The 144,179-nt window shown below is 44.2% G+C and overlaps 1 protein-coding gene across 1 annotated transcript; it reads left to right on the forward strand.

Annotated features, from left to right (window-relative positions):
• Window positions 1–9,334: 9,334 nt before the first annotated feature.
• Window positions 9,335–110,716, forward strand: mapk3 (mitogen-activated protein kinase 3). Its single transcript, XM_084326192.1, has 9 exons — window positions 9,335–9,741; window positions 34,311–34,493; window positions 50,154–50,343; window positions 58,657–58,773; window positions 67,936–68,050; window positions 87,442–87,573; window positions 87,850–87,959; window positions 91,255–91,383; window positions 107,821–110,716. The coding sequence occupies exons 1-8, from the start codon at window positions 9,527–9,529 to the stop codon at window positions 91,372–91,374; spliced, it is 1,182 nt and encodes a 393-aa protein (XP_084182318.1). The 5' UTR covers window positions 9,335–9,526; the 3' UTR covers window positions 91,375–91,383; window positions 107,821–110,716.
• Window positions 110,717–144,179: the final 33,463 nt, after the last annotated feature.

The following is a 144,179-nucleotide window of genomic DNA, read 5'->3' on the forward strand; positions in this document are numbered from 1 at the left end:
TTACCCCCAGAACCCACCTCACCCCCGCCCACTTTTACAACCTAGGATGGCTTAGAGTAGACGACAGAGTACAGCAACTTGCAATGGGCCTGGTCTACAAGATACACTATACGACTAAGGTACCCATGTACATGTCAAAATACTTCCCAAAGGTCAGTGAATACCACAACCACTACACCAGAGGAAGCTCAACAAATCATGTTAAACCCAGATTCGGCTCAAACAAGGGACTAAACACGTTTCGCAATTATGCCACATCAATGTGGAACGCCCTACCCAAAGCTGTAAAGGAATGTGAATTCCTCCCCGCCATATGTATATTTCTCTCCCACCCACCCACCCCCTCCTAATGTACAGTCCCCTCCCCATCATATGTATATACTCTGTCAGGATCTAGGGGTAACAGTACTGTATATTTGAATACCGTTTATGTCACAAATGTATCAGTACTAAATACCTATATGTCCCTATGCCATAAATGTCATGTATGTTGTGTATGTCATAAATGTCTATATGAATTGAAAATGGGGGACCCTGATGTAAACAAGACAAACATCTTTCTCAGGTCTGCATCCCCTTAACAATTGTGTGTATTGAGCCGTACTGTATTGTACCCATTCTGCAATCTGTTAAATAAAGTTTTCATTCATTCATTCATTCATTCATTCATTCATTCATGGCCTCCTAGTTGAGAGCTTCTGAGGGCAGGAGAAAGTAGAGAGTAGTAGTTATGGAGCTAATGATGCTAATGATGGAGCATCGCCGTCGGTTGTGTGATAGTAAAGGGCTAACCTTCTGTATTGTCACAGTAAAAGGGTTAACCGGCTGTCGGGTGGCAGTGAAAGGGTTAAGAAAAAAACAATACACTGGTCTTTAACCCTTTCACTGCCACACTACCAAATGGTTAACCCTTTCACTGCGACAATACAGAAGGTTAACCCCTTCACTACCACACTACAGCCGGTGAAGGGGTTAACCTTAGTGTGGTAGTGAAGGGGTTAATCTTCTGTAGTGTGTGGTAGTGAAAGGGTTAACCTTCTGTAGTGTGTGGTAGTGAAAGGGTTAACCCTATCTATTGGGTTCTCATACATAATCTGTTCTTAAATAATCTGTCTTGGTTAAAATAATAATAATTATATGTAACTGTTCAGTTGAGTGTATGTATGCAACAGCTTCCGGAACGCCCACACTCTGCTGCTCATGGCTCACTTGCTGCAAGTTCATTCGATAGATAGGTGCATCGTTTTGGCATAGCGATGACGCTAGACGGGTGGTGTTTGTTTCTCAAAATAACATAGCCCAACAGCAACAGCTATGACTCCGCCCTTATGTGTCGTCCCGGGTCTTCAGAATGAGCGCACCCATATTACCACGGCTTGGCGGCGCGCGCCGTGACGCTGCTGTGTGTTGGAGTAGGGTCCAGCTGCAGCGCCGGGAATCCACTCAAGGGGCAAGCCTGTGGCAGCCACAGAGGGCGTTTCTCGAAGTACTCGGAGCTCGGAGATGCATGCCATCTAAGAATGAAGTGAGCGTGTGTTATTGGAATGATTGATTGATTGATTGAACATTTTATTAATGTCCGCCTTGTTTCGAACTGGTTACGTTTATCTTTAGAGCAGGGCGATAGACCACCAGCCCTGATTCCAAACTCTAAGGCTGCGGTTACACTAATGACCAGTTTTCGTTTTGTTTTCAGGGTCAGTTTCGCTTTTCAGAACGCAACGTAATGGCAGGCAAGTTAGACATTGTTTTTTGGCTCCTGGGCCCCGTTCCATGTACGTGGTTCAACTAAGTCGATCAACATGTCCATTATCCAGCTTCAGTTAACCCGATGTTCGAAGCCGGGATTTTCCTGTTTCACAAACCTGGATTCAGTCTCGTTAACTCAAGCCAGACTTGAGAGTCAGGCTAGATGCGCGCTCCCGTTTTAGGTGGAAAGCCAGCACGTATCGATGGCAGAGACCCTGATTCTCAACGGCATTGATTGATTAATTGATTTAAGACTTTATTGACAGATTGCAATAGGCTCAATCGCCTCGCCGACAAGTTAAATGCGTTATCTATAGGCTAATTCTAAGTCCATCATTACCTCAATCAATCAGATTATATTTCTTTAAACTTGCCTGCTGGATTGAATAATCAAATGAGATCTTGCTAGCGAAAATAACTAGTTAACTGTTATACAGAATTACGAGACGGCTTTCTTGCCCATTGATTGATGTATAGTCAATCTTTTACTTATCTACTCTGTGGTGTAACGGGTTGTTCTTTTGACTTCCACACGGATGACCCGGGTTCAAGACCGGGGTCCTTCTTTTTGCAATATAGGAATAATTCAATTTGGTGCACGTTGAGAGCTATATAAAGAATGACATCCTCAATGCATGTAGATTTATAATATTTTAACTTAAAACCAGGCTACTTTGGCGTATAATCATTAATATTATATTCAAAAAAATCATATTGGAAACTCCGGGATTAGAACCCGGGTCGCAAGATTGGGAGTCTTGAGCACTACCGCTGGGCCACTGTGCCAGATGGGATAAATTCATTGTTTATACATTAATGAACGAGAGACCCGTGTTTAGAATATTCCTTATTTTGAATGACGTTTTATTTCTTCATCCTCATTCATTCATGTGACGTCAACGGCTCATTCAATTTCTCAAATCCGTCAAACAGCGCATCTCATCAGACATCTTAATCCCAGTTACAATTAAAATAACCACATCATGTGTACATCGCACGAGCGGGCGCCACCGTCGCCACGGTATATATAACGTGCATTATTTAGGACAAAGTGAATTTAATATCAGCATTTTGGGTCTATTTTACATTTCAAAAGCCCCCTCTGGAAGAATGGAGCACAAAAACGTAATTCAGAATGGTATAATGCAGATCGTAGACTGTGGGAATAGTTTCAGGAAACGGGCTGTCACTTCTTTGCGGGGGCGTGGCGATAGTTCAGGCTAACTTGAACTTGAACTCTGCTTTCGACCAGGCTCAAACTTTTGGATATGTTGTCATGGTGATTTGGAAAATCCAGGTACATGAAATCGGAAAGTCAGGCTAACCGAGTTAGCCGGATAACTTTATCCGGCTAACTCGGTTATCCCGGTACATGGAACGGGGCCCTGGGCCCTATTCCCCGTACCTGGTTCAACTAAGTCGATCAAGAGTCCCATTCATAGCTGTCAACATTTCGTTTTGAGAAAACTTGCACGTTTTAGCCCCGCCCCTTCTCCTGGCCCCGCCCCCTCAGCCCGCCCCCTCCAACCCGGCCCCGCCCCCTCCCAATGGAGCTGCCTCGTCGCTGCCATCTGCTGGTCAAAACCTGTATGTACCCAGCCATTTCGTTGTAGGGTAAACTTTTCCTACTTAGAGTGTAAATGCTATGTAAATTATGGTTTTGTTGAACATTTGTATTTCACAGGAGAGAAACTGTATTCAAAGAAAGCTATTAAAATAGTCTTTGAATCTAAATATACTTTCTTTGTGTTGATTTTACATTAATTTCCATTCAAGTAAATATCTGTTACAAGCTTCGGTTTTATGTAGAAAAATGCTGTTTTTAATCTAGATTAATCTAGATTGATTACAGAAAATTGTGAGATTGATTAGTTAATTTTTTTTTATCTATTGGCGGCGCTGGTGTATATATTATATATATATATATATATGTGTATGTGTATATATGTAATGTGTGTATATATGTCAGAGAATCAGCCCCTTGCGTCCTTAGTGTAAAGCATATGACATGGTGTATGTTTGTTCATTGATGTGACAGTGTCTGGCAACATACTATTGTTCTTTTTATTTCTTTGTGTTTGTGATTTGTCTTGATGTGTTTGTGAAACTATAAAAGCAATCAATCAATGTATTACCATAGTGTCTTTATACCTTCATCACTGTAGGCTACATATTAATACTACAACTCGTTAAAGCTATAAAGAAATACCTATGGTCATTAATTTAGCAGTGGGAATATGAATGAATGAATGAATGAAAACTTTATTTAACAGATTGCAGAATGGGTACAATACAGTACGGCTCAATACATACAATTGTTAAGGGGATGCAGACCTGAGAAAGATGTTTGTCTTGTTTCCATCAGGGTCCCCCATTTTCAATTCATATAGTCATCATTTTGGAACAGTGTGTGTCTACAGAGAAATGTGAGATAGAAAAAAAGCCAATGCGATTTTGTGTTTTTCCTCAATATCTCTGCAATGCCTGCGAGTTACCAGTAACTGTATTTGTCATACCATGACAATTCACGACAACTTTTAAAACGGATCAATTATTATTTATAAATCGCATTCAGGAAATTGGGCGTCAGAGTGAAGGAGGGGGACGCCGAGGCGCAGAGCAAACGGCTGTTCACCAAGACATTTACACATTCCTTCCTGCATCACATACACAGTAACTTTGTATTGTTTTATCCACAGAAGATTTGCAAACCCTTTGTTCCAGAGACAAAAGCCACAGAGTGGGCAATCAAGAGACACTGGCTAAGTTGATTTGACACCCTCGGTGCCGCATCAGTCTCTCCCCTGAGCTCTGAGCAAATCCGCTCGCTGTTTGTTCTTATTCTTCTTCGGCTCGCAACCGTCTCCCGGTCTGACTTCCTGTGATAACGGTCTAATCTACACTGCTGCCACCTGTCGCCACGGAGAAGAATTGCACCCATTTTGTAAAAAAAAAAATAATAATAATTAGTACAAAATACGTACCAATCCGTGCGCCGTAAAAACGCCGTGCAGAGGGTCGAAATACAGGAGAATCCCGGTAAAACCGTGCGTGTTGACAGCTATGGTCCCATTATCCAGATTCAATTAACCCAATGTTTGAAGCCGGGATTTTTCCTGTTCCTCGAAGGTGGATTCAGTCTCGTTAACTCGAACCAGACTTGATACTCAGGATCAGTGCGCGCGCCCGCCTCAGCTGAGAAGACAGCAAGTGTCGAGAGCAGAAATCCTGATTTTCTAACGGCATTGATTGATTGATTGAAAACTTTATTAACAGATTGCAGTACGGCTCAATAGCCTCGCCGACAAGTTAAATGCATAATCTATAGGCACATTTTAAGTCCCTCATTACCCCAATCAATGTCTGCCACCGTGGTCTGATGGTCGAGCATTTTGCCTTTCACACGGACGACCCGCGTTCGAATCCCACTTCTTCTAGTTTTCTTTTTGAAATGTAAATACTTCAATTTGGTGCACGTTGAGAGCTATATAAAGAATGACATCCTCAATGCATGTAGATTTATAATATTTTAACTTAAAACTAGGCTACTTTTGCGTATAATCATTAATATTATATTCCAAAAAAATTATATTGGAAACGCGGGGTCTCGAACTCGGGTCGCCCGCTTGCCAGGAGTGAACACTGGCCGTTGGACCACTGTGCCAGACGGGATATATTCATTGTGTATCCATCAATGGACAAGAGACCCGTGTTTAGAATACTTTTCTTTTGAATGAAGTTTTATCTCTTTATTCTCAAATGCATTAATCCCAGTTACAATATCACAATAACGTGTGAGTGATGATACAATTCAACAATCCTCAGATTCCTCGTAATTCATAATCAACAAAAACCACAATCCACGCATAGACACTTCAATTTTATGCTTGAATGAAACACAATCCAGGCGCTCCGTTAAACATGCACAGCGGAGAATATGAAAGGAATCAGAGCCAAACGAGCGATAGGTTTCAATCATTAAAAATATCCCCGCGGGATTCACATTTGCAATGCTGCGCGTTGTTAAAATAACCACATAATGTGTACATCGCACCTAGCGAGCGCCACGGTATATATAACGTGCATTATTTAGGACAACGTGAATTTAGTATCAGCATTTTGGGTCTATTTCACATTTCAAAAGCCCCCTCTAGAAGAATGAAGCACAAGAACATAATTCAGAATGGTATAATGCAGATCTAGACTGTGATAATCATTTCAGGAAGCGAGCTGGCATTTCTTTGCGGGGGCGTGGCCATGGTTCATCCAGCTAACTGAAGTTAACCCTGCTCTCGACCAGGCTCAAACTTTTTGATCTGTTACCATGGTGATTTAGACAATCGAGCGTCGGGGAATGGAAATGTCTGGCTTAAGTCAGGCTATACTGGAAATTATCCGGCTAACTCAGTTAGCCAGGTACGGGGAACGGGGCCTGAGCACAGTGATGTGTATACATGTAGTACAATGCCAAAGCAGTAGGTGGCAGTAGGTGGCGAACATGAAGGCAATTTTCAACCAATCAGAAAAGTTGAATGTGCCAATACACTACCTGCAAAAAATCAACAAGTCCACCATCTTTAACACTTTGATCGCCAGGCTTAAATTCATAATTTACCATCCTCCGCCAGCCCTATTTAATATGGAGAAGTTCCCCTTCTTTGCAGGGCTATAACTTTTTTAATTGTATTGCTAAATTGACATTACTATGGCCCATTCAACGTCCTATATCTATTGTTCAGGGTGTAGCAACGTTATACTTTTTCATTCACATATTCATACTAAAATACGGTCTAAAGTATAAGTATGTTTTTATCGTTTTCTGCAGCTTTCTCCAGAACGTGATTTATAGCCCCAAATGCATTATATTGATGATGAAATACAGTTTGATAGGAATCTGCGCGAGATAAAAAAAAATTCAAATGGACGTGCTTCTAGAAGTTACTACTGATCATCTGATGTTGACCGGATGGGGGGGGTCGTTTATAATTCCGTGGACAACGTTAGATGATTCATCTAGTGTGGGTGATATGATCATCAGAGCAGTTTATATGGAACACGTTAAAAAAAAACACTGAATCTTACCGTAGCTTCCTCATAGCGTTGGGCGATGAGCGTGGAGCAGAGATATTTCTATTATGGGATGTAGAAATATGCGATCCATTTCCAGGTTGTATAATAGTATACGTCCAAATCATGTTGTTTATCGAGTTATTGGTAACGGATTGCTATCCGTTGTGTCTAGCTCGAGTCCTGGTACTATTACCGAGTGATCGGACCGAATTGAAATGAGCACCAGCTTCCATTTCCTGTTTCCGCTCTGGGCGATCCGCCGATCGGCCACCAGATGGCGCTCTTGAACCGTTGGAGAGTTGAGAGGGGATCAACAGTAGATCTCAAGTGTCCGGGGGAGAAATATGATTTCGATCACAGATTTTTGAAATATTGATATCAAAGACGTGTTACGGTGTCTTTGGCAGAATGAGCATGGCGAGGAAAGACGTGGTACGGCGGTTTTGGCGACCATAGTGTTAAATGCCTCGAGTGAGCCATTTAGCCAACGTAGCATTTATTTTTCAGCAAAGAAAGTGCAATAAACAAAACGGATACATTCACTGTGTGTTCTGCCTCTCATTTGTTGATGAAACAAAACTAACATCAACACAATTGACAACCAAGAGCGGAGTTTAGTCTCACAAAAACATTGTCGCCGATTGTTAGCTTATGTGCTAACGTGATAGGGATATGCCATTATAACAGTATAGCATTGTGGCTAGCAGCTTGGTAACGTTAATGCTAGCAGAATGAATGGATGTAAACTTTATTTAACAGATTGCAGAATGGGTACAATACAATACGGCTCAATACAAACAATTGTTAAGGGAATGCAGACTGTTGTAGCTTGGACTGGGCTCCTTATAACAATAACTTGACAACACATGGTAGCCGCAGCTACTCGGGACAGTTATGCTGTAAACACTGGAAATAACCGTGCGGGTCTCTACTGCGCATGGGCATTGAGCAACAGATTACATGGCACCATTGTCTGCGAGTTTTGGCGAAACGTTGCTGTATTCACCAGTGTAACCAGCCCCTAAGCATAACCGACTTCGAAAGAGGGCGACATCGAAAGAGGGCGACTTTGAAAGATTGATTGATTGATTGAAAAGTTTATTAACAGATTGCAGAATGGGTACAGTACAGTACAGCTCAATACAATTGTTAAGGGGATGCAGACCAGAGAAAGACTTTCGTCTTGTTTACATCAGGGTCCCCCATTTTCAATTCATCATAACATATATGACATACATGACATACAGATAGACAGTACTGCTACATGCTCAGGACTTCATTAAGCAGCAGGGCCTAAGCATAACCAGTTCGAAACAAGGCGGACACCGGACATTAATAAAATGTTCAATCAATCAATCAATCCAATAACACACGCTCACTTAAAACAGCGCACCTCCCAGGGCGGATTTAGGATTGTAGGAGATCCGGGGCTTAGCCCAGATGGCCCCCCCCCCCCCCCCCCCATTTTTTTTTTTTTTTATATTTTTTTAATTTTTTTTTTTTTGTATTTTTTTTTGTATTTTTTGGGCAGGCAATGGGTGGTTTGGAGGGGGTCCGGCACAACCCCCTCCACGACAGATTTTTTTTGAATTTAATGAACCTGTACGTGCAGTTTCCTGCAATATAGAGCCTTCAATCTTGACCAATAAAGCTGCTCTTTTCACTATAAAACTCAGTTAACCATAACGTAGTTATGGTTAGATTTATATATTGGGGGGGATATATCATATTTTTCATATAATCAAAAAGTGGTGGAGCAAGATCATACCTTTGCTCCCCCAAGTTCAATAGTGGGAGAGCAGAGATGCTCCGAATGCTCTTATGGCCAGGCGTCTATGATTCACTGATACAAAGTAAAATAGTGCAGTGCAATAAAATAGTTAGTCAAATAGAATAAAATAATGCAATAGTGCATTGCAATAAAATAGTTATCATCGTATTTTTTCGGGAGGCCGGTAAGGAGTGCATTACAGTAGTCGAGTTGGCTTGAGATAAAGGCATGGATCTGGTTTTCAGCGTCCTTTTGATTTATAAATGGCCGTACTTTAGCTATGTTTCTAAGGTGGAAGAATTAAGTTTTTGTCAACTTGTTGATTGTGATTTAAAGCTTAGGTCTGAGTCTACCATAACACCAAGACTTAACTCACTCAAATACAGTTAGCAGCTGGATAGACCACAGATGGAAATTAGCTTCTGCTAAATCTGGTGCAAACATATTTTCATGTAACAATGATGAATTGTAAAAAAAAAAAAAAAAAAAAAAAAAAAAAAAAATTAAATAGATTCGGGGCTTTTCAGAATACATCCGGGGCTTGAGCCCAGGTAGCCACCCCCTAGCTCCGCCCCTGCCTCCCACCTGCTTCTATAGAAAGTAATGTTCGTACTTTACGCCAGACGTACATCAGCGCTGGCTGCCACAGGCTTGCCCAGTGAGAGGATTCTCCGACGCTGCAGCTGGACCCTATTGGAGTGTCGAGCTCGCGCAGGGACTCCATTTCCCCCGTAGTGTCCGCGAGTCCGTGAGGAGTGGAGAGAGAGAGGGCCGCGGCTAGTGTCGCCTTCCGACTTCAACCGTACACCGTGCAATTCATCCGCTTTAACCTTTGACCACACCTTAAAAATCACCCCCAAAGTTACAACAGGGACACCCACACGATAATATCGACGGGTAAAGCGGTACTTCTTTGGAGACTGAAAAACAAAAGCCATGGCGGATTCGAGCAGCAGCAGCAGCAGCGGCGCAGCGGCGGTCGGAGCCCCGGGCTTGCCTAGTGGAGCCCCCGGGGCTGCTGGCGCCGCCGCGCCCGGGGAGGGAGCGGCCAAGCCCGGACCCTCGGAGTCGGTGAAGGGGCAGATTTTCGACGTGGGCCCCCGCTACACCAACCTGTCCTACATCGGGGAGGGGGCATATGGCATGGTGTGGTAAGAGCAGAACCTCTAATAATACACATAACAACACAACACAAACCAAGCCAGCCACAACGTCGCATTTTTATCTGTTTACATTACGTTAGCTAACTTAGTTGTGCCAACACACAGTTCTATTATACAAACGCGACACCACGTAAACAGTAGGTCGCCTCTTTGCCAACCACCCAGTAAACGGTATTGATGCTTTTAGACACTGTGGTCATCTGGCTTAAATAATAACATGGCCTCGGTTATTTTACTTTATCAACCAACGCTAACGTTATTATAAGCTACAGGCGTGGCTACTAGCTTGCGTACAGGAAACTAGGAGTGATTGCGCAGGACACCGTTTGTTATCTCAAAATCTAGATGTGTTTTCTTGTGTGCAAAACAAACTGCACCAAACCGCAACATGTAGTTAATCTCGCCAAGTCGGTGTCTTGCTGAGCGGTGTCTTGTTTGCATGGTGATGTCTGGTCCCACACTAAGCCACTCGAATGATGCTGCTGCATGCAGCAAAGCTGCTTCACGGCTCGCTGTTTACACAGAAGTGTCAGCTGTGTGACAACAAGGCCTTTACTCGGTGAGAAGACGCGATGGACCTATGAGGACATGTAGGGAAACCACGTTGCACTCAGTCAGTGCTGTCAAGTCGGTGCCTTCGATTCATTTGAGTAACGCTACACTGTAAGGTGTGACAGCCCTGTATATTCTAGTACAACACAGTATAGAGTAGTAGACCCACATGACTAGTTCAATTAGTAATGGATGCCCCTGTTGATCACTCTTAACGAGGTGAACATCCAGTTTGAACTGGAATAGAAATCAGAAGTCAGTTTGACCAACTGCATTAAGGCGAGAGATCATAGCAATGGGATACTTTACATGATATTCTTTGATCAAGATGTAGCCATTTCTTCCTTTGCAACCCATGAGGTCAACTAAGATCATAACCCATTACGTCCACAGTGGAGTTTTATAATTCCCCTTACAGCACTTATACTAGTCTGGGTAAAGCTAATTCAGAGATTTGCTTGTTAAACGCATTATACATATTATAAATAGTTGCTGAAAAGACTGTGAACTATGTAGAACTGAATTGTGGAGTTGGACCCTTGTGTTTTCACCTTTTTTGTGTGTTCATGATTGTTTTGGGCGCGTCTGAAATCATGGCTCAATGACACACACTGGAGCCGTCCTCAGCAGAACCCCTCCCCTAACACTAGAGCACACTAGTATGGTTCTCCCAGTGGTTCTTTCTAACCAAGTAGGGTCCATTTGGTAGCTTATAGCAAAATGTTTAACCCTTTCACTACCACACTACAGATGGTTAACCCTTTACTATTAACCCTTTGTCACGTGGCAGTGAATGATTTAACCTTCTGTGTTGTCGCAGTGAAAGGGTTAACCATTTGGTAGTGTGGTAGTGAAAGGGTTAAGCTAATGGTAATAATAATAACTGGACTTTTTGAAGAAGTCTTTAATCATCATGCAGTGACACACACATGCGATGGGCGGCACACACAGGAACGCACACATGCAAATTTTCTTTGGGTCGCCAATGAAATCGAGTCTCTGTGCTTGACCCATCCCATCGTCCTCCCCCCCCCCCCCCCCCCCCAAGGGCAGCCGGGAGCAGATAGGGACCGATCCAAGGGCTCCTGTCCGTCTTCGTCAGGGAACGCGACGGCGTTAGCGATCTGTTGTGCATGTTTTTCCATTGGGTTTCTCTTATCGGGGGAGGGGGGACCCTTGCGAGCACGGGGAGAACATGCAAACTCCACACAGAAAGGCCCGGGAGATACCCCACCTGGGTAACTGGCAATGTGGAAACCCGGTCCCCAAGCCAGAATCGAACCCTGGACCTTGTAGCTGTGAGGCAACAGTGTTAATCACTACACCACCGTGCCGGTTACATGATGGTAACCGTTTCATGTGTGTAGTGTTGAACTTGTGACAATACCAACATTTTGACTTCGATACTGATACTGCAATGATTTTCTTTGCACACTAATGGGGTGAAACGCTTGCACTGTGGAGTGCTGGCTCGAGGCAGAATCACAAACAAGACGATGTGGAAAATACCTTGCTTGTTGTTAAGATGACATTGTTGACACGCCCACTACGCAAAGCGTGCACTCTCTCACACACTACTCCGGTCACACATCCACTCCACTCAAATATAAGATAATAAAATATTCCTTTATTGATCCCCTTGGGGAAATTCAGGCATCATAGCAGCATGGGGGAGGGGAGTACAGGTAGTAGAAAAGCAGTGTAAACAATATAACAAATCAATATAATTAATAATAAATCAAATTTTTATAGCGCCTTTCATGAAACCCATGGTCGCTTTACAATCAAGAGCGCTAGGGAAATGGGGCAGTAGGGGAAAAGGGGAAAAAAGGGGAGGATGAGTGCAGGTAAGGGATAATGAACCTAATCTAATCTAAACTAACTAATGGGGAAAAGCCTTGGTGAAGAGGTGTGTCCTGAGAGCAGTTTTGAAGGTGTCCAGGGTTGGGGCGTTGCGGATTTCAGGGGGGAGAGAGTTCCAGAGGGTAGGGGACGCCACGCTGAAGGCTCTGAAAGTCCGTAACCTGGTGCGAGGGAGGGAGGGAGACTCAGATCAGAGGATCGTAGGTTCCGGGATGGAGTGTGCTGGTGGAGGAGATCAGACGGGTATTGGGGGGGCGAGGGCATGGAGGGACTTGTAGGTGAGGAGCAGGAGTTTGAAAGAGATATGGAACTTGACTGGGAGCCAGTGGAGGTGGATGAGGGTGGGGGTGATGTGCTGCCAGGGCTTGGTGTGAGTCAGAACCCTGGCAGCTGAGTTATGTACATACTGGAGGTCTGCAGCCTGTCCAACCTGTCCTGGAGTCTGGACATGTGCATATGGGCAACAAGGTGCGAGATGAGGGTATGTATGCCCTCCTCTCAGTTATATTGGCCCTACAACAAATAGGCATCAGGTTATTATTTTAAAAGTATTACTATACTAATAAAATGGAGTATTGAACCGTTTTTTAATGGCTGGGTATCGCGATACCTTGCTAGTATCGGTGTATCGCGTGCAACCCTACATTTATGAGTGGAGTGGAAAATGCTAGCAAGATTAGCGCTGTACTCCAAGTGGTATTGTTAAATAAAAACACAGATTAGCGCTCTACTCCAAGAGGTCTAGTTAAATGTCATGAGGAATTGAAAATGGGGACCCTGATGTAAACAAGACGAATTACGTGATTAACAGATTGCAGAATGGGACCGGGTACAATACAGTTCAGCTCAATACACACAATTGTTAACACTTTCAGTGCCACGAGGTGGCGCCAGAGTTAGCTCTTGAATGCCACCATCGGCGCCAATGTTACGCTTAATATCGCCTAATCTATGTTTTAAATTATGTGTCTAATCTGCCCGTCGCTTATCAAAGAATCCTTTTCCAGTCAGTGCTGTCAAGGCAGATTGGTTTTTTATCGCTTCATTTCCGTTTGAGAGCATTTTGAAAAGCACCCGTTTTGAGGTAAAAAACAGTCCATTCTGGACCATTCTGTGATAATCGTCTTTTACTGGAATATTCCAGTAACGTTGATATTTGTCGGCCTATTTATGAATCGTTTTCAAATAAACGCTAGATGATCAATATTATACGTGCACGCACGCACATTCGAGCCGCGCACGGATAATCGCCATGTTCATTTCCTCTTGGATTTTTACAGTGAAACCGATAGAGCCCATTTCACAAAACAGCTTATATCTTCATCAAAATGAGTCTGATTATCCTAACACTGATAACATAGATTCCTTACCTGACATCAGATGGTATCCAACTGGTATATTCCAATTCCTGATCACCATTCGAAAAAATCGATAAGTGTATAGATCCAACGTTAAAAGAACACATTATGAAGGATAAAAACTGTGTCTTTGAATTCCAACAGGTGGATATTGTGACTGTGGATAGGCTATTGCGCTCTCTACCAGTCTCTAAATCCACTGGTAATGACCACCTGGATAGCAAATTGTTGAGAATAGCTGTGTCTCATATCTCTGCACCAATCTGTCACATTTTTAATAGGTGTTTAACAGGGGAGGAAACTAACTTTTTGGCTTACCAGCCAACTGGCGAGTATCTGATTTTTTTTACCAGCCAAATTGATTTTTTACCAGACAAAAAAAATCGCTAATTGTGATAATTACTTCTTTGTACGTCTTCGTCTAAATTGATTTTCAATCATAGTAAATTAATCACACTGTCTCTACTCTTCAAAATATTACATCATTAAATCACATACATGAAAGAGGGAACTATTCTGGACTGGGTTGGGCTGAACTGGGCAGTGAAAGATGCTGGGTTGGGCTGGTCTAGGTTATACTGAATGATGAATTGAATATGAATTGAAAATGGGGGACCCTGATGTAAACAAGACGAAAGTCTTTCTCTGGTCTGCATCCCCTTAACAATTGCATGTATTGAGCCGTACTGTACTGTACCCATTCTGCAATCTGTTAAATAAAGTTTTCATTCATTCATTCATCACAGCTCAACTACTAGGAATGTGTGTCTGACTCTTAAGTGCAGGAAATATTCATCAGAAAGGGGGACATGATGGAGGGAATGGAAAGAGCAGGTTTGACAGGAGCAGGGTTGAAGGGCATATTGGAGTGTGGAGGAAGTGGACAAGGCATTAAGCAAACGGGACTGAAATGGGGGACCCTGATGTAAACAAGACGAAAGTCCTTCTCTGGTCTGCATCCCCTTAACAATTGTGTGTATTGAGCTGTACTGTATTGTACCCATTCTGCAATCTGTTAATAAAGTTTTCAATCAATCAATCAATCAATACTGGGTTGGTTTAGGTTGGACTGAGTTGGGCAGTGAAAGAACCAAGCATTTCACTGTAATGTAATAGCTAAATAAAACAACTTGAACTTGACTTGTTACATTTGCACTCTGGTTGTATGCCAAGTGTATTCTGGTTGTACTGTACTTGTGCTGTAAGATGACAATACATTGGAACCGAATCGACAACGCTAGGGGTTCAGCAGGTGTATTCTGAATGCCAAATATGACAACATCACCGTTGTGAAGGGCATATGGGCGAGTGGTGATATTGGGGGAAACCCGGTGATAATAAAATGTCACTCGGCTGCATTTAAGCAAAGCCGCTCAGTATAGTCCACTATGTTGAACGCGCGTTATGGTAGCTTGTTACATGCTAGGTAGCTAGCCGGCTAATGCTGGTTGACTTGTCATTCTCATCCGACTCGAAGGAGACGCGTCGCGTGCTGTTGTTCGCCCCCATGTCAGACCGCACTGATATCCGAAAGCGACGACTCTACATGCAATTATTTTCATCCACTGATGTGTTTTTGTAAGTTTGTCTACGTTGTCAAGCCGGCTGCCGGTGGCAGGAGTTTGTAGGTCTGCGTGCAGTGGTCTGTCCACTTCCCCTAGATGGGCGGCATCTTCTAGAAAATGAGTGTTCATTGGAGGAGCTTAGAGCGCATCTGTACAACGATGATGTTCATTGGTTATGGTCTGATTATTATGTGGCGCAAATGGGAGGAATCAAGGGGGGAGTCAGAGTTCGGTTTGTGCCAGTGAGCGAATCAGCAGATTGCAGAATGATTTTTTTGTTTTGTTTTGTAATTACTAGTACTCGCCAGACTGGCGAGTGCTCTTCATGAATTACTCGCCAAACGTAAAAAATACTCGCAATTGGCGAGTAAAGTGGCCTAATTTCCTCCCCTGGTGTTTAATCAGTGGCATGTGTCCTTTGTTATGGAAGGAGGGAAAGATCATTCCACTTCCTAAAGATGCTAAATTACCTTTTGGAGGTCCCAACAGTAGGCCTATTAGCATTTTACCCATTCTCAGTAAATTACTGGAAAAAATTGTGTCTGAGCAAGTCCAGGCCTACTTTTCAGCTAATGACATAACAACTGTACACCAACATGCATACAGGGCAGGTCATTCGACCAGTACTGCTTTGACACAAATGTCTGATAGTTGGCTTTCAGCTATCGATAGTTCAATGCTGGTGGGTGCTATTATGTTAGACTTCAGTGCCGCATTTGATGTGATTGATCACAATCTTTTAATACAAAAACTAATTTGCTATGGTTTTAATAACTCAGCAATTTTATTTTTTAGGAGTTATTTGTCCTCGAGGTCTCAGAGGGTCTATTTTAATGGTGCTTTGTCAGGCAGTAGAGGGTTAGAATGCGGTGTCCCACAGGGGAGTTGCCTGGGGCCCCTCTTATTTTCTATTTTTACTAATGATATGCCTTTTTCTATTCATCAGGCTAGTCTGACTTTATATGCTGATGATTCAACGCTTTATTATGCTGCAGCTACAAACTCTGAGCTCAATCAGGTTTTGGCTGGTGAATTGGACATTTTATATGACTGGATAAAAACAAATAAGCTGGTGCTTAACATATCAAAAACGGTTTGTATGCTTTTTGGGACCAATCAAAGATTGGCACGTAAACCTACATTGGTTCTACAAATTGCAGGTCAACCTATACATCAGGTTGAAAAAACTAAGCTTCTAGGCCTTTGGCTTGATAGTACTTTATCATGGTCTGATCACATAAACAAAACTGTTTTTAAAATGGGTAGAGCTATTGCTACTGCCAGGAAATGTGCACCATTCCTTCCATTTGCACTGTTTAATCAGATTGTTTGTGCTTTGGTTTTGTGCCACTTGGATTACTGTTCTGTAGTGTGGGCTTCTGCTTCAAAGCAGTCGCTAAATAGGTTACAAGTGGTACAAAATAAGGCAGCAAGACTCGTTCTTGGTTGTTCATATAGGTCTAGTGTTGTTCAAATGCATGAACGTCTTAGTTGGAGGAGTGTTGAGAAAAGACTTTCTGCCAACCTTTTAATTTGTTTTCATAAAGTGATCACAACCCACAGTCCTAAATATATCACGGATAAAATAATTTACGCCTCAAATGTGCACATGCATTTTACCAGAGGGGCAAGTAGAGGGCAGATTATTCTACCCCATACAAACACTAACAGTATGCAAAGAACAGTTTTATATAGGGCTATCAGGGCATGGAATTATCTTCCAAGTGACATACGTGACATAAGAGGTGTAGCAAGCTTCAAAAATAAATTAAAATCTTACATGTAGCCAATATTGATAATGCTGAGATATGCAATATGTTACCGTTGATGTACATATTTAGATATAATATGTTTGTGTGTTAATGTTGTTGTGGTTCCTCGGTTGGTACGTCTTGCTATGTTGTGTTTCCTTATTTGGTATGTCTTGCTATGTTTTAATTGTATTATGTTTTAATTGCAATGTATATGTTGTAATGTTTTAATGTTGTCTCGGACCCCAGGAAGACTAGTTGACGTCTCGGCGTCAGCTAATGGGGATCCTTTGCTAATAAACAATAAACAACGTGATACAGTAGTACACATGATTTCGCGGGGCTCAGAGGATCCAAAATGAACTCTGATAACCCCGCTGCATCAGTGGACTGGAAAATGTGGAGTACAGGATTTTTTCCCCCATCCATTTTCATTGAGTCCATTCCAAAATCCCTTATGTCATCTGGGAGACGATAGGGGGCGCTTTTTTCCACATCTGATCGCCGGCGGCGCTCGGGTAGACTAGGGTAGGCTCGCGTGATGCAATATGATTTCAGATCGCTAAAAAAAAAAAAATCAGAGAAATCTCGTGAGTGGCTTTCAACGAGATATTAATAATTCCGAGAAAACTCGTGAGTGGCATAGAAAGTGTTAAGGGGATGCAGACCAGAGAAAGACCTTCGTCTTGTTTACATCAGGGTCCCCCATTTTCAATTCATCATAACACACGACATACAGATAGACAGTACTGCTACATCTAGACATTTATGACATACCAGATCTACAAATATACAGTACTGTTTATGAGTACAAAAATAGTCTAAAAAGAGTATATACATTTGAGGGGGAAGAAACTGTACATTGGAGGAGGTTGGGTAGGTGCGGTTGTAGGGGTGTAATGATGCAACCTCACAACGATTAAATTCGATTACGATTCTTCAGGCAACGATTCAATGCATCATGAAATCTCTTCATTTGACCACGATTGATACATTTTCTATCAGTTAATTCCCCCAAAAAATTTGAATACACAAATGTGGCTGGGGGAACTGAAGCATGAATGGACTATAGGTAAATAAAAACAATACACAAAAAAATAAAACATAAACCCCCCCCCCCCTCAAATCGATGCAGTTGAATCGTCACATTAGAATAAATGCATTACGATTAATCTATGCATCGTTACACCCCTATGTGGTTGGGTAGGAGGGGTGGGGGCGGAAACTGTACATTGGAGGTGTTTGGGTGGGGGGGGGGGGGGGGGGGTTGGGTAGGCGGGCGGGGGGAGGGGGGGGGGATACTACATTGGAGGGGGTTGGGTTTTGACATTTACAAGGGCCAGTTTCGAATTGCAGTCTCCCGTAGGTGCTCTTTGAGAGTGGTTTTGAAGGTGGGTAGTGATTCACATTCCTTTACAGCTGTGGGTAGGGCGTTCCACATTGATGTGGCATAATTGCGAAACGTGTTTAGTCCCTTGTTTGAGCCGAATCTGGGTTTAACATGATTTGTGGAGCTCCCTCTGGTGAGGGAGTGTGGATACACTATTTGATGCTGTGCCGAGACAGTTTAGCTGTTTTTGTTTACATAACTAACATTATAGTGTTCTTCAGATACTGTATGCCATCTAGTTTTATTGTTTACAGTAGGGATGCCCCGATCACGTTTTTTGCCACCGATACCGATCACAGATCGTCTATGAGCCATATCGGCCGATACCGATACCGATATAATAATAATAATATATAACTTTTTTTTTATTAAATAAAATATATATATTATATAATTATACTTGTAGTTGTATTATCTGCGAGACATCGCCACCACGCAACAAGTCAAAATGCTTGCTATCTGCAAACAGCTCCACTGTCTGTGTGTATACTCTGCTTTGGTCAAATCACATTCAGCATTAGAGTTGTTCCGATACCGATACCAGTATCGGAAATGCCACCGATACTGCCTAAAATGCTGGTATCGGTATCGGCGAGTACACGTAAATTCTAGCCTCCGATCCCACGACGTCATTTATCTCCTGCGGAGAGTGAGGATTATAAAATGAACGTGTTTTAAAGTGTGATGCTGTTTGTCTTTTTAACAGCAGATACACTTTCTTAAATTCCATTGTCCCCGACAGTGCGGTGTGACGGGGAGCTCGGACGAGATGTGTTTTGCTTGCTGGTGTTATGATAGCATTAGCTGAAAAGCTAGCTAGTTGGAACAACATCCGCTTTAACGTAACTTACATCAAATCAGATGATCGCCTGTCCTTTCTCCAGGACCTGACACTGTCAGTCTATCAACAATAATGCACCCACGGTGAATCGTATTTAAGTCAAGTAGCTACTGACTAGCCGCGTTAGCTGACTAACGTTATCAAATGGCAATGCGGGGAAGACGAGCTAGGTCAGCTAGCTTAGCATGATAACTGTACCGTGGCTAAGGTTGGTGCTATTCATAATCCAGCCATAATGGCTGCAGACCTGCAAGCAAAGTACAGCAAGTTCCAAGTGCCAAAGGATAAGAGTCTGAGGCGGAGTCTCAAAAGATAATGTTGAATATTTATTTTGCATCGAAAATCACAACATCAACGTTAATACTAGCCAGAGCCTCTGCTACTAACAGACTGGGTAGCGAGTGCAACACCGTCTAACGTCCGTGCGGATCATTGGAGTAGGGTATATCTGCAGTGCCGCAGCCCCATACCATACTCATTGATTAATGATACTAATACTAATCTATACAATCACCTGTTGTTGAATAAATAGCATTACTTTCTAGTTATTACTAAAAACAGTATATTTAAAACCGTATCTGTTTTAAAAAAGGTATAATTTATATATATATATATATATATTTTTTTAAATGTATGCACTGGTATCGGACCAGTATCGGTATCGGCCGATACCCAAAGCTTAGGTATCGGAATCGGATCGGGAAGGAAAAAATGGTATCGGAACATCTCTATTCAGCATGCCCTCAGCGTCCCCAGTCAGAGCGATAGTTCAACTTGACTAACAGGGTCTGAAACGTATGTGTTCAGTTATGAAGCATGATAGCTAATTAGCCAATGTTCAGCTACAAAAACGAATAATGTCAATTATGTTATAAGACATTGATATCAGGAGCTATCTGTAGCTACTACTAGCCGGCTAGATGACGTTAGACCAGCGGTTCCCAAATTTGTTGGCCGTGCACCCCCTGTCACCTCCCGACCTAGCTGACGCACCCCCCAATGGGTTTCTGTTAGAAAAAATTGTTGCTGGTCTCCGTGCACAGATTTAATTGATTTGATCTCTTCCCACGGCGACTATGGATAGGGAATTTCCTTATTTAATTAAAATGTTCACGACAATATGGATGCATGTACTCTGCCAGCATGTTTAATATCCATAATACTAAAGGTTTGACTAAGATTTGTATGACATTTTATTGTAAAAAAATTTAGACAATGCATCATGTATTAAAATAAAGTGAACTATTTAGTTTACTGGATCATTTCTGTTGTGATCTAACAGTGATCTAACGTGAGCTAACGTTAGCTACCTATGCTAACGGAGGTCTCATGCTGGCGCATCCCTATAATTCTTAACACTTTCAGAGCCGGCCGTGTTTTCCTTTTTACTCCCTTGAATGCCCAGCAACCACTTCAATGTTAACGTTAATATTGCCTAATCTATGTTTTAAATTATGGCTATGTGTCTAATCTGCCCTTCGCATTATCAATGACCCATTTCCAGTCAACATTGTGGAAGCGTATTGTTTTTTTATCGGTTCATTTCCGTTTTATACCATTTTGAAAAGCCCTCGTTTTCAAGAAGAAAAAAAAGAATCCCTGATAAACGCTGATGTACTGTAATATTCTAGAACGTTGTCATTAGGCCTGCCGCGATAAGCAATAAATCGATTAATTGCCGCGATAATTAAAATGAATGCAATGATTTTGACGGGCGCGATTAATTGCTATTTGCGCGTTTGTTTTAATGAGGCGGAACCAGTGCCCCTTGTCAGTCACTCTCCGTGTGGGTTGGCCGCTGGCGTTACTACAGAGCACAGCACGGGAATGAATGAATGAATGAATGAGAACTTTATTTAACAGATTGCAGAATGGGTACAATACAGTACGGCTCAATACATACAATTGTTAAGGGGATGCAGACCTGAGAAAGACGTTTGTCTTGTTTCCATCAGGGTCCCCCATTTTCAATTCAGTAGCAATTCATATTGCTACTGCTCCGTGGGGCAGTAGCAACGCCACATATTTAGCTTACCTACATTTCTCAATAGTGTTGCTCCTTTTAACCAAGTAGCGTTATTTGTAGTGTAACGTTAGAATAACACAGAATAACGTTAATACAATTACATGCATCATTGTTTACAATGAACGGGTGGGGCTAGTCAAAGCACTGGAGACGGGGACAAGTTAAACATGAATTAATTTATTATAACGGGTCGTTTTCGAGTCGTGCTGCAGTGCCTACGCACCACAGCTATTCTATTATATACGGCTTTGACGCGTCCTCATCGTTGATTGCCTGTAGTAGCTGCATCTAACGTTAGTAGCTAACGTTAAAACTAAAAAACACAACCAGACGAGACAAGTTGTCGGCTAGGATAATCGCAACAATACTTCCGGTCCGGTCGGTGGGCTTCAAAATAAAAGTCTTAAACCGGAAAAGACGGAGCGGTGGGCTTCAAAATAAAAGTTTTGGGAAATAAATTTCTCAATTTTTTTTTTAACCGGTCGCAATAATATCGCTTATCGCGATATTTTCGGGGGCAATTAATCGCCCAGCAAAATTTGTTATCGTGGCAGGCCTAGTTGTCATTGTTCGGCCTATTTATGAATCGTTTTCAAATAAACGCTAGATTATCGATAGTATATGTGTACGTATGCACGCTGGTGCCGCAAGCTGTAAATCGATTCTCTTATTTCCTGATCACTCGCACAGTCAAAACAGCCATATCACATATAGGGGGAAAGCTTATATCTCTGTGAAAACACGTCTGATTATCCTAAGACTGGTAAAATAGATTCCTTACCTGAGATCAGATGGCAAATGGATTATTCCAATTCCTGATCGACCATTCCAAAAATCGATCCTTTTATTGATCCCACGCGTATACTGTAAAACAGCGTAAACACACTGTGCTGAGGGTCCAGCATGAAGCTGATCGGCCCGGTTACATGCGTGAGAAGTAAAATGTGGAGTCCGGGTTTTTTTTCCCCAAGCATTTTCATTGAGTCCAATCCAAAATGGTGAATTACCATCTGGGAGACGATAGGGGGCGTTTTTTTCACATCTGAACGACTGGGGTGGCTGATTTACCAACGGTAGCCTCGGTTGATGAAATATGAATTCAGATTGCTAATAAAAAAAAAAGATCAAGCGGAGATCTCACTCGCTGTCTGTCTCAGACACACAGGACCTGCAAACTGCCGTTGCTCCTCCTCCCTAGCCCCGCCCGCACCCTTGTACAGTTTGTAAACACAGAGGAGGAGGCTCCTCTGCTCAGTCTATAGTGCATTTGACCTGAGCTAACGTTAGCTACCTAGCTATCGTTACTGTTTAAACAAAATTACCCAGTCAACTATTCACTTTTAGTAGGCATTGTCTAACGGTATTTAGCCGGCTAGCTACTGATAGCTCCTGATATCAACAAATGCTCCAGCAAGTCTTGTAGTGCATGTTGATACCTCCGTTAGCTCGCGTTAGCTGACGTTAGTTCACTGTTCAAAACGAAATGTCCCGTTCACTGAGGCGTCATCTTAACGTTATATATCCGGCTAGCAGTAGCTACAGATAGCTCCTGATATCAATGTCTTATAACATTGACTCGATGCGTATTCGAGCTGAGGGCTTGCTGAATGTGATTTAACGTTATACCAATACTAGGGTCCAGCTGCAGCGCCGGAGAATCCTGGCCATAGCTGGAGGCTACTAGTACACACAGACAGTGGAGCCGTTTGCAGATAGCGAGCATTTTGACTTGTGGCGATGTCTCGCAGATAATACAAGTACAAGTCTAATTATATAATATATATATTTTAATCAATTTAAATTTTTTAATCAAAAGTGATCGGTATTGGATCGGTATCGGCCGATATGGCTCACGGCGATCTGTGATCGGTATCGGTGGCAAAAAAACGTGATCGGGGCATCCCTAAAACTAATGATATCAGACGTTGATATCAGTAGCTAGATAACATTAGACAACGCCTCATGTATTAAACAAAAGTGAATAGATGACTGGGCCATTTTGTTTAATGCTTGTTATGTAGAGCCATATGAAATCCACGTTCACGGAATCGCGGACGGAATCACGGAATTGACAAAAAATTGGAATCAACTGCAAAACGTAGAATATTGCAGAATTTGGCCTAATCTGGACTGAAATTCCGTTTTTGGGTGGAACGTTTGTTGCAAAGCAAACATGACCGGGGAGGCGGGTACACACAACACAGCAGTGTCCAAGCGTCGGTGTTAACGCCATCAAGAAGCTAAGAAATTCCGCAATAAGCCCTAAATTCAGAGCAGAGCAGTATCCTAATTACTTTTATGCCTCCGGCGATAAGGGGTTTTGCTAATTCTGTCAACGTACCGCGGACTGGACCCGCAAAAATCACTATTGTGATTAAATAGCTATGTAACGTTTACAGTACATAGGACTATAGATGGAAATGATAGCTTCTAGCTAAATCTAGTGCACCCATCCATTTGTTTAATGCAAACGATTGTCTTTCATTACACACTGTCCTTTATAAACTAAATAAACTTAAATAGCTATGTAACGTTACAGTACATAGGACTATAGATGGAAATGATAGCTTCTAGCTAAATCTCGTGCACCCATCCATTTGTTTAATGCAAATGATTGTCAGTACACACTGTCCCCTTTTTTTATCTACTTTTTCTCCCATTTTTCTATATTTTTCTCCCATCCCAATTTTGTATCGTCCAATTCAACCCTCCCCTGTCACGAACGCTGTTTCTTGCCTCCCACAAGCCGGCTGCAATGTGGACTAAGTCATACATAGCACAAGTCCCCTCCGGTACTTGAGGTAACAGCAGTCGCATCTTTTCACCTGCGCAGCTCGATCTCTCAGTGGCGAGGAGTAACGCGTGGGAGGCTCACGCTGCCCCCGACACTTCCTGATTCTACTGCGCAGGCGCACCAACCGACCTGTAGGAGTCGCTGTCCACAACGCCCGATCCCCACCCTTCAGTTTCCCTCCCCGTAATACGGCCAATGTGTATTACTGTGGACGACCAGCTAAACTGAAAGCAATGTGGAGCGCTGGGATCGAACAGGCGATCCCAGCGTCTCCGCATTCGTGGCGAGCGCCTTGCCCACTACGCCACGTAGCCGCCTAGTACACACTGTCCTTTATAAACGAAACTAAAGGTGCCTAAATTATGCATTACTATATTTCATCACAATAGATATAGCTAGGCTACTGACATTGTTATTGTGATAATGTCAGTAGTAGCTGTATCTATTGTTTACACTTGAAATGTGTATTTTTTTGTGTGAATTTTTATTTTGTCACAATATTATTTGAAAAATATTGTGTAAAATTGAACTGTATTTCTGAGTTGCAGCACTTAAAATCATTAAATGGACTGTTATATCTTATTCAATTGTGGGCATTTATTCATTCCCACTTATTAGACACTATTTCTGATGGTAAAATTAGCATAAAAAGCTAAATACAGAATTCTGAAATATTAAAACGGAAAAAACTGAATTTGGGAAAAAATAAAATGGAATTTGGAAAATAATAAAACTGATTTCATATGGCTCTATAATTATGTTGAAAGAGGAGCTCTGAGGTGCTCATCCACTCGACTCTTGCCGTGGTAAGGGTTTGTTGACATGACATGGGAGGGGGAGGGGGAGGAGGGGCTAGACGTGCAGCAGCAGAGCTCTGTGTGGCTGTGAGAGAAGAGCGAGTGAGAACTCCACAGAGAATTGGATCATGTTTTCCGTGTCATCGATCGGTTTTCACGATCGGCGAAAAGAAAGCATTATCGGAATTCACCGATCTCATATTTATACTGAATCAGGGCTGTACAGTGCGATGATCTCGTCGCAAATTGCCCCTTAATTTGGCCGTTGCGAGTTGGAAATATTATTTGGGAGCAACGTTGCGAGTTGTGATTTCAACCCTTCATTCGCATTTCACTCCTAAATGAATCCATACAAATTGGATACATTTAAAAAAAAACATTAGCCTACAACCAGGGCTGTACAGTGCGACACAATGTCGTGGTGCTATGAAAGAATCTGTCGGCAATGAATGAACTTACTGCGATCACCGATAGCCTGAGTGAAAAAAAAGATTTGCGTGTGGAGTGAATCTGGGTCACGCTATATACAGTACCTGGTACTTGTAGTCTATCGTGCGATTAAAGACCATGTCCCTATCTGCGTAGTCTATACATCCAACACCAAATCCCATAATTCCTAGCAAAACGAAACTGAATGTGGGCTCTCTTCCTTTCAATATGGGCTATTGCATCGCCAAAGAAGCACCTCATTTCAATACATTTAAGACGCAAAAAAGAACAACGGAGTGGATATCAGTCCATCTTATGACAACCACGTCCGATGTGGAGAGATGATAAGATGATGATGATTGACGTGATGATGTGATGATCAGGGGAGGAAATTAGGCCACTTTACTCGCCAAATGCGAGTATTTTTTACGTTTGGCGAGTGATTCATGAAGACCACTCGCCAGTCTGGCGAGTATACAAAAAAATAAAACATTCTGCAATCACTGCACTGGCAAACGGTGCGCGTCTTCTGAGTGTTCGCTTTAGTTGAGTGCCACGAGAGCACTGCACAAGACCACCCGCGGACATATAATGTTTAATAAACGTTTGCGCAGTACTGGCCAACCCGCGGACATATAATAATAAAAAAAAGTCCCGCGGTACTACTAGGCTAGCCATCAGGAGCACTCGCAAACAGATAACGTTAAACACAGCAGAATATGGAAAACAGACAGACTGACCAACGGGGAACTGCATCCAACCCTAGTACAACCATCGAGTATAAGTTACTAAGGACACATTTAAATCAGAGGTGTAATGTTGTCTACTGGAACTGTATACAATGGTTAGCTTCTAGTTAGCGTTTTAGATATAGGTGCTTGCTAGCTAACGTTAGCCCCGTGTGCTCAAAGCAGCCAGCTAGGTGTATATCTGTTATGACTATAATGTTTCCAAAAAAGCACCGGACTACGACGTAAGGTTAGACATTTTATTTCATGCTCAAAAGCCCCTGGCTTGCACATCGCAGTCACGAAAGGGGCTAACTCAACCAGTGCACTGTGCACACAACGTCAACAGCACACCAACCCAACTGACGTTACCACAACACTTGACGTTACTTCACAGCACTGTCGTAAGACCACCGTGCTGTCTTAAAGGCACAGTGTGCCTACCCAGATGCATACACAACATTGACGCGGCTTGACATACAAAGAAGTAATTATCACAATTAGCGATTTTTTTTGTCTGGTAAAAAATCTCTTTGGCTGGTAAAAAAAATCAGATACTCGCCAGTTGGCTGGTAAGCCAAAAAGTTAGTTTCCTCCCCTGGTGATGATTGATTGACGGGGACACGGACACTTCTAACGTTCAGGTTCAGCTATGCATTAGGTGAGTAGTCCTACCGTAAGAGCCTCATACGGGTCAATTAAACCTTTTTGATTAGTCTTTCCCTCCAGCTAAGTTGGACTGAACATTTCACTGTCAAAAGCGCAAATGTAAATAAGGTTGCGTCGCAACACGGTTTTCAAAATAAAGGTCACATATACAAATACCTCTCAATTCTTATTAAAAAAAGTCCCGGATATACATAAACATTAATTGGCATAGATCTCTATAAACGGCCCAACACATTGATCACTTTAAGCACACACTGAAACCAGTAACATCACAAATATGAAGCAGGTAATTACCCATACAAATAAACCTTTCATGGGGTTATTTACAATAATAATTCATTTGATTTCTAAAGCACTTTTCATTGTGAAACAAATGTATGCAGAGTTTCTTGTCCTCCTGATTAATGCAATGGTGTGTGTGTTGTGGTGATCTCATTCAAGGAGCACTACACAAGCGCGCGCGCGCACACACACACACACACAGTTTGTTGTTTTTGTTCTATTAGTGATTTACACACTTTCTCAGTTGGTTCATTATAAAAGATACAAACCTGAAAACAAACGCACTTAAATGTTAAATAAAAGGACCACAGTAATGAGGCAGGAGGAACATATTTTTTTTAATAATGGTAAAATTGTTATTTAAAAATGTGCCCCTAAAAAATATTTTTTGCCCCTAAATTTCTCATTTAGGGGCAAGTGTGCCCCTAGTGAAAAAGCTTAGCGTACAGCCCTGTGAATATCGGCCGATACCGATCGCTGGCCGATCGATCGGGGCATCCCTAGTTTACAGTGATTCTTATGTAGCTCTGCTAGTTCATAGTGATGTTTAAAGTATGTTAGCTTTCAGAACCAGTGCTTGTGTTACCCTCACCTCTTCCTCCCCCCCACACACACTAGGTCCTAGATGGCATACAGTATCTGAAGACAACTAGAATGCTAGTTATGTAAACAAAAACACAGCTAAACTGTGTCTCAGCACAGCATCAAATAGTCTATTTTTCATATTAATGTAGCTAGGCTTGGGTGTCATCAGCCCTTGGCACCAATGTACAGTACAGTATAACAAAACCAAAAACGATCGGTATCGGCAGTGTATCGGCGATATATATGGCTCATAGACGATCGGTATCGGTGGCAAAAAACGTGATCGCATCCTATTTAGAAGGTGTTTTTGGTCCGTTGTCGCCCAGCGGCTGTATCCTCGCAACAAAGAGAGCTGCTATTGGTCGAGCGCAAGGTACGTGACCGAACTCGCACCAATTACGTCAAATAAAACTACGCTACGTGACTACTAGCGGTGGGAATCACCAGAGGCCTCACGATACGATACTATCGCAATACTAAATATATTGCGATATGCTGAGTAGTGCGATATTAATATTGCGATATATTGCGATTTATTACCTTTTTTCAACTGCAAAGTAAAACTGTTGACATGTTTTATCTAATAAAATAAAGGTCAGTCTGTTCTAGGGGTGGACGGTATAAACGGTATACGGTATAAACGGTATGAATTTGCTCTACGGTATGGATTTTGAGTATACCGTGTAACCGGTAGTGCAGCTCTAAAATAGCAATGACGTCATGTAACCACAGCGCGACTATTTCACTGGCATTTGCCCCTAAAAATAGATAGAATTAGTCATAGATAATAGATATGTGCGAACTGGAAAAAGTTATTTAGGAGGCTTCGCGCAGTGGGCGTGCCAGCCCCTACCGCACGCATGTAAACACGGGTCTAGTAGTCTAGTGGGACGGGACACGGGAGCTGTCGGCGTCTCCCTGAGCTAACGTTAGCTTAGCTACCGTTACAAAATGACCCAGTCAACTATTCACTTTTAGTTTAATACATGATGGGGCATTGTCTAACCGAACGGTATCTAGTCGGCCAGCTACCGATAGCTCCTGACATCAACAAACGCTCCACAAAGTCTAGTACTAGAGACGTGTATGCTACCTGTTAGCTCACGTTAACACAAGTTAGTTCACCGTTCAAAACGAAATGTCCCATTGAACTAAATAATTCACTGAGGCGTTGTATTAACGTTATATATGCAGTAGCTACAGATAGCTCATGATATCAATGTCTTATAACACTGATTCGATGCGTATTCGAGCTGAGGGCTTGCTAACGTTATAATACCAATACAATAGGGTCCAGGTGCAGCGCCGGAGAATCCTGGCCGTAGCTCTGCTCGAGGCTACTCGAGTATAGGTCCAGGCAGGGTTAGAAATTAAAAAAAAATTTCAAGGGCTTTTTTTGCCCCCCTTAATTGATTTTCGGGGGCTTTTTTTTGTATTTCGGGGGCACTGAATTTTTATGATAAACGGTAGGGGTGGGACGGTTCACAAAATGGACGGTTCGGTTCGTATCACGGTTTTGGGGTCACGGTTTTCAGTTCGGTTCGATATACGTAAATTTTTATAAAAGAAAATGTAACACTCAAATCTAAACATGCTTCTCATTTATTAAAAAAAAAATAAAAAAGTTTACAGTGTTACAGTGTTTACAGCCTTAAATAATGTTTGGCACACAAAGACCGAACTGACTGAAAAATATAGGCTACATTTGTAGTATTAACTTAGTGCAAACAAACAATATGCTCAGCCAGCACTAGACTTTCCTTTCTTTAATATAAACACAAAAAAACAATGTCAACCATGTTTAAACTCCCTGATTGTCAGTTCTTAATGGAAAGATTAGTGTTCTGCTTGAAATTATTATGTATCTGTCTACATTTATTTAGACTAACATTATTTAAATATTGAGTGCAACTGTGGTGGATTACGTTGGAACTATCTATGGGTTGGCGCCGGGTCCCCACGGACATTTTAGTGTCACGCACCTGCAGCTCAGGCAATGTTATTATCAGCTCCGGTAGCTCCGGTAACGTTAGGAGGTGATGGCATGCAGTGGGAAAGCGGCAATAGTCCCGGTTGGAGTTAGTAAAACAGTTGTATGTTAGCCTTCTTGGATGTTGAATAAACGCCTATCATTGTCTTTAAACACCCCGCCTCTCAGACTCCCATTTCCTCCTCTGCTAGCTAGTAGCTACGGTAACATTTCGTTGACTGTATTACCTCGCGGGCTGATTCTATAGTTAAAACGTGCATTGTGTTGTACAAACTGCTAACGCTATGGCAAGATGTGTGTATGCCTATGTAATGTTAATGGCTATATTTTAAAGTCGTAATGAAGATTGATTTAGATTGTGCTTGCCATTTGTACACAAACTGACTAGCACCTGGCTCAGCTGTAGTGCTGCTGCAGCAGCCAGTGCTCACCTCCGCCAAATGAATTTTTTTTATTTGCGCGTCATCTGAACCGTACGATACACAGACGCGCCATTACCGGATAAATATATATATATAATTAGTAAACTGTCGGGGGCATTTTGTGCCCCCCTTAACTGATTTTCAAGGGCATTTTGTCCATTTTCAAGGGCATTATGCCCCAAGCCCCCGTTAATTTCGAACCCTGGGTCCAGGTGCAGCTCCGGAGAATTCTGGCCGTAGCTGGAGGCTACTAGAGTACACACAGACAGTGGAGCTTGTTGCGTGGTGGCGATGTCTCGCAGATAATACCAGTACAAGTCTAATTATATAATATATATATTTTATAAAAATAAAAAATATATATAAAATAAAAAATTTTTTTTTATCAAAAACGATGATACCGTGATATATACCGTTACCGTCTATGCTTCAAATTATACCGTGATATAAATTTTAGACCATACCGTCCACCCCTAGTCTGTTCATCTCACTTCAATCATTTTTATTGCAGAACATGGTATTTTCTCAAGCAGACAGATGTAAACACTGTGTTGCATGTACCTGACAAACTGAACTGTTTGTATTACAGTCATATTCCAACTTAACTGAATGCACATGTGTGTGTGGGTGTGGACTACTGTACTATTACAGGTATTGAAATGAACAATGCAACTTCCTTATACAAAATAATATATATATATTTTTTTTAATAAATAATTAAATATCGATACTTGGCGTCCCTGTATCGATACAGTATCGGCACGCAAAGTATCGCGATACTACTACGCAGGGCTCTACAGTGCGACCATATTGCTCGCATATGCCCCTAAAAATATGTGTGCGAACCTCAAAAACCAATTACGCGCACGGTGTGCCACTGCAGATTACAGCCTTCAGTCGTACTTTTTATTTCTCTGCTGAGAATCGTTAAAAAACTACAAGTCCCACATTGCACTCAAGCCAACGGTCCAATCACAGTAGAGTGAAGTGACTGGTTTCATGGGAAATAAAGCAAACGACCAATCGGAAGCTCTCATTTTGCTTGTTTACTTCCTGAAACTCCGCCATTGCGATCAGGGCTCTCGTTTTCCGAGACACTAACTTATTATAGTATCTCTCTTACCAATAGCAATAGATTTTAGAACACCTAGATTTATCGATAGCAATAGTAATATAACGTTAATGCAACAAAACGAATGCCTTGCTTTGTTAATCATAACATTGATGCAGTAGCGTATGTCGGTGTGTTGGCTGTAACGGACATGACAATAACATAACGTGTACACATTAAAATTGCGATAATCGATTCTAACATTTTCAAATCGATGCAGTTGAATTTCCCCCTTAGGATCGATGCATTGTTACACCCCTACACCAAAGTCACTGGCCCACTGTGTATCTGTGTGTATAATAACTTGGCTAGCGTTATCAACAGCAGAGATGGGCAATAGGGTCCAGCTGCAGCGCCGGACGGCCGGAGTGCAAGCGGTGTGATTTAATTGGCAGACTCGACTGTCAATCAATGGTCTACCTGACACGCAAACTCATAAACAATGTTTCTGTACTGGAGGTGTACAGTATTTCAATAGGCAACCCTGAAAGGATTATTTTTCTAGAAGAGCAACACAGCCAAAACATAGGCATTGTATGCATAAAAGGGGCAAAAGCTAAAGTTACGTGACTGAACCTTTTGTAGCAGTAGTTTGATTTGATAGTTTATTTGATAGGGACAGCACATGTACATCAAGTACAAAATGTAAACATGCAGGGTTGTAGCAAGAGCTAATTTACACACATGCACGCACAGTACAAATATACATTTATTTTTGAAAAAATTAAATAAACTCTGTTACTTGAAATATTTTCACTGTGCTCCTAAATATTTTTGGGTGCTCCTAAACTTTTTCATTTAGGAGCACATGTGCTCCTTGGTAAAAAGGTTAGCGTAGAGTCCTGCTACGTATCGATATTTTCCCCCACCCCTAGTGACTACGTGACCACTGACCACTGCTTTTCATTTATCTATTTAACTGTATTAAACAATATAAAACGAATTGGCCATAATTGACTGAGCAAACTAATGCTTACTGCTGTAATCTACTAATAACCAGGGGAGGAAATTAGGCCACTTTACTGGCCAAATGCTAGTATTTTTTACGTTTGGCTGGTAAAAAAAATCTGATACTCGCCAGTTGGCTGGTAAGCCAAAAAGTTAAGTTTCCTCCCCTGCTGGCGAGTATACAAAAAAATAAAACATTCTGCAATCACTGCACTGGCAAACGGTGCGCGTCTTCTGAGTGTTCGCTTTAGTTGACAGTGCCACGAGAGCACTGCACAAGACCACCCGCGGACATATAATGTTTAATAAACGTTTGCGCAGTACTGGCCAACCCGCGGACATATAATAATAAAAGTCCCGCGGTACTAGGCTAGCCATCAGGAGCACTCGCAAACAGATAACGTTAAACACAGCAGAAGATGGAAAACAGACAGACTGACCAACGGGGAACTGCATCCAACCCTAGTACAACCCTCGAGTATAAGTTACTAAGGACACATTTAAATCACAGAGGTGTAATGTTAGTCTACTGGAACTGTATACTGTGGGTAGCTTCTAGTTAGCGTTTTAGCTATAGCTGCTTGCTAGCTAACGTTAGCCCTGTGTGCTCAAAGCAGCCAGCTAGGTGTATCTGTTATGACTATAATGTTTCCAAAAAAGCACCGGACTACGACGTAAGGTTAGACATTTTATTTCATGCTCAAAAGCCCCTGGCTTGCACATCGCAGTCACGAAAGGGGCTAGCTCAACCAGTGCACTGTGCACAACAGCACACCAACCCAACTGACGTTACCACAACACTTGACGGTACTTCACAGCACTGTCGTAAGACCACCGTGCTGTCTTAAAGGCACAGTGTGCCTACCCAGATGCATACACAACATTGACGCGGCTTGACATACAAAGAAGTAATTATCACAATTAGCGATTTTTTTGTCTGGTAAAAAATCTGTTTGTCTGGTAAAAAAAAATCAGATACTCGCCAGTTGGCTGGTAAGCCAAAAAGTTAGTTTCCTCCCCTGCTAATAACACTTAAGTAAATCTGAAGATTATTATATAGCAGACAGATGCCTTGGAGGATAAGTCGTGGACAACTGTAGCGTGTGCTTGTTTATACATAACCCCTTTCATGACTGTGATGCTTGAATACAGGGGCAGGGCTTGCATCACAGTCATGAAAGTCTAGTTTATACAGAGCTGGTGGTATGACTTGCTGGCTGAAATACGGACGAGGGAATGAATGAATGAAAACTTTATTAACAGATTGCAGAATGGGTACAATACAGTACGGCTCAATACACACAATTGTTAAGGGAGAAAGACGTTTGTCTTGTTTACATCAGGGGCCCCCATTTTCAATTCATAGTGCTAGGTAGCGGGGCTATATTACTTTTAACATGTGCTTAAACCCAGTGTTCTCGACAACGGAGTATGGTCGCAGATCTGCTGCTATAAAAACACATTTTTGTTATTGCTGTGGCCCGGTCTGAATTAATAGCGAGATGCTTCTTGAATGCAACGGGGAGCTGGGTTTGCACTAGGATCTGTTTCTTCCGTGTACCAGTGATATTCACATTCGGGTGATGCCGTTTCAAATGCGTGATAAAGTTTGCAATAAAGTTGAACAATGACATGGCTCTGGCTTGTCAGTTAGTATTGACTCGCCATACTAAAGCTAATATGCTATGCTGAATTACAGCTCTCGTTCAGTGTAGCTGCGCGCTGCGTGGGATGAACAAACAACATCCGGTTAGTTGTGCACATTATATTAGGGCCGGGGGGATTTAAGTTCCGCAAAAAAAAGGTTCCGTACCATTGCAATCGTTCGGTGCACTGGTGTACTGTACCGGAGGACCACATTGAGGCGGTACAGTACGTATTCGCGTACCGTTACACCCCTAGTGTGAGTAATTAATCGATTACTCGTAGCTATGAGAAAAATCGATCTTAAATTATTAATTTGTATGAAAAAAAAGATATTAAAATATATATATATATTTTTTTTACATATTTGTTTCACATGTATGTGTAAGATTATAACTGTTTGTTGGTTTCCTTAAACATATATGTGAATGAACAATTAAGTATAAAAACAAAAAGAAAAAAGAAAATGATATATATAAGTTTTTTTCCCCCTTTTCGAGTAATACACGATCACTCGAGTATAGCATGCGATCAATCGATCTGGACTTTTCTTAACCCTTTCACTGCCACACACCAGAAGGTTAGTCCTTTACTATCACACAACCGACGGCGATGCTCCATCATTAGCTCCGCATCCGCGGAGAGCTATGTGTGATGGTAAAGGGCTAACCTTCTGTATCGTCACAGTGAAAGGGTTAACCGGCTGTTAAAAATGCCCATCATCCCTACTTGGTATGAGCTTGTTCTCGGGTGGTGGTGGTGGGGTCTCTGTGCTGCGTGTAACCCCTCCTCCTCTGCCCCCCCCCTCCCAGCTCCGCCCTGGACAACCAGAACGGCTCGCGCGTGGCCATCAAGAAGATCAGTCCGTTTGAGCACCAGACGTACTGCCAGCGCACACTGCGGGAGATCAAGATCCTGCTGCGCTTCCACCACGAGAACATCATCGGCATCAACGACATCCTCAGGGCGCGCCGCCTCGAGTGCATGAGGGACGTGTATCCTTTTACCCCCCCCCCCCCAACCCTAACCCAGAGGGAGGCTGAGAGAGTTACACTAACCCAGAGGGAGACTGAGAGAGAGAGTTACACTAACCCAGAGGGAGGCTGAGAGAGAGAGTTACACTAACCCAGAGGGAGGCTGAGAGAGTTACACTAACCCAGAGGGAGGCTGAGAGAGTTACACTAACCCAGAGGGAGGCTGAGAGAGTTACACTAACCCAGAGGGAGGCTGAGAGAGTTACACTAACCCAGAGGGAGGCTGAGAGAGTTACACTAACCCAGAGGGAGGCTGAGAGAGTTACACTAACCCAGAGGGAGACTGAGAGAGTTACACTAACCCAGAGGGAGGCTGAGAGAGAGAGTTACACTAACCCAGAGGGAGACTGAGAGAGAGAGTTACACTAACCCAGAGGGAGACTGAGAGAGTTACACTAACCCAGAGGGAGGCTGAGAGAGTTACACTAACCCAGAGGGAGGCTGAGAGAGTTACACTAACCCAGAGGGAGACTGAGAGAGTTACACTAACCCAGAGGGAGGCTGAGAGAGTTACACTAACCCAGAGGGAGACTGAGAGAGTTACACTAACCCAGAGGGAGACTGAGAGAGTTACACTAACCCAGAGGGAGGCTGAGAGAGTTACACTAACCCAGAGGGAGGCTGAGAGAGTTACACTAACCCAGAGGGAGACTGAGAGAGTTACACTAACCCAGAGGGAGGCTGAGAGAGAGAGTTACACTAACCCAGAGGGAGGCTGAGAGAGTTACACTAACCCAGAGGGAGACTGAGAGAGTTACACTAACCCAGAGGGAGACTGAGAGAGAGAGTTACACTAACCCAGAGGGAGACTGAGAGAGTTACACTAACCCAGAGGGAGGCTGAGAGAGTTACACTAACCCAGAGGGAGGCTGAGAGAGTTACACTAACCCAGAGGGAGACTGAGAGAGTTACACTAACCCAGAGGGAGGCTGAGAGAGAGAGTTACACTAACCCAGAGGGAGGCTGAGAGAGTTACACTAACCCAGAGGGAGGCTGAGAGAGTTACACTAACCCAGAGGGAGACTGAGAGAGTTACACTAACCCAGAGGGAGGCTGAGAGAGTTACACTAACCCAGAGGGAGGCTGAGAGAGAGAGTTACACTAACCCAGAGGGAGACTGAGAGAGTTACACTAACCCAGAGGGAGGCTGAGAGAGTTACACTAACCCAGAGGGAGGCTGAGAGAGTTACACTAACCCAGAGGGAGGCTGAGAGAGTTACACTAACCCAGAGGGAGGCTGAGAGAGTTACACTAACCCAGAGGGAGGCTGAGAGAGTTACACTAACCCAGAGGGAGACTGAGAGAGTTACACTAACCCAGAGGGAGGCTGAGAGAGTTACACTAACCCAGAGGGAGACTGAGAGAGTTACACTAACCCAGAGGGAGACTGAGAGAGTTACACTAACCCAGAGGGAGGCTGAGAGAGTTACACTAACCCAGAGGGAGACTGAGAGAGTTACACTAACCCAGAGGGAGACTGAGAGTTACACTAACCCAGAGGGAGGCTGAGAGAGTTACACTAACCCAGAGGGAGGCTGAGAGAGTTACACTAACCCAGAGGGAGGCTGAGAGAGTTACACTAACCCAGAGGGAGACTGAGAGAGTTACACTAACCCAGAGGGAGACTGAGAGAGTTACACTAACCCAGAGGGAGGCTGAGAGAGTTACACTAACCCAGAGGGAGACTGAGAGAGTTACACTAACCCAGAGGGAGGCTGAGAGAGTTACACTAACCCAGAGGGAGGCTGAGAGAGTAGACCTGTGTCGACCAATCGATAGGAAGCTCTTTGGAGTGATGTCTGTATGAGTCAGGTGGTTTAAAGTGACGTCTGTATGAGTGAGGTGGTTTAAAGTGATGTCTGTATGAGTGAGGTTTGTGTGTGTATGTGTGTTGGGGATCAAGCAGGGATCAAATGGCAACTGGTTAGTGTGCTCCCTACAGGCTGTTTAGTGTGCTCCCTACAGGCTGTTTAGTGTGCTACCTACAGGCTGTTTAGTGTGCTCCCTACAGGCTGTTTAGTGTGCTCCCTACAAGCTGTTTAGTGTGCTCCCTACAGGCTGTTTAGTGTGCTCCCTACAGGCTGTTTAGTGTGCTCCCTACAGGCTGTTTAGTGTGCTCCCTACAAGCTGTTTAGTGTGCTCCCTACAAGCTGTTTAGTGTGCTCCCTACAAGCTGTTTAGTGTGCTCCCTACAAGCTGTTTAGTGTGCTCCCTACAGGCTGTTTAGTGTGCTCCCTACAGGCTGTTTAGTGTGCTCCCTACAAGCTGTTTAGTGTGCTCCCTACAAGCTGTTTAGTGTGCTCCCTACAGGCTGTTTAGTGTGCTCCCTACAGGCTGTTTAGTGTGCTCCCTACAAGCTGTTTAGTGTGCTCCCTACAAGCTGTTTAGTGTGCTCCCTACAGGCTGTTTAGTGTGCTCCCTACAGGCTGTTTAGTGTGCTCCCTACAAGCTGTTTAGTGTGCTCCCTACAGGCTGTTTAGTGTGCTCCCTACAAGCTGTTTAGTGTGCTCCCTACAGGCTGTTTAGTGTGCTCCCTACAGGCTGTTTAGTGTGCTCCCTACAAGCTGTTTAGTGTGCTCCCTACAAGCTGTTTAGTGTGCTCCCTACAGGCTGTTTAGTGTGCTCCCTACAAGCTGTTTAGTGTGCTCCCTACAAGCTGTTTAGTGTGCTCCCTACAGGCTGTTTAGTGTGCTCCCTACAGGCTGTTTAGTGTGCTCCCTACAAGCTGTTTAGTGTGCTCCCTACAGGCTGTTTAGTGTGCTCCCTACAGGCTGTTTAGTGTGCTCCCTACAAGCTGTTTAGTGTGCTCCCTACAAGCTGTTTAGTGTGCTCCCTACAGGCTGTTTAGTGTGCTCCCTACAGGCTGTTTAGTGTGCTCCCTACAAGCTGTTTAGTGTGCTCCCTACAGGCTGTTTAGTGTGCTCCCTACAGGCTGTTTAGTGTGCTCCCTACAAGCTGTTTAGTGTGCTCCCTACAAGCTGTTTAGTGTGCTCCCTACAGGCTGTTTAGTGTGCTCCCTACAGGCTGTTTAGTGTGCTCCCTACAGGCTGTTTAGTGTGCTCCCTACAAGCTGTTTAGTGTGCTCCCTACAGGCTGTTTAGTGTGCTCCCTACAGGCTGTTTAGTGTGCTCCCTACAAGCTGTTTAGTGTGCTCCCTACAGGCTGTTTAGTGTGCTCCCTACAGGCTGTTTAGTGTGCTCCCTACAGGCTGTTTAGTGTGCTCCCTACAGGCTGTTTAGTGTGCTCCCTACAGGGTGTTTAGTGTGCTCCCTACAAGCTGTTTAGTGTGCTCCCTACAGGCTGTTTAGTGTGCTCCCTACAGGCTGTTTAGTGTGCTCCCTACAGGCTGTTTAGTGTGCTCCCTACAGGCTGTTTAGTGTGCTCCCTACAAGCTGTTTAGTGTGCTCCCTACAAGCTGTTTAGTGTGCTCCCTACAGGCTGTTTAGTGTGCTCCCTACAGGCTGTTTAGTGTGCTCCCTACAAGCTGTTTAGTGTGCTCCCTACAGGCTGTTTAGTGTGCTCCCTACAGGCTGTTTAGTGTGCTCCCTACAGGCTGTTTAGTGTGCTCCCTACAGGCTGTTTAGTGTGCTCCCTACAGGCTGTTTAGTGTGCTCCCTACAGGCTGTTTAGTGTGCTCCCTACAAGCTGTTTAGTGTGCTCCCTACAAGCTGTTTAGTGTGCTCTCTACAGGCTGTTTAGTGTGCTCCCTACAGGCTGTTTAGTGTGCTCCCTACAGGCTGTTTAGTGTGCTCCCTACAGGCTGTTTAGTGTGCTCCCTACAAGCTGTTTAGTGTGCTCCCTACAGGCTGTTTAGTGTGCTCCCTACAAGCTGTTTAGTGTGCTCCCTACAAGCTGTTTAGTGTGCTCCCTACAGGCTGTTTAGTGTGCTCCCTACAGGCTGTTTAGTGTGCTCCCTACAGGCTGTTTAGTGTGCTCCCTACAAGCTGTTTAGTGTGCTCCCTACAAGCTGTTTAGTGTGCTCCCTACAAGCTGTTTAGTGTGCTCCCTACAGGCTGTTTAGTGTGCTCCCTACAAGCTGTTTAGTGTGCTCCCTACAAGCTGTTTAGTGTGCTCCCTACAGGCTGTTTAGTGTGCTCCCTACAGGCTGTTTAGTGTGCTCCCTACAAGCTGTTTAGTGTGCTCCCTACAAGCTGTTTAGTGTGCTCCCTACAGGCTGTTTAGTGTGCTCCCTACAAGCTGTTTAGTGTGCTCCCTACAAGCTGTTTAGTGTGCTCCCTACAGGCTGTTTAGTGTGCTCCCTACAAGCTGTTTAGTGTGCTCCCTACAGGCTGTTTAGTGTGCTCCCTACAGGCTGTTTAGTGTGCTCCCTACAAGCTGTTTAGTGTGCTCCCTACAGGCTGTTTAGTGTGCTCCCTACAAGCTGTTTAGTGTGCTCCCTACAGGCTGTTTAGTGTGCTCCCTACAAGCTGTTTAGTGTGCTCCCTACAGGCTGTTTAGTGTGCTCCCTACAGGCTGTTTAGTGTGCTCCCTACAGGCTGTTTAGTGTGCTCCCTACAGGCTGTTTAGTGTGCTCCCTACAAGCTGTTTAGTGTGCTCCCTACAGGCTGTTTAGTGTGCTCCCTACAAGCTGTTTAGTGTGCTCCCTACAAGCTGTTTAGTGTGCTCCCTACAAGCTGTTTAGTGTGCTCCCTACAGGCTGTTTAGTGTGCTCCCTACAAGCTGTTTAGTGTGCTCCCTACAAGCTGTTTAGTGTGCTCCCTACAGGCTGTTTAGTGTGCTCCCTACAGGCTGTTTAGTGTGCTCCCTACAGGCTGTTTAGTGTGCTCCCTACAAGCTGTTTAGTGTGCTCCCTACAGGCTGTTTAGTGTGCTCCCTACAGGCTGTTTAGTGTGCTCCCTACAAGCTGTTTAGTGTGCTCCCTACAGGCTGTTTAGTGTGCTCCCTACAAGCTGTTTAGTGTGCTCCCTACAAGCTGTTTAGTGTGCTCCCTACAGGCTGTTTAGTGTGCTCCCTACAAGCTGTTTAGTGTGCTCCCTACAGGCTGTTTAGTGTGCTCCCTACAGGCTGTTTAGTGTGCTCCCTACAAGCTGTTTAGTGTGCTCCCTACAGGCTGTTTAGTGTGCTCCCTACAAGCTGTTTAGTGTGCTCCCTACAAGCTGTTTAGTGTGCTCCCTACAAGCTGTTTAGTGTGCTCCCTGCAGGCTGTTTAGTGTGCTCCCTACAGGCTGTTTAGTGTGCTCCCTACAGGCTGTTTAGTGTGCTCCCTACAGGCTGTTTAGTGTGCTCCCTACAAGCTGTTTAGTGTGCTCCCTACAAGCTGTTTAGTGTGCTCCCTACAGGCTGTTTAGTGTGCTCCCTACAGGCTGTTTAGTGTGCTCCCTACAGGCTGTTTAGTGTGCTCCCTACAAGCTGTTTAGTGTGCTCCCTACAGGCTGTTTAGTGTGCTCCCTACAAGCTGTTTAGTGTGCTCCCTACAAGCTGTTTAGTGTGCTCCCTACAAGCTGTTTAGTGTGCTCCCTACAGGCTGTTTAGTGTGCTCCCTACAGGCTGTTTAGTGTGCTCCCTACAGGCTGTTTAGTGTGCTCCCTACAAGCTGTTTAGTGTGCTCCCTACAAGCTGTTTAGTGTGCTCCCTACAAGCTGTTTAGTGTGCTCCCTACAAGCTGTTTAGTGTGCTCCCTACAGGCTGTTTAGTGTGCTCCCTACAGGCTGTTTAGTGTGCTCCCTACAGGCTGTTTAGTGTGCTCCCTACAGGCTGTTTAGTGTGCTCCCTACAAGCTGTTTAGTGTGCTCCCTACAGGCTGTTTAGTGTGCTCCCTACAGGCTGTTTAGTGTGCTCCCTACAGGCTGTTTAGTGTGCTCCCTACAGGCTGTTTAGTGTGCTCCCTACAGGCTGTTTAGTGTGCTCCCTACAAGCTGTTTAGTGTGCTCCCTACAGGCTGTTTAGTGTGCTCCCTACAAGCTGTTTAGTGTGCTCCCTACAAGCTGTTTAGTGTGCTCCCTACAGGCTGTTTAGTGTGCTCCCTACAGGCTGTTTAGTGTGCTCCCTACAAGCTGTTTAGTGTGCTCCCTACAGGCTGTTTAGTGTGCTCCCTACAGGCTGTTTAGTGTGCTCCCTACAGGCTGTTTAGTGTGCTCCCTACAGGCTGTTTAGTGTGCTCCCTACAGGCTGTTTAGTGTGCTCCCTACAGGCTGTTTAGTGTGCTCCCTACAAGCTGTTTAGTGTGCTCCCTACAGGCTGTTTAGTGTGCTCCCTACAAGCTGTTTAGTGTGCTCCCTACAGGCTGTTTAGTGTGCTCCCTACAGGCTGTTTAGTGTGCTCCCTACAAGCTGTTTAGTGTGCTCCCTACAGGCTGTTTAGTGTGCTCCCTACAAGCTGTTTAGTGTGCTCCCTACAAGCTGTTTAGTGTGCTCCCTACAAGCTGTTTAGTGTGCTCCCTACAGGCTGTTTAGTGTGCTCCCTACAGGCTGTTTAGTGTGCTCCCTACAGGCTGTTTAGTGTGCTCCCTACAGGCTGTTTAGTGTGCTCCCTACAAGCTGGTTAGTGTGCTCCCTACAAGCTGTTTAGTGTGCTCCCTACAGGCTGTTTAGTGTGCTCCCTACAGGCTGTTTAGTGTGCTCCCTACAGGCTGTTTAGTGTGCTCCCTACAAGCTGTTTAGTGTGCTCCCTACAGGCTGTTTAGTGTGCTCCCTACAAGCTGTTTAGTGTGCTCCCTACAAGCTGTTTAGTGTGCTCCCTACAGGCTGTTTAGTGTGCTCCCTACAGGCTGTTTAGTGTGCTCCCTACAAGCTGTTTAGTGTGCTCCCTACAAGCTGTTTAGTGTGCTCCCTACAAGCTGTTTAGTGTGCTCCCTACAGGCTGTTTAGTGTGCTCCCTACAGGCTGTTTAGTGTGCTCCCTACAGGCTGTTTAGTGTGCTCCCTACAAGCTGTTTAGTGTGCTCCCTACGGGCTGTTTAGTGTGCTCCCTACTAGGGCTGGGCGATATAACGATAACGATAAATATCGCGATATATTTTAATAATCGATATCGAATATCGAAATTAAAAAAAAATCGAAAAATCGTTTTTTTTTTTTTATATATAATTTTTTTTTTTTTACCTGCAACAGGGCAGTTTTAAAACCAGAGACAGTGGACAGACTTGTCTTTCTTGCCTGCAACTTAAAGGTGTCATGCAGTGCTATTCCTAGCACTATTTGGGCAACTTTACACACTTCCTGTGAGTCTATGTAACACATGTGTAATTTTTATTCCAAAAATAATCAGTTTTATATTTCTAATCTTGTACTCAAAACCAGCATTTTTCAGCCTCATGAAAGCAGGCTATTATTGGCTTGGCTCCACCCACACTTTGATTGACAGCCACCCACCAAATAGCTCCGCCCATCTCCCCGTCATTCCATCCAGGTGGAGGTCTTATTGATTGATTGATTGATTGAAAACTTTATTAACAGATTGTAGAATGGGTACAATACAGTACAGCTCAATACACACAATTGTTAAGGGGATGCAGACCAGAGAAAGACTTTCGTCTTGTTTACATCAGGGTCCCCCCTTAGGTTTCAGGTTACATACAAATATGGTATGTCATAAATATAGAGATGTAGCAGTACTGTCTATCTATATATATATATGTTACCACTATTTGTAAAAGCCACAACCACGTTACCATATTTGTAATAATGTAAATCATTGTGTCGTTGTACATATTGTGTATACACCGTTAGAAGCTAACATAGGTTCCATCACTCTGAGAGTCCATGTTATGAACTATTACCACAGATATTTTCAGTTTTCAGGGTTGATCTAACAGTTTTGATTATGAAATCTCAGTCAAGGGTACCACAGGTCCTCTTCTCAGACCTGTGGGGCAAAGCACTGCACCATGCAAGCTACATGTCGCTGCATGTTGATCAATAGTAGCCCACTCGGTGCATCACAGTGGGCTACTATTGTGCTAACAACATGCTGCGACGTCTAGCTTGTTAGCCGGCATGAATACCCGATTTAAAATGGTTCTCTCCTCTTTGTATACCTTTGTCCTCACAAGTATTCTGCCAGGGAACTTATGGACACGACAATAGTAGTAGTTATAAGGTGTTTGAGCTTGTAACGTTAGTTAGCTCATAGCTATCGTGGTACACGAGAGCTATGAGCTAACTAACGTTACAAGCTCAAACGATAGCTATGAGCTAACTAACGTTACAAGCTCAAACACCTTATAACTACTACTATTGTCGTGTCCATAAGTTCCCTGGCAGAATAATTGTGAGGAAAAAGGTATACGAAGAGGAGAGAACCATTTTAAATCGGGCATTCATGCCGGCTAACAAGCTAGACGTCGGGGTATGTTGTTAGCACAATAGCTACCAAGCTAAGCTACGTTAGCTTCTAACGGTGTATACACAATATGTACAACGACACAATGATCAAACACCTTATAACTACTACTATTGTCGTATCCATAAGTTCCCTGGCAGAATACTTGTGAGGACAAAGGTATACAAAGAGGAGAGAACCATTTTAAATCGAGCACTCATGCCGGCCGACAAGCCGGACACCGCGGTTGTTGTTAGCACAATAGTAGCCCACTGTGATGCACCGAGTGGGCCACCATTGATCAACATGCAGCGATGTGTAGCGTGCATGATGCGTGTGCAGTACACAGGTCTGAGAAGAGGACCTGCACATGATAGCAACCGGGAGCGTCGCAGAGCATTCCTAGATCCACTTCAACCAGCCGAGCGTCGGGAGCTCCAGCAGCTTGTCGATGTGCTAATAGCCTGGAGCCAGCTACCGTTAGCTTGCAGAGGCTATTAGCACACCGACAAGCTGTGTAGCCAGCAGGCTGAATGCTCCGCGACGCTGGTTGAAGTGGATCTAGGTAGCCAGCAGGCTGAATGCTCCGCGACGCCCCCGGTTGCTAACGCCGGCCCCGGCTGGTGCTAACTAGCTAGCGATCGCTCCCGAGTCCCGAGAGCTAACGCCGGTCTGTCTGTCGAAGAATGGAGGCGGGCATTACTAAAACCACAGAGCCAATCACATCACCGTGCGCTATAAACAGCGCCCTGTGACGTGCACCAGGTCGTCAAATCAACATGACCTGATTTACTAGAGGCAAACAGGGGATGGGCTGTAGCTGAGGAATTCGTCAATATAGTATTTAGGCCCAAAAACACATTGATACGAACTCCTATTACTATAATACAATGCTAGAGACTGAAAAATGACATTTATAACGCATAGCCCCTTTAAAGTAATGGCTTTGCTTGTCCAAATGACAATACTGACCAAATTCAGATTTCTTTTTCTCTTGTCCATTTATTTTGTTTGCTTTCTAATTTAAAATACATTTTGAAACCGTCTGTACACAGTAGGCTATGTGTGCTAGCAGAACTAGACTCCAGTCACGAGTCACAGTGCACATGTGCGGTGGTTTGTCCACCAAAAAAGCACCAAAAGATTGAAAATAAACTAGCAGAGCCAGAACTGTTCAACTCCTCTGGAGCCACAGCCAGCAGAGAAGCCGGTTTACTTTAGCTTTTAAACCAGCTGCAGCCTGAGAACTGGAGTGTGAGGGGATGTAACACTAAAGATGGCGGCAATGACAAAGAATTGCTGCAAAATAAACATACATATGTTGTTAAAAAAAAATAAAAATTTTTATTTTTTTTTTATACTTATAACAATTCGATAATTATCGATATCGAGAAATAAAATAAAATTATCATATCGTTATCGCGATATGATTTTTTTCCATATCGCCCAGCCCTACTCCCTACAAGCTGTTTAGTGTGCTCCCTACAAGCTGTTTAGTGTGCTCCCTACAAGCTGTTTAGTGTGCTCCCTACAGGCTGTTTAGTGTGCTCCCTACAAGCTGTTTAGTGTGCTCCCTACAGGCTGTTTAGTGTGCTCCCTACAGGCTGTTTAGTGTGCTCCCTACAAGCTGTTTAGTGTGCTCCCTACAGGCTGTTTAGTGTGCTCCCTACAGGCTGTTTAGTGTGCTCCCTACAGGCTGTTTAGTGTGCTCCCTACAAGCTGTTTAGTGTGCTCCCTACAAGCTGTTTAGTGTGCTCCCTACAAGCTGTTTAGTGTGCTCCCTACAAGCTGTTTAGTGTGCTCCCTACAGGCTGTTTAGTGTGCTCCCTACAGGCTGTTTAGTGTGCTCCCTACAAGCTGTTTAGTGTGCTCCCTACAAGCTGTTTAGTGTGCTCCCTACAAGCTGTTTAGTGTGCTCCCTACAGGCTGTTTAGTGTGCTCCCTACAAGCTGTTTAGTGTGCTCCCTACAGGCTGTTTAGTGTGCTCCCTACAGGCTGTTTAGTGTGCTCCCTACAGGCTGTTTAGTGTGCTCCCTACAAGCTGTTTAGTGTGCTCCCTACAAGCTGTTTAGTGTGCTCCCTACAGGCTGTTTAGTGTGCTCCCTACAAGCTGTTTAGTGTGCTCCCTACAGGCTGTTTAGTGTGCTCCCTACAGGCTGTTTAGTGTGCTCCCTACAGGCTGTTTAGTGTGCTCCCTACAAGCTGTTTAGTGTGCTCCCTACAAGCTGTTTAGTGTGCTCCCTACAAGCTGTTTAGTGTGCTCCCTACAAGCTGTTTAGTGTGCTCCCTACAGGCTGTTTAGTGTGCTCCCTACAAGCTGTTTAGTGTGCTCCCTACAGGCTGTTTAGTGTGCTCCCTACAAGCTGTTTAGTGTGCTCCCTACAGGCTGTTTAGTGTGCTCCCTACAGGCTGTTTAGTGTGCTCCCTACAGGCTGTTTAGTGTGCTCCCTACAGGCTGTTTAGTGTGCTCCCTACAAGCTGTTTAGTGTGCTCCCTACAGGCTGTTTAGTGTGCTCCCTACAAGCTGTTTAGTGTGCTCCCTACAGGCTGTTTAGTGTGCTCCCTACAGGCTGTTTAGTGTGCTCCCTACAGGCTGTTTAGTGTGCTCCCTACAGGCTGTTTAGTGTGCTCCCTACAGGCTGTTTAGTGTGCTCCCTACAGGCTGTTTAGTGTGCTCCCTACAAGCTGTTTAGTGTGCTCCCTACAAGCTGTTTAGTGTGCTCCCTACAGGCTGTTTAGTGTGCTCCCTACAGGCTGTTTAGTGTGCTCCCTACAGGCTGTTTAGTGTGCTCCCTACAAGCTGTTTAGTGTGCTCCCTACAGTTCAATGTGCCTAGAAGCCAGTTGGTTCATTTGTGATTTGAAATAGGCTCCATCACTTTGTGCTCTTGTTTCTAGAACTTCTGTAGCAGGAACATTAGTGCTGTTATACTGAATAGAGAGAGAGACGGAGAGATGGAGAAAGAGAGAGAGATGGAGAGAGATTGAGAGAGAGAGAGAGAGCTGTTATACTGAATATCACAAGAGAGAGAGAGAGCTTAGGGCTGGGCGATAAAACTATAACGATAACTATCGCGATAAATTATTTCCTCGAAATAAACATGAAACGTGGTCGCAAAGTTTCGATATATCGATTTTCCAAGCTTGGCTCCGTTCCAATAGTATCTCCTCCGTTCAGCCTCGGCTCAACACACTCACTAACAACAACCAGCGTTACGTGATGACGTACTTACGCACAACAGCTAACAACCAATCAGTGAAGGAGATGGCCGAGACCCGGAAGGAGGTAGGACTCACTCAACAAGGCTTGCTAGGCTAATTAGCTTCCACGGCATTGTTTTATATATTTACGTGCCGAGTATGTGTGTGTTTTGAATTCTGAGGCCACGTTTATGGTAGTGTGGTATATACAGTGGACGCCGTTTCAATATATTGTGGCGGAAGAGAGTATTTTAGTGTCATATTTAGCACATTGTCATGGAATACTCCGCTTAGAACCAACAGGCTGGCTAGGTTAACTAGCTTGCACGTCGCTGTTTTTATATATTTACGTGCCGAGTATGTGTGTGTTTTGAATTCTGAGGCCACGTTTATGGTAGTGTGGGAATGGTCGTCGTTTCAATATATTGTGGCGGAAGAGAGTATTTTAGTGTCATATTTATTGTCATGAGATACTCCGCTTGTCGGCTAACGTGCGCAGACTGATGACGACATCAACTCGACTTGAGACATTCGCAGCAGCATAAGAAGTTAATTAAACTTGACGGACATTATATCGACGATAATTATCGATATCGAATTATATGAAAATTATTTTATAATTTTATCGCGATAACGTTTTTGGTCATATCGCCCAGCCCTAAGAGAGCTGTTATACTGAATATCAGAGAGAGAGAGAGAGAGAGACAGACAGAGAGAGAGAGAGAGAGAGAGAGAATTGATTTACCATTGCGCACATGTGGATGTTGAAACGATATACGGTGCAGCCCTGACGGGAGGGGCCCAGCGCACTGCCTGCTGCCCTGCCTGGTCGGTCTTTTAAAGGATCCGTTTCATCAAAGTTATCGATGGTTGTCGATGGCGAGGCCACTGCACCTCATGGAGCACGGTGCTTTGAGCCTCTAATGGGCGCCTTGGATGGTGTCTGCTATCAACCTGAAGGCATCACAAGACACCGCCTCCTCTGCAGCTGTTATTACCGTAATCTTCGCACTATAAGCCGCACCTGACTATAAGCCGCAGCAGCTAAATTGAATGATGTGTACATATATAAGCCGCACTGGACTATAAGCTGCAGGTGTTTTAATGTTTAATTACCAGGGTTCGTGCACAGAGGGGATTGTCGGGAAAGAGATGGCTGTTTGAGGAAGCTCCCATTTATGAACTTGCAGCAGCTGTGTGCCTGTGAGAGTTAAAGGTGGTGGACTGTAACCTGTAAAATCCATAGATTTAGGAGGTCCCCTAGTGGCCGTTAGCTGTAAAAAATAGCCACACCGTTATATAAGCCGCAGGGTCGGAAAAATGGGGGGGGAAAGGCATGGCTTATAGTAAAAAAATTACGGTAAATGGCCCGGCCTTTATCCTACATGGTTACAGTTCTAACCCATATAACAGCCATCCTACCTGCTTATAGTTCTAAACCATATAACAGCCATCCTACCTGCTTATAGTTCTAAATAGGCCTGCCGCGATAAGCAATAAATCGATTAATTGCCGCGATAATTAAAATTAATGCAATGATTTTGACGGGCGCGATTAATTGCTATTTGCGCGTTTGTTTTAATGAGGGAACCAGTCCAGTACCCCTCGTCAGTCACTCTCCGTGTGGGGGGGCCGCTGGCCTTACTACAGAGCACAGCACGGGAGCTCCGTGGGGCAGTAGCAACGCCACATATAGCTTAACTACATTTCTCAATAGTGTTGCTCCTTTTAACCAAATAGCGTTCTTTGTAGTGTAACGTTAGCTATTTTTAGACCCAAGTAGTTACTCCCTACTGCCCGGAGAAACTGGACTGCTAAATAAAGATTAAAGATCTAGCGTTGATGCTCATTCAATGCTATCAACATTAGCTAAATAGCTAACAAACGAAATACAACGTATAGCATAGCTACAACACAGAATAACGTTAATACAATTACATGCATCATTGTTTACAATGGACGGGTGGTCAAAGGACTGGACACAGGGACAAGTTAAACATGAATTAATTTATTATAACAGGTAATCGAGTTGCGCTCTCGTGCCTACACACCACAGGGCTATTCTATTATATACGGCTTTGGCGCTTCCTCCTCATCGTTGATTGCCTGTAGTAGCTGCATCTAACGTTAGTAGCTAACGTTAAAACTAACCTAAAGTTAGTTGTTCACCAACAATCTCAACATTTGTTTTATCATTAGCTCAAAAACACAGAACCGGACGAGATGCTGCTAGGATAATAACAACAATACTTCCGCTCCGGTCGGTGGGCTTCAAAATAAAAGTCTAAAACCGGAAAAGACGTAGCGGTGGGCTTCAAAATAAAAGTTTTGGGAAATTTCTCAAAAAAAAATTCTCTAACCGGTCGCAATAATATCGCTTATCGCGATATTTTCGGGGGCAATTAATCGCCCAGCAAAATGTGTTATCGTGGCAGGCCTAGTTCTAAACCATATAACAGCCATCCTACCTGCTTATAGTTCTAAACCATATAACAGCCATCCTACCTGCTTATAGTTCTAACCCATATAACAGCCATCCTACCTGCTTATAGTTCTAACCCATATAACAGCCATCCTACCTGCTTATAGTTCTAAACCATATAACAGCCATCCTACCTGCTTATAGTTCTAACCCATATAACAGCCATCCTACCTGCTTATAGTTCTAAACCATATAACAGCCATCCTACCTGCTTATAGTTCTAACCCATATAACAGCCATCCTACCTGCTTATAGTTCTAAACCATATAACAGCCATCCTACCTGCTTATAGTTCTAAACCATATAACGGCCATCCTACCTGCTTATAGTTCTAAACCATATAACAGCCATCCTACCTGCTTATAGTTCTAAACCTGCAACAATGAATCTTTTTTTTAATCTACTTTTTCTCCCCATTTTTCTATTTTTTTTCTCCCATCCCAATTTTGTATTATCCAATTCTTCCCTCCCCTGTCTCGAACGTTGCTACTAGTCGGCTGTAGTGAGGACAGAAGCCTTGCATCACGTGTCCCCTCCGGTACACGAGGAGGCAGCCGTCGCATCTTTTCACCTGCGCAGCACGATCTCTCAGTGGCGAGGAGTAACGCGTGGGAGGCTCACGCTGCCCCCGATACTTCCTGATTCTGCTGTACAGGCGCACCAACCGACCTGTAGGAGTCGCCGTCCACAACGTCCGATCCCCACCCACCGGCTTTCCCACCCCCTAATACTGCCAATTGTATTAGTATGAACGACCAGCCAAGTCGGAAGCAACGCGAGAGCTGGGCTCGAACCCAGCATCTCCTGCGTTAGTGGCGAGTAGGGCTGTCCCCGACTAAGGATTTGGATGGTCGACTAGGCTTGGCCAAAATTTGCCGTTAGTCGACTATTGGTCGAAGAAAAAAAAGAAGAAAAAAAATGTGTATCATTCCATTTGGGCTGTCGGGTGCTTAATATCTGAAGGAGTCGACTGAAGGCTTCTTCTCCTCTGCAAAAGCATGCAATTGGTCCACTGATGGATACATCTTGATATTTGTCTAGTCTAGTGTGTTTATTAGATGCGTGAAATCCTCTTTCAGTGCCTCTGTGCCTGTTTTCGTAGGCAGTTAGCCTCTGGTATGCGTGCCATTAGCGTTAGCCACGCTAATGGCACGCTAATGAAAATGATTAAAAAAATATATATTTTTAAAAAAATTTTTTTTATTATATTCGACTAAGAGGTTGGCCAGTCGACTACGGCTCCTTTCGACCGATTAGTCGACTAATCGATTAATAGGGGTCAGCCCTAGTGGCGAGCGCCTTGCCCACTGTGCCACTTAGCCGGGCAACAATGAATCTTGTATGGTGCTTTTGCTTTTCTACATAAGCCTTTCATTAACTGTAATGCATCGCATTATATTTGTAACCACCTAAGGTGTCTAATAATGGTTGGAAATACCACTTAACATGGACGTTTATTCGTTATTTAAATGGATCCCCATTAGCCGACGCCTATTAGTACAAGAATAATCTTAATTTTTTTCTTTGTGCAACTGAAACTAGTGTTCAATATTTTAGTCAAAAGGGAAAATGTCAGATTTCTAATCCCTCAGACGAGATGGCTAGGCTCTGTCCACCCGTTACCCTCCTTGATTTAGCGCCCCCTGCTGGCTCCTCGCAGCTACATCGTGCAGACACTGATGGAGACGGACCTGTACAAGCTGCTGAAGACCCAGAAGCTGAGCAACGACCACATCTGCTACTTCCTCTACCAGATCCTGAGAGGCCTCAAGTACATCCACTCAGCCAACGTGCTGCACCGCGACCTGAAGCCCTCCAACCTGCTCATCAACACCACCTGTGACCTCAAGGTCAGCCCCCACACACACACCATCACACCATCACACCTGCGACCTCAAGGTCAGCCCCCACACACACACACCATCACACCTGTGACCTCAAGGTCAGCCCCGCCCCCCACACACACACACCATCACACCTGCGACCTCAAGGTCAGCCCCCACACACACACACCATCACACCTGCGACCTCAAGGTCAGCCCCCACACACACACACCATCACACCTGCGACCTCAAGGTCAGCCCCCACACACACACACCATCACACCTGCGACCTCAAGGTCAGCCCCCACACACACACACCATCACACCTGTGACCTCAAGGTCAGCCCCGCCCCCCACACACACACACCATCACACCTGCGACCTCAAGGTCAGCCCCCACACACACACACCATCACACCTGCGACCTCAAGGTCAGCCCCCACACACACACACCATCACACCTGCGACCTCAAGGTCAGCCCCCACACACACACACCATCACACCTGCGACCTCAAGGTCAGCCCCCACACACACACACCATCACACCTGCGACCTCAAGGTCAGCCCCCACACACACACACCATCACACCTGTGACCTCAAGGTCAGCCCCGCCCCCCACACACACACACCATCACACCTGCGACCTCAAGGTCAGCCCCCACACACACACACACCATCACACCTGTGACCTCAAGGTCAGCCCCGCCCCCCACACACACACACCATCACACCTGCGACCTCAAGGTCAGCCCCCACACACACACACACCATCACACCTGTGACCTCAAGGTCAGCCCCGCCCCCCACACACACACACCATCACACCTGCGACCTCAAGGTCAGCCCCCACACACACACCATCACACCTGTGACCTCAAGGTCAGCCCCCACACACACACACCATCACACCATCACACCTGCGACCTCGAGGTCAGCCCCCACACACACACACACACCATCACACCTGCGACCTCAAGGTCAGCCCCCACACACACACACACCATCACACCTGTGACCTCAAGGTCAGCCCCCACACACACACACCATCACACCTGTGACCTCGAGGTCAGCCCCCACACACACACCATCACACCTGTGACCTCAAGGTCAGCCCCCACACACACACACACCATCACACCTGCGACCTCAAGGTCAGCCCCCACACACACACCATCACACCTGCGACCTCAAGGTCAGCCCCCACACACACACCATCACACCTGTGACCTCAAGGTCAGCCCCCACACACACACACCATCACACCTGCGACCTCGAGGTCAGCCCCCACACACACACCATCACACCTGCGACCTCAAGGTCAGCCCCCACACACACACACCATCACACCTGCGACCTCGAGGTCAGCCCCCACACACACACCATCACACCTGCGACCTCAAGGTCAGCCCCGCCCCCCACACACACCATCACACCTGTGACCTCGAGGTCAGCCCCCACACACACACCATCACACCTGCGACCTCAAGGTCAGCCCCCACACACACACCATCACACCTGTGACCTCAAGGTCAGCCCCCACACACACACACCATCACACCTGCGACCTCGAGGTCAGCCCCCACACACACACCATCACACCTGCGACCTCAAGGTCAGCCCCGCCCCCCACACACACCATCACACCTGTGACCTCAAGGTCAGCCCCGCCCCCACACACACACACACCATCACACCTGTGACCTCGAGGTCAGCCCCCACACACACACACACACCATCACACCTGTGACCTCGAGGTCAGCCCCCACACACACACACACACCATCACACCTGTGACCTCGAGGTCAGCCCCGCCCCCACACACACACACACCATCACACCTGTGACCTCAAGGTCAGCCCCGCCCCCACACACACACACACCATCACACCTGTGACCTCAAGGTCAGCCCCGCCCCCACACACACACACACCATCACACCTGCGACCTCAAGGTCAGCCCCGCCCCCCACACACACACCATCACACTTGTGACCTAGAGCTGTGTCCCCGAAGCCTGTTTTTGGGATTTGAACTTCGTCAGGGTTTTTCGAACCTTTATTTTTTTATTTTTTTGACCAGTCAGCTGGTTCTTTTAGCGTTTATCGCTTTTTTCTGGTCAAGCATGACCGACAGAAACAGGTTGAATAGGATATAGATCGGGGGAAAGACACTGAGAAAATACGGCGAGTCCGGGAGTCGAACTCGTGTACCCCCGATCCGTGACGCGAGCGGTTGTCCCCGACGCCGAAATAGCGTCCGAGGTACGCGGTGAGCTACTGGAGCTCCCCTCGAACCTTTATTTTTAAAATAAATATATATAATTTTTTTTATCCTCAACTAAATCCTCAATTTGAATAAAGTGATTAATCTGATTCAATTAGTCTAAAAAAATATTAATCTTAATCAGCTTTCTATAATATAACTCATCAGTTTCGTCAACATAAATAATCACGGTTGGTACGAAAGTGATGGTGACGTCTTGATGGAGCGCCAAGCGGATGCAGATAGGCTACATCATTTATGATGTTTTATTAAAATTTTTATGACTAGTTATATATAATAGTATAATATTAGTGTAGCCTAATCTTTATCTGCGACTGTGAAGAAAACCCCCATTGGTTTAAACAGAATGAATAGACGCATACAAAATAATTATATATTAAAGGGGACCTGCATTGCTATTCCTAGCACTATTTGGGCAACTTTACACAATTCCTGTGAGTCTATTGAAGACATCTGTAAGGTTTTTTTCAAAAAAATTCATAGTTTTATATTTCTTATCAAGTACTCAAAAGCATCATTTTCCAGCCTCAGGATTTCAGGCTATTTTTGGATGGGCTCCGCCCATACTAGCAGAATGCTTTGAGTGACAGCCACCCACCAAATAGTTCTGGCCATACTACTCTACTAACGCCAAAGTGAACCTAATACACAAACAAATATGGCTCGATACAATACAATCCACAAAGGGATGACACCGAAGCAGGTACCCATGCCATACGATTTTGGGAAAACAAATGCCCGGAAGAATAAGATTGCTCTCCCAATCCGTCTAACACACACACGGCACTTGTACTAATGACGTTAGTTAGGAACATAATCATTCATTCGCAATACACACAAGTAGGTCTACATATATACAACGAAGCACAGAGCTAAGAACGTTAGCTAAGCTAGCTTGCTCTCTCAGTCCGTCTAACAAACACACATACGCGCACACACACACACAGTGCTTGCACTAACGTTAGACTGTCTTGGCGCACAAACACGGAAGAGTACCGTAATACACAAACGGATGAATGAACGAGGTCCTACTGCTAATTAACTAATTACGATGTACTGTATGTACTTACTGATTCGATGCTTTCTTTCGGTCTCAAAGACTTACAGGCTAAGTTCCCTTATGGAAGCATAAAGTCCCTCGTCTTTGCAAAAATCCAAAAACGAACTTGGTCCATTGCTGGCAAAGCACGGATCCTCAAATGTGCAAAGACGTATTAGCAGCTTTGCAGCCAGGAACAGCACATGGCCTGCGTGTTTTGCTCATATTATTTACGTTAGGCTAAGTCACTGCACTTTGGTCTGCTCTAGGTAGATTGTGTGCGGGCATTGGCTGCAACCACAGAGCCAATCGGATCACTATCCGCTTCCCCAGCGCCACGTGACGTCACCATGCGAGTCAAATCAGAACGACCTGATTAAATGGAGCAGGAAATGAATGACCTGAATGACGGCAATCCGCCAATATGGTATTTAGAGACACAGACACATTGATACTAACTCCTATTACTATAATACAATGCTAGACACTGAAACAAGACATTATAATGCATGTCACCTTTAAAAATAAAAAATGCAAAATGTGAATGTTCTTTAGAATTCGAACGCCAACGTAACGAATGAAGGTCCGAACGTGTGACCTCGAGGTCAGCCCCGCCCCCCACACACACCTGTGACCTGAATGTACTGAATTGTTATTTATTATTAAAATTAAATAAAAAGAATAATAATAAAAAAAAAAAAATGTATTGTCACCGATACCCGATCTACCTATTTTAGTCATATCGGGGCCGATATCAATATCGGATCGGTGCATCCCTAATTGTAGTATTAGTGACAATCGAACCGTAAACAAGGAGGCCTATTAACACATTGTGCGCCAAAAACGTGATAATTCGTTATTGCCCGCCATGCGTTGTGCGCCAACAACTAATAAACACGTTTTTGGGATCAATATTTCATTTTTTCACCATGGCATTCATAATTCATCCAGCCTCCCTCCGGGATTGCAGCTGAACCCTGTACCCTGATTTTGCAACGCCTCAATACCGCCGCCTGGTGGATGTCGGGCGAGTTATACTCCAAGCCAAACCGGAAGTGGCGCTCGGTGCATCGAGGAAATTCCTCCGGCAGTAATATCTTGTAACGTGGGTCTAGATACACTAGTGCATGGGATCGCTTTCGAAACGCAATAATCAATATGATTTCGGCGTTTATTGCGTCATACAAACGGGAAATGGATCTAGCAGATCGACGTCAAATAATTGGAATATTTTTCCTCCATCTCATCGGCGAACTGTAAGAGGAATATAACGTTATTTTCAGCCCGATTGTTTATTCATTTCACGGCAATCCATCTGATCAACATATCAACCCATACTAAATAAAGCCGTTACTGACGATCAAGGAATTATAAACGCCCCCCCCCCCCTTTCCTTCACGCATGATGAAGCATAATGTATACCGATCATATACATTTGAATTTTTTAATATAGCATGTATATGAAAGAAACGCCAATCGATAATCTATCATATGCGTCAGGGCCTATAACTAGCGTTTTAGGAATTACTGCAGAAAACCTTAAAAACATACTTATATTCTCGACGGTATTAACACAACAATGTATGAATGAAAAAATATAACGTTCCCACATCCGGAACGATAGATACCCGATGTTGAATGGGCCATAGTAATGTCGATATAGCTATAATATTTAAAAAGTTATAGCCCTGCAAAGAAGGTAAACATCTCCATAGGGTTACAGCGGTGGCAGACTGGGCATAAGGATGGGCATACTGCGTGGCAGACGATGTGTTAAGATTTTGATCCTAATATGAAAGACTGTGATTTCATGTTCTCATATGTTGCCTTTGTCTATTTTGCTGCTGTCTATTGTATGCTCATTTTATGCCTAATTTTATGTCTGCACTTTATGCATTGCTCTTGATCTGTCAATTTTGTGCTATGCCTTTTTTACTGCTGTGAAGCACTTTGAGCTGCAATTCTTGAAAAAAAATTATGAAAGGTGCTATACAAATAAGCTTTATTATTATTTGTATTATTAGAACCTCTTACCAGTAACAGGTGTTGACCACCTACTTGACCAGTGAAATACTACTTGAAATTCACAAGTTGATTTATTGTCTGAACCTAATATTTTCACAGTAATTAGTGAAACGTACAGTTAAGACTTGAATCCACGAGGTGACACTGTGGTAATGGAGGAAGAGAGCAGCTCTCTAACCTACGATACAACATTAGACTTGAATCCACGAGGTGACACTGTGGTAATGGAGGAAGAGAGCAGCTCTAACCTACGATACAACATTAGACTTGAATCCACGAGGTGACACTGTGGTAATGGAGGAAGAGAGCAGCTCTCTAACCTACGATACAACATTAGACTTGAATCCACGAGGTGACACTGTGGTAATGGAGGAAGAGAGCAGCTCTCTAACCTACGATACAACATTAGACTTGAATCCACGAGGTGACACTGTGGTAATGGAGGAAGAGAGCAGCTCTCTAACCTACGATACAACATTAGACTTGAATCCACGAGGTGACACTGTGGTAATGGAGGAAGAGAGCAGCTCTAACCTACGATACAACATTAGACTTGAATCCACGAGGTGACACTGTGGTAATGGAGGAAGAGAGCAGCTCTCTAACCTACGATACAACATTAGACTTGAATCCACGAGGTGACACTGTGGTAATGGAGGAAGAGAGCAGCTCTCTAACCTACGATACAACATTAGACTTGAATCCACGAGGTGACACTGTGGTAATGGAGGAAGAGAGCAGCTCTAACCTACGATACAACATTAGACTTGAATCCACGAGGTGACACTGTGGTAATGGAGGAAGAGAGCAGCTCTAACCTACGATACAACATTAGACTTGAAAAGATGACAAGATCATTACAGACAAAAAGGAAATTAATAATGTTTTCAGGTGCTTCTACCAGGACTTGTATACCCCACAGAAGGCGGTGGATCAGCTAAAAATGGACGCGTTCTTCGACAGAATCAAATTACCGTCATTATCGAAACAACAGGTAAAATCAATGGAGGGGGGGGTCTCGATAGAAGAAATACACGCGGCAATCAACAGCCTTAAATTGGGTAAAGCACCAGGAGACGACGGGTTTACTCCCGATTTCTACAAACAATTCAGTGATATAATCGCTCCGAGACTATTAAAAGTATATGAGGATTCATTGTTAAAGGGGGGCTTGCCCACTAGCTTGAGATCTGCCACTATTACATTACTACAGAAAAAGGGCAAAGACCCTCAATGCTGTGGAAGCTATAGACCTATATCCCTGAGCAATTTGGAAGAAAAAGTATTGGCAAAGATACTTGCGAATAGAATAGAAGATGTATTACCAACTCTGGTGCATTCAGATCAAGTGGGCTTTGTGAAGGGGAGAAACTCAGCTGATAATATCCGCAGACTCCTACACATAATGTGGAAGGTCGGGAATGATGTAGAACCTACAGTGGCCTTCTCATTGGATGCCGAAAAGGCCTTTGATAAGGTGGAATTTGCATTCTTATTTCACACACTAGAGCGCTTCGGGTTCGGACCATCGTTTACCGGGTGGGTAAAACTGTTATACACAAATCCGATGGCATCAGTATTGACCAACGGGATCGTATCCTCGCCCTTTAACCTAGGGCGGGGGACGAGGCAAGGTTCTCCGCTTTCTCCCCAAATGTTTGCGCTCTTCCTCGAACCACTTGCTATCGCACTAAGGACTAATCAGGACATCAAAGGGATAATAGCGGGACAGGTAGAACATAAATTATTTTTGTATGCGGACGATATCTTATTGGTATCCAGCAATCCCCGAACAGCAGCTGGGGTCATTGGAACTATTATCGAGTCCTTCTCCGAGATATCTGGGTACACAATCAACTGGAGCAAGTCAGAAGCAATGCCTCTCTCTAAATGCTGTCCCCCTGATATCAGAAGGGGGTGGCAATACAGATGGATGCCGTCAGGGTTGATATACCTAGGAATAAAGCTGATCCCAGGTCTGAAAGAGTTGATGCAAACCAATATTGCCCCTATAATCGAACACATTAGTGCTCTGTGAATGAATATGTCCCTCCTGGGAAAGATAAACCTAGTAAAAATGATATTGGCTCCCAAATTAAATTATATCCTATATATGTTGCCGCTGACTCTCCCGACCCAATTACTCAAACAGTATGACAAAGTCATTAATGTTTATCTGTGGGGGGGCAAAAGGCCGCTATTTGGACGGGCCAAAATGTATGCAGCAAAGGAAAATGGCGGATTATCCCTGCCTAAACTAGACTGGTATCACTATGCATTCTCGCTCTCCCAGCTCTCCAAACTGAATCACTCGGCTGAGGAGGCACCTGCTTGGGTCAAGATGGAGGAGGAAATGATATATCCCTCATCTCTGGAATCCTTCCTGACACAATCAGACAGACCTATACCTTTTAAAAACCCTTTAATGGCATTTATCAGGGAAACTTTGAATCAATCGCACAACATTAGACTTGAATCCACGAGGTGACACTGGTAATGGAGGAAGAGAGCAGCTCTCTAACCGTTAGACAAACTATGGATTTACTTTAAATGTTTCGGCTGTGGAATACATTGGCAAAGCTGTGCAATTAAATGGGCCAGTTTGAAAATGGTACTAATACTCCAACTAGAAGTGCTCCTGGAATTCCTTAAACAGCCCATTTTTGTGTTGTTCATCCATAATAAACATATTCTGAATCAAGAAATACATTTCTTGTTTAATTTAAAGTGTAACTAATTGTCGGAAATTGGTTTTATCCGACTGTTTTGCCCCCCCCAAAAAAAACACATTTAAAAGTGAATTGTATCCTTTCTAAATGCCCTTTTAAAATGAAAAATAGTGCTTGGAAAAGTACTTGAAAGTCCTTTTCCTCATTTTGCAATGTCTGTGCGAACCCTGTTTCTTTCTTCTCTTTCTTTTTTCTTTCCACTTCTTTCGTGTGATTGACACGCCGTCTCCTGTTCCTCCCGTCACTTGTGTGATGTCATCAGATCTGCGACTTCGGCCTGGCGCGGATAGCCGACCCCGAGCACGACCACACAGGCTTCCTGACGGAGTACGTGGCGACGCGCTGGTACAGAGCCCCCGAGATCATGCTCAACTCAAAGGTACGGCCGTGTGTACAGTAGAGGTGTGTGTGTGTGTACAGTAGAGTTGTGTATGTGTGTTAGGGCTGTCCCCGACTAAGGATTTGGATGGTCGACTGATTGGCCAAAATTTGCCGTTTGTCGAAAAAAAAAATATATATATATATATATATATTTATTTTTTAAAATCTTTTAAATTAAAATTTTGTATCTACCGTTAGTCGACTATTTGTCGAAAAAAAAATATATATATTTATTTTTTTAAACTTTTTTAATTTAAATTTTGTATCTACCGTTAGTAGACTATTGGTCGACTAAAAAAAAAAGTATAATATATATTTCATTTTTTATCATTCCATTTGGGCTGTGGGGGTGCTTAATATCTGAAGGAGTCGACTGAAGGCTTCTTGTCCTCTGCAAAAGCATGCAATTGGTCCATTGATGGATACATCTTGATATTTGTCTAGTCTAGTGTGTTCATTAGATGGGTGAAATCCTCTTTCAGTGCCTCTGTGCCTGTTTTCGTAGGCAGTTAAGGCGCTCCCATAGTCGAGCAGACTGTACACAGAGCAGACTCCGCGGAGGTCCGCGCGGCTCTTTGAGCTTTGATCTCAGCGGACAGCAGACCCACAGGTGCGAAGCTACTATTTTCTGACGCGCGGACATCCGCGCCGCTGACTTGGTGTCACACAAAACGCTGCTCTGCGTTTTGGTTGACATCGAACTGCATTTAATGTGACGCCGATCTGCATTTTACTCTGACCACTCGCTCCGTGCCAAGAGAGATGTTTGAATGGCTTTTCTAAATGAAGTGTGTAAAATTGCCAGTTTTATTTCGAAATATTGGAAACGGAGATAACATAGAATGTTATCTCCGTTTCCAATATTTTTAAATAAAACTGGTGCTTTTATTTCATGCAATGCGTGTTTCATTTCAGCACCACGCGCTGTCCACCTCAAGCCTATACGGTACATTGCATCTCGCTGCCTATATACCTGTTATTCAAGTGCGTAAAACTTTTTTTGTGGGAAATGTAGTAAAACTGGTGCGAGAAATGTAGGAAATAGACCGCGGACGTCCGCTGAGATCTGCTCGACTATGAAAGCTCAAAGAGCCGCGCGGACCTCCGCGGAGTCTGCTCTGTGTACAGTCTGCTCGACTATGGGAGCACCTTTAGCCTCTGGTATGCATGCCATTAGCGTTAGCCACGCTTCTAGGCCTCTTTTCTTTTGGAAAGAATGATATAAAAAAATATATATATATATATTATTATTTTTGTATTCGACTAAGAGGTTGGCTAGTCGACTACGGCTCCTTTCGACCGACTAATGGACTAATGGGGGTCAGCCCTAGTGTGTGTAGTACTGTACAGTACAGTACTGTTTCACATTAATTACCTAGACTGGCGGCCCGCGGCTCTAATTAGTCCCGCCACAGTTGTATAATGAACCAAAAAATTATTAAAAATAAAAATAAATTATATAAAGTTTGCCAATAGGGATGTATCGGTAGTATTGGCAGTGGTAGTAGTCGTAATAGTAATCCAGTATATTTTTATATTTTCTAAGAAATAAACCAGTTCAACACAGGTAACCACTTTTGCTTCATTTCTTCGATGGCTCAAATGTCTGCTCTAGTCCAGTGTTTCTCAACTGGTGGGTCGCGACCCAAAAGTGGGTTGCGGAGCCATTTTGAGTGGGTCGCGGATGTGTGTGAAATATATATATATATATTTTTTTTTACTACCTATCTTTGTGAAAGTGGCTTCTCAGCTCTGGTCCAGCTGAAGACAAAGCAGAGGAACAGATTGGACATTGAGCATGACCTCAGAGTTGCTTTGTCTACCATCACCCCAGACTTTGAGACTCTTGTCAGGAGCAAACAACATCCCCAGTTATCCCATTAGTTCCCTGGGATGTTTAGCTAAGAAGTCTGCTAAGAAGCATTTATTATTTATTATTATTTTATTTCATTGTGTTTTTAGCCCTAGTTGCACTTTTGTTGCACTTTTTTGTGTTTATTTCATGTTTTTAACAGTGCATGAAAGATTGCGTATTACTGCAAAAAAAAAGAAAGTTGAAATAAATCATAGTGGTTAAAAAATGTGGGCCAGGACTCGACAGTCGCGTTTCACTCGCATTTGTTAACTTGTGTGTTTGGCTCCAGCTGGAAGGGGGAGGGGCTGAGCCTGATACCTCCCACCTTACATGTTAGAAGGGGGAGGGGCTGAGCCTGATGCCTCCCACCTTACATGTTAGAAGGGGGAGGGGCTGAGCCTGATGCCTCCCACCTTACATGTTAGAAGGGGGAGGGGCTGAGCCTGATGCCTCCCACCTTACATGTTAGAAGGGGGAGGGGCTGAGCCTGATGCCTCCCACCTTACATGTTAGAAGGGGGAGGGGCTGAGCCTGATGCCTCCCACCTTACATGTTAGAAGGGGGAGGGGCTGAGCCTGATGCCTCCCACCTTACATGTTAGAAGGGGGAGGGGCTGAGCCTGATGCCTCCCACCTTACATGTTAGAAGGGGGAGGGGCTGAGCCTGATACCTCCCACCTTACATGTTAGAAGGGGGAGGGGCTGAGCCTGATGCCTCCCACCTTACATGTTAGAAGGGGGAGGGGCTGAGCCTGATGCCTCCCACCTTACATGTTAGAAGGGGGAGGGGCTGAGCCTGATACCTCCCACCTTACATGTTCTATGGCAGCTCTTCAGCTTGCGCTCTACAGCCTGTGATAATAACTCCTCTTGCGAGTCACACTGTTTCTATGTGAACTCCGCGAGCAACAGTTCCAATAAATGCGTCTAACATGCTTTATATCCTCGCCATTCCTGTATGCCCGTGGCGGTAAAAACCTTAACTAACGCTAACTAAGCTAAGCTAGCTCACAGGCACAGGAGAAGTCAGTTTCATGGAGTTCCGATAGTGAGGAAAGGGGGGGGGGGGGGGGGGGTGCTCTCTCCGTCTCTCTGTACGTTCAATGATGATGATTAGGGATGTCCCGATCCGATCACCTGATTTTCAGAAGATTGGGATCCAAAAATAAAAACTGGATTTATAATTAAAAAAAAAAGATTATTCAACAAACATGACCATGTTCACGTCTTAAACTCATACTGAGGCCTTAGTTTTGGTTTTAAATTGCATATCATCATTAATTTATTTATTGTCACAGAGCAGAATAATTTTGCCAAAACAAACGCATTTCCTTTGATTTAATTACCGTAATTCCTCTAATAGTAACCCCGGCTTGTATTTGTTTCAACTGTAGCGGATACCAGGCTTGTATTAGGAGGAGGCATGTATAAGAGAGAGGCCTATATTTCTAATTTTCAAACCGATCATAATGAATAAATCAACATTTTGTGTCAGTTTGAACCCAGTAAAATGTACTGGGTTCATTTATTGAAACCAAGTACTGTATGAAATACGGTAGTAAACAGTGCAATTACAGGTGGTCAAAAAAAGTTAAATTAAGTAAAATAGTGCAATCACAATACTGGTATAATAATCATAATAATAACTTCGTTTTATACAATTCTGAGGTAGGCTTACTCTCTTGGTAAACATTAACACCATACCATTATATGGTATTTACTGCACAGCCAGGCCAGCATATAACAACAATAACAAAATATACCCGGCTTGTATTAGGAGGCCGGCTTATAATTGCTTAGCTCAACAGCGCACCCGGTCATTAATAGAGACCCGGTTTTTAATTGAATACCGGTTACTATTAGAGGAATTACGGTATACATCAAATGATTTATGTCAAGGATGAGGGACATCCACTAGTTGCAGAACTTGCAGTCACCTGATTTTTACAGACGATGGCGCCATTTCTCTCATGAAGCAGCAGGTTGGAGGCGGAGTTTTTAGATTACTCTGGTTGTAATGCCTCGCTTGAATGAAGTTAACTTTTCACCTGGATAACGTCAACATTCAGGGTGAATGTAATGTGAGAAATTAAGATGGGAGAAAAAAAATTATTTATTTTTTTGATCGGATCGGGAAAGATCGGTATCGGTAGATACTCAAAATCACATGATTGGATCGGGAGCAAAAAAATTTGATCGGGACATCCCTAATGATGATCAATGAAGTAGCCAAAAGTTACACTATGAAAACTAACTGGATAGTTTAAGATTTAAGATTAAGATTAGTTTATTAAGGACAATGCAAATTAATGAACATCATTTACATGAGTGTATGCATAACATCACAGCATGATAAGGACGTAAATATGCCGGGAATAGCACAGGGCTAATTTCCACCCGTAGTCCTTGATGATAATAAATGTCACTTCATTAGCAAAAATATTGTAAAATCATTAAGTCTGCTATAAGCTATTCACCCTCTCGTGTGTGTCTGTGCTGGATTATGCTATTTTATTCAAAAGGAAGATATTGATTTAAATATGTATATAACCTATATAAAAAAATATACACATTTTAATCCTATCTCCTGTTCTGGCACAATCACTACCATAGTGTGGAGAGATAACACACAATACATATAATTCTTCATGGAAATATACTAAAAAGCTATTTAACACTTTGGTCGCCAGGCTTATATTCTTAATATACCATCTTCCGCCAGCTCTATTTGTCTATGGGGATGTTTACCTTCTTTGCAGGGCTATAACTTTTTTAATTGTATTGCTAAATTGACATTACTATGGCCCATTCAACGTCAAGTATCTATTGTTCAGGGTGTAGCAATGTTATACTTTTTCATTCACATATTCATACTAAAATACGATCTAAAGTATAAGTATGTTTTTATCGTTTTCTGCAGCTTTCTCCAGAATATGATTTATAGCCCCAAATGCATTATATTGATGATCAAATACAGTTTGATAGGAATCTGCGTGAGATAAAAAATTTCAAATGGACGTGCTTCTAGAAGTTACTACTGATCATCTGATGTTGACCGGATGGGGGGGGGGGTCGTTTATAATTCCGTGGCCAACGTTAGATGATTCATCTAGTGTGGGTGATATGATCATTAGAGCAGTTAGTATAGAACACGTTAAAAAATAACGCTGAATCTTACCGTAGCTTCCTCATAGCGTTGGGCGAAGAGCGTGGAACAGAAATATTCCTATTATGGGATGTAGAAATATGCGATCCATTTCCAGGTTGTATAATAGTATATACGTCCAAATCATGTTGTTTATCGAGTTATTGCTAACGGATTGCTATCCGTTGTGTCTAGCTCGAGTCCTGGGACTATTACCGAGTGATCGGACCGAATTGTAATGAGCACCAGCTTCCATTTCCTTTTTCCGCTCTGGGCGATCCGCCGATCGGCCACCAGATGGCGCTCTTGAACCGTTGGAGAGTTGAGAGGGGATCAACAGTAGATCTCAAGTCTCCGGGGGAGAAATATGATTTTTGAAATATTGATATCAAAGACGTGGTACGGCGTCTTTGGCAGAATGAGCATGGCGGGGAAAGACGTGCTACAGCGTTTTTGGCGACCATAGTGTTAAGATTTCCGGCCGGTAAAAAAATCTCTCTGGCTTGTAGTTTTTTATTATCTAAAGCTAAAAAGGATGAGGATACTCATTAAACATTTTGAAATATTCAATTGCTAATATAATCAATTGTTGTTGATTTTTCTGGTAAATTAATCGATAACAAAATAACCGTTAGTGACAGGCTGACAGCCCTAGCAATTAGCACATGCCACCAAAATCACACATTGGCCCATGCCTACTAGACACAAAGGATATCTGTTGTCCAGCTGCTTTTGTATGTTGTAGTGTTGTCACGATACCAACATTTGGACTTTGATACAGATAGGAAAGGTAATGGAATATATTATTAGATGACAGACATGGAAAGTTCTTTATACAATTCCTTAATTAATTATAATTTAAATTAATATTTTGATGCTGTTGAAACGTAAATAATCAAAAATAATAAAGTTATTCTGTTACAGCGGTACTATAGATGAGTCATTCTACAGAAACGCACACTTTTCTGTCCCCAGCCTTTGCAGAAAGCATACACTTTAAACAGACTTTGTAGTCGCATTTAATTTATATATTTGAATAATGTAAAATGTTCTTTGAACAATTATACCTATTTGAGGCAAGAATTGGGCAATATTTGTTTTTAATCAATTATATGAAATTCCAAGTACAAGAAAAGTGCTTGTCCCCAATGTCATGTATTGAGGTTTAGGGGCATATTTAGACTTTACAAATATATTTCTCTCATTTTAAATGCAAGAATGTATACACCACTATCACATGTATGAAGTTGCTAACATAAAAAAATTAAATACCAACTAAATATTATAAATAATATAATGGAAATAGCTGTCCCCTGGTGTCATGTCACTGGTGTTACGCTTAACAAAAATCCCTATTCTGAAAAAATCCAAAGACTTGTGACATCACTTCCTACGTCCTACTTCCTGAAGAACTGTGAAGAAAGGTACATTGTCAGTCTGTTGTATTTTTTCAAATGTTGGAAATGTTCTCATTTATCTCATAATTTCATACGAGACATTTAGCTAGTCACTGGTATGGCCTATTTTTTTTTAGAAGATATCAATACTCACAAATAATAAATACAAATTGATTAAATTACATATTTTAGTGAGTTTAGCATGATTAGCAACATGTGGTTTGAGGTACTGTAGCTGCCATTTTGTAAAATACAGATTTCATGAAAATGGTCACTGGTGTTACCGTCATTGGTGTTACTGCTCTTCAATTAACACCAGTGACGACCAGTAACACCAGTGACTATCTTGTGTAAATAAGCTTTAGTAAAAGCTTTTAAAGAAGTTGTTATGCATACAATATAACTCATTAGTACCCATTTCATGATCACAACTAAATATAAATACCGTATAAATTATTATTTTTTGATCCACTTTTTCTCCCATTTTTCTATATTTTCTCCCATCCCAATTTCGTATCATCCAATTCAACCCTCCCCTGTCACGAACGCTGTTTCTTGCCTCCCACAAGCCGGCTGCAATGTGGACTAAGTCATACATAGCACAAGTCCCCTCCGGTACTTGAGGTAACAGCAGTCGCATCTTTTCACCTGCGCAGCTCGATCTCTCAGTGGCGAGGAGTAACGCGTGGGCGGCTCACGCTGCCCCCGACACTTCCCGATTCTACTGCGCAGGCGCACCAACCGACCTGTAGGAGTCGCTGTCCACAACGCCCGATCCCCACCCATCAGTTTCCCACCCCCTAATACGGCCAATGTGTATTAGTATGGATGATCAGCTAAACTGAAAGCAAATGTGGAGCGCTGGGCTCGAACAGGCAAGCCCAGCGTCTCCAGATTTTGTGGCGAGCGCCTTGCCCACTACGCCACGTAGCCGCCCCTATAAATATAAATTATATAAATTAATATATATATAATATATATATAAAATAAATATATAAATAACTAAAGTTATTTGACTTAATGTCAGTGATAATCTTTGGTTTTGTACTAAATACACTATTTTCTATCTCAAATAAGTAATTGATATTGAATAAAACAATCTTTAGTGTTCTTTGTGTCACTGGTGTTTTATTGTGTCACTGTTGTTACTGTGTTTTTTTGGGTCATATGAAATCAAAAGTGTCACATTTGACTTGTAAATGATTTTATATCAATTGACCTTTGCTTCATTCAAGAGTTAGGATGTTAAGGATACTATCATTACATTTGTATGACTGTCCTTCAAATATTGTTATTATTATAGCAAAGATATGATGGTGTTAATAAGAAAATGTCACACAATCACACTTTTCACAAACCTGATTAAAATAAATAAATACATAATCTCAATTGTTTGCATTATCATTATCCTACTGTGCCTCTGACTATATGTGCAGAATAGATTGTGAAAAAGAACATTTCTAAAAATACTTTAATGTTGTTAAAGGCATGAGGTAACACCAGTGACAAAAAGATGGCACAAGCATTCTTTAAGTCAAAGTAAATATATTTTTTTAAATCATTAAGCTCTCATTTATGTGGATTCATAAAGTCAAAGGGGTAACCAATATTGTAACTTAAGTTTAAATGTAGGAAAATTAACTACATTTTAAGACGTGTTGCTATTCCCAAAAGTGTGCGTTTCTGTAGAATGACTCAGCTAGTGTCCACCAATATCTTCCTTTTGAATGAAATAACTTCAGGAATCAGGAGAGAGAGGATGCAAAGCATGTTAGACCATTGGACCCGTTGCTCGCTGAGTTTTTCTTACACATAGAAACAGCGTGACTCGTGAGATGAGTTGTTGAGTTGTCAAACGCAGGGCTGAATAGCTAGATGTCATAGCTTCTCAAATTTAAGGTCTGCGCTGCTCTGTGTATATTATGAAATGACAATTGCACGTTGACACGCCCACTACGCAAAACGATTACTAGCACACTGTGCTCCTAAATGATTTTTTCCGGTTCGCACAAATCTATTTTTATTTTTATTTTAAAGGGGAACTATCTTATAAATGGCCTTTTTCAGTGTTTAGCATTGTTTCCTAGCTATGTTGACTTATATTAATATGATCTATGTCTCTAATTCTCATATTGGCGCGTTCTTCCAATTCTCCTCTCACAATATTCACCCTCACTGAACTGAGTCATCTGAAAATGTGATGATTTGTGATGTCAGAGAGACACCGCTGCATGTTAATGTTCAGGCGACGACGCTGCGCAGTGGTTTAGGAGCCCAGGTTCAAAACGGCTTAAGATCTTGAGGTAGAAAAATGCTGTTTTTGAGGACTTGATTAGAAATACAAAACAATGAATTAAAAAAAATAAAAAATTACAGAGGTGTTCCATAAACTCACAGGAATTGTGTAAAAGTGCCCAAATAGTGAAAGAAATAGTAAAATAGTTCCCCTTTAAGATTTTATTTATAGCATTTTCAGCTTTTTTGGTCAACGCAGGACCTTTTGGCCACGCAGGACCGACAGAGGAGAGAGGGTGAAACGGGAGGAGAAGACATGCGGCATATGGCCACCGGGTCGGGGAATCGAACCTGGGGCGACCACTTCGTGACTCGGCGCACTATGTGGTGTGCTACTGGAGCGCCCGCACAAATACATTTTTAGGGGCAAATGCGAGTGAAATGGTCGCACTGTAGAGCCCTGTGTAGGGTGTATATTATGTACAGTAGGTGTATATTGTGTTCATTTCATAGTGTGTGTGTGTCTCAGGGCTACTCCAAGTCTATTGACATCTGGTCGGTGGGCTGTATCCTGGCAGAGATGTTGTCCAACAGGCCCATCTTCCCTGGAAAACACTACCTGGACCAGCTCAACCACATACTGGGTGAGAGAGGCACTCCACTGCTATTTCTGTCTCTCCCTCTCCCTCTCCCTCCCCCTCCCCCTCCCCCTCCCTCTTTTCATCTCCATCTCCCCCAGGTGCGGAAATCCCATATTATAGCTGTATCGTTTTCCAGGTTCAACACGGCTCCTGCTCTCTAAGCAGTAAAGGGATGTCAGATGAGACTACTTCTGTTTCAATACAACATTTAGTTTCTCCTATCTTGGCTGGTATCTTGACCTTTTTTGTAGAATGTACAACTCGCCCATCCCCAAACTTGAAAGGTTTTGCTACTCTGTGCTAACCAATCCTTTGACTTGTCTCTCATCTAGTCCCCCAACATAGTTATCCAGCCATTTTTCACCCCATACAGTCCGCGTGCACGCCGTATCAATGACGGCCGGTCCCAGAGCCTCAACCGTGAATATTTCTGTATCTGATTCCTTAGAAAGGAGTGTTATATTACACTCATCTGGTTCTTCTTCTGTCACCTTTACATATTTCCACTTCATTCTTCCACTTCTCAAAAGACTTCTTTTCGTCCAGTCCAGGCGGCTGCCTGTAGTTAGTAACGTTAGAGGCCGACATCCTCTGCTACCATGTTAGTCTGTAAATAAGACGACTGTTTTATTTGTATTCCAGTTTATTTCACGCTCTCAACAGCATAGTGGCCACAGCCTCCGCACAGTCAAACAAGTGCTTCCAAAGCGCATTCCCCTCTGCCCAGATTACCGTAAAGGCTGCAGTAGAAGTAGGCTAACTAACAGAACCGTTAGTGATACCGTATTTACTGTACTAGTACCAAACACCAAAGTTAACTTAACACGTCCCCCCATCCTGAATAAAATATGATATGTCCCCCCAATATATCACTGTAAACATAATTATGTAATTTCAATACAATTAATAATACGCAATGAAAGAACTTGTGCTGATTATAGACACTTAATGGCGAGTTTTTAAGTTTCCAAAGAATGCGACCCCCCCCCCCCCCCCCGCATTTCCCTCACAATGGTCTGATCAACTGCCTCCCACCCCCAGCAGTCAGTGGCGCATGATGCAGATAGGCTGAGTGCGTGTGTGGGAATATCACCGTGACCGAGTCTGTCATTGGTGGCAGACCTATCCAGTAAGGATAGGTTAGACATGTCTTTAACTTCTACCACTCAATACAATAAAACACATTTATAATCATCACCTTCTCTTAATTTTCCCTGCATTGAATTACAGGTCACTCTATGTTAGCTAGTGGTTAGCTGCTGTTTGCTAGCTAGCTAGTAACATCAACCAGTGTTTGTGTTTGACTAGCTAGCTACCTGGTAGATCGAAGTTAGTTCAGTGCGGCATGTAGCAAGACGGGGACAAGCCTTTAGAGCAGGGCTCTACAGTGCGACCAAATTGCTCGCATATGCCCCTAAAAATATTTGTATGCGAACCGTAAAAATCAATTACGCGCACGCTGTGCGAATACAGATTATAGCCTCTCTCGTATTTTTTTTCCTCCGCTGCGAGATCGTTAAAAAACTACAAGTCCCACATTGCACTCAAGCCAACGGTCCAATCACAGTAGAGTGAAGTGACTGGTTTCATGGGAAATAAAGCAAATGACCAAGATTCGGAAGCTCTCGTTTTGCTTGTTTACTTCCTGAAACTCCGCGATCAGGGCTCTCGTTTTCCGAGACACCAACTTATTATAGTCTCTCTCTTACCAATAGCAATAGATTTTAGAACACCTAGATTTATCGATAGCAATAGTAATATAACGTTAATGCAACAAAACGAATGCCTTGCTTTGTTAATCATAACGTTGATGCAGTAGCGTATGTCGGTGTGTTGGCTGTAACGGACATGACAATAACATAACGTGTACACATTAAAATTGCGATAATCTATTCTAACATTTTCAAATCGATGCAGTTGAATTTCCCCCTTAGGATCGATGCATTGTTACACCCCTACACCAAAGTCACTGGCCCACTGTGTATCTGTGTGTATAATAACTTGGCTAGCGTTATCAACAGCAGAGGTGGGCAATGGGTCCAGCTGCAGCGCCGGAGTGCAAGCGATGTGATGTAATTGGCAGACTCGACTGTCAATCAATGGTCTACCTGACACGCAAACTCAAACAATGTTTCTGTACTGGAGGTGTGATTGATTGATTGATTGATTGATTGATTGAAAACTTTATTAACAGATTGCAGAATGGGTACAATACAGTACAGCTCAATACACACAATTGTTAAGGGGATGCAGACCAGAGAAAGACTTTCGTCTTGTTTACATCAGGGTCCCCCATTTTCAATTAATCAGGAAAGTGTACAGTAGAAAGTGTACAGTATTTCAATAGGCAACCCTGAAAGGATTATTTTTCTAGAAGAGCAACACAGCCAAAACATAAGCATTGTATGCATAAAAGGGGCTAAAGTTAAGTGACTGAACCTTTTGTAGCAGTAGTTTGATTTGATAGTTTATTTGATAGGGACAGCACATGTTAATGAACATCAAGTGCAAAATACAAAATGTAAACATGCAGGGTTGTAGCAAGAGCTAATTTACACACATGCACGCACAGTACAAATATACATTTATTTAAAAAAAATAAAAATAAACTCTGTTACTTGAAATATTTTCACTGTGCTCCTAAATATTTTTGGGTGCTCCTAAATTTCTTTGTGTGCTCCTAAATTTTTTCATTTAGGAGCACCTGTGCCCCTAGTGAAAAAGGTTAGCGTAGAGCCCTGCTTTAGAGGCCACACAGATGACAGTGGGAATTTATACCAGCTTTTGAAACTTAGGGCAGAAGAGGATGATCCCATTTTACTGAAGTGGTTAACCCAGGGGTCAGCAACCTTTACTATCAAAAGAGCAATTTTTTACCCCTCCCACGAAAGAAAATTCCTCTGGAGCCGCAAAACCAATTTACCCTTAAAATGAAGATAACAGTGTATAACGTTTTATATATAGTAGGGATGTCCGATATTATCGGCCGATATTAGCATAAAAATGTGATATCGGAAAATATCGGTATCGGTTTAAAAAATGAAAAATTTCGATATCTGTTGATATTGGTATCGGAAATTAAGAGTTTGACAATATCAGTATATCGGTATCGGTAAAAAAAAGCCAATATCGAGCATCCCTAATATATAGTTATCCCCAAGCATACCCCACATTTAGCATAAAACGCCTGACAATTGCATACCCAAAGTAATTTGCGATTTATTATACTTTATACCTATAGCACACAGTTTGTTGCATTAATGGAATTATAAAGCAACAAAAATAAAATGTTTGACTCAAACCTCTGTACAATGTTTGTACCTCTCAAACTCTTATGAAGAGGAGAAAAAATACTGGCTGTGTAGACCTATTTTTAAATAAAACACAAGAGGAGACAAAACACTGGTGTCTGTAGACCCACTTTGAAATGAAACCCTGAACTATTCAGGTTTATTACATGGCGTTTTCACATTCGCCGAAATGCTTGCTTGTGATTGGTCAATAGCGCGTCAGAGGTCCGATATTACCCGATAACCGACCTCTGTGGAACAATAATGACCGCTGTGCGCAGCTGTTCGCAATCAAGCCCACTGACATCAGTGCAATCAGACACTGCCGGCTGCCGGGGAAGCTGCCGGCGATGACAGGGGGCGGAGCGACGAGCGGAGCCAGAACCAGTGTTGCGAGTCGATGTAAAATGAATTAGGTATATTGTTAGTAAGTTAGCCATGTAATAAGCGGGATAATGTATAGCTATACTCGATCATTGTCGCAAAATAATTGACCTTCACTGACGTTTAAAACACCTCGCCGAGGCGGCTCGGTATTTTAAACTCTGTCGGTCAATTATTTTGCGACAATGACCTCGTAGCTATACATTTTATCCCTTACATATTTGAGCCCTTCCCTTATTTGTGGAACATTTATAAAATAAAAAGTAGTCCACTTTGAAAAAAGACTTACTTTTAAATAAAACACAGAAAAGGAGAAAAAACACTGGCATCTGTAGACCTACTTTGAAATAAAACCCTGAACTATGCAGCTCTATTAGAGTCCTTCCCTTATTTGTGGAAAATCTATAAAATAAAAAGTTAATTTGTCGTTGTTTGCAAATTTCGCACCACATATCAGGCATAAGCCTCATCTAGGGCTGGGCTATAAAACGATAACGATAACTATCGCGATAAATTATTTCCTCGAAATAAACATGAAATGTGGTCTCAAAGTTTCGATATATCGATTTTCCAAGCTTGGATATGAGCACACGCACTAACAACCAATCAGTGAAGGAGATGGTGACAGGGGAAGGAGACCCGCGGTGCACCTCTGGGTAGTAAACAAGGCTGGCTAGGATAATTAGCTTGCATGCCGCTATTTTATAGTTTACGTGCCGAGTGGGTGTGTGGCGTGAATTCTGAGGCCACGGTTAGAGTAGTGTGGGTTATGCGGTGGATGTCGTTGCAATGTATTGGGGCGGAACGGAGTATTTTAGGGTGATAGTTAGTACATTGTCGTGGGATACACCGCTTGCTCTGGCTAACTTGTGTTCCATTCTTATAATGCATATGATCCAGTGGCGGTAGGTTGCCCCCTGGTGGAATATAATAATCTATGCACTGGGGTAGAACGTGCACGGCAGGGGCGGAGCTAGGGGGTGGCTACCTGGGCTCAAGCCCCGGATGTATTCTGAAAAGCCCCGAATCTATTTAAAAAAAGTAAAATTAAAATTAAAAAAAAATGTTTTTTTTTTGTTTTTTTTTTATACAATTCATCATTGTTACATGAAAATATGTTTGCACCAGATTTAGAAGAAGCTAATTTCCATCTGTGGTCTATCCAGCTGCTAACTGTATTTGAGTGAGTTAAGTCTTGGTGTTATGGTAGACTCAGACCTAAGCTTTAAATCACAATCAACAAGTTGACAAAAACTTAATTCTTCCACCTTAGAAACATAGCTAAAGTACGGCCATTTATAAATCAAAAGGACGCTGAAAACTAGATCCATGCCTTTATCTCAAGCCAACTCGACTACTGTAATGCACTCCTTACCGGCCTCCCGAAAAAATACGATGATAACTATTTTATTGCAATGCACTATTGCATTATTTTATTCTATTTTACAAACTATTTTATTGCACTGCACTATTTTACTTTGTATCAGTGAATCATAGACGCCTGGCCATAAGAGCATTCGGAGCATCTCTGCTCTCCCACTATTGAACTTGGGGGAGCAAAGGTATGATCTTGCTCCACCACTTTTTGATTATATGAAAAATATGATATATCCCCCCCCAATATATAAATCTAACCATTAACTGAGTTTTATAGTGAAAAGAGCAGCTTTATTGGTCAAGATTGAAGGCTCTATATTGCAGGAAATTGCACGTACAGGTTCATTAAATTCAAAAAAGATCTGTCGTGGATCTTCCAAACCAAACCCCTCCAAACCACCCCTTGCCTGCCAAAAAAAATATATATATTTAAAAAAAGAAAAAAAAGGGGGGGGCCCATCTGGGCTAAGCCCCAGATCTCCTACAACCCTAAATCCGCCCCTGGTGCGCGGACTGATGACGACATCAACTCGAGACATTCGCAGCAGCAAAACAAGTTTATTAATAGCCCGTCCATCGGCGCCGGGCATAAGAAGTTAATTAAACTTGACAGAAATTATATCGACGATAATTATCGATATCGAGTTATATGAAAATAATTTTATAATTTTATCGCGATAACGTTTTTGGCCATATCGCCCAGCCCTAGCCTCATCATTAGTCGTGAAAGCAAATTAATCTGTCCACGCTGAATTAAACCCTCTATTTTCCTCGGATTTTCCTTTTTTTTGGATTTATCCATGGGGTCGGAAACTCAAGATTAGCCACTTGCAGACGGCAGGGTGTGACGTACTGTATATTTTAGTTGATGAAATATTTTAGTTGATGATATATTTTTTCATTTCAGTGTCACAGTATGACATCGATCTCCAAAATAAGAGAACAAAAAAAAAAAGTCCAGGGAGGCAGCTGATTGGCTAAAGAGCCGCCGGTTGCCGACCCCTGGGTTAACCCTTTCACTGCGACAATACACAGAAGGTTAACCCTTTCACTGCCACACAACAGCCGGTTAACCCTTTACTATTTACTACAGAAGGTTAACCCTTTACCATCACACAACCGACGCGACCATCGTTTGTGTGATAGTAAAGGGTTAACCTTCTGTCGAGTGGCAGTGAAAGGGTTAACGGAGCGTACCACAATATACACGGGCCCCAAAGCACAGAATGAAATTCTGAACATCATGGCCAATACAGTCACTCGAGGCATTGCAGCTGAGATTAGGCATCTTATTAAAGTATATAAATAAAGTTATTATTATTATTCTCTTCCGATTGTACAATATTATTATGAACAATATGTTGATGGCCCTCAGGATGTCTCTGGTGCTGAACAGGAGAGTGGGACCGTGTCCCTCACGAGGAGCTCATTGGGCTGTACAGTAGTGGGGGAGGAAAACATCCATACGTAGTAGTATCGTGATACTTTGCGTGGCGATACTGTATCGATACAAGGACACCAAGTATCGATATTTTATTATATAATTTATTTTTTTATTTTTTTTCGTATAAGGAAGTTGCATTGTTCATTTCAATACCTGTAATAGTACAGTAGTCCACACACACACGTGCATTCAGTTAAGTTGGAATATGACTGTAACAGTTCAGTTTACAGTGTTGACATCTGTCTGCTTGAGAAAATCCCAGTTGCTGCAATAAAAGTGAGATGAAGTGAGATGAACAGACTGAACACTTTATTTTATTAGATAAAACACGCGTTGACAAAGTTTTACTTTGCAGTTGAAAAAAGGTAATGTATCGCAATATTAATATCGCAATACTCGGCATATTGCAATATATTTTGAATCGCAATACTATCGTATCGTGACTTAAGTATTGTGATAATATCGTATTGTGAGGCCTCTGGTGATTCCCACCCCTACTATACAGGGTGTCGGAGACGAGAGGCGAGGGCATTGCGAAAGTGGCAACTGATGTGTTGTTGAGGCTCAATTTGCCCATGTCTGGCTTAGGTGGGCAGAGTTACGATGGTGCCTCAAACATGGCTGGTAAATGCCCAGGTGCCCAGGTGAGGAGGAGGCAGCAGCCACGTGGAGCTCACTGTACGTCTGATTACACCGGCTGGCTGCTCAGCCTCCACACGGATCCGGGGTTCCCTTTCTTGGGTCCATCAGTTAGGGGTCATCCATGGCCAGTCAGGAAAGTTTAAGAGCATGTTTGAGTCAATTGCCACGTCCGGAGATACACACCTGACCACCCCTATGTCCAACAAGGTGGACTGTGCGGAATACTGCTACTAGAGCTGTGCCAGGGCAGTATGAGCGGGTACTGAGCAGCCTAGAGGAGATGGCTAAAAAACGGCATCCAAGACGGCTTCAACTGCCAGTGGCTTATTTGAGCACTTCAGCAAAGGCAAGAGACCGTGTTGGGCCTCACACTTGCATCTGCTGTTCCTGGAGAGCTTGAATGCCTAAACATTTCACTGCAGAAGAAAACTCAGACTGTCTCTGGTAGGCAGGCTGAGGTCGAGTGTGTGCGGTCGTCTCTTAGTGGCAAAAGAAATGACGAAAGCTACCTTGCACTGTATGAGAAAGCAACTACATTGATTGACTCCATTGAGACTCACTTGAGACGATTTGCTGGCAAAGCAGTGGATCACTGTAGGGCATAATTTGTATATTATATATTATGTATTAGTGCGGTCAATAGATAATTTCTTTTTAACTAATTAATCTCAATTTTCTGTAATTAATCTAGATTAAAAATAGCATTTTTCTACTTAAGACCGAAGCTTGTAACAGATATTTACTTGAGTAAAATCATGGAATTAATGTAAAATCAACACAAAGAAAGTATATTTAGATTCAAAGACTATTTTAATGGCTTTCTTTGAATACAGTTTCTCTCCTGTGAAATACAAATGTTCAACAAAACCATCAACATTGACTCAGCTAGACCTCTTTCTTAGGTCGCTTTCACACAGGGGCTGTTTGGTCCGGACTTTCGGACCAGAATTCGATAGTCCGGTTTTTCGGGTCTGTGTGAATGCGCGTCGAACTCGGTCCGCGGACCAAGCAGGCGAACTCTAGTCCGCCTGAAAACGTAGGTCTCGGTTCGGCTTCAGCGGACCAAATATAGGAAGTGATTATTATTACCACTGCTTGCAGCACTCACTGCAAAACAAGCACACTGCATCTAATCTCTCTATATATCTCTCTATCTATCTATATATCTATCTATATATCTAACTGTGCATCTTGGGAAGAAGGAAGAAAAACGCGGCTTATTATTATTACCGAGGCGCACGGCATTAATAATGGATCAATGCCACGTCAATACTATTATTATTATTATTATATTATTATTATTGGTCTACAAGTTGTTTAGCGAGAGGATGGTGGTAATGTGCTTCAATAGAACAATGGATCAATGCCATGTCAAAACTCGCTCCGCTGATCTGGAGAGCTCGCAGACAGTCCACACACACGCGCGCGCGCACACACGGCTTGCAGCCACACACACATTTCCACTGTCCAATAGACAAGCGCCCTTTTCGACCGCGTGACATTGTTCAGAAGGTCTCGGTCCGCTGACAGATTTCTCTATGTGAACGCAGGCGAACCAAATGAAGAATGCAACAATGTTGCAACTTCACCACCAGAACCGCACAGAGTCCTCCAAAACTATATGTGAAAGCGACCTTATATCCGCGGGGCGCTAAGATTGAAGATGTTTCACTCCATAGATTAATCTAGATACATTTATTTCAATGCTTTAAATTATTTAAATGAATCTCAAGTTAAAGCATTAATTTTGACAGCCCTAAATATATAAATATATAATATTGCGATATATATCATGTAGTGATGGAGCCTAAACATATCGTGATATCATTTAGAGGCCATATCGCCCAGCCCTAGTGCAGGGATTGTTTGACCAAGTTGAGGTGCTGATCAGAATTTAGTTTGTGGTGCCAGTGTCTCCATGTGAGGCTGAGAGGATTATTATTATTATTATTTAAAATGGCATACTTTCTGTGACATACTTGTCCATAGCTGTTGTTTGAAGAGTTTAGACACTGACTGACCAATAAATTAGTATTTTTGAAGGATATTTTGGTTGATTTATTTGAGTTATTCATTGAAGTAGTTCTGCTTTTAGAACTGTACTTATTTTGAGCTTTTTGTTCTTGTAAAGCTATTGTAGTAGACTCAGGCCAGTGGCACATATCCAATGACTATATAAATGTATCAGAAAAAGTAAAATAAAAAGGTCAATGGAGATTATTTTACATGAGATGGCACCATGCTCATTGTAATTACGAAATCTGCACCCATACACAGTGTACAGTACCATTGCCACCTACTGGCCTTTCTTTGTATTGCTGGTTGTAAATACAAATACCTGCATACATACGGAACACTGCTATAACTATTAATAGTAGTAGTACAACATCTACTAAACTCATTTTCCATGGGATTTCTATAAACTTTGGACTGTATGACTATAAGACTTCAGGCTATGGAACCGTTGTGTTGTTCAGCTCCTACCTCTCATCTGGAACCCAAAAACAGGAATCTGGCGAGAAGTCAACACAAAAGTAAGAAAATATATTGAATGTTGAATTAATAGCGTGTTTTGCTTTACATTGTGTAAGTGTGATTGATATCGCAACTGGGATTGTTCCGAAGTAAATAAGTCAACATGTGAATGCATGAATAGGAGCGAGTGTTTTAATTAGTGCTGTCAATCGATTAAAATATTTAACTCTATTAATCACATGATTGTCCATAGTTAACTCGCGATTAATCGCAAATTAATCACATTTAATTTTATTTTTTTACCTTAAACGGATATTTTTCAAGTTCCAAGTTTTAATACTCTTTATCAACATGCGAGTCAACAAATGCTTCCTTTATGCAGCCATTTAACACAAAAGGATGACCCTCATGCATTGCACATTTGCATCAAATTCAAAACAGAGTGATGCACAAAATAACTTAAAAGAAAATAATAATTTAAAACAATGAATAAAGTGTGCATGAAATAATAGGGGAAGAAAACATTAGGAGCTTGTTACATTCATCCACACAAGGGCTGAGTTATCACACCCCCCCCCCCTCTCTCTCTCACACACACTCTCCCAGCTCTCTTTCTCTCTTGCCCCTTCCTTATCTCTCTCACCCCCGTCTCTCTCTATATCACACACACACACACACACCAGTGGAGGCTGCTGACCAAATTTGTAGGTGAAGCACAAATTATTATATTATATTATATATTAAATTATATTTTTAAAACATCCCCCACTGTGTGTCAGTGGTCAGTGGACACAGATGAAAACATATTAACATTAGGTGACAGCGCACCTGACCAGATGAAATCATATTAGGCGACAGCGCACCTGACCAGATGAAATCATATTAGGTGACAGCCCACCTGACCAGATCAAAACATATTAAGTGACAGCGCACCTGATCAGATTAAAACATTTTAGGTGACAGCGCACCTGATCAGATCAAAACATTTTAGGTGACAGCGCACCTGACCAGATCAAAACATATTAGGTGAAGGTGACAAGGAAGCCACAGACTCATACCCCCCCGACACTCAACTAACCGCCTCGGACAGTCCTTCATACCAGTGGCCATCAGGCTCCACAACAGTGGGCAGCAACTGCTGCCAGACATCGACCTGGAACTTATAGGAACCCAAGGAGGACAACTTACACTACCTTAGGCATACTGCACCTTATGTGGATACTGTGATACTGTGAATAATGAATAATGTATATTTCAGTTAGTTAGATAGTAAATTATAACACTACCTTATGCATACTGCACCTTATGTGACACTGTGAAAATATATTTCAGTTAGTTAGATAGTAAATTATATTGACCTATTTGTTTACACTGCTTGTGTTGTTTTCACTACCTGTACCCCCCCCCCCCCCCTTCCCCCATGCTGCTATGATGCCTGAATTTCCCCAAGGGGATCAATAAAGGAATATCTTATCTTATCTTAAAAGGAAAGATGAAATTCCCTACCTGGGTTCCATCCTATAGAGGCAAATCATTCCTGTGACAAAATGGGATCCAATGTAATAAAACTAAGTCAACCAACGAACTAGATTCCTGTACCGGATCTCCTCTCTGGTAAACAAGAATACCTTGAAGACTCTAACAGGAGCACTCATTCAAGGGTACTACGACTATGCTTGCACCTCATGGTACCAAAGCACCTCAAAGGCACTAAAAACAAGATTACAAACATCACAAAACAAACTGGTCAGACTACTGCTTGACCTTACTCCTAAAACCCACCTCACCCCTGCCCACTTTGACAACCTAGGATGGCTTAGAGAGTAGACGACAGAGTACAGCAACTTGCAATGGGCCTGGTCTACAAGATACACTACACCACTAAGATACCCATGTGCATGTTGGAATACTTCCCAAAGGTCAGTGAATACCACGACCACAACACCAGAGGGAGTTCCACAAATCATGTTCAACCCAGATAAAATAATTTAAAAAGTAAAAAAAAAAAAAAAAAATTTAATAAAAAAAAATAGTCATAACTTAGAAATGAGATTGCATAGGTCTATGAATCGATATCGCGATTCTGTTTTGATTAATTGCCCAGCCCTACAGTGTGTACAGTAAGTTAGCTTGGTGATTATCATTGTGATGTAGGCTAAGAAGATGGCTAGCTACTGTTAGCATACAAGCTTTTACAAACACTAGCCTACTTACTTTTTCATCCACAACGTTTTTTCTGATCCACTTCTTCATGTTGCTCAGTTGCTGGTTTATACTTCGGTCCTAATGTTGGCGCAAAGTTTAATTTAGCCTGACTTTACTTGTTATAGCTGTACAGCTTACTTCTACTAAACAACAACTAAACTACTTCCTTGCTCTTTCAAACAGTCAAAATGGGTCCATCTGCAGGGTCGGAGGTTAGGTTTAGCTCTGGCCAATCTCAAGTTTCTCAAGTTTCTTTATTAGTTGTCATACAGAAGTACAGAATACTTTTATACAAAATGCTTATTTCAGTTACATTTTGTATAAAAGTATTCTGTACTTCTGTATGACAACTAATAAAGAAACTTGAGAAACTTGAGATTGGCCAGAGCTAAACCTACCCTGCAGATGGACCCGTTTTGACTTTGCAATGCAGCAATCTCTGATTGGATTTGCAAGGCTGCCAATCATATTCAACCTCCATGTATTGGATGGCAAGGGCTGTCAATCATTCAATCCTCCATTCAATGGCGAGAGTTTAACTGCACAGACCGTGCTTAGACGAAGTTAATAGCTTATTTCGATTGGCTGTTATTTATTATTTATATAACATTGGGTCACACCTGTGAAGTTTTCTTCACAAATAATTACTGCAGTCATTACTGCAGTGCAGGCCTGCTCAGAGCTGGCAATTTTGGCAATTTTTTAAAAAGAAAAAATGCACTGAAATTTTTTTTACAGAGGAAAACTTTTCTAATAAAAAAATATAAAATAATAATAATTAAAAAAAATAATTTTTTTATATATATATAAATAAAATAAATTTATATATATATGTAAATTAATAATAATTATGAATTATGAGTGAATTTGTGTTTCACGTGTTGTCTTAGAGAAACCTCCACTGACACACACACACACACACACACACACACGTTAATAGAATCGGGCGATAATGCGTTAATATCGCGTTAACTTTGACAGCCTTAGTTTTAATGCAACTAATCTCCATTTTGACGCAAATACATCAGAAAAGTTGGGACAACCCTTCAGTTAACTACCTATCAATTATCCAGTTGTAGTAATTATGGTTCCTCAATATACATTTAACATATTACAACGTAGGCTATGTGTTACAGCACTACTTTTGGTGTGTTGTCTCCCCCCGGGAATTGCTCTTGAGAAAATGTTATGTAATTGCCCCCCCCAAAGTTGATATCAGATTTCCGCCCCTGGTCTCTCCTTTCTCTCTCTCTCTCTCTCTGTCTCTCTCTCTCTCTCTTTCTGTCTCTCTCTCTCTCTCTCTCTCTCTCTCTCTCTCTCTCTCTCTCTGTCTCTGTCTCTCTCTCTGTGTCTCTGTCTCTATTCATCTCTCTTTTCATCTCTCTTTTCATCTCTCTCTCTCTCGTCATGCTTTATTGGCATGACGCAACTTGTACATGTTGCCAAAGCAAATGATTAATAACATAAGCATGGATTACAAAACACATATTAATGTCATAGTACATACAAAAATTATCATCATAAAATAGAACATAAAATATTACGGCATAAACATGTCAGGTGACTGTCACTCACTGTCCCTCAGTCTATGGCAGGCAGCAACATAGGCTGCTGCTAGCTCACAGCTTGTTGAGTCCTCCCCTAGTAGGACTGGTAGTTTTCCTGTATCTGGTAGTGCAAGAAAACCTTTTGTTATTAGTTCAAATTTAAAAAAGTGTTTCTCTAATATATTTATATTTTTTACATTTGGTGAGGAAGTGCAACTCAGTTTCAGGCTCACTGAGGATGCAATGACAGCACAGCCTTTGCTCTGCAGGAAGCCAGGTTTTCCTGTGCCTTCCCTTTTCAACAGCGAGGCTGTGCTCACTCAGTCTGTATTTTGTCAAGGTACTTTTTAGTTGTTGATCAGTCACCATGCTCAAATAATCTGCTATGGTGTACTGTCGATTTAGAGCCAGATAGCACTGCATTTTGCTCTGTGCTTTTGTTTGCGTTTTCCAATAGGTGATGTAGTTTTGTTTTAGCTGTGTAGTAATTTGATTTATTCTGATTGGTGATGTGTTCTGTTCCTGGGGTGTGTTAGGAGAGCAGGTTTGTGGACTCAGCCTCAGGACCAGCTGGGTAAGGGGGTTCCTGCTGCTCCGCAGCTCTTGGCACTGCAGGGCTTGATAGTGGTACGAGAGGGGGTCACTTTGTTTTAGGTGTGTCCAAAAGTTAATTGCTCTTTTTTGTATTTTTAGTATTAGTGGGTAACGGCCTAATTCTGCCCTGCATGCATTGCATTGTTTGTAGTTTTCCTCTGGACATGTAGGATAATTTTACAGAACTCTGCATGCAGGGTCTCAATGGGGTGTTTGTCCCATTGGGTAAAGTCTTGTTTTGTAAGTGGACCCCACACCTCACTGCCATAGAGTGCAATTGGTTCAATAACACATTCAATTAATTTTAACCAGATTCAAATTGGTATTTCTGTTTGTATATTTCTTTTTATGGCATAGAAAGCCCGGCGTGATTTCCCTCTCTGCTCATTGACTGCTTCCTTAAAATGTCCAGTTGAACTTAGTTTTAGGCCTAAATAGGTGTAATGTGTGCAGTAATCTACATGTTTTGTACCAATTGAGAACTTTGGTAGGACGTCCTGAGATCTGGATCTTTTTTGGAATATCATTATTTTGGTATTTTTGGGGTATTTTTAGCACAGTGTTTCTCAACTGGTGGGTCGCGACCCAAAAGTGGGCCATTTTGAGTGGGTCGTGGATGTGTGTAAACATTTTTTTCCCAATACTTTTTTTCCCCCACTACCTATCTTTGTGAAAGTGGCTTCTCAGCTCTGGTCCAGCTGAAGACAAAGCAGACGAACAGATTGGACATTGAGCATGACCTCAGAGTTGCTTTGTCTACCATCACCCCAGACTTTGAGACTCTTGTCAGGATCAAACCACATCCCCAGTTATCCCATTAGTTCCCTGGGATGTTAAGCTAAGAAGTCTGCTAAGAAGGATATATTATTTATTATTATTATTATTTTATTTCATTGTGTTTTTAGCCCTAGTTGCACTTTTGTTGCAACCCCAGTTATCCCATTAGTTCCCCCAAACTTACTGTAGGTCTGTTATGTTAAGCTAAGAAGTCTGCTAAGAAGCATATTGTTTATTATTATTATTATTATTATTATTATTATTATTATTATTATTATTATTATTATTATTATTATTATTATTATTATTATTATTTTTGTTTCATTGGGTTTTTAGCCCTAGTTGCACTTTTGTTGCACCTTTTTGTGTTTATTTCATGTTTTTAACAGTGCATGAAAGATTGTGTATTACTGCAATTTATTTGTATTTTTATAAATTTTTAAAAATGTGGGTGGCGACTTAATGACTAAGGAAAATGTTGGGTCCCGAGGCTAGACCAGTTGAGAACCACTGCTCTAGCAGGTCCAGGCTCTGTCTCTCTCTATTCATCTCTCTTTTCATCTCTCTGTCTCTCTTTCTTTATTTTTTCTTTTTTTTCTTTCTTTTAAATTCTTTTTTAGATTTTTTTTTTTTATAAAGCACATAGCACATTTAACCTCTTAAGCCCGATCGGAGTGGGGGCCTGCCTAACATGCTTCTGTGGTATAACATCTGGTGGAAAGGACAAATGTATTGAATATGTTCAATAGACTAATACACGTTGTTTCATTACCTTGTTGTTTTGTAATTGGATTTAGTTCCGGCATTGAAAAGCATAAATCTAAAGCAAATTAAATGTATGCAATGGTACAAATTGACAAATAAATGAAAGGATACTGGTGTTTCCCTATTTTCCGTTTTGACAGAGAATTTTGATTTGGGTGCATCTCTACTGAACCGTACCGAGCATGGTGGTACCAGTACCAGTGAAGGCTGTCCCCGAAGCCTGTTTTTGGGATTCGAACTTCGTCAGGGTTTTTCGAACGGACGTTTGAACCTTCGTTTTTAATTAAAAAAAATCTAAATTAAATATTTATTTTTTACAATATATATTTTTTTAATATATATATATATATATATATTTTAATATCCTCAAACTAAATCCTCGATTTGAATAAAGTTATTAATCTGATTAAATTAGTATTTTTTTCTTATATTAAATCAACTTTCCAGACCCAGCCCAGGGAGAAGCCCCAGCCCAACTAAATCAATTAAATCAACTTTCTAATGAATATAACTCATCAGTTTATTTTAATACTATAATATTAGTGTAGCCTAATCTTTATCTGCAACTGTGAAGAAAAACCCCATTGGTTTAAACGGAATACATTTTTTTTTAATAAAAAATTCAAATGTTAATTTAGAATTCGAATGCCAACGTAACGAATGAACGTTCGAACGTTTGGGCTCAGCCCTCGTACCAGTGCATCCAGGGAACAAAATAGCCACACGCCATTCGCCAATGGCCTGTAGATTTAACGTCTGGCGACTAAAAAGAATAGGTCTGCCCGCCATCTGGCGTGTAGTTCATATCGATACTCTTATTTTGAAAATCCTGTGCGGGTCTCATTTCCGCCCCAAGCGCAGCTCCAGTCATAATATCTGGGCTCCGGCAGCTAGCAGCAACGTTCGGTTCATATGATACTCTTATTTTGAAAAAACCTGTAGCAACTCCGCGAGTCATATGATATCCGCCCACTCCGTGTTTCTTGAAAACAGAGCAGCGTTAAACACAGCAGCGTTAACACAGCAGTGCGCCTACAGACTCAAAATAAGTCTGTGGTAGGGGTGGACGGTATAAACGGTATACGGTATAAACGGTATGAATTTGCTCTACGGTATGGATTTTGCCTATACCGTGTAACCGGTAGTGCAGCTCTAAAATAGCAATGACGTCATGTAACCACAGCGCGACTATTTCACTCGCATTTGCCCCTAAAAATAGATAGAATTAGTCATAGATAATAGATATGTGCGAACTGGAAAAAGTTATTTAGGAGGCTTCGCGCAGTGGGCGTGCCAGCCCCTCCCGCACGCATGTAAACACGGGTCTACTAGTAGTAGTGGGACGGGACGTCTCCCTGAGCTAACGTTAGCTTAGCTACCGTTACAAAATGACCCAGTCAACTATTCACTTTTAGTTTAATACATGATGAGGCATTGTCTAACCGAACGGTATCTAGTCGGCCAGCTACCGATAGCTCCTGACATCAACAAACGCTCCATCAAGTCTAGTAGAGAGTAGACGTGTATGATAGCTCCGTTAGCCGTTAGCTCACGTTAACACAACTTAGTTCACCGTTCAAAACGAAATGTCCCATTGAACTAAATAATTCACTGAGGCGTTGTATTAACGTTATATATCCGGCTAGCAGTAGCTACAGATAGCTCCTGATATCAATGTCTTATAACACTGATTCGATGCGTATTCGAGCTGAGGGCTTGTGAATGTGATTTAACGTTATACCAATACTAGGGCCCAGCTGCAGCGCCGGTGAATCCTGGCCGTAGCTCGAGGCTACTCGAGTATAGGTCCAGCTGCAGCTCCGGAGAATCCTGGCCGTAGCTAGAGGCTACTAATGTACACACAGACAGTAGAGCTTGTTGCGTGGTGGCGATGTCTCGCAGATAATACAAGTACAAGTCTAATTATATAATATATATATTTTATATAAAAAAAAAAAAAAAATTATATAAAAAAAAAAAAATTATCAAAAACGATGATACCGTGATATATACCGTTACCGTCTATGCTTCAAATTATACCGTGATATAAATTTTAGACCATACCGTCCACCCCTAGTCTGTGGTGTTTTTTTTCTTCTCACAATGAGTCAAATGCATCTACATGCTTTGCACCGTCGCCATTCCTTTATGCCCACATCGCCCGAAATTAAGGTTTATGTACCAATCACTACAACGTTAACGTAAGCTAACAAGCTAATCCTGATCAGACGAGGCAGAGCCATAGTGAACAGCAGACAGTGTGGACTGAGGAAAGGGAAATGGGGGGGGGGCACTCTCCCCTTCCCTGTGTGTGTGTGTGTGTGCGTGCGTGCGTTTGGAAAGACGACAAAGTCACTAGTCAGGACTCAGGACAGGAGTATATTATAGTAAACTGAGGATTACTGAGGATTGACAGATAATGTTGATATTCAAATATAAAAAAGTTTCGAGAGGAGTGGAAGTTTGAAGACGGACTACAATATGATGCAGGGGTGGTGAGTTAAAACACTGTGTGTGTGTGTCCCAACCCCACTTCTATGTTTCAATAAATTATTTGCATTTAAAACTAACGCTGACTCATTCTTTCAGTCCACTCAAAATTATGCTAATATTCCTTATGTTGTTTATGATATTAATTGAAAATAGCATATGAGAGTATTATATAGTAATAATAACACATGGCGATATACTAAAAAGCTATTTATAATTTTTGGCTGGTAAAATATCTGCCCGGCTGGTCGTTTTTAAAATCTACCAGCCAAATGGCTGGTAAGTCAAAAAGTTAAGTTTGTTCCCCGAGTGCATCCCTACTGGATATAGTACCGAGCATGTTGCCACCGGTACCAGTTGCTGTATTCTGTGTCTGTAACAGGTATGATGATGTCTGTCTGCTTCATGATGGTTAAGAAGCTGCTTTTCATCTAGAGCTCAAACTCCTCACGAGGAGATGTGGATAATACAACACGCATTCATGTTGTTACAACGGATCTGATTCTTCTAAGGTGCTCCTCTCTAGAGATGACGTTTGTTCTCTTCTCTCTCCCCCTTTCTCCTCTCTCGCCCTCCCCTCTCTCCTCCCACCTCTCTCATCTCTCCTCCCCCCTCTCTCCTTCCTCCTCCTCTCTCCCCCCTCCTCCTCTCTCCCCCCTCCTCCCTCCTCTCCCCTCTCTCTCCTCTCTCCCCCTCCTCTCTCCTATCCTCTCTCTTCCCCCCTCTCTCCTCTCTTCTCGCCTCTCCTCCCACCTCTCTCATCTCTCCTCCCCCTCTCTCCTCCCTCCTCTCTCCCCCCTCCTCCCTCCTCTCCCCCCTCTCTCCTCTCTCCCCCTCCTCTCTCCTCTCCTCCCCTCCCCTCTCTCCTATCCTCTCCTCTCTCCTCCCTCTCCTCTCCTCCCCCTCCCCTCTCTCCTCTCCTCTCCCCTCTCTCCTCCCCCCTCTCTCCTCTCCTCTCTCCTCCCTCTCCTCTCCTCCCCCTCCCCTCTCTCCTCTCCTCTCCCCTCTCTCCTCCCCCCTCTCCTCTCCTCTCTCCTCCCCCTCCCCTCTCTCCTCTCCCCTCTCTCATATCCTCTCTCCTCTCCCCTCTCCTCCCTCCTCCCCCCTCTCTCCTCTCCCCTCTCTCCTCCCCCCTCTCTCCTCTCCCCTCTCTCCTCCTCTCTCCTCTCCCCTCTCTCCTCCCCCCTCTCCTCTCCTCTCTCCTCCCCCTCCCCTCTCTCCTCTCCCCTCTCTCATATCCTCTCCCCTCTCTCCTCTCCCCTCTCCTCCCTCCTCCCCCCTCTCTCCTCTCCCCTCTCCCCTCCTCTCTCCTCTCTCCTCCCCCCTCCCCCCTCCCCCCTCTCTCCTCTATCCTCTATCCTCCCTCCTCTCTCCTCTCCTCCCTCCTTCCACCTCCCTCCACAGGCATCCTGGGCTCTCCTTCTCAAGAGGATCTGAACTGCATCATCAACATGAAGGCCAGGAACTACCTTCAGTCTCTGCCTGAGAAACCCAAGATCCCCTGGGACAAACTGTTCCCCAAGGCTGACAGCAAGGGTACGACACACACACACACACACACACACACACACACATACACACACACACACACACGTACACACACACACACACACGTACACACACACACACACACGTACACACACACACACACACGTACACACATACACACACACATACACACAAACACACTTACACACATACACACATGCATTTTTAAATCACCTTAGTGGGATTATCTCTGATTTTAAAATAATTTAAGTCATATTTTTAAGTTGATATTATAACTTCAGTGATATATATGTTCCTCCTCAGCTCTGGACCTGCTGGGCCGCATGCTGACCTTTAACCCCATCAAGCGGATCAGTGTGGAGGAGGCCCTGGCCCACCCGTACCTGGAGCAGTACTACGACCCCACAGACGAGGTGCACACACACACACACACGTGCTACAGCAACATCGGTCTGTGCGATGAATGGATTTACTTCAGTAGCACTGGTGCGATAGGCATTCGGTTCATATCGATACTCTTATTTTGAAAATCCTGTGGCAAGTCTCAGTCATTTCCTCCCAAGCGCAGCTCCGGCAGCCCAACAACAATTTTGCGACCAGGAAATACGTCCCTGCCTGTTTTTCCCCGCAACGCTTCCAATGCATCTTACATGCTGTGCGTCCTCACCAAAACGAACTAGTTAGCTGCTACCGGTGACTAAGCTAAGCTAACCCGGCTCAGAGGCAGAGAAAACAGTGAGGAAAGGGAGGGGGCGGGGGAGCCTCTCTCTGTCCCTCTCTCTACGTCAGTATTTACTGAGGATGGCCAGATAATGTTGATATTTAAACATCCGCAACGGGTCAAATGCATATAACATGCTTTGCAATTCTCTCCATTCCGTTATGCCCACGTCGCGTTAAAGACCGAAATGAACGTTACGTTAGCGTAAGCTAACAACAAGCTAACCCTGTTCAGAGCGATAGACTGAGAGAACAGCAAAGTGGGAAGGGGGGGGGCAGGCATTCTCCCTTCTGTGTGCGTGTGTGTGCGCGCGTTTGGAAAGGTCAGATGAGTATATTATATTGATAGTAAATGTACTGAGGGTGGACAGATAATGTTGATATTTTAAACATAAAAAATACAATACACAATACATTTATTCATGATCATCATGCAACATAAAACAATTGTAGGAACGGTTTGAGAGAGGAAGGGGTTTTAGGTTGCGTGTTGTGAGTTCCAAAAAAAATTTACTTAAAGTTTAAAGCTCAATATATCAAAACGTGGCACTTTATCGTGAACAGGAGGTCTATTTGTATTAAAAACAATAGATTGTTTTTCATTTAAATGTCTGGAAGAGCTAAATTAATTCTTTTCAAATAATATTTTAGTTACCTTTTTTGAGTTGATCTAAATGTTACTGATTGTGTTAAATGGGCTTATGATATCGTCTCATATCGATTGCAGGCACGTGCATCGTATCGTGGCAGATATAGCAAATATCGTATCATTGTCCAAAGAATCGATATCGTATCGTGATGAAACTGGTGATTCCCACCCCTAGTAGAGTCCATACATCCAACACCAAATCCCATAATTCCTTACAGTAACGTGTCTGGCTGTGTGACGTCAACTTGTCAGCATGAAAATGACAGCCAAACATGGCACTGCAACTAAATAACACAAATACAATAGGCACATTTGTGACTGTTACAAATATAACACGTTTTATACTTGTGCTACAAGATTTTGGCCTGTGCTACAAAACTATCAACCTCTGTAGCACCAAAATATTGCGATAAGCGATATTATTGCGGTTTTGAGATTTTTTTTTGTTGAGAAATTTATTTCCCAAAAGTTTTCAATTAACCTTTTTTTTTACTAATATAATAGCATAATAATGCAAGGAAACCGTTTCAAAGTGCAATAAACCTTTATTTAACATTGGAAGACATTTTAAATATCCTAAATAAAAAAAATTCTCAGTTTGATTGTTTATTATAAAACAAACTGAAACTGGAAACAAGCCCTCTGTCTGGCTTTTTGTGTCGTCCTTTATTTTTTTTTTTACTTCATTTTTAGCGTTTATCGCTTTTCTGGTCAAGCATGACCGACAGATGCAGGGTGAAACGGGAGAGAGAGCAGGGGAAGACATTTGGCAAATGACGGCGGGTCCGGGAATCGAACTCTGAGTCAACCGATCCGCGACGCAGCGCGGTACATGGTGTGCTACTGGAGCACCCTTGTGTCATCCTTTTAACATGTACATGTATTATTAATGTACCTTGCGCGCGGTACCATGTACAAAATGTTAATAAAGTATGAGGAAAAAACTGTGGAAACGTAATGAATAAAAAGGCAGTGAAACAATAATCAAATAAACACCAAAATATATACTATCTCTATTGGAATGGAGACTTCAGCACAGGTTAAACTAGGGATGGGCAAAAATAATCCAGATCGATTGATCACATGATGTACTCGTGGAGGAAAACGCTGTACAAAATAAACGTATTTTCCGGTGTTTTAGACTTTTATTTTGAAACCCACCCATCGACCGGAGCGGAAGTATTGTTGTTATTATCCTAGCGGCACCTATGAGCGGCCAACTTGTCTCGTCCGGTTCTGTGTTTTTGAGCTAATGATAAAACAAATGTTGAGATTGTTGGTGAACAACTAACTTTAGGTTAGTTTTAACGTTAGCTACTAACGTTAGATGCAGCTACTACAGGCAATCAACGATGAGGAGGAAGTGTCAAAGCCGTATATAATAGAATAGTCCTGTGGTGTGTAGGCACGAGAGCGCAACTCGATTACCTGTTATAATAAATTAATTCATGTTTAACTTGTGTCCAGTCCTTTGACTAGCCCCACCCGTTCATTGTAAACAATGATGCATGTAATTGTATTAACGTTATTGTGTGTTGTAGCTATGCTATACGTTGTATTTCATTTGTTAGCTATTTAGCTAATGTTGATAGCATTGAATAGCATCAACGCTAGATCTTTAATCTTTATTTAGCAGTCCAGTTTCTCCGGGCAGTAGCGAGTAACTACTTGGGTCTAAAAATAGCTAACGTTACACTACAAAGAACTCCTAACTCTTTTGGTTAAAAGGAGCAACACTATTGAGAAATGTAGTTAAGCTAATGTAGTTAAGTTAATAATTAATGCTTGTAGATCTTATCGTGTGTTGTCATGTTTGTTTATATGTTTGTTTAAAAAATAATAAAGAAAATAAAATACGAGAAATGTAGTTAAGCTATGTGCTCACAGGAGCTCCCGTGCTGTGCTATGTAGTAAGGCCAGCGGCCCCCCACACGGAGAGTGACTGACAAGGGGTACTGGTTCCGCCTCATTAAAACAAACGCACAAATAGCAATTAATCACGCCCGTCAAAATTATTGCATTCATTTTAATTATCGCGCCGATTAATCGATTTATTGCTTATCGCGACAGGCCTAATGTCCACATAAAGACAATGTTTAAAGGACACAAATATTACACACACGCATACACGCACACACACACACACACACACACACACCCCACAGACTGCTGGTCTGGGGTCAGTTAGCAAACCTGTTCTAAAAGCTGCTGGTAAACGAGAAGACGGGCCGTTGACAAACAACTTCTTCGTGCCACAATTGTTGATATGACTTTTGACTACTCTGCTTTAACTGGTGTGTGTGTGTGTGTGTGTGTGTGTGTGTGTGGGGTGTGTGTAGCCGGTAGCAGAGGAACCCTTCACCTTCACCATGGAGCTGGACGACCTTCCCAAGGAGAAGCTGAAGGAGCTCATCTATGAGGAAACAGCCCGTTTCCAGGCCACCTACCAAGGCTCATGAGACACACAGGTACCGTCTCCTCTCCTAGTCTCCTCTCCTAGTCTCCTCTCTCCTAGTCTCCTCTCTCCTAGTCTCCTCTCTCCTAGTCTCCTCTCTCCTAGTCTCCTCTCTCCTAGTCTCCTCTCTCCTAGTCTCCTCTCCTAGTCTCCTCTCTCCTAGTCTCCTCTCCTAGTCTCCTCTCTCCTAGTCTCCTCTCTCCTAGTCTCCTCTCTCCTAGTCTCCTCTCTCCTAGTCTCCTCTCTCCTAGTCTCCTCTCTCCTAGTCTCCTCTCCTAGTCTCCTCTCTCCTAGTCTCCTCTCCTAGTCTCCTCTCTCCTAGTCTCCTCTCTCCTAGTCTCCTCTCTCCTAGTCTCCTCTCTCCTAGTCTCCTCTCCTAGTCTCCTCTCTCCTAGTCTCCTCTCTCCTAGTCTCCTCTCCTAGTCTCCTCTCCTAGTCTCCTCTCTCCTAGTCTCCTCTCTCCTAGTCTCCTCTCTCCTAGTCTCCTCTCTCCTAGTCTCCTCTCTCCTAGTCTCCTCTCTCCTAGTCTCCTCTCTCCTAGTCTCCTCTCTCCTAGTCTCCTCTCTCCTAGTCTCCTCTCTCCTAGTCTCTCTCCTAGTCTCCTCTCTCCTAGTCTCCTCTCTCCTAGTCTCCTCTCTCCTAGTCTCCTCTCTCCTAGTCTCCTCTCTCCTAGTCTCCTCTCTCCTAGTCTCCTCTCTCCTAGTCTCCTCTCTCCTAGTCTCCTCTCTCCTAGTCTCCTCTCTCCTAGTCTCCTCTCTCCTAGTCTCCTCTCTCCTAGTCTCCTCTCTCCGTCTCCTCTCTCCTAGTCTCCTCTCCTAGTCTCCTCTCTCCTAGTCTCCTCTCCTAGTCTCCTCTCTCCTAGTCTCCTCTCTCCTAGTCTCCTCTCTCCTAGTCTCCTCTCTCCGTCTCCTCTCTCCTAGTCTCCTCTCCTAGTCTCCTCTCTCCTAGTCTCCTCTCCTAGTCTCCTCTCTCCTAGTCTCCTCTCTCCTAGTCTCCTCTCCTAGTCTCCTCTCTCCTAGTCTCCTCTCTCCTAGTCTCCTCTCTCCTAGTCTCCTCTCTCCTAGTCTCCTCTCTCCTAGTCTCCTCTCCTAGTCTCCTCTCTCCTAGTCTCCTCTCTCCTAGTCTCCTCTCCTAGTCTCCTCTCTCCTAGTCTCCTCTCTCCTAGTCTCCTCTCTCCTAGTCTCATCTCCTAGTCACCTCTCTCCTAGTCTCCTCTCTCCTAGTCTCCTCTCTCCTAGTCTCCTCTCTCCTAGTCTCCTCTCTCCTAGTCTCCTCTCTCCTAGTCTCCTCTCTCCTAGTCTCCTCTCTCCTAGTCTCCTCTCTCCTAGTCTCCTCTCTCCTAGTCTCCTCTCTCCTAGTCTCCTCTCCTAGTCTCCTCCTAGTCTCCTCTCTCCTAGTCTCCTCTCTCCTAGTCTCCTCTCCTAGTCTCCTCTCTCCTAGTCTCATCTCTCCTAGTCTCCTCTCTCCTAGTCTCCTCTCTCCTAGTCTCCTCTCTCCTAGTCTCCTCTCTCCTAGTCTCCTCTCTCCTAGTCTCCTCTCTCCTAGTCTCATCTCTCCTAGTCTCTCTCCTAGTCTCCTCTCTCCTAGTCTCCTCTCTCCTAGTCTCCTCTCTCCTAGTCTCCTCTCTCCTAGTCTCCTCTCTCCTAGTCTCCTCTCTCCTAGTCTCCTCTCCTAGTCTCCTCTCTCCTAGTCTCCTCTCCTAGTCTCCTCTCCTAGTCTCCTCTCTCCTAGTCTCCTCTCTCCTAGTCTCCTCTCTCCTAGTCTCCTCTCTCCTAGTCTCCTCTCTCCTAGTCTCCTCTCTCCTAGTCTCCTCTCCTAGTCTCCTCTCTCCTAGTCTCCTCTCTCCTAGTCTCCTCTCTCCGTCTCCTCTCTCCTAGTCTCCTCTCCTAGTCTCCTCTCTCCTAGTCTCCTCTCCTAGTCTCCTCTCTCCTAGTCTCCTCTCTCCTAGTCTCCTCTCTCCTAGTCTCCTCTCTCCTAGTCTCCTCTCTCCTAGTCTCCTCTCTCCTAGTCTCCTCTCCTAGTCTCCTCTCTCCTAGTCTCCTCTCTCCTAGTCTCCTCTCTCCTAGTCTCCTCTCTCCTAGTCTCTCTCCTAGTCTCCTCTCCTAGTCTCCTCTCTCCTAGTCTCATCTCTCCTAGTCTCCTCTCTCCTAGTCTCCTCTCTCCTAGTCTCCTCTCTCCTAGTCTCCTCTCTCCTAGTCTCCTCTCTCCTAGTCTCCTCTCCTAGTCTCTCTCCTAGTCTCCTCTCTCCTAGTCTCCTCTCTCCTAGTCTCATCTCTCCTAGTCTCTCTCCTAGTCTCCTCTCTCCTAGTCTCCTCTCCTAGTCTCCTCTCTCCTAGTCTCTCTCCTAGTCTCCTCTCTCCTAGTCTCCTCTCTCCTAGTCTCCTCTCTCCTAGTCTCCTCTCTCCTAGTCTCCTCTCTCCTAGTCTCCTCTCTCCTAGTCTCCTCTCTCCTAGTCTCCTCTCTCCTAGTCTCCTCTCTCCTAGTCTCCTCTCCTAGTCTCCTCTATCCTAGTCTCCTCTCTCCTAGTCTCCTCTCCTAGTCTCCTCTCTCCTAGTCTCCTCTCTCCTAGTCTCCTCTCTCCTAGTCTCCTCTCTCCTAGTCTCCTCTCCTAGTCTCCTCTCTCCTAGTCTCCTCTCTCCTAGTCTCCTCTCTCCTAGTCTCCTCTCTCCTAGTCTCTCTCCTAGTCTCCTCTCTCCGTCTCCTCTCTCCTAGTCTCCTCTCCTAGTCTCCTCTCTCCTAGTCTCCTCTCTCCTAGTCTCCTCTCTCCTAGTCTCCTCTCTCCTAGTCTCCTCTCTCCTAGTCTCCTCTCTCCTAGTCTCCTCTCTCCTAGTCTCCTCTCTCCTAGTCTCCTCTCCTAGTCTCCTCTCTCCTAGTCTCCTCTCTCCTAGTCTCCTCTCTCCTAGTCTCCTCTCTCCTAGTCTCCTCTCCTAGTCTCCTCTCTCCTAGTCTCCTCTCTCCTAGTCTCCTCTCCTAGTCTCCTCTCCTAGTCTCCTCTCTCCTAGTCTCCTCTCCTAGTCTCTCTCCTAGTCTCCTCTCTCCTAGTCTCCTCTCCTAGTCTCCTCTATCCTAGTCTCCTCTCTCCTAGTCTCCTCTCCTAGTCTCCTCTCTCCTAGTCTCCTCTCTCCTAGTCTCCTCTCTCCTAGTCTCCTCTCTCCTAGTCTCCTCTCTCCTAGTCTCCTCTCCTAGTCTCCTCTCTCCTAGTCTCCTCTCTCCTAGTCTCCTCTCCTAGTCTCCTCTCTCCTAGTCTCCTCTCCTAGTCTCCTCTCCTAGTCTCCTCTCTCCTAGTCTCCTCTCTCCTAGTCTCCTCTCTCCTAGTCTCCTCTCTCCTAGTCTCCTCTCTCCTAGTCTCCTCTCCTAGTCTCCTCTCTCCTAGTCTCCTCTCCTAGTCTCCTCTCTCCTAGTCTCCTCTCTCCTAGTCTCCTCTCCTAGTCTCCTCTCCTAGTCTCCTCTCTCCTAGTCTCCTCTCTCCTAGTCTCCTCTCCTAGTCTCCTCTCTCCTAGTCTCCTCTCCTAGTCTCCTCTCTCCTAGTCTCCTCTCTCCTAGTCTCCTCTCCTAGTCTCCTCTCTCCTAGTCTCCTCTCTCCTAGTCTCCCTCCTAGTCTCCCTCCTAGTCTCCTCTCTCCTAGTCTCCCTCCTAGTCTCCTCTCTCCTAGTCTCCTCTCTCCTAGTCTCCTCTCCTAGTCTCATCTCTCCTAGTCTCCTCTCTCCTAGTCTCCTCTCTCCTAGTCTCCTCTCTCCTAGTCTCCTCTCTCCTAGTCTCTCCTCTCCTAGTCACCTCTCTCCTAGTCTCCTCTCCTAGTCTCCTCTCTCCTAGTCTCCTCTCCTAGTCTCCTCTCTCCTAGTCTCCTCTCCTAGTCTCCTCTCTCCTAGTCTCCTCTCTCCTAGTCTCCTCTCTCCTAGTCTCCTCTATCCTAGTCTCCTCTCTCCTAGTCTCCTCTCTCCTAGTCTCCTCTCTCCTAGTCTCCTCTCTCCTAGTCTCCTCTCTCCTAGTCTCCTCTCTCCTAGTCTCCTCTCTCCTAGTCTCCTCTCTCCTAGTCTCCTCTCTCCTAGTCTCCTCTCTCCTAGTCTCCTCTCTCCTAGTCTCCTCTCTCCTAGTCTCCTCTCCTAGTCTCCTCTCTCCTAGTCTCCTCTCTCCTAGTCTCCTCTCTCCTAGTCTCCTCTCCTAGTCTCTCTCCTAGTCTCCTCTCCTAGTCTCCTCTCTCCTAGTCTCCTCTCTCCTAGTCTCCTCTCTCCTAGTCTCCTCTCCTAGTCTCCTCTCTCCTAGTCTCCTCTCTCCTAGTCTCCTCTCTCCTAGTCTCCTCTCCTAGTCTCCTCTCTCCTAGTCTCCTCTCTCCTAGTCTCTCTCCTAGTCTCTCTCCTAGTCTCCTCTCTCCTAGTCTCCTCTCTCCTAGTCTCCTCTCTCCTAGTCTCCTCTCTCCTAGTCTCCTCTCTCCTAGTCTCCTCTCTCCTAGTCTCCTCTCCTAGTCTCCTCTCTCCTAGTCTCCTCTCTCCTAGTCTCCTCTCTCCTAGTCTCCTCTCTCCTAGTCTCCTCTCTCCTAGTCTCCTCTCTCCTAGTCTCCTCTCTCCTAGTCTCCTCTCCTAGTCTCCTCTCTCCTAGTCTCCTCTCTCCTAGTCTCCTCTCCTAGTCTCCTCTCCTAGTCTCCTCTCTCCTAGTCTCCTCTCTCCTAGTCTCCTCTCTCCTAGTCTCCTCTCTCCTAGTCTCCTCTCTCCTAGTCTCTCTCCTAGTCTCCTCTCTCCTAGTCTCCTCTCTCCTAGTCTCCTCTCTCCTAGTCTCCTCTCTCCTAGTCTCCTCTCTCCTAGTCTCCTCTCCTAGTCTCCTCTCTCCTAGTCTCCTCTCTCCTAGTCTCCTCTCCTAGTCTCCTCTCCTAGTCTCCTCTCTCCTAGTCTCCTCTCTCCTAGTCTCCTCTCTCCTAGTCTCCTCTCTCCTAGTCTCCTCTCCTAGTCTCCTCTCTCCTAGTCTCCTCTCTCCTAGTCTCCTCTCTCCTAGTCTCCTCTCCTAGTCTCCTCTCTCCTAGTCTCCTCTCTCCTAGTCTCCTCTCTCCTAGTCTCTCTCCTAGTCTCCTCTCTCCTAGTCTCCTCTCTCCTAGTCTCCTCTCTCCTAGTCTCCTCTCTCCTAGTCTCCTCTCCTAGTCTCCTCTCTCCTAGTCTCCTCTCCTAGTCTCCTCTCCTAGTCTCCTCTCTCCTAGTCTCCTCTCTCCTAGTCTCATCTCTCCTAGTCTCCTCTCTCCTAGTCTCCTCTCTCCTAGTCTCCTCTCTCCTAGTCTCCTCTCTCCTAGTCTCCTCTCTCCTAGTCTCCTCTCTCCTAGTCACCTCTCTCCTAGTCTCCTCTCTCCTAGTCTCCTCTCTCCTAGTCTCCTCTCCTAGTCTCCTCTCTCCTAGTCTCCTCTCCTAGTCTCCTCTCTCCTAGTCTCATCTCTCCTAGTCTCCTCTCTCCTAGTCTCCTCTCTCCTAGTCTCCTCTCTCCTAGTCTCCTCTCTCCTAGTCTCCTCTCCTAGTCTCCTCTCTCCTAGTCTCATCTCTCCTAGTCTCCTCTCTCCTAGTCTCCTCTCTCCTAGTCTCCTCTCTCCTAGTCTCCTCTCTCCTAGTCTCCTCTCTCCTAGTCTCCTATCCTAGTCTCCTCTCTCCTAGTCTCCTCTCTCCTAGTCTCCTCTCTCCTAGTCTCCTCTCTCCTAGTCTCCTCTCTCCTAGTCTCCTCTCTCCTAGTCTCCTCTCTCCTAGTCTCCTCTCTCCTAGTCTCCTCTCTCCTAGTCTCCTCTCCTAGTCTCCTCTCTCCTAGTCTCTCTCCTAGTCTCCTCTATCCTAGTCTCCTCTCTCCTAGTCACCTCTCTCCTAGTCTCCTCTCTCCTAGTCTCCTCTCTCCTAGTCTCCTCCTAGTCTCCTCTCTCCTAGTCTCCTCTCCTAGTCTCCTCTCCTAGTCTCCTCTCTCCTAGTCTCCTCTCCTAGTCTCCTCCTAGTCTCCTCTCTCCTAGTCTCCTCTCCTAGTCTCCTCTCTCCTAGTCTCCTCTCTCCTAGTCTCCTCTCTCCTAGTCTCCTCCTAGTCTCCTCTCTCCTAGTCTCCTCTCTCCTAGTCTCCTCTCCTAGTCTCCTCTCCTAGTCTCCTCTCTCCTAGTCTCCTCTCCTAGTCTCCTCTCTCCTAGTCTCCTCTCTCCTAGTCTCCTCTCTCCTAGTCTCCTCTCTCCTAGTCTCCTCTCCTAGTCTCCTCTCTCCTAGTCTCCTCTCTCCTAGTCTCCTCTCTCCTAGTCTCCTCTCTCCGTCTCCTCTCTCCTAGTCTCCTCTCTCCTAGTCTCCTCTCTCCTAGTCTCCTCTCTCCTAGTCTCCTCTCCTAGTCTCCTCTCTCCTAGTCTCCTCTCTCCTAGTCTCCTCTCTCCTAGTCTCCTCTCTCCTAGTCTCCTCTCTCCTAGTCTCCTCTCCTAGTCTCCTCTCTCCTAGTCTCCTCTCTCCTAGTCTCCTCTCTCCTAGTCTCCTCTCTCCTAGTCTCCTCTCTCCTAGTCTCCTCTCTCCTAGTCTCCTCTCCTAGTCTCCTCTCTCCTAGTCTCCTCTCTCCTAGTCTCCTCTCTCCTAGTCTCCTCTCTCCTAGTCTCCTCTCTCCTAGTCTCCTCTCCTAGTCTCCTCTCTCCTAGTCTCCTCTCCTAGTCTCCTCTCTCCTAGTCTCCTCTCTCCTAGTCTCCTCTCTCCTAGTCTCCTCTCCTAGTCTCCTCTCTCCTAGTCTCCTCTCCTAGTCTCCTCTCTCCTAGTCTCCTCTCTCCTAGTCTCCTCTCCTAGTCTCCTCTCTCCTAGTCTCCTCTCTCCTAGTCTCCTCTCTCCTAGTCTCCTCTCTCCTAGTCTCCTCTCTCCTAGTCTCCTCTCTCCTAGTCTCCTCTCTCCTAGTCTCCTCTCTCCTAGTCTCCTCTCTCCTAGTCTCCTCTCTCCTAGTCTCCTCTCTCCTAGTCTCCTCTCCTAGTCTCCTCTCTCCTAGTCTCCTCTCTCCTAGTCTCCTCTCTCCTAGTCTCATCTCTCCTAGTCTCCTCTCTCCTAGTCTCCTCTCCTAGTCTCCTCTCTCCTAGTCTCCTCTCCTAGTCTCCTCTCTCCTAGTCTCCTCTCCTAGTCTCCTCTCCTAGTCTCCTCTCTCCTAGTCTCCTCTCTCCTAGTCTCCTCTCTCCTAGTCTCCTCTCTCCTAGTCTCATCTCTCCTAGTCTCCTCTCTCCTAGTCTCCTCTCTCCTAGTCTCCTCTCTCCTAGTCTCCTCTCTCCTAGTCTCCTCTCTCCTAGTCTCCTCTCCTAGTCTCCTCTCTCCTAGTCTCCTCTCCTAGTCTCCTCCTAGTCTCCTCTCTCCTAGTCTCCTCTCTCCTAGTCTCCTCTCCTAGTCTCCTCTCTCCTAGTCTCCTCTCTCCTAGTCTCCTCTCTCCTAGTCTCCTCTCTCCTAGTCTCCTCTCCTAGTCTCCTCTCTCCTAGTCTCATCTCTCCTAGTCTCCTCTCTCCTAGTCTCCTCTCTCCTAGTCTCCTCTCTCCTAGTCTCCTCTCTCCTAGTCTCCTCTCTCCTAGTCTCCTCTCTCCTAGTCTCCTCTCTCCTAGTCTCCTCTCTCCTAGTCTCCTCTCTCCTAGTCTCCTCTCCTAGTCTCCTCTCCTAGTCTCCTCTCTCCTAGTCTCCTCTCCTAGTCTCCTCTCTAGTCTCCTCTCTCCTAGTCTCCTCTCCTAGTCTCCTCTCTCCTAGTCTCCTCTCTCCTAGTCTCCTCTCCTAGTCTCCTCTCCTAGTCTCCTCTCTCCTAGTCTCTCTCCTAGTCTCCTCTCCTAGTCTCCTCTCCTAGTCTCCTCTCTCCTAGTCTCCTCTCTCCTAGTCTCCTCTCTCCTAGTCTCCTCTCTCCTAGTCTCCTCTCTCCTAGTCTCCTCTCTCCTAGTCTCCTCTCCTAGTCTCCTCTCTCCTAGTCTCCTCTCTCCTAGTCTCCTCTCTCCTAGTCTCCTCTCCTAGTCTCCTCTCTCCTAGTCTCCTCTCTCCTAGTCTCCTCTCTCCTAGTCTCCTCTCTCCTAGTCTCCTCTCTCCTAGTCTCCTCTCTCCTAGTCTCCTCTCTCCTAGTCTCCTCTCCTAGTCTCCTCTCTCCTAGTCTCCTCTCCTAGTCTCCTCTCTCCTAGTCTCCTCTCCTAGTCTCCTCTCTCCTAGTCTCCTCTCTCCTAGTCTCCTCTCTCCTAGTCTCCTCTCTCCTAGTCTCCTCTCTCCTAGTCTCCTCTCTCCTAGTCTCCTCTCCTAGTCTCCTCTCTCCTAGTCTCCTCTCTCCTAGTCTCCTCTCTCCTAGTCTCTCTCCTAGTCTCCTCTCCTAGTCTCCTCTCTCCTAGTCTCCTCTCTCCTAGTCTCCTCTCTCCTAGTCTCCTCTCTCCTAGTCTCCTCTCTCCTAGTCTCTCTCCTAGTCTCATCTCTCCTAGTCTCCTCTCTCCTAGTCTCCTCTCTCCTAGTCTCCTCTCTCCTAGTCTCCTCTCTCCTAGTCTCATCTCTCCTAGTCTCCTCTCTCCTAGTCTCCTCTCTCCTAGTCTCCTCTCTCCTAGTCTCCTCTCTCCTAGTCTCCTCTCTCCTAGTCTCCTCTCTCCTAGTCTCCTCTCTCCTAGTCTCCTCTCTCCTAGTCTCCTCTCCTAGTCTCCTCTCTCCTAGTCTCCTCTCCTAGTCTCCTCTCTCCTAGTCTCCTCTCTCCTAGTCTCCTCTCTCCTAGTCTCCTCTCTCCTAGTCTCCTCTCTCCTAGTCTCCTCTCCTAGTCTCCTCTCTCCTAGTCTCCTCTCCTAGTCTCCTCTCCTAGTCTCCTCTCTCCTAGTCTCCTCTCCTAGTCTCCTCTCTCCTAGTCTCCTCTCTCCTAGTCTCCTCTCTCCTAGTCTCCTCTCTCCTAGTCTCCTCTCCTAGTCTCTCTCTCCTAGTCTCCTCTCCTAGTCTCCTCTCTCCTAGTCTCCTCTCTCCTAGTCTCCTTCCTAGTCTCCTCTCTCCTAGTCTCCTCTCTCCTAGTCTCCTCTCTCCTAGTCTCCTCTCTCCTAGTCTCCTCTCTCCTAGTCTCCTCTCTCCTAGTCTCCTCTCCTAGTCTCCTCTCTCCTAGTCTCCTCTCTCCTAGTCTCCTCTCTCCTAGTCTCCTCTCTCCTAGTCTCCTCTCTCCTAGTCTCCTCTCCTAGTCTCTCTCCTAGTCTCCTCTCTCCTAGTCTCCTCTCTCCTAGTCTCCTCTCTCCTAGTCTCCTCTCTCCTAGTCTCCTCTCTCCTAGTCTCCTCTCTCCTAGTCTCCTCTCTCCTAGTCTCCTCTCTCCTAGTCTCCTCTCTCCTAGTCTCCTCTCTCCTAGTCTCCTCTCCTAGTCTCCTCTCTCCTAGTCTCTCTCCTAGTCTCCTCTCTCCTAGTCTCCTCTCTCCTAGTCTCCTCTCTCCTAGTCTCCTCTCCTAGTCTCCTCTCTCCTAGTCTCCTCTCTCCTAGTCTCCTCTCTCCTAGTCTCCTCTCTCCTAGTCTCCTCTCCTAGTCTCTCTCCTAGTCTCCTCTCTCCTAGTCTCCTCTCTCCTAGTCTCCTCTCTCCTAGTCTCCTCTCTCCTAGTCTCCTCTCTCCTAGTCTCCTCTCTCCTAGTCTCCTCTCCTAGTCTCCTCTCTCCTAGTCTCTCTCCTAGTCTCCTCTCTCCTAGTCTCCTCTCTCCTAGTCTCCTCTCTCCTAGTCTCCTCTCTCCTAGTCTCCTCTCTCCTAGTCTCATCTCTCCTAGTCTCCTCTCCTAGTCTCCTCTCTCCTAGTCTCCTCTCTCCTAGTCTCCTCTCTCCTAGTCTCCTCTCCTAGTCTCCTCTCTCCTAGTCTCCTCTCTCCTAGTCTCCTCTCTCCTAGTCTCCTCTCTCCTAGTCTCCTCTCTCCTAGTCTCCTCTCTCCTAGTCTCCTCTCTCCTAGTCTCATCTCTCCTAGTCTCCTCTCCTAGTCTCCTCTCTCCTAGTCTCCTCTCTCCTAGTCTCCTCTCTCCTAGTCTCCTCTCCTAGTCTCCTCTCTCCTAGTCTCCTCTCTCCTAGTCTCCTCTCTCCTAGTCTCCTCTCTCCTAGTCTCCTCTCTCCTAGTCTCCTCTCTCCTAGTCTCATCTCTCCTAGTCTCCTCTCCTAGTCTCCTCTCTCCTAGTCTCTCTCCTAGTCTCCTCTCTCCTAGTCTCCTCTCTCCTAGTCTCCTCTCTCCTAGTCTCCTCTCTCCTAGTCTCCTCTCTCCTAGTCTCCTCTCCTAGTCTCCTCTCTCCTAGTCTCCTCTCTCCTAGTCTCCTCTCTCCTAGTCTCCTCTCTCCTAGTCTCCTCTCTCCTAGTCTCCTCTCTCCTAGTCTCCTCTCTCCTAGTCTCCTCTCTCCTAGTCTCCTCTCTCCTAGTCTCCTCTCTCCTAGTCTCCTCTCTCCTAGTCTCCTCTCCTAGTCTCCTCTCTCCTAGTCTCCTCTCTCCTAGTCTCCTCTCTCCTAGTCTCCTCTCTCCTAGTCTCCTCTCCTAGTCTCTCTCCTAGTCTCTCTCCTAGTCTCCTCTCTCCTAGTCTCCTCTCTCCTAGTCTCCTCTCTCCTAGTCTCCTCTCTCCTAGTCTCCTCTCCTAGTCTCCTCTCTCCTAGTCTCCTCTCTCCTAGTCTCCTCTCTCCTAGTCTCCTCTCTCCTAGTCTCCTCTCCTAGTCTCCTCTCTCCTAGTCTCCTCTCTCCTAGTCTCCTCTCTCCTAGTCTCCTCTCTCCTAGTCTCATCTCTCCTAGTCTCCTCTCTCCTAGTCTCCTCTCTCCTAGTCTCCTCTCTCCTAGTCTCCTCTCCTAGTCTCCTCTCTCCTAGTCTCCTCTCTCCTAGTCTCCTCTCCTAGTCTCTCTCCTAGTCTCTCTCCTAGTCTCCTCTCTCCTAGTCTCCTCTCTCCTAGTCTCCTCTCTCCTAGTCTCCTCTCTCCTAGTCTCCTCTCTCCTAGTCTCCTCTCCTAGTCTCCTCTCTCCTAGTCTCCTCTCTCCTAGTCTCTCTCCTAGTCTCCTCTCCTAGTCTCCTCTCTCCTAGTCTCCTCTCTCCTAGTCTCCTCTCTCCTAGTCTCCTCTCTCCTAGTCTCCTCTCTCCTAGTCTCCTCTCTCCTAGTCTCCTCTCTCCTAGTCTCCTCTCTCCTAGTCTCCTCTCTCCTAGTCTCATCTCTCCTAGTCTCCTCTCTCCTAGTCTCCTCTCTCCTAGTCTCCTCTCTCCTAGTCTCCTCTCTCCTAGTCTCCTCTCTCCTAGTCTCATCTCTCCTAGTCTCCTCTCTCCTAGTCTCCTCTCTCCTAGTCTCCTCTCCTAGTCTCCTCTCCTAGTCTCCTCTCTCCTAGTCTCCTCTCTCCTAGTCTCCTCTCTCCTAGTCTCCTCTCTCCTAGTCTCCTCTCTCCTAGTCTCCTCTCTCCTAGTCTCCTCTCTCCTAGTCTCCTCTCTCCTAGTCTCCTCTCTCCTAGTCTCCTCTCTCCTAGTCTCCTCTCTCCTAGTCTCCTCTCTCCTAGTCTCCTCTCTCCTAGTCTCCTCTCCTAGTCTCCTCTCTCCTAGTCTCCTCTCTCCTAGTCTCCTCTCTCCTAGTCTCCTCTCTCCTAGTCTCCTCTCCTAGTCTCCTCTCTCCTAGTCTCCTCTCTCCTAGTCTCCTCTCTCCTAGTCTCCTCTCTCCTAGTCTCCTCTCCTAGTCTCCTCTCTCCTAGTCTCCTCTCTCCTAGTCTCCTCTCCTAGTCTCCTCTCTCCTAGTCTCCTCTCTCCTAGTCTCCTCTCTCCTAGTCTCCTCTCTCCTAGTCTCCTCTCTCCTAGTCTCCTCTCTCCTAGTCTCCTCTCTCCTAGTCTCCTCTCCTAGTCTCCTCTCTCCTAGTCTCCTCTCTCCTAGTCTCCTCTCTCCTAGTCTCCTCTCTCCTAGTCTCCTCTCTCCTAGTCTCCTCTCACCTCGGTGTGCACATCGACAACAAACATGCAGAAGCACTGTACAAGAAGGGCCAGAGCTGACTCTACTTCCTCAGAAGGCTGAGATCCTTCGATGTCTGTACAAGGATGTTGAGGATGGTGGCGGGCGCCTTCTTGTACGCTGTGACCTGCTGGGGCAGCGGACTGAGAGCAGTGGACACAACCAGGCTGGATAAGCTGGTCAGGAAGGCCAGCAGCGTGGTTGTGGTGGAGCTGGACTCTCTAGCGAGGGTGGCGGAGAGGAGGAGCCTCGCTAAGCTCCAGGCCATCAGGGAAAACCCCACCCACCCACTATACACAGACTTGGCTGACAGGAGGAGCATGTTCAGTGCTAGGCTCACACTACCCAAATGCAGCACTGAACGGCACAGGAAGTCCTTCATTCCAACAGCCATCAGACTATATAATGCATCACTGTGCCTCACTGCATCACTGAGCACAGAGCGGCAGCTCATTAGTGGCAGGAGGACGCGACTAGCGGCCTCCAGGCTCCACAACAGGGGGCAGCGACGGCTGCCAGACATAGATCTAGGTCTTATTGCAACCCAAGGAGGTCAATACACTACCTAAAGCATACTGCACCTTGTGACACTGTGAATACTGGAATATATATTTCATATTTCATTTAGTTAGATTTAAATTATAATTATATTGACAATTGTTTACCCCATGCTCAGTATGCTCAGTATATTCTTACTGTATTTATTTCTGTATATTTTATTTCATTTCATTTTATCCTATTTTATTTTACTCTACTCTTATCCTAGGCAACTTGATTTGATTTGTGTTATCGTTCTAAATTGTGACCTGTCCTGTCTAAATGTTTAAATGTTTAGCGATTTGCAGTGTCTAATTTCCCACGGGATAATAAAAGTATTTCTATTCTATTCTATAGTCTCGGCTCACCTAGTCTCCTCATCTAGTCTAAATATTAATAGATGCAAGGCCCAGACAGATGGTCCTGAGCCCCTGTTGTTCTCCTGGCTCAGACACATAGCAGTAGTGTGGTGAATGTTTGTATCGTCAACAAGCAAGTGGCTTAACATTTTAGGCCAGATCAAATTCCCCCTAATGGCAGTTTAGGAACGGTTTTAATAACCACCACTAGGTGTCAGCAGAGGGCTTTTGTACCCGTTCCACCTCCAGACCAAACACACTGACTGCTTGGTGTTGACCGGTGACACTGGTGATGGATCCTGCTGTCAGGAGAATCACCTGTTCACATGTCAACCAATCGCCTGTCTCCTCTCCTCTCCTCTCCTCTCCTCTCCTCTCCTCTCCTCTCCTCTCCTCTCCTCTCCTCTCCTCTCCTCTCCTACCCTCTCCTCTCCTCTCCTACCCTCTCCTCCTCTCCTCTCTCTCCTCTCCCCTCCTACCCTCTCCTCCTCTCCTCTCTCTCCTCTCCTTTCCTCTCCTCACTCAATAGGTCTATCGAACTACAAAATAAAACGTTGCTCTATGACTACAGAAAAATGCAGATTTTAGATGCACATATCAGATTTTAGATGCAAATATTAATATAGCAGATTTTAGATGCATACATCAATACAACAGGTTTTAGAAGCATACATTCATATAGCAGATTTTAGATGTATACATTCATATAGCAGGTTTTACATTGTATACATTAACACTTTCAGAGCCCAAGCTTAACCTTGATTTACCGGTTGAATGCCCACCATCCACTTCAATGTTAGCGGTAATAACGCCTAATCTATGTTTTAAATTATGGCTATGTGTCTAATCTGCCCGTCGCTTATCAATGACTCGTTTTCCAGTCAACATTGTCGAAGCGGATTGTTTTTTTATCGGTTAATTTTCGCATTTTGAAAAGCCCTCGTTTTCAAGGAAAATATAAAGATTCCATGATAAAAGACGTTTACTGGAATATTCTAGAATACACAAAAACGTTGTAATTTTTCGGCCTATTTATGAATAGTTTTCAAATAAACACTAGATTATCGATAGTATGTGTACGTATGCACGCTAGAGACACGAGCTGAAAATCGATTATCTGATTTCCCCATCAGCGATCGCGCACACACACACACACATAGGGCAAACGCTCAGATCTCAGCGAATACAACTCTGATTATCCCAAGACTGGTAAAATAGATTCCTTACCTCAGATCAGATGTTCTCCAAAAAGATCATTCCAATTCCTGATCGCCATTCCAAAAATCGATCACTACTGTCTACTATCGATTGGCTACTGTGAATATATATTCCAGGCTGATTCCCGTCCCGCGATCACTTCCATGTTGAGCAGACAGCTTGCCAGCTCAAGGAGCCAGCTGGCCCCGCCTCTACATATCGACTGATCCCAGGTCAGTCTAAGCGACTGACGTGCAGTTACTCAGGGATAGACGATAGGGGGCGCTTTTTTCCATTCTGAGCTGCTGTACCAACGAGAGACTCGGTTGATGAAATATGAAATCAGATTCAGGCATTGGGCTGATAAAACATCATATGACGTCATGGGCACTGAAAATGTTAATATAGCAGATTTTACATGTATAGATTAGGGCTGGGCGATATGACGATATTATATAAATATCGGGTACAGTTCATTAACGACACACTTTTTAAACGTATCGTGGATATCGTGATGTTTTGCCCAAGAGGATTGTGTCGCGTCAATCTGGTCCACACGTTCAAACTTTTGAACAACGCCGCCCCCACACACACACTACTGCATCAAAGTTACTACTTATGATTAACAACGGCATTCGTTTTGTGGCATTAACGTTATATAGTTACACGTTCAATAACATCAGCGTATTTACCCAAACATAGCAACGTCCGAGGACGACCTAGATAGATAGCAAGCATTACTCGTTCATATCTCAGCCTGTGCTGAGTTGTGCCCATTCTGCGGTCTGTTAATAAAGTTTTCAATCAGACAGATGTATGGAAAGGCTTTTATTATAACATTCGTTGCAGAATGTTATAATGAATGATGAATGAAAACTTTATTAACACTTTGAGTGCCGGGACACGTCTTCTCACGTCTTTGCTGGCCATGCTAAAGTTGCCGGGGGACGCTGTACAGCGTCCTTATATCAATATTCCAATCTGCGATCGGATTCATAATGTCCCTCCGCTGGCCTGAGATCCACCAGCAGGACCCACTGAGCTCTCTGGCGGTTCAGGAGCGCCATCTGGTGGCCGATCGGCGCAACCGCTTAACAGGAAGCGCAGTAGAGGTTTTGCTGGTCGGCCATATTACTTCCGGGCACTCGGTATAGGTTCCGGCACTCTAGCTCGTCACACTACATAGCGATCGATTGCCAATAACTCGATAAACAACATGATTTGGACGTATATACCATTATACAAGCTGGAGATGGACCGGGTAATAATATATCCCATAATGATAAAATTTCTACTCGACGATGATCGCCCAACGGCGCGCGGAGACTGGGGTGAGTTTCAGCGTGTAACGTTACCGTCTTCGATAATAACTGATATTATCAACATTTGACCCACATTAGATGATTGGTATAACGCTGCCCACGGAATTATAAACGCCCCCTCGCCCATCCGGTCAACATCAGATGACGTGTAGTAACTTCTAGAAGTACGTCTAGTTGGAATTTTTTATATCGCGCTGATTGCCATCAAACTGTATTTCATCATCAATATAATGCATTTGGGGCTATATATCACGTTCTGGAGAAAGCTGCAGAAAGAGATGAAAACATACTTATAGATTAGACCATACTTTACTATGAATATGTGAATGAAAAAGTTTAACGTTGCTACACAATGAACAATACATATAGGACTTTGAATGGGCCCTAATAATGGCAATGTAGCAATAGAATTTAAAAAGTTATAGCCCTGCAAAGAAGGGGACTTTCTCCATAGACAAATAGCGCTGGCAATCTATGGTATATCATTAATTTAACCTTAGGCAACCAAAGTGTTAACAGATTGCAGAATGGGTACAATACAGTACAGCTCAATACAACAACAACAGTGGACTGGAGGATGAAGACCAGAAAAAGACTTTCGGCTTTTTTACATAAGGGTCCTCCATTTTCAATTAATCAAAACATTTAGAGACATACAAATATACAGTAGTTTCATAAAAATGCTATTTATTGATTGATTGATTGATTGATTTAATTAACATATTGCAGAATGGGTACAGTACAGCTCAATACATACAATTGTTAAGGGGATGCAGACCAGAGAGACTTTCGTCTTGTTTACATCAGGGTCCCCCATTTTCAATTCATCATATTTCATATCTAAATCATATAATATCTCATTGCTAAATATATGCAATATGTAATCTAATAATCTAAATCTAATATATAATATAAAAATGCTAAATGCATGGGTATTTTATTTTGTCTTTAATGTTAGCTTGCAAACTCAAATACTGTCTTGGTAAGCCTCATAATGAATTGTTTGGGGAAAAAAAGAAAAACATCGTGATGCGTATTGTGTATCGCCGAAAGGTCAGAAAATATCGTGATATCATATTTAGGCCATATCGCCCAGCCCTAGATATAGCAGGTTTTAGATCAAAGTGCCTGTTTGTTGTCTTGTCTCCTCATGTTTGTTGTCTCTTGTCTCCTCCAGCTCTGAAACGTGATGAAGCCACAGGCGGCTCCTCGGAACAAGAAGAACTCCTAAACGTCGAGACACAAAAGCATATTCAGCAAAACCAACAAAAGGCAAAAAAAACTTTAAAAAAACATGGACATTTAACTGCTTATATTTCCATTCTACTTCTAAGACCTTTTTTTTCTGTGGCTGGTTGGTTTTCGGGGCCAAACTGTCGTCCTCGTTACGCTTCAGTCTCATCCAGGAGGCTGGAGGCTCCGCCCATCTCTCGCTCTGACCACGCCCCCTGTTGACCCCATCACCCTCCTCCACCCGTCTGTCGGCATTCCTCTCTCCCTCCTCCCCTCCCTCTCTCTTCCTCCTCCCCTCCCTCTCTCTCTCCCTCCCTCTCTCTCCCTCCTCCTCTCCCTCTCTCTCTCTCATCCCCTCCCTCTCTCCCTCCTCCTTCCCTCTCTCCCTCCTCCCTCTCTCTCTCCCTCCTCCCTCTCTCTCTCCCTCCTCCCCTCCCTCCCTCTCCCTCCTCCCCTTCCCTCTCTCTCTCCCTCCTCCCCTCCCCTCTCTCTCTCCCTCCTCCCCTCCCTCTCTCTCTCTCATCCCCTCCCTTCCCTCCCTCTCTCCCTCCCTCCCTCTCTCCCTCCTCTCCTCCCTCTCCCTCCTCCCCTTCCCTCTCTCTCTCCCTCCTCCCCTCCCTCTCTCTCTCATCCCCTCCCTCCCTCCTCCCCTCCCTCTCTCTCTCTCATCCCCTCCCTCTCTCCCTCCTCTCCTCCCTTCCTCTCTCTCCCTCCTCTCCTCCCTCCCTCTCTCCCTCCTCCCCTCCCTCTCTCTCTCCCTCCTCTCCCTCCTCCCCTCCCTCTCTCCCTCCCTCTCTCCCTCCTCCCTCTCTCTCTCCTCCCTCTCTCTCTCCTCCCCTTCCAGTCTTTCTCCAGCTGCTCTGCTCACTGTCGGTATATAAACTCACTACTGTATTAACCAACCATAGCTCTCTGTCTTGCTTCATGGAATTTAGGGTGTGTGGGGAGGGAGGAGGATGGGCGCTCTATACTTGAGTGTGTGTATATATAAATATATGTTGTTGTTGTTGTTGTTGTTTTTTGTGCTTGTTACAGTTTTGTTTGTACACCATTATTTGAACCGTTTCAGATCCGTTTTGGAGTTGTACTTATATGGGTTTTTTTCAGGGGCTTGTATTTGCAAAGAAAAAAAAACACTTACATTTTTGTGAGAAAACATTCAATGTTTTTATGGGCATGTTGGCAGATTCATATTATATTTCTTTCTTTTATTTGTATTATTATTTTTGTTTCTCCAATAAGAAGAACAAAACTAAAATCACACGAATGCATGCATTCCTGGAATTGACCAAAGTCTCAGAGAGAGAGAGAGAGAGAGAGATCTGTTGCTTTTCTATTGAAACACATCTCTTGATCTTCTATCTATGTGTCTCCTCCACCATCCTGTGGAGAGAAAGGACGGCTCCTGTTGAGGAAAACACTGCATGACTGCAGAGAATCATTTAGAGACTAGTGGCAGAGAATCATGCAGTTACCATCCTCCACCTGCAGGGGTCAGCCATGCTGTAGTTACCATCCTCCACCTGCAGGGGTCAGCCATGCTGTAGTTACCATCCTCCACCTGCAGGGGTCAGCCATGCTGTAGTTACCATCATCCACCTGCAGGTGTCAGCCATGCTGTAGTTACCATCCTCCACCTGCAGGGGTCAGCCATGCTGTAGTTACCATCCTCCACCTGCAGGGGTCAGCCATGCTAGTTCCAGGTTGGTGGATCCCTGTGATCTCGTTGTGTAAAAGCCTGTAGTGTAATGTATTACTAAACCCTTGTGTACAACATGGAGTTGCAAGAAGGGGGGGGGGGGGGGGGGGCTTTTGCTGAAATTGCACTTCTAGCGTTTTCTTTTCTACTCTAGTAAACTTGTTAGCAACTTTTCCTTTCACCACAGGCACGGTTCTATCTCTGTTTTCGCCCCCCAGTGCAGCCACGGATTATAGCGAGTCAGAACCTTCATTAATAACGACACGTTGATGCCAGCATGGCTGACGATAAGTACAGCAGCAAAAATTACCCAAAAAGTGTCCGGATCCTATCGCAAGCTCTAAAGGACCAAACGCACTGAAAGCGTCTACTGTTAAAATCTACTGTTTTAAAACACACCTAAACCGCTTTGAGGTACATCTATTGTTTTAAAACACACCAAAAGCGCTTTGAGCTACTCGTGAGGACCCAGAGACCCTGTACATGATCCTTCATAGATCAGTACCAGAGTGTCCCACCCTTAGCCCCTCCCTCTTTCTCAGTGTGTGTGTGTGTGTCTTGGCTACAGTGTGTTTCTCTGCACGGCTGGACTGCACCCTCCCCACTGGATCTGTACTCTCTGACCAAAAGCTGCTTAACTTGCCCCCCCCCCCCCCCCCTTACCAGACCAAACATCACACTGGGTAACCATAGAAACAGACCAACGGGACCATGTCTGCAGTTCTCTCCACACACACACACCTGGCTCAGTGCATGTATCCCACACATACACACATGAGGCCCCTTTCCAATATAATGTCCTTTATAAATGGCTGTTCTTATTATTGTTATTGTGGTTACATTGGTGAATTGATTTCTTTTTTTCTTTTTTACATAAAAGGGAGTTGAAGTTGTAATTTCTTGATTTAGTATGCTTTTATTTCCTTGACTATAATTGGCAGTGTTTTCAATCACAGGACACCGTTATTTCCCCTTCCCAAGATCTTATGAGGAATTATTGTTTTAAAAGAAGATATGAGTAGATTGTCAAAGAGATATGAGTTATTGATGGTTCTATCTGTATATTCTATGGGTATTATGAATTAAACAATTAACAAATAAACAGAATTATATACATATATTAAATAAAATTCCTGATACTGTTAAACTGACTGCAGTCTGTTCTTTTCTCTCTCTCTCTCATATGATGTGTTTACTGGCTAGTTATACATTTCACACTGAAGCGAAAATATCTTGATTTGTTACTAATGAGCTGGATAATGGACCTCAAACTCCGCCCTCTAACACCAGGGTGGTTTGAAACTAAGCCTGTACTGGAGACAGTACAGTACAGATGGTACAGTACAGTACAGAACAGATGGTGCATTACAGTACAGAACAGATGGTGCATTACAGAACAGTACAGATGGTGCTATGGGGAACTTAAGGAAACAAACAATGGATATATAAATGCAGAAATAAATGATAAAATATAAAAATGGAGAATTAATTCTGTATTTTTACATGTATGTATGTATTTATTCTAAGGCTGTCAAAGTTAACGTGATATTAACGCACAATTCCTTTAACGCCACTATTTATTTTAACTCAATTAACGTTTTAGAATAAAAAAAGATGTATACTAGCATCACTCTGTTTTGAATTTGATGCAAATTTGCAATGCATGAAGGTCATCCTTTTGTGTTAAATGGCTGCATAAAGCAAGCATTTGTTGACTCATGTTGATAAGACTACTAAAACTTGAAAAAGATCTGTTTAAGGTAGATTTAGAAAAAAGAAATTTGATTAATTTGCGATTAATCGCGAGTTAACTATGGACAATCATGCGATTAATCTGATTAAATATTTTAATCGATTGACGGCACTCATTTATTCATGTGTTTTTACATTTATAACTATGGCTGTAACTGAGGGGTACAATTCCCTGACTGTATTGATAAGTATGGTATCATTAAACCACTACCGCTTTATGTACTTTAACTACTGGCCACACAGTACACGATATAGATATGATGAACACTTTCCCACCATGAAACCAAGTCCACACAAATGTATAAGTCGAATATTTAATATATAGCAAAGGGTATATACAACGTTCACTTAATGACATTTATGATTTGAATGCACTTGTAAGGCAAATGAGTATTCGTAGGCAAATCAACATTGAATGTCCAATCTCTGGTTACGCAGGAAGCAAGTATACAACCTGGTTCTTTAGGGAACTATAGCGATGGTACTTAATGATTATAGCTGGATATACTAAAGGGGGTCCCGCTGGTTGTAAGTCAGTAGGGGGGGGGGGGGTTAGGAGAGCCGCTGGCGATATCCCATCTGGCCAACGATTTCTTGGGAGAATTCAGAGTGCTGAACACGGTGCCCACAGAACCTTGGTCCACAGATGAATACAGTTGGGCCCTCTTGTAGACGGTAGCTGCCGGTCCACAACGAAGAGACGTGAGGCGACCTCACTCGGGTTAGAGCGCCGTCTCACCTGGACTCCTCTCGGGGGTAGTTCCAACACTTACCAGTGTTGGCTGTTATCCATGGCATAAATCAAAGCACCCAAAGCAAGTAGATAATCCAAGCCGTGTAGGGCTCGCCGTCGTCCGGGTAAGGTAATCCAATGTGCAGGTCCACTCGTCCTAGCCCAGAACTCCTCGGATGAAAGCACCACACGTGGTCTGCCCAGCCTGGTTAAGACTCTAGATAATGCGAGGAAAACGATGGGGGTACTACTCACTGTATAACTCTAACCGAACGATGCACCATACATAATAGACTATTATTAACTTAATAGAAATACGTCCCACTCGACGGTATAGTGCCAAACTATGACAATTCAACTATTAATCCACACGATGTCTCAATGCCATTCTGAGGCCAAATTGACCATACTGCACCACACGTGTATCGTGGGTGAGGCTTAACGTCTTGCCACTAGGTTGGAGGGTAAAGAACTAAGGGCTAAGGGAAGTTCTACTTTACTTGCGCCATATATATATGCGCTGTGAACAAATAGTACCATTCGTATTTCGGCAGACGTATTCCTACGCGGAACCGGGGCTAGTAACGACATGTTCGTCGGCACGATTGAACTTGAACCAAGGGGCTTGGCTGCTGGCGCCAGGTTCTTGTCCAATGAGAGAATGAAACTATTATGGGCTGTTAGTAGACTAAAGGGATATTCAGTGTATATGTACAAGGAATATACAAGGGATATCAAACGATATACAAATACTATTAAATATATATCCATAAATAAATATATATATTCGGTTTAATCTGATCCTTCACAACAGCCGCCCCCTAATTAGTCCCACCTAATTAGCTAAGCAGAGACAGATTAACCGCACTGTCTACCACTCAAGGTCCGCTGTAAGGGTCAGTCAACTCACAAAGTCATGGGGTCATGGTCGTCATCGATAGTGTCTGGGAGTCTGGGCAGTTCTATTAGCCTCGCCACGGGTCGTGTGTAAGTTCGCCCTTGGACGAGCACCTCAGCTGCTCGGACCTTGCCATCGGCACCGGTGATCACTTTGCTTACGCGGCCAGCCGGCCACATAGCTCTGGGTAGTGACTGGTCGATAATCATGACGACTGTTCCTTCTGTCAAATTGTCTCTCTCTTTTACCCACTTCTGGCGGGTCTGTAGAGACGGTAGGTAGTGGAGTAGAAAGCTGTTCCAAAACTTGTCAGCTAGTACTTGACTGTACCTCCACATTCTTCGGCCGTTCGCTTCTTCAGGCCTGTACATGGTCTGGGGTAGCGCGGGGTCCAGCCGCCCAATCAAGAGTGTGTTGGGGGTGACTGGGTCGACATCTGCTATATCACTGGAGACGTAGCCGAGGGGCTTGGAGTTCAATACTCCCTCGATCTCCGTGAGGACTGTCATTAAGACTTCTTCCGCTACAGTCTGGGCCCCAAGCACGGCGTACAGGGCTGTCTTTATAGAACGTACTTCTCGTTCCCAGGTTCCACCGAAGTGGGGTGCGTTCGGGGGATTAAACTGGAAGTCAATCTGGGATGGAGCGAGGTGGGTCTTAAATTCTGGGCCCATAGCTTGGAAGCTCTCTCTCAGCTCTCTTTCTCCGCCTTTGAAGTTTGTCCCGTGATCAGACAACAATGTAGACGGTTTTCCTTTCCGTGATGTGAATCTTCGGAAGGCCATAAGGAATGAGTCTGTGCTGGTTGGAAGGAGTTCGATATGTATCGCTCTGGTGGTCATGCATTTGAATACAATACCCCACCGCTTCTCGGTTCCTCTTCCTTTCTTTATATACAACGGGCCAAAACAGTCCATGCCTGTGGAGTGGAATGGCTTGTCGCCGAGTCGGAGGCGACAGGGGGGTAGGTCAGCCATCCGGGGTATGCTGGGCTGCGCGCGCCACTTTCGGCAGTCTAGACAGGTTCGCTGGAAGCGTCGCACCGCTTCTCTTTCTTGAAGTATCCAATAGCGACGTCTGATCTCCGCGAAGACTCTCTCGGCTCCTGCGTGGTGCACATCCTCGTCGTATTTCTTTATGATCAGCTCTGTGACCTTGTGTCGGCTGTTCAAGACTATCGGGTACTTAACGTCATCCGGTAGGTCGGGGGCTCTCCGCAGACGACCACCCACTCTGATGAGATTATGGGCGTCGCTCTCGGGTGCCAGGTGGAGCAATCTGCTGTCTGATGGGACGGGCTTTCCTCCCTGTAGACAGTCTAGCTCGTCGGGGAACAAGTCTCTCTGGGCTCGTTGTAGTAGAAGAAGTTCTGCTTCTTCGTAGTCAGCTGCTGAAATGTCGGCAGTGGGCTGAATCTCTGGGTGGTGCCGCAGAAATGTCTTTAGTTGCGCACTCTGTAGGGTGAGGCAATCATCTATGTTGGGGTCTGTGGAGGCGACTGTGCTCAGTCCACAGAACATAGGTTTCTTGTTCTCAGCATCCTCTTTACTCTCTTCCCGTGGGGTGGGCGTAGGCCACTCTTCTTCCGGGAGCTTGAGGAACTCTGGTCCGTCACTGTAGATGTTGTGACGGGTGAGGTCATCTAGGGACATTCCCCGGGTGATGACGTCAGCTGGGTTGTGTTTGGTGTCCACATACCGCCAGCTCGCTGCTTCTGTTAACTCTTGAATCTCGGTGACTCTGACTCCCACGAAGACCTTGTATCTGCATGAATCAGACTTGATCCATGTGAGTACTGTCGTGGAATCTGACCACAAGATTGTTCTGTGCACCGGAATGGTGAGTTCACGTTGGATTAACGTGGCTAGATGCGCTCCTGCTAGGGCTGCGCAGAGCTCTAGACGCGGGATAGATTGTTGCTTTCGTGGCTACTTCGGAGGCGTCACTGAAGACGTGTAGATCCATCTTGCATGTCTCTGGCCTCACTGTGGGTGGGAAGTAGCTGCGGCGTATATTGACGCCTGGGAGTGAGCGGAGCTCCGTCTCCCACTCTCTCCATGTGGAGGCAAGGGGTGCGGGTATTGGGTCGTCCCAGCCCTGGTCCTTGTCCCATAGTGCTCGTACAATCATCTTTGCCCTGGTGGTGTAAGGTAGAATACATCCCAACGGGTCATATTGTCTGGCGAGTGTTCTGTACACACTCCGTCTGGTGGTCGGTATCGCCGTCGACCTTCCCTGCTCCGTGGTCGGGGGTTTGTGTCTATAGTGGAGCGAGTCTGTTTTGAAGCGCCAGACTAATCCTAGTGTCATTTCTTGGGCTTCTCCTGGGATTGTCGCCATCCAGGTCTCGCTGCTGGCAGCCTTGTCCGCGGGGGAGAGGCTGCGCAATACGTGCGGGTCGCTGCTGGCCCACTGCCTGAGATCAAAGCCGCCTTTGATCAGGGAGGCGCGTAGCTTGAGTAGGAGAGCCTCGGCTTCTTCTTGGGTCGAAACGCTTTGTAAACAGTTGTCCACGTAGAAACTGTTCTTCACACTGTGTCGGACCTCTTCATCTGCTGCTGGGTCCTCTGCGACGTGTTTCTGCAGTGCAAATGTAGCACAGCACGGGCTGCATGTGGTTCCGAAGGGGAGGACTTCCCATTGGTAGATGGCTGGGTGCTCATCTCCGATCCTCTCTCTCCATAGGAACCGCAGTAGGGGCTTATCCTCCTCCACTAGTCTCACCTGCAGGAACATCCCTTTGATATCCCCGCTGATAGCCACCTTGTCCTGGCGGAAGCGTAGTAGCACGCCTAGTAGAGAGGGGCCGAGTGTGGGGCCGGGCAAGAGCTCTTTATTCAGATTCTGGGATCCGATCTGGTAGCTGCAGTTAAACACAATGCGATCCTTGCCGTTGTGGTGGACCTTGTGGTGTGGCACGTACCATGATTCGGTCGTCTGATCGGCCTCTTTAATGTCAATCTTCATTACGTGTCTCGCTGTGATTAGCTTCTCAATCTCAGCGCGGTACACACTCTCTTGACCGGGGTCTTTGGCTAGGCGCCGCTCTGTGTTCAATAGATACCGCTCCGTAGCTTCTTTCGTGGCGTGAAAGGTGGGCATTCCCTCTCGCCTCAGGAGTGGAGTTGCGTATCTCATCACTCCGCCGACTGTGACTCTCTTTGTCCCTTGCTCGAGGAGGTTTATGGCGTAAATGTCTTCTTTAGAACGAATGTCTTTCTTTTCGTTCTTAAAGGGCATTGTCTCTAGTGTCCATAGCCTCTCGACATGCTGCAGGAGAGTGGTGTCTTCCTCTGTCACTCTGGAGTGGAGGCAGCTAGTGGCTGCTGTTCGGTTGAGAGATTTAGCGAGGGGGCCTTGTAGTGTCCATCCTAGGCGGGTCTCGACTGCTGCAGGACAGCCTCTGGGTCCTGTATGGACCCGGTCTATCGGGACTATGAGGTCTGCATGGTCGGAGCCTATCAGCAGGGTCGGGGTGGCGCCGTCTATGAGCGGGATAGGTAGTTGACGCAGGTGCACATATTTATCCATCAGCTTGGCGATGGGGTAGGTGTACTGTGATAGTCCTATTTCTTGGCTGGTGAAAGCATTTGTAATCCTATACCGTCGCTCTGGCTGCCCGCTTGCTGCGATAGTGAAGGAGACATTCTCGCCTTTTATCGTCTTTAAATCTCTTCTTATTGTCCGAATCGCCATTTGGTTCTCGCTCCCCCGCAGTCCCAGCTGGGCCGCAGCGGACGCGAGCAGAAGGGTCTTCTCTGACCCGTCATCAAGGACGGCGTAAGTGTCCATGACTTTATCTTGGTAGCTCAATGTTACACGGACTACCTTTAAGAGCACTTGGGCGCCGCTGCTGCTGGCGGGGTCAATGTACATGACACTTGCCTTGGTGCTGCTCGATGGTGCAGGTGCAGGCTTTCTTCTGTTACTGTCGTGTAGGACATCTAGGTGGGCTCCGTCACACCGACTGCACCTCTTCTTTAGGCGGCACTCGGCTGCCATGTGACTGCGCGCACATCGGTAACAGCGCCTGTTGGACTTTATCCATTGACTCACTTCTTCTGCATTCATCTTTGTGAACAGGTCACATTGTGACAGCCAGTGTTCCTTCTCGCAGTACGGGCACACCATCTTCCACTTCTCTTTTCTCGAGGGGGTACTGTGGTTCTTACTGCTCGGTACTGATTCTGATTGGTGCATGACAGTCACCGATCTTCTTCCATCGTTTATTCTCCTGGGTCCCTCTCTGGAGCTTGGTGTGCTCCGCACGAACGTATCCAGTCGTAAGCTGCTGACTTCTCTCGCCAGGAAGTCGGCTAGATCGAGGAGGGATGGTTCGGGACCGTTAGGATCACGGTGGTCTCTCTGCCGCCTAAAGCGCTCTTGTCTGGCGGGTGGCAGCTTCTCTAAAATCCTCTCGACATTAGAGTTGGCGTATAGCTCGTGCATACCCTTTTCTCGTTGCGCTCCCAGCATCCCTACCAGGGACTGCACTTTTATAGACAGGTCGTCTAATGAGCGATTGTCTGTTGCTGGGGGTAGGCGGTCAATATGCCTTATCTCTTGGATTACGTAATCCCATATACGTCCATATCTCTGGTCCAGCGCTGCTAGAGCCGCGGTGTATGGGGTCGTAGAGGTGGCATAGGCTAGCGCTATATTGTGCGCTCGGGGTACTTTCAGGTGCTTCAGTAATATTGCATACTTGTGACGTTCATCAACGACATCCACCATCATTGTCTCTAAGCACATTCGGAGCTCCGTGTACTGTGCCCGATTCTCATGGGTGAAGTCTGGGATGGTCGGTGTGGCAATGTATGACGCCGTGGATGGCTGATACATCGGCGAGCGTTGGGGGAGAGGCCTCCTAGGCGAGTCTCCTCTTGCGCCTCTCTGTGGGCTGGTACCGGCAGGGTACCATGGCCCGCTGGTCCAGGTGCTATTCCTCGGGGCTGGTCGTGCGTCGTGCTCACCCGTGAATAGAGTCGGGGGTCTGTAGCGCAGCGCCGCGGGGGTATAGCCTGGGCTGTACTGGACCTCCTGGTCCGGTGGAGTACTGTGCTGTCGTCGGGCTTGGTTCTCCTCCTCTCCCTCTTCTTCTTCTATCAGGTCCTCTAGATCCTGTAGTCGTTTATTTAACTTCTCCGCAGTGTATGCTGCTCCTTCCTTGTAGCTGGGTCTCGCTTGGACCGGTCGGGGAAGGGGGTCTGCGGGGGGTATAGGCTTGGTCTGTTGGTCAAGTTCAGGGTCGCTTGCTCGGTTAGGAGACGCTGCCCTTGACTGTTGTCTCGACGAGTTCCTTGAACCCCTGGCGGAGGGAGAGGGTGTTGCCTTGAGGATCAGCTGCTCCATTAGTTGCGCTTGTAGCTTGTCGCGCTCGGCTTGTAGTCTGTCGCGCTCGGTTTCGCGCTGGATGAGAGCGAGGTCGCGCTCTGCTTCTCTTTGGGCACCGGCAGCGGCACGCTGGGTGTCTGCTCGGTCTCTTGCCATATTCTCTTCCGTCTGAAGGCGTCTCATCTCCAGGCGTATGCGCTCTTCTTCGCTCCGTTGCTGTGTCTGGAGTCGATCGCGTTCACCCTGAAGTCGATCGCGTTCACCCTGGAGTCGATCGCGTTCGGTAGAGGCTGTCAGGCTGACGAGGAACGCCTGTGATAGCATCCTCTCCGCTTCGCTGGGGGAAGACGGTTGTAGAGGTGAGCCGCTCCTGGCGGTACTCGTTGGGGAGTCCTGGAGCTCTATTTCCTCGGCGCTCTCCTCCTCTTCTTCCGTGCAGAGTTCTCTCTCTGTAGGGTTGTCTTCCTCCCGGGGCTGGTCGGGGACTACTTCTTCGGTATTGGCGGGGGGTAAAGGCATGTCAGCTCCCTCCTGGTCCCCACCGTGATTCCGGTCAGTTACATTAGAACCCACTAGGGCCTCTGTGGTCGGGGTAACCTGGTCGTTAAGGTCAGACATAATTTTACTTTCTACTTTTACCGCGTTTACCGTTTGTAGAAGGCTAGGTAGTTGACTGACAGCGTAATCCTCTAAGTACGGAGGTGGCTGTCGTCTGCGCCGCGGGCGTTCTACGTTAGGAGGACCGTTTCGTGGAGTGTTCATCATAGGCCATTTCAATATTAATAACACTATATTAATATTACACTAGTTACCCTCCGGCTCGAAGGACCAATTGTAACTGAGGGGTACAATTCCCTGACTGTATTGATAAGTATGGTATCATTAAACCACTACCGCTTTATGTACTTTAACTACTGGCCACACAGTACACGATATAGATATGATGAACACTTTCCCACCATGAAACCAAGTCCACACAAATGTATAAGTCGAATATTTAATATATAGCAAAGGGTATATACAACGTTCACTTAATGACATTTATGATTTGAATGCACTTGTAAGGCAAATGAGTATTCGTAGGCAAATCAACATTGAATGTCCAATCTCTGGTTACGCAGGAAGCAAGTATACAACCTGGTTCTTTAGGGAACTATAGCGATGGTACTTAATGATTATAGCTGGATATACTAAAGGGGGTCCCGCTGGTTGTAAGTCAGTAGGGGGGGGGGGGGTTAGGAGAGCCGCTGGCGATATCCCATCTGGCCAACGATTTCTTGGGAGAATTCAGAGTGCTGAACACGGTGCCCACAGAACCTTGGTCCACAGATGAATACAGTTGGGCCCTCTTGTAGACGGTAGCTGCCGGTCCACAACGAAGAGACGTGAGGCGACCTCACTCGGGTTAGAGCGCCGTCTCACCTGGACTCCTCTCGGGGGTAGTTCCAACACTTACCAGTGTTGGCTGTTATCCATGGCATAAATCAAAGCACCCAAAGCAAGTAGATAATCCAAGCCGTGTAGGGCTCGCCGTCGTCCGGGTAAGGTAATCCAATGTGCAGGTCCACTCGTCCTAGCCCAGAACTCCTCGGATGAAAGCACCACACGTGGTCTGCCCAGCCTGGTTAAGACTCTAGATAATGCGAGGAAAACGATGGGGGTACTACTCACTGTATAACTCTAACCGAACGATGCACCATACATAATAGACTATTATTAACTTAATAGAAATACGTCCCACTCGACGGTATAGTGCCAAACTATGACAATTCAACTATTAATCCACACGATGTCTCAATGCCATTCTGAGGCCAAATTGACCATACTGCACCACACGTGTATCGTGGGTGAGGCTTAACGTCTTGCCACTAGGTTGGAGGGTAAAGAACTAAGGGCTAAGGGAAGTTCTACTTTACTTGCGCCATATATATATGCGCTGTGAACAAATAGTACCATTCGTATTTCGGCAGACGTATTCCTACGCGAAACCGGGGCTAGTAACGACATGTTCGTCGGCACGATTGAACTTGAACCAAGGGGCTTGGCTGCTGGCGCCAGGTTCTTGTCCAATGAGAGAATGAAACTATTATGGGCTGTTAGTAGACTAAAGGGATATTCAGTGTATATGTACAAGGAATATACAAGGGATATCAAACGATATACAAATACTATTAAATATATATCCATAACTAAATATATATATTCGGTTTAATCTGATCCTTCACAACAATGGCTGTCAATTGATTCAAATATTTAATTGCAATTAATCGCATGACCATAGTTAACTGATTTAATTGCATATTAATCTACCTGCTCTTAAGGTACTTAAATGTGTCACAGATTGATCTAACGTGAATCGGTCCTGAAGGGGGGGGGTCCAGCTGGAACAGCTGTTCTGAAGGGGGGGGGTCCAGCTGGAACAGCTGTTCTGAAGGGGGGGGTCCAGCTGGAACAGCTGTTCTGAAGGGGGGGTCCAGCTGGAACAGCTGTTCTGAAGGGGGGGGTCCAGCTGGAACAGCTGTTCTGAAGGGGGGGGGGGTCCAGCTGGAACAGCTGTTCTGAAGGGGGGGGGGGGGGTCCAGCTGGAACAGCTGTTCTGAAGGGGGGGGGGGGGGCAGCTGGAACAGCTGTTCTGAAGGGGGGGGCAGCTGGAACAGCTGGACAAAAACTATTTAAAAAACAAATGTATAGCAATTGAAACAAAAAACAAGGACAATTCACAGAACCATTCATAGTAATTCAAAACATCTGCAGCCAGATGTGCTGGATTCCATATCGGTTAGAAGTGTTTTAAAAGCAACCAGTGAGAAGGGCCGGATTAACGACCGGGCCGACCGGGCCGCGGCCCGTGGGCCTCGAGTGATGAGGGGCCTCAAAAAAAAAAAAAAAAATTATTTTAAATTTTTTTGGAGGCCCCTCGTCACTAGAGGCCCCAAATTTGTTTATTTTTTTTTTACTTTAATCTTTTATTTTTTGAGGCCACTCGTCACTAGAGGCCCCAATTATTATTATTATTTTTTTTTACTTTTATTTTTTATTTTTTTGGAGGCCGCTCGTCACTCGAGGCCTTTTGGAGGCCCCTTGTCACTAGAGGCCCCAAATTATTATTATTATTTTTTTTACTTTTATTTTCTTTTCTTTTGGAGGCCCCTCGTCACTAGAGGCCCCAAATATTTGTTTATTTTTTTTAACTTTTATTTTAAACATTTTTGGAGGCCCCTCGTCACTAGAGGCCCCACATTTTATTTTTATTTTTTTCTTATTTTGGAGAGAGATGTCATACTGTGACACTGAATGATTGGCACTGACTGACGCTCTCTGATTGGCCACTGACATGTTTGCCCAATCGCGTGACGAGCTGTGTCTTTGCCCATTTCCTCGTCAAACAGCCTGCAAACTACCTGGCGTTCTATCGCCATGCTCTAAGACAAACTCTAACCTTAACCAACTTCGAAAGAGTGCCTAAGCTTAACCGTCGAAAGAACTTGCCGTCAGCCCGTCACGCTCTAAGACAAACTCTAACCTTAACCAACTTCGAAAGAGTGCCTAAGCTTAACCAGTGGCAGTCCCACGATTGGCGCACATGTCACATGACCAGAAACGTCAGTGGCCAATCAGATCGCGCAAAAGGACAACTTGCTTGTGGGAAGTATAGACGCGAGCTGCATATCTGAACACACTTTTTCCCAGTTCAGTACGGACCCGAGGGACAGTTAGTAAAAATAAGCAACGGCAACGAAGACCATAACTGCCCATACTTTTTTGGAGAATGTACATCTGTAGGTAAGTTGGCAGCAGTCCAAGGATAGCCTTATAAATAAGGATATGCCAATGGTTGAGTCTGCGGGTGGACAGGGCAGACCATCCCACCCGAGAATACAGAGTACAGTGATGAGTAAGGACTTAAAAAATGTTTGGTGAATCTCAGCGCTCCATGACAGAATCCAGTGAGTGTAGGCAATTCGAGGATGCATGCATGTATATAACATCACCATAGTCCAGCACAGACATAAAAGTGGCAGCAACCAGCCTCTTTTTAGCCTCGAAGGAGAAACGCCTTGTTCCTAAAATAAAAACCCAGTTTCAACTTCAGTGTTTTAGCTAGTTGCTGAGTGTGAGGCTTAGAAAGAGAATCATCAATTATGAATCCTAGGTAGATACAGACTCAATTTCAAGGCCCTGAAAAGTGTCTGTAGACGGACGGTTCAGTGGCTTGGATTTAGCATTTGAAAACACCATAAGTTTAGTTTTGTAACCATAACCAGTTTTAAGTCACACAGGGTACATTGTACAATATTAAAAGCAAGTTGTAGTTGACAAAGAGCCTGATGTAATGTAGACGCAGAGCAGTATATCACAGTATCATCGGCATACAAATGAAATTTTGCATTTGAGACATTTTGATCAAGACTCATAAAATGAATAATACCGGTCCCAGGACCGAGGCATGTGGCACGCCCTTGGAAGGGTTCCCACGGTACCTGGAAAACATGGAATTTATTTTTTCATTTTCCAGGTTTGGAAAAGTCATGGAAACTGAGCAAAAGTCAACACTTACATGTAAATTGAAACAGTTGTCCTGGAAACCTTTATTGGATGATGTGTAAAATAGTAATAAAATGAAACCTCTGTGTTGTGTATTTTATTCCCCTGACGTCTTCTCATACTGGCTGTACAATCCTTATCTTTCCCCGTTAATGCAATCCGCAACCATAATAATTCACCACCTTCGTAAGAATTCGACACCTTGACAGCATTTCTTGGAAGAGCGTGTTTATTATATAAACAGAAGCCTCAGCTCAGATGTTATCAGATCGTATTGTCATTGCTATCTATTCAGTCCAATAGTGGCTCAGGCCTTATCGTGAGCCCAAAAACCCTCCTCGTGTTAGCCGATGCTAATGATGATGTGGCATTTCCCCCCCCCCCCCTCTGTGATGAGAGGAGGGAGCCTCTGATGGTTTCCTCTCTTCTGTGTTATCTCAGTCGTTCTTAGTCTCAGTCTAGTCTGCCTTACACCCGGAAACACTGTTAGATTTATAGGACCTTCGTCATAGCAACGACGGCCTTGCCCCTCTCCTGGTTACTATGTGCCGTGCTGTCATGACAACTGCTAATAACCTTTCACACACATAAAAACGCAGTTTCTAATGATGTCAAACCTCTCCCTCGCTCTGTGACTGTTGTTCGTATCAGCTTGTTGATGTTCTTGATGGAATGTAAACACCCTGCTCACTGCTCAGTGTGCTGCTCACACTGACTGCTTCCACCACCCTCTGCTAAACCATGCACATTTCGACCTCTCTGACCTGGCCCCTCCAGCTGCTGTCCTCTCCCCCAATATACATTACATACATTGAAACCACCGATTTCTCACAATATCATTCTGCACTACTGGAGTGAACGCGAAGGGAAAGTAGCTGTGCGTTACTTCACTTCAGAGTTCCTAGGACACACTCACAGCCCAGACACACCAGCTGCGCTCGAAGGCACTCGCGGGTTCCACGCGAGAACAGTGCGCGTGGCCGGGTACACCGAGTCCGACTTCAGAGCGAGCGAAAGTGCACGGAGGAAGGCACATTTACATTGGAACAGCTGTAAATGCCTAGGCCCTCATTTATCAACGTGACGTACGCATAGATATGTGCGTAACCCGTGCGTACGATCATTTCTAAGCAAAGTGTGGGATTTATCAATTTGAACTTGTGCTTAATAATAATGCAGGACCTGTTGCAGAGGTCTTTATTCGGCATGCAACGACACTCAATGTTTTAGTGGTACACACAGCGGTTTGTTTTTTTTTTTTTTAGCACACACACCGGAACACACACGCATGCATTGTCTCTTTTAGAATCGCCGATGCGATTCGTCTCTGCGATTAACCCATCCCGTCGTCCTTCCCCCCCAAGGGCAGCCGGGAGCAGACAGGCGTCAACGTGAGCCGCGCCAGGGGACCAATCCAAGTGCTCCTGTCCGTCTTCGTCAAGGACGCCACAGCGTTAGCGATCTGTTGTTGTGCATGTTTTTCCATTGGGTTTATCTTATCGGGGGGGAAACCCTTGCGAGCACGGGGAGAACATGCAAACTCCACACAGAAAGGCCTGGGAGATACCCCACCTGGGTACCTGGCATCATGGAAACCTGGTCCCCAAGCGGGAATCGAACCCTGGACCTTCTTGCTGTGAGGCGACAGTGTTAACCACTACACCACGTGCTTGACTTTGTGCGTATATTTAAGCACAGGTCAGACCATGCGTAGTTGGCGCCCGGTGGTAGAATATTTTTACAACGCGGAAATAAGCACTGACTGCGCTCCGCGTAACTCAACTCGTTATTATTTTGCGCATATATTGCAGAAATACGGGAACGTTTTGATTATATTTAAAAGGCTTTGCCATTGTTAAACGTAATAAGTGGAACCCCGAAGCTGTAAGCAGAATACAAGTCATATGAACACCCACGATATAACCGCATTGCAACGAGAACAGACAGAGATTATTTGTTGAGTGTGTGTGTATACAAAACCCTTGCAATAAATGTGTCTTAAATTAATGAAAAGCATACATGCTCTGGACACAGAGCATATATCGTGTGGGTGATATCATGACTTGTATTCTGTGTCAAAGCCTAAATCAAAACGTCCCCGTATTTCTGCAATCTATGCGCAAAATAATAACGAGTTGAGTTCTAACAAAGAATGTATTACATGCTGGTAGGCTGATAGAGTAAACTATGATATGAATATGAATATGATATGATATAAAGGTATACTGGTCCGTCCGCGAGGATATCGAGGACTCGAGTTGGGGGACCCTGATGTAAACAAGACAAAAGTATTTCTCTGGTCTGCATCCCCTTAACAATTGTGTGTATTGAGCCGTACTGTATTGTACCCATTCTGCAATCTGTTAAATAAAGTTTTCATTCATTCATTCATTCATTCATTCAGCCATTAAATGCAATTTGAGAATATAGGCTAAAGCGACGGCCTATAGCCTATACATATTATTTAATGTTTTCATAAGCGTAAAGATACAACAGCTAGATTAATGATCAAGTTAGTTTACTGTATGCAGGCTTCGCAGGGCTGTGTGTTATCATATGCGCAAGTTACTGTTGCATAATGTAGGCTATGGGCTGGCTGCTATTATATGTACTTCATATAGGCTGCCTAATACCAACAACAAAATAGATTGTATCATATGCCTCTACACACATTATATTATACACATCATATTATATCTTGGTTCGGCAGCGCCTCTGTGAACAATCTCTCAGAGTTTGCTCCATCAGTAATCAGTAATGTGAACGGGATTCCACTTGGTCAATGTACAGATAATCTGCGATGCGCATTTTGGCTGATAATGTGCCGGTGGCCGGAGTCTCATTCATATTCACTTAAATGCAGATCATAGTTATCCACTGAAGCCATATGACTCTGACCAGAACGGGCTCATGACGAGCGCACATAATAGGCATTAGAGCGCAGAGTTGTCTGTGAACTTGGCAACTTCATTGGATTTATTTATTCTCAAACAATATCTATAATCATACGATTAAATATTGTTTAAAATAAAACGCTAAATACTATTATTCTGTGTGTCATGTTTCCAAATAAGATTGTTCACAACGGGAAATGCTGTATACGTTCAATTTGTTGGTTGGACCTCGGTGATCAATCTCGCTCTCAGTGAAGTCTCTCAGAGTTCGCTCGGGTTAGTCCACTTTTCCACATTTCATGGGGGTGTTCCATTACCGTATATGGTTAATCTGGGCGGTTCTGGTATGCAAATACTTAAAACAGTGCACAAGCTCAAACGTAGGATCAAAGTCATATTTATCAAGACAGGTGTGCGTAGGACCTGTGTACGCACGTGTGATAAGTCCTGTTCTTTTTGTGCGTGCACACATTCTAAATTCTGTGCTTACGTATGAAAATAGAATACTTTCTGAGAAAAATTGATAAATGAGGGCCCTAGTCTATTGCGAAGTCAGTCCCTGTTTGAAGATTTTTTAAAGATTTCCACTTCCAGTGTTCTATTGTCCATTTTGCATGTTTAACCAGTTATGTTACCTGGTACCTATCCACTTCGTGCTAGTGGCACATAAGGCCTTCACAGAGCGTTTCCACTTCTCCCAACCAGTTATTATATAATTAATTAGAATGTTAGAATTCATTTTAGAATGATGATCAGTGTGACTGTACTCCTGAAAAAGTATAGTAATATGGTTTAGCCTCTGAATCCAACCAAAGCGGCCGGTGAGCACAGCTACGTCCATTAACATGGGAGCAAAAGTGAAGCGCTGGTCGCCCACCCGCCTTCGAGCGCAGCTGGTGTGTCTGGGCTGTCCGGCAGAGAAGCTCTTGGAGGGTATCGATCCCTGTCACCTCTGGACCCCAAGAAGCTCCTGTAAATATCGATAACAGCCCTACAGTGAATTGGAAGTTCTTAAGAATATTCCAAGAGGACAAGAGCAAAGAGGACCCAGATGCACCAAAGCTCATCAGCCTGGGAAGTTGTGGTCTGCATGTTGTGCATGGACGTTTCCAGACCGCAGAGAGGGAAACAGGTTGAAAAATCGGAAATATGCTGACAGCGCTTTGGCAGGTGTTCCATGACTCGCCAGCAAGGCGAGAGGATTTCAGTGAGCTGACTAAAACGGCAAGATTTCCTCTGAAGTTCTGTGCCACTCGATGGGTTGCTGAGCGGGCAATCGAAGTGTGGCCAGCTGTGATGCATACATCCACAGCCACAAGAAACTTCTGAAGAGTAAAGTGCCAACATCTGCGTCCTACTTGACAGTCAAGAAGGCAACCGCAGACCCTCTTTTCCTGGCTAAACTTTGCTTTTGTTGCAAGACAGCTGAAGCCTTTTTTGGAGGTATTTCAGACAGATGCCCCAATGGTGCCATTCTTGGCAAAGAAGCTCCAAAGCACCCTGACAGGCCTGCTGTCATGCCTTATCAAGACAGAAGAGCTTATAAAGATCAAGACACCTCTCCAGCTCACTAAACTGGACCCCCAAGAGAAGCAAATCCATGTCCCACTCAAACACCTGGACATATGATTTTCAACCAAACAGGCTTTGCAGAAGGCAGCTGAGAAATTCAGTGAAAATCAAAGAAGTTCAAAAAAGAAAAAAAAGTGTCTCCTTACTCGCAATAATAATAATAATAATAATAATAATAATAATAATAACTTTATTTGTATAGCACTTTTCATACAGGGGTTGCAGTTCAAAGTGCTTCACAACAGTAAAAAATACAGGCATAAGTGAGCATAAAAAGATAGACAGGTAGCAAGGTATGGCAAATCACAGTGTTTCACATTAGGATCTAGCATCCCAATAGGCTCTCCGCTTACAGTTTTCAGTAACACAAATAGTAAAAATAGTTTAAAATGATTCAGTTTAAAAATAGTCAAAAATTATAAAATAGAACGGACATAAAAAATACAGGCATGAGCGAGCATAGCAAGGTATGGCAAATCACAGTGTTTCACATTAGGATCTAGCATCCTAATAGGCTCTCTATTCAGTAATACAAATAATCACAGTGTTTCACATTTGGATCTAGCAAATAATAAAAATAGTTTAAAATGATTCAGTTTAAAAATAGTCACCAGTAAGAAGTAAAAAGTGCAATAACCGACACATGAATTTGATAGGCAGTGTACAAGAGTAGGCAGGGAAAGAATAGTGCAGGTAAATACAAGTTGTGTCAGGATATCCCTGATGTTTCCTCTTGCCACTAGGTGGTAGCAGATATCTATCAGTGAAATGACCTGCAGGAAAATGATAGAGAGAAGTCCTCTCATGTATCCAGCTGTGCGGCATATGAGGTCCCTTGACCCTGTGATGATTGTGACCGAAACCGAAAGTACAACAGCAATGTTTAAGAAACTCCTTCAGGTTCTCCTCACTGCTGGATGGTGCCCGGCTGCCACAGAGTGTGATGGTGCTGCTGCCACAGAGTGTGATGGTGCTGCTGCCACAGAGTGTGATGGTGCTGCTGCCACAGAGTGTGATGGTGCTGCTGCCACAGAGTGTGATGGTGCCCTGCTGCCACAGAGTGTGATGGTGCTGCTGCCACAGAGTGTGATGGTGCTGCTGCCACAGAGTGTGATGGTGCTGCTGCCACAGAGTGTGATGGTGCTGCTGCCACAGAGTGTGATGGTGCTGCTGCCACAGAGTGTGATGGTGCCCTGCTGCCACAGAGTGTGATGGTGCTGCTGCCACAGAGTGTGATGGTGCCCTGCTGCCACAGAGTGTGATGGTGCTGCTGCCACAGAGTGTGATGGTGCCCTGCTGCCACAGAGTGTGATGGTGCTGCTGCCACAGAGTGTGATGGTGCCCTGCCACAGAGTGTGATGGTGCTGCTGCCACAGAGTGTGATGGTGCCCTGCTGCCACAGAGTGTGATGGTGCTGCTGCCACAGAGTGTGATGGTGCTGCTGCCACAGAGTGTGATGGTGCCCTGCCACAGAGTGTGATGGTGCTGCTGCCACAGAGTGTGATGGTGCTGCTGCCACAGAGTGTGATGGTGCTGCTGCCACAGAGTGTGATGGTGCTGCTGCCACAGAGTGTGATGGTGCCCTGCTGCCACAGAGTGTGATGGTGCTGCTGCCACAGAGTGTGATGGTGCTGCTGCCACAGAGTGTGATGGTGCCCTGCTGCCACAGAGTGTGATGGTGCCCTGCCACAGAGTGTGATGGTGCCCTGCTGCCACAGAGTGTGATGGTGCCCTGCCACAGAGTGTGATGGTGCCCTGCTGCCACAGAGTGTGATGGTGCCCTGCCACAGAGTGTGATGGTGCCCTGCTGCCACAGAGTGTGATGGTGCCCTGCTGCCACAGAGTGTGATGGTGCTGCTGCCACAGAGTGTGATGGTGCTGCTGCCACAGAGTGTGATGGTGCTGCTGCCACAGAGTGTGATGGTGCCCGGCTGCCACAGAGTGTGATGGTGCTGCTGCCACAGAGTGTGATGGTGCCCGGCTGCCACAGAGTGTGATGGTGCCCTGCTGCCACAGAGTGTGATGGTGCTGCTGCCACAGAGTGTGATGGTGCCCTGCTGCCACAGAGTGTGATGGTGCCCTGCTGCCACAGAGTGTGATGGTGCCCTGCTGCCACAGTGTGATTATTTTTGCGTTCTTTTTTTTGCGTTTTAGTTAGTTCTTTTTTTTCGTTCGTTTTCGTTTTAGTTCGTTCATTTTTTTTGCGTTTTTGTTTTTGTTCGTTCGTTTTTTTGCGTTCGTTTTTTTGCGTTTTCGTTTTAGTTAGTTAATTATTTTACCTTTTTATTTTTTTGTTCTTTTTCGTTTTAGTTCGTTAATTTTTTTGCGTTCGTTTTTTTGCGTTTTCGTTTTAGTTAGTTCATTTTTTTGCGTTTTTTTTTGCGTTCGTTTTAGTTTTAGTTCGTTAATTTTTTTGTGTTTTTGTTTTAGTTCGTTAGTTTTTTGCGTTCGTTTTTTTGCGTTTTCGTTAGTTCATTTTTTTGGGTTCTTTTTTTCGTTCGTTTTAGTTCGTTAGTTTTTTTGCGTTTTCGTTTTAGTTAGTTAATTTTTTTACCTTTATTTTTTTTGTTCTTTTTCGTTTTAGTTCGTTAATTTTTTTGCGTTTATTTATTTTTTGTTCTTTTGTGTTTTAGTTCGTTAATTTTTGTGTTTTTGTTTTAGTTCGTTAGTTTTTTAGCGTTTTCGTTTTAGTTCGTTCTTTTTTTGCGTTTTCGTTTTAGTTCGTTCGTTTTTTTGCGCTTTTGTTTTAGTTCGTTAGTTTTTTTGCGTTAGTTTTTTTGCGTTTTCGTTTTAGTTAGTTCATTTTTTTACTTTTTTTTTTGTTCTTTTTCGTTTTAGTTCGTTAATTTTTTTGCGTTTTATTTTTTTTGTTCTGTTGCGTTTTAGTTCGTTAATTTTTGTGTTTTTGTTTTAGTTCGTTAGTTTTTTTGCGTTTTCGTTTTAGTTCGTTCTTTTTTTGCGTTTTCGTTTTAGTTCGTTCGTTTTTTTGCATTTTTTTTTGCGTTCGTTTTAGTGCGTTTTCGTTTTAGTTAGTTCATTTTTTTGCATTTTTTTTGCGTTCGTTTTAGTTTTAGTTCGTTAATTTTTTTGTGTTTTTGTTTTAGTTCGTTAGTTTTTTGCGTTCGTTTTTTTGCGTTTTCGTTAGTTAATTTTTTTGGGTTCTTTTTTTTCGTTCGTTTTAGTTCGTTAGTTTTTTTGCGTTTTCGTTTTAGTTAGTTAATTTTTTTACCTTTTTTTTTTTGTTCTTTTTCGTTTTAGTTCGTTAATTTTTTTGCGTTTTTTTTTTTTTGTTCTTTTGTTTTAGTTCGTTAATTTTTGTGTTTTTGTTTTAGTTCGTTAGTTTTTTAGCGTTTTCGTTTTAGTTCGTTCGTTTTTTTGCATTTTTTTTTGCGTTCGTTTTAGTGCGTTTTCGTTTTAGTTAGTTCATTTTTTTGCGTTTTTTTTTGCGTTCGTTTTAGTTTTAGTTCGTTAATTTTTTTGTGTTTTTGTTTTAGTTCGTTAGTTTTTTGCGTTCGTTTTTTTGCGTTTTCGTTAGTTAATTTTTTTGGGTTCTTTTTTTTCGTTCGTTTTAGTTCGTTAGTTTTTTTGCGTTTTCGTTTTAGTTAGTTAATTTTTTTACTTTTTATTTTTTGTTCTTTTTCGTTTTAGTTCGTTAATTTTTTTGCGTTTATTTTTTTTTTGTTCTTTTGTGTTTTAGTTCGTTAATTTTTGTGTTTTTGTTTTAGTTCGTTAGTTTTTTAGCGTTTTCGTTTTAGTTCGTTCTTTTTTTGCGTTTTCGTTTTAGTTTGTTCGTTTTTTTGCGCTTTTGTTTTAGTTCGTTAGTTTTTTTGCGTTAGTTTTTTTGCGTTTTCGTTTTAGTTAGTTCATTTTTTTACTTTTTTTTTTTTGTTCTTTTTCGTTTTAGTTCGTTAATTTTTTAGCGTTTTATTTTTTTTGTTCTGTTGCGTTTTAGTTCGTTAATTTTTGTGTTTTTGTTTTAGTTCGTTAGTTTTTTTGCGTTTTCGTTTAGTTTGTAAATTTTTTTGCGTTATTTTTTTTGTTCTGTTGCGTTTTAGTTCGTTAATTTTTGTGTTTTTGTTTTAGTTCGTTAGTTTTTTTGCGTTTTCGTTTTAGTTCGTTCTTTTTTTGCGTTTTCGTTTTAGTTCGTTCGTTTTTTTGCGTTTTTGTTTTAGTTCGTTAGTTTTTTTGCGTTAGTTTTTTTGCGTTTTCGTTTTAGTTAGTTCATTTTTTTGCGTTCTTTTTTTCCGTTGGTTTTCGTTTTAGTTCGTTAATTTTTTTGTGTTTTTGTTTTAGTTCGTTAGTTTTTTTGCGTTAGTTTTTTTGCGTTTTCGTTAGTTCATTTTATTGCGTTCTTTTTTTTCGTTCGTTTTAGTTCGTTAGTTTTTTTGCGTTTTCGTTTTAGTTCGTTAATTAAAAAAAAAAAATTGTTGTTCTTTTTCGTTTTAGTTCATTCGTTTTTTTGCGTTTTTTGTTGTTCTTTTGCGTTTTAGTTCGTTAATTTTTGTGTGATGGTGCTGCTGCCACAGAGTGTGATGGTGCCCGGCTGCCACAGAGTGTGATGGTGCCCGGCTGCCACAGAGTGTGATGGTGCTGCTGCCACAGAGTGTGATGGTGCTGCTGCCACAGAGTGTGATGGTGCTGCTGCCACAGAGTGTGATGGTGCCCTGCTGCCACAGAGTGTGATGGTGCCCTGCTGCCACAGAGTGTGATGGTGCCCTGCTGCCACAGAGTGTGATGGTTTTTGCGTTATTTTTTTTGCGTTTTAGTTAGTTCTTTTTTTTCGTTCGTTTTCGTTTTAGTTCGTTCATTTTTTTTGCGTTTTTGTTTTAGTTCGTTCGTTTTTTTGCGTTAGTTTTTTTGCGTTTTCGTTTTAGTTAGTTAATTATTTTACCTTTTTATTTTTTTGTTCTTTTTCGTTTTAGTTCGTTAATTTTTTTGCGTTCGTTTTTTTGCGTTTTCGTTTTAGTTAGTTCATTTTTTTGCGTTCTTTTTTTTCGTTCGTTTTCGTTTTAGTTCGTTAATTTTTTTGTGTTTTTGTTTTAGTTCGTTAGTTTTTTGCGTTCGTTTTTTTGCGTTTTCGTTAGTTCATTTTTTTGGGTTCTTTTTTTTCGTTCGTTTTAGTTCGTTACTTTTTTTGCGTTTTCGTTTTAGTTAGTTAATTTTTTTACCTTTTTTTTTTTGTTCTTTTTCGTTTTAGTTCGTTAATTTTTTTGCGTTTTTTTTTTTTTTGTTCTTTTGTGTTTTAGTTCGTTAATTTTTGTGTTTTTGTTTTAGTTCGTTAGTTTTTTAGCGTTTTAGTTCGTTCTTTTTTTGCGCTTTCGTTTTAGTTCGTTTGTTTTTTTGCGCTTTTGTTTTAGTTTGTTCGTTTTTTTGCGTTAGTTTTTTTGCGTTTTCGTTTTAGTTAGTTCATTTTTTTACCTTTTTTTTTGTTCTTTTTCGTTTTAGTTCGTTAATTTTTTTGCGTTTTATTTTTTTTGTTCTTTTGCGTTTTAGTTCGTTAATTTTTGTGTTTTTGTTTTAGTTCGTTAGTTTTTTTGCGTTTTCGCTTTAGTTCGTTCTTTTTTTGCGTTTTCGTTTTAGTTCGTTCGTTTTTTTGCGTTTTTGTTTTAGTTCGTTAGTTTTTTTGCGTTCGTTTTTTTGCGTTTTCGTTTTAGTTCGTTCATTTTTTTGCGTTCTTTTTTTTCGTTTGTTTTCGTTTTAGTTCGTTAATTTTTTTGTGTTTTTGTTTTAGTTCGTTAGTTTTTTTAAGTTTTTTTTTGTTCTTTTTCGTTTTAGTTCATTCGTTTTTTTGCGTTTTTTGTTGTTCTTTTGCGTTTTAGTTCGTTAATTTTTGTGTGATGGTGCTGCTGCCACAGAGTGTGATGGTGCTGCTGCCACAGAGTGTGATGGTGCTGCTGCCACAGAGTGTGATGGTGCTGCTGCCACAGAGTGTGATGGTGCTGCTGCCACAGAGTGTGATGGTGCTGCTGCCACAGAGTGTGATGGTGCTGCTGCCACAGAGTGTGATGGTGCTGCTGCCACAGAGTGTGATGGTGCTGCTGCCACAGAGTGTGATGGTGCCCTGCTGCCACAGAGTGTGATGGTGCCCTGCTGCCACAGAGTGTGATGGTGCTGCTGCCACAGAGTGTGATGGTGCTGCTGCCACAGAGTGTGATGGTGCTGCTGCCACAGAGTGTGATGGTGCTGCTGCCACAGAGTGTGATGGTGCTGCTGCCACAGAGTGTGATGGTGCTGCTGCCACAGAGTGTGATGGTGCTGCTGCCACAGAGTGTGATGGTGCTGCTGCCACAGAGTGTGATGGTGCTGCTGCCACAGAGTGTGATGGTGCTGCTGCCACAGAGTGTGATGGTGCCCTGCTGCCACAGAGTGTGATGGTGCTGCTGCCACAGAGTGTGATGGTGCCCTGCTGCCACAGAGTGTGATGGTGCCCTGCTGCCACAGAGTGTGATGGTGCTGCTGCCACAGAGTGTGATGGTGCTGCTGCCACAGAGTGTGATGGTGCCCTGCTGCCACAGAGTGTGATGGTGCCCTGCCACAGAGTGTGATGGTGCTGCTGCCACAGAGTGTGATGGTGCCCTGCTGCCACAGAGTGTGATGGTGCCCTGCCACAGAGTGTGATGGTGCCCTGCTGCCACAGAGTGTGATGGTGCCCTGCCACAGAGTGTGATGGTGCCCTGCCACAGAGTGTGATGGTGCCCTGCTGCCACAGAGTGTGATGGTGCTGCTGCCACAGAGTGTGATGGTGCCCTGCTGCCACAGAGTGTGATGGTGCCCTGCTGCCACAGAGTGTGATGGTGCTGCTGCCACAGAGTGTGATGGTGCCCTGCTGCCACAGAGTGTGATGGTGCCCTGCTGCCACAGAGTGTGATGGTGCCCTGCTGCCACAGAGTGTGATGGTGCTGCTGCCACAGAGTGTGATGGTGCTGCTGCCACAGAGTGTGATGGTGCTGCTGCCACAGAGTGTGATGGTGCTGCTGCCACAGAGTGTGATGGTGCTGCTGCCACAGAGTGTGATGGTGCCCGGCTGCCACAGAGTGTGACACAGTCCTCTCTCAGTATAAAGCATTCTCACTCCATGTCAACACAAACCACAAAGCAGAGTTCCAAGAATTTGTTCACAGCTGCAGATATATATATATTTGTTTATATATCTTTTATTGGTGAAACATAGAGGTGGTACAAAGAAGCAAAGGTTGATTATCAATGTATAACATATCACCATGTTTCTTTTTTTGCTATTATGGGACATGACGAGACACGGACAGGACTGAAATTGAACAGGGGCGACGAAAAACAATAAAGACAAGAACTAAACAAAATCGAAAACAGTCCATCAGCCAGGTCAAGCTCAAGCTCCGCTTCCCATTTACCTCTGACCCCTGCAAGCGAGAACACTTCCAGTGATGATATGAGATCGTATAGGGTAGAGATCTCGCCTTGTGCCTTGGGAAGAGTATCTTGTTCACCACTGTTGGGGACTGAGGAAAAGGTACAAGGTGGGTACGAGCGTAGTCACGGGCCTGACGATAGCGGAATAGGTGAGAATGGGGTAAGTTAAACTTAGCTTGGAGATCTTCGAAAGAGGCAAATGAGCCCTCTAGATATAAATAAAAAAACGGGTCAAACCTCTCTCAAAGGTGATGCAATAAAATCAGCTGCTAGCTTTAAAAAGTAAGGCTCCAGGTTATCAGGACCTGCCGATTTTCTATTATCTAAGAGTTTGAGGGCTTTACGCACATCTGAAACAGTAATCGGATTAAAACTGAAGGCTTGACCCACCGTAACATGACCATCAGAACAACCAGCAGGAGAAATGATGTGATCGGTGTTGAGAGACTCGAACAAGGAAGCAAGAAGCAATGAAGTGCTCATTAAAACAGCTAAGCATTTCAGCCTTATCAGAGATGTTTTGCGAATCCCTAACAACGCATGGGGGAAGCTCTGTGCTGTTTTTATTTCCAACAAGGGATTTAATAATTTTCCAGAATTTCAGTGGATTACTTAGATTGATTGATGTTTCGGTGAAGAAGTGGTCAGATTTGGCTTTTCTGATGGCAACTGTGAACGCATTACGCAGATGCCTGAAGTGCAGCCAGTCTGAGTCCAGACCTGTTCTCCTGGCCTTTGCCCATCATGCCTTATTTTGCTTGTGAAACCATGCATCGTTTCATCATTTTACTCTGGGGATCTTATGGCTTATTTACAATTTCAATAAAACCATCATAAAATAATTTTCAACATCAACAATGAGATGAATTCTCTCCCAATCAAAATAAAACAGATTGTGAAAAAACCCTTGTTCAAAAAAGTTTTTCATGTTACGCTTTATAATAAGACTTTGTCTAGGGAACCTTTGCAACGACACAGTGAGCACTAATGTCATATGCAACTACAGAAGCAGCTGTATATTTATGAGGAACGTTTGTTTGTATTAAAGATGATTTTTCAGGCCATTTTGGATTTGGTCTAGTGGGGGCCATCGACAATCTGAAAAAGATTTAGCGAATCACAATAAGCTTTAAGATCATCAGATCTTGGTTGTATGGTTGTAGCCAGTTCCAATTTAGATCATCAATAATAACAATTTCATTCAAATTCAGTCCTGTTATAAGCTGCATTAAAGTACCACTTACAGCCGAAGGTGGCCTATAGCAACCAACAACAGTAATGTGGAGAGTTTTCGAGACCTCAAGATCAAGAGCTAGAAATTCGAATTGCTTGCTCACTGACGTAGAGAGAAGCACATTCACAAGGAACTTACTTTTGACATAGATTGCCACACCCCTGCACCTTTTAGGTCAGTCAGTCCTATATATATTATAGCCATCAATGCTAACATCCTTATTCGTATTCGATTTACTTAGCCAAGTTTCAGATAAGACAATGACATCTGCATCAGTTGAATGTGCCCAAATACGGATCATATCCATTTTCACATTTAAGTGGATAAAACCAAGACCAGGGGCAAAATCCACAAAGGGTTTGCACTTTGACTTTGCACGGCTTTTTCCAACGCAAAGCCGGTGCAAATAGCGCTGAAACACAGTTTGGTATCCACAGAGTTATCGGCTTTCCCAATGCTGTCTGTGTTATTGATTGATTGATTTTGAAATGAGATTTCGATTTTGCATCATGCTGAAACTTTTATTTGTGTTATGCATTGCTCTTGCTGCTTGTTTTATTATGTATTCATTATATAAAGCATTTTTAACTGCAATCCTTGTATGAAAGGTGCTATATAAATAAAGATTATTATTATTATTATTATTGACTGCACCCACATTCCAATTGTACCACACTCATGCTCCAGAATAAACGTTTAATTTATAACGTTTCGTCGGGTCCATGGAGTAGACGCTGGAAACACGGCCAATGAAGCCTCAGCTACAGCAACACAGCAGAGTAGGACCGACTCACCACCAAGCTTACCAGGTTCAACTTTTCACCCACTGCAATAAAATGGATGATGTCGGGGTGCCAGGGTGGCGTACCACGTTGTACCTGCACTCGCAGTAACGCAGCCGTCCCGGGTTCGACTCCAGCCCGGAGACCTATGCTGCACGTCTTCCCCCACCTCTCCTCCCAACTTTCCTCTCTGCCGGGTCTATCCGAAACAAATAAAGCTGTAAAATGCCCAAAATAATTCATCTTTAACACTTTGAGTGCCAGCGACGTGTTATGGCGGTATTTCATGCCCCCCGTTGAGTACCGACGACGCGAATTGTCGTTTTTTTTTTTTTTATTAGCGATCTGAATTCATATTTCATCAACCGAGTCTCCCGTTGGTACAGCAGCGCCTCTAGGAGCTCCGATGGGAAAATACCGCCCCCTATCGTCTATCCCTGTGTAACTGCAGGCCATTCGATTACACTGGTGGATCTGTGGGGGGGGGGGGGGGGGGCTACTGGCTCCACTATGCTGGCGAGGGATCTGATGAAGAGGGAAGTGATCGCGAGATGGAAAGCAGCCTGGAATATATATTTACAGCAGCCAATAATCAATCAATAAACGCGATCGATATTTGGAATGGCGATCAGGAATTGGAATAATCTTAAGAACATCTGATCTAAGGTAAGGAGTCTATGTTACCAGTTTTAGGATAATCAGAGCTGTTTTCACTGAGATAACAGCATGTCCCGTATGTGTATATGTGTGTGTGTTACGACCCAAGGGCCGGTCCTGCTGACCGGCAGGAGAATAACATTGGACATTGCTCTCCTCCTGACATTGGTCTCCTACCCTCTAGTGGCCAGACTAGCCTGTTGGTACAGGTGGCCATTCTACTGTGGTTCCAAGTAATAGACATAGTGTCTAATTGTTTATTGTCTTGGGCCACCCCTGTCTATGTGTGATGTTACTCCTCTGTTGTGTTGTTGTGTGTCATTGCCTTAGTGTCTAGTTGTTGTTTAGTTTGTCATTGCTTTACTGTCATTGTGTATGTTGTGATTCTGTGTTGGCCAGGTGTTGTTGATTGTCAATTAGTGTGGGTATTTAGGTGTCTGTCTGTCCTCCCTTCCTTGTGGCGACATTCCTCCAGTATCCTGTGTGTTCCCCGTGTCGTGCCTGCCTTCCCCGTTGATAGTGAGTCCTTACCTGTATGCTTCGTTCGTTTTCTTGTTTTCCGTCGTTGTGTTATTTGTAGTGTTGTTTTGTATTTACATTTGGATAATAAGTAAACACCCTTCTTCAAGCATCGCTCCTCGTCTCTGCCTACGTTCATTCTCCCTTGTCTGCTAACTGTGTTCTCAACTTCAATAGCACACCAAGCGTTACATGTGTGTGTGTGTGTGTGTGTGCTGTTGAGGAAATAAGAGAATCGATTTCTCAGCTTGCTTCTATAGCGTGCATAAGTACACATATACTATCGATAATCTAGCGTTTATTTGAAAACTATTCATAAATAGGCCGACAAATGACAACGTGTGTCTTGTGTATTCGAGAATATTCCAATAAATGCCGTTTATGACGGAATCTTTCTATTTTCCTGAAGTTTTTGAGAAAAAATGATAGCTTTTCGAAATGCTATAAAAAGGATATGAACCGATAAAAAAAAACAATCCGTTTCGACAATGTTGACTGCAAACAAGTCATTGATAAGCGACGGGCAGATTAGACACATAGCCATAATTTAAAACATAGATTATGCGTTTTTAACGCTATCATTGAAACCCCCTTGAAATATGATGCCGCGGTGCCTCAAGGATCGATCCTGGGACCTTTGTTGTTCAGTCTGTTCATAAACAACTTGCCCTCTCCTCTGTCTGTGCTGGCACAACAGCCCAGATACAGATGTATGCAGACGACACAGTGGTTTACGTGCACGCAAACAACAAAACCCAGGCAGCACACAAACTGAATGCAATAATGGCACGCATAGTAAAATGGCTCTCAGAAAACTGTCTCCACCTCAACGCAAAGAAAACAGTCTGCATGTTCTTCGGAAAAAAGATCATCTGTAACACCTGACCCAGACGTGTTTGCAGCAAAGGAGAGGCTTGAAGTATTCGAAGATTTTAAATACCTCGGAATAACCTTGGACTTAAACCTCACCTTCAAAAAGCAGGAAAAAAAAGTCACACAGGCCGTAAAATTTAACATAGCCAACTTTAAATACATCCAAGACTGCCTCAACATGGAAACAGCCAAACTTTACTTCAACTCATTAATTATGTCCCATCTGACATACTGCATAACCAGCTGGTCTCAGACCTGCAAAACCACATTGACACCAATTAATTCAGTTCATAAACAGACCCTGAAGGTGTTGGACAAGAACCACTGTACCATCCTCCAAAAACATGCCCTGCTAAGCTGGGAAAACATGCTGAAACTAAAAGATGCCAGCCTGATATATAAAATCCAACACGGTCTAGCCCCACCACCTCTCTCACAGTTCTTAACAGAAAGCAGCAGGCTCACCAGAACAGTGCTAGAGGGATATTTCATCATCCCATGGATACATGTGGAGTCGCCAGCCGCTTCTTTTTTCACCTGACAGCGAGGAGTTTCACTGGGAGAACGTAACACGCGTGGAGGTTCACACTATCTTTCCCCAGATCCCTTCCCTGCTGAACAGGCGCCCCGACCGACCAGTAGGAGTCACTGTTTGCAATGACCAGCACTCATACCCCACCGGCTTCCCACCCGCAAACACTGACAATTGTGTTCGTAGGGACGACTGACCAAGCTGGAGGTAACTATGTATAAAGGTGAAACCGTTTGAGTCAATGTGTGTGAATCTCGTACTGTAATCATCATCATCAACCTTTATTTATTCTCGAAATTACAATTGAGGTCACCCTCATTTTCAATGTAGTCGAGACTTTACAGACATTTCAATGCACACATTTCTACAATATAACAATAATAAATATGAATAGCTATCTACAGAGTACTCTCAGTCCAGAGTGCACCACAGCAATTAGTATAATTTTGTTTAAAGGTCCCATGCATTATACATGTCATTTTTCAGTCTCTAGCATTGTATTATAGTAATAGGAGTTCGTATCAATGTGTTTTAGGGTCTAAATACCATATTGGCGAATTTCTCCGTTTCAGCCCAACCCCTCTGTGCCTCTAGTAAATCGGGTCATTTTGATTTGAAGTCCCTGAGCACGTCACTGGGCGCTGTGGATAGACACAGTGATGCGATTGGCTCTGTGGTTGGAGCTAATGCCCGCCCCCATTCTACCTAGACTAGACAGCGAGTGGGGCTGCGGGGCCGAGAGGAAGAGAGAGCCGAGAGGGAGCCGAGAGAAAGGAAGAGAGAGGGAGGGAGGGAGAGAGAGGGGGCACTTGGGGGGGGGGGGGGGGGGACCTGCCGCACGGAGGTCCGCGCGACACACACCTCCGAACGGGAGAGTGATAGAAAGAAAAAAAGGAAGAGAGAGGGAGGGAGGGAGAGAGAGGGGGCACTTGGGGGGGGGGGGGGACCTGCCGCACGGAGGTCCGCGCGACACACACCTCCGAACGGGAGAGTGATAGAAAGAAAAAAAGGAAGAGAGAGGGAGGGAGAGAGAGGGGGCACTTGGGGGGGGGGGGGGACCTGCCGCACGGAGGTCCGCGCGACACACACCTCCGAACGGGAGAGTGATAGAAAGAAAAAAAGGAAGAGAGAGGGAGGGGCTTCTCTCTCTCTCTCTCTCTCTCTCTCTCTCTCTCTCTCTCTCTCTCTCTCTCTCATGGTATAAATGATTATTTACGCCGACCATTAAGAAAATACATGTTAGTTTAGGAATAAGGGGCAGGTAACTATATAACTATAAGATTTATTCTTCCTGCTCCTTTTGTCCATGGAATGACTATTTATGATTTTTTAATGAAGAAACTATGATTGTATTATTCCATGTGGCAAATAAAAACTCTGAACTGAACTGAACTCTCTCTCTCTTCCCCCCCCTCCCTCCCTCCCTCTACCAGTGCAGACTGTGGTCTGACTGTCACTCAAAGTGCTTATGGGCGGAGCCAGGCCATAACTGCCTGATTTCTCGAGGCTGAAAAATTATGGTTTCGAGTACTTGATTAGAAATATAAAACAATGAATTTTTTTGAAAAAAATATTACAAATGTCTTCAATAGACTAACAGGAATTGTGTAAAGTTGCCCAAATAGTGCTAGGAATAGCAGTGCATAGCCCCTTTAAAGAAAATAAAAATGAACATGGGCATAAAATCAGCACACAAATTGACAAAATAAAAAATTGCATACACTTCAGACATAAGAATAGGTATGAAAGACAATAAAAGTAGTGTAATGTAGACGTGCAGATTTAAGAATAGGCAAAGTAAGGCAATATTATATCTCATGCTGTAAGGCAGCATTATATCTCGTACTGTAAGGCAGCATTATATCTCGTACTGTAAGGCAGCATTATATCTGGTACTGTAAGGCAGCATTATATCTGGTACTGTAAGGCAGCATTATATCTCGTACTGTAAGGCAGCATTATATCTGGTACTGTAAGGCAGCATTATATCTGGTACTGTAAGGCAGCATTATATCTGGTACTGTAAGGCAGCATTATATCTGGTACTGTAAGGCAGCATTATATCTCGTGCTGTAAGGCAGCATTATATCTCGTACTGTAAGGCAGCATTATATCTGGTACTGTAAGGCAGCATTATATCTCGTGCTGTAAGGCAGCATTATATCTCGTGCTGTAAGGCAGCATTATATCTCGTGCTGTAAGGCAGCATTATATCTGGTACTGTAAGGCAGCATTATATCTCGTGCTGTAAGGCAGCATTATATCTGGTACTGTAAGGCAGCATTATATCTGGTACTGTAAGGCAGCATTATATCTGGTACTGTAAGGCAGCATTATATCTGGTACTGTAAGGCAGCATTATATCTGGTACTGTAAGGCAGCATTATATCTGGTGCTGTAAGGCAGCATTATATCTCGTACTGTAAGGCAGCATTATATCTGGTACTGTAAGGCAGCATTATATCTGGTACTGTAAGGCAGCATTATATCTGGTACTGTAAGGCAGCATTATATCTCGTACTGTAAGGCAGCATTATATCTGGTACTGTAAGGCAGCATTATATCTGGTACTGTAAGGCAGCATTATATCTGGTACTGTAAGGCAGCATTATATCTCGTACTGTAAGGCAGCATTATATCTGGTACTGTAAGGCAGCATTATATCTCGTACTGTAAGGCAGCATTATATCTCGTACTGTAAGGCAGCATTATATCTCGTACTGTAAGGCAGCATTATATCTCGTACTGTAAGGCAGCATTATATCTCGTACTGTAAGGCAGCATTATATCTGGTACTGTAAGGCAGCATTATATCTGGTACTGTAAGGCAGCATTATATATGGTACTGTAAGGCAGCATTATATCTCGTGCTGTAAGGCAGCATTATATCTGGTACTGTAAGGCAGCATTATATCTCGTACTGTAAGGCAGCATTATATCTGGTACTGTAAGGCAGCATTATATCTTGTACTGTAAGGCAGCATTATATCTGGTACTGTAAGGCAGCATTATATCTGGTACTGTAAGGCAGCATTATATCTGGTACTGTAAGGCAGCATTATATCTGGTACTGTAAGGCAGCATTATATCTTGTACTGTAAGGCAGCATTATATCTCGTACTGTAAGGCAGCATTATATCTGGTACTGTAAGGCAGCATTATATCTCGTAATGTAAGGCAGCATTATATCTGGTACTGTAAGGCAGCATTATATCTCGTACTGTAAGGCAGCATTATATCTCGTACTGTAAGGCAGCATTATATCTCGTGCTGTAAGGCAGCATTATATCTGGTACTGTAAGGCAGCATTATATCTGGTACTGTAAGGCAGCATTATATCTCGTACTGTAAGGCAGCATTATATCTGGTACTGTAAGGCAGCATTATATCTCGTACTGTAAGGCAGCATTATATCTGGTACTGTAAGGCAGCATTATATCTCGTACTGTAAGGCAGCATTATATCTGGTACTGTAAGGCAGCATTATATCTCGTACTGTAAGGCAGCATTATATCTGGTACTGTAAGGCAGCATTATATCTCGTACTGTAAGGCAGCATTATATCTGGTACTGTAAGGCAGCATTATATCTCGTAATGTAAGGCAGCATTATATCTGGTACTGTAAGGCAGCATTATATCTCGTACTGTAAGGCAGCATTATATCTGGTACTGTAAGGCAGCATTATATCTGGTACTGTAAGGCAGCATTATATCTGGTACTGTAAGGTCTCGTACTGTAAGGCAGCATTATATCTGGTACTGTAAGGCAGCATTATATCTGGTACTGTAAGGCAGCATTATATCTGGTACTGTAAGGCAGCATTATATCTGGTACTGTAAGGCAGCATTATATCTGGTACTGTAAGGCAGCATTATATCTGGTACTGTAAGGCATCATTATATCTGGTACTGTAAGGCAGCATTATATCTGGTACTGTAAGGCAGCATTATATCTGGTACTGTAAGGCAGCATTATATCTGGTACTGTAAGGCAGCATTATATCTCGTGCTGTAAGGCAGCATTATATCTCGTGCTGTAAGGCAGCATTATATCTGGTACTGTAAGGCAGCATTATATCTGGTACTGTAAGGCAGCATTATATCTGGTACTGTAAGGCAGCATTATATCTCATGCTGTAAGGCAGCATTATATCTCGTGCTGTAAGGCAGCATTATATCTGGTACTGTAAGGCAGCATTATATCTGGTACTGTAAGGCAGCATTATATCTCGTGCTGTAAGGCAGCATTATATCTGGTACTGTAAGGCAGCATTATATCTCATGCTGTAAGGCAGCATTATATCTCGTGCTGTAAGGCAGCATTATATCTCGTGCTGTAAGGCAGCATTATATCTGGTACTGTAAGGCAGCATTATATCTCGTGCTGTAAGGCAGCATTATATCTGGTACTGTAAGGCAGCATTATATCTGGTACTGTAAGGCAGCATTATATCTCGTGCTGTAAGGCAGCATTATATCTGGTACTGTAAGGCAGCATTATATCTGGTACTGTAAGGCAGCATTATATCTGGTACTGTAAGGCAGCATTATATCTGGTACTGTAAGGCAGCATTATATCTGGTACTGTAAGGCAGCATTATATCTGGTACTGTAAGGCAGCATTATATCTGGTACTGTAAGGCAGCATTATATCTCGTGCTGTAAGGCAGCATTATATCTGGTACTGTAAGGCAGCATTATATCTGGTACTGTAAGGCAGCATTATATCTCGTACTGTAAGGCAGCATTGTATCTGGTACTGTAAGGCAGCATTATATCTGGTACTGTAAGGCAGCATTATATCTGGTACTGTAAGGCAGCATTATATCTCGTGCTGTAAGGCAGCATTATATCTCGTGCTGTAAGGCAGCATTATATCTGGTACTGTA

This window comes from Notolepis coatsorum, assembly GCF_963971535.1.
Source record: "Notolepis coatsorum genome assembly, chromosome: 12".
Taxonomy (NCBI): Eukaryota; Metazoa; Chordata; class Actinopteri; order Aulopiformes; family Paralepididae; genus Notolepis; species Notolepis coatsorum.

What these genes read in the sequence shown, in the direction of transcription:
- mapk3 (XM_084326192.1), top strand. Translation starts at nt 9,527, where the DNA reads ATGGCGGATTCGAGCAGCAGCAGCAGCAGCGGCGCAGCGGCGGTCGGA. An exon ending in GGGGCATATGGCATGGTGTG is followed by an intron (nt 9,742 to 34,310) that starts GTAAGAGCAGAA and finishes CCCCCCTCCCAG; the next exon opens with CTCCGCCCTGGACAACCAGA. An exon ending in AGATCATGCTCAACTCAAAG is followed by an intron (nt 58,774 to 67,935) that starts GTACGGCCGTGT and finishes TGTGTGTCTCAG; the next exon opens with GGCTACTCCAAGTCTATTGA.